Source organism: Equus przewalskii, chromosome 8, assembly GCF_037783145.1.
Source record: "Equus przewalskii isolate Varuska chromosome 8, EquPr2, whole genome shotgun sequence".
NCBI classification, from domain to species: Eukaryota; Metazoa; Chordata; class Mammalia; order Perissodactyla; family Equidae; genus Equus; species Equus przewalskii.
Window position 1 is genome coordinate 6,306,898 of NC_091838.1, and position 144,179 is coordinate 6,451,076.

Consider the following 144,179-nt stretch of genomic DNA (forward strand, 5'->3'; position numbering starts at 1 on the left):
GGAAGTTTTATCAGTTACTGAATAAATTTTCACTTTAAAAGTAGTTTTCCATTATCAAGTACTGTATTGTTAATTTAAAAAAAAAGAAAAAGAAAATTCAGATTTGTCTGGCATTAGGACTTTGAATCTTAAAAATCTTCCCCAAATTATTAAAATTAGGTTTTCTAAACTCTAGGGTGATTGTCCAACTTTCACGTTCATTGTCTCTTGTCATCTACCTTTTAGAATGTCAGCTGTCTGAGGGATGGGACATTCTGTCTTGTCCTGTGCACCCAGAACAATATCTGACTACCTATACCATACCAATAACTCACTCCTAGTTTTATTCTCTGGCTGTTTAAACAATTAAGACCACATGGTTGTTGTTTCCCAAGGACCATGTGACTCCCTCTTTAGCCCACAATTCTCTCTTCTTAGTCAGAATCGAGCCTGAAGTACCCGTTTTCCTCATTACTTTTTAAATATTTTGAGAGTAAAATTTGTCATCCAAGCGATTCATAGAAAGAAAACATGAAAATGTTTGCCCTGACCTCACTCCACCTCAAACTCTGCAGAAGAAATCTAGGCTGCAGGCCAGGACCACTTTATGCAGGACTGTGGCTCGAGACTGGGTCTTCCCCGCAGCCCTGCGGATGTGGCTGGGCTTAGTGCCCGAAGCTGGTAAATCGTCAGGGAAGCACAGTTGGTTGCTTTACCAGCCCCTGAACGGGTAGAAAGTGCCCCCCGGAAAAAATGATGTTCCACCTTATTACTGAGAGATGAGCATAAGATTGGATTTCAGCATCATAATGGGAAGAGGGTGGGCTTTGAGATCAGAAAGGCCTGAGTTCAAATCCTGATTCTGCCATTGACGTACTGTGTACCCTTAGGAAAATTGACCCAAATCTCTGCTTCTTGGTTTCTCTACTTTACGTTTCTTGTGAGGACTGAAATAGCATTGTATATGCACGGTACGTAGGATAGTGCTTTGCACACGATAGGCCTTCAAAAATGGACTCGATTGTTACTGTCATATCTGGTGGGAGAATACAGTCAGTCCTGTCTGGATAATCCGGCACTCCCTTGCCTTATCTTTGCTGTTCTCCGTGAGCTTAGAGAATGGCATTTGGGATACATCAGTGAACAAAACAGACAAGCAAGAAACTCACTGTGCTCCATGGAACTTAAATGGGGCATTGGTCTTTGCAATCCTTCTTAAGTTTTTCACAAGTCACAGTTTTCTTTTTTTTTTTTTTTTTTAAAGATTTTATTTTTTCCTTTTTCTCCCCAGAGCCCCCCGGTACACAGTTGTATATTCTTTGTTGTGGGTCCTTCTAGTTGTGGCATGTGGGACGCCGCCTCAGCGTGGTTTGATGAGCAGTGTCATGTCCGCGCCCAGGATTCGAACCAACAAAACACTGGGCCGCCTGCAGCGGAGCGCGCGAACTTAACCGCTTGGCCACGGGGCCAGCCCCAAGTCACAGTTTTCTTTACCCCACTGCCACTACCCTAGTTTCAAGTATTATTCATTCTTAATTCCTTCAACAACCTTCCAACATGTCACCTGTCATCCAGCCTCCAACCCTCCCCACAGAGTAGGCTGGGTGAATTTATTAAAATCCTAATCTGATCGAGTCACTCCTCAGTTTATGTTTCTTCAACAGCTTCCAATTGCCCTAGGACGCCACCTAATTTCCTTAAAACCACACCTGTAACGACTCTTGCAATTCCCATTCATTCTTCAGGTAGTGCTTAAACATCGTTTTCTCTGGGAAGCCTTTTCTGAATCCCACAGATTGGTTCGGTGGCCCTGTGTTGCACTTCCTAGCATCCCACTTCAGACCACTCCTGGCCCTTCCCACGGATTCCTGCTAATGCTTGTTTGCTTGTCTGTGCTCCACACAGCGTTAAAGAGCTGTGTCACAGGACCCTTGACTGCCTTGTTCTGTGTTGTCTCCTAGGACCTAGCACGTGAGGGGCCCAGAGCAGACCTTCAAATATTTACGAATGAATGAATAAATCCGTACATAGATGAAGGAAAGGAACATTTGGAGGGCAGCCACCGCACGCTAGCTCAGGCCATGAGGAGAACGGCAAGTAGAAAACTTTGTGGACATAGAAATGATTTGGTGAGTTGGAAAATGCTTTTTTCCCCTCTTTTATCCAATATATTTAGAATAATCATAGGGAGAAAAAAATAATTTAGTTGTGTAATGCATTTTTATTTTGCATAATTCCTAGGACTTAAATGATAGATTAATTTCATCTGCTTTTTGAAAGAGAGTTCCCTTAACTTCGACCCCTCCTCTCAGAAATACTTTAACTTAACTTTGTGATTCCTGAATATTGGGTAGCTCCAAAAACAATAGTTAGAGAACACACCGACTGTTATGGATGGAATTGTGTCCCCCCTAACATTTACATTCTTTCTGCCAAAACAAGACCAGAAGCCGATTGTGGAACTGACCGTGAACCGTTAATATCAAATCTCAGAGTAAAGCTGAGGAAGACACTGAAAGAACCATAGTGCCAAAATACAACATAAACAACACTGTCGATGAATTTAGAGTCCACATAAAAATCAGATTTGCATTGTTAAACTTAACTGACCGAGAACCGGGAGAACCATGGACTGAAACCAGAATATTTTTAAGGAAGAATGCAAAAAGGCAATGCCTGAAGTAAAAAGAGAAGAAAAATCGAGGTGGTTGACAGAAGAAATGCTAAAAATAGTTAAGACAGGAGAGAAGCAAAAGTGAAAGGTGACAAAAAGCAGAGTTAGAATCCTGAAAGCAGTTTTTCAGCCACTGTCACGGAGAGATAAAGAGAACAAAAAAGGAAGAACAAGAGGTCTCTTCCAGAAGATTCAAGGAATCGAAGGGAAGTTTAAACCTAGATTAGGAATGCTGAACGACCAACAGGGAAGCACACCATCTGATCAGGAGAAAATAAAGGGAAAGTGGAAACATTACTGAAGATCCACACAGAAGAGACAAAAGGATGTCGGATTCCTTTGAAGAAGATTCCTATGAGGAAGAACCCCTCATTCTAGGAAATGAAGGCAAAGCCGCCCTGAAAGCACTGGGAAGAAATATGTCACCAGGGGTAGATGGGATATTGATAGAATTGTTTCAAGCCACAGAGACTGAATCTGGCAGACTCCTAAGACGAATAAGCCAACAAATATGGAAAACAGAACAATGGCCTATGGACTGGAAACACTCAATATACATCCCAGTCCCCAAGGAAGGAGCGGCCAAGGAGTGTAGTAACAATAGGACATTGCTCCGATTTTCCATACAAGTAAGGTGGTGCTCAGGATGCTGCAACAAAGGCTTTGACCTTATATGAAGCAAGAGATGCCTGCCCTCCAAGCTGGGTTTCGCAAAGGGAGAGGCACATGAGATCTATGTGTGATTATTCGCTGGCTGCTGAGGTGCTCCAAAGAATTTCAGGTTAGTCTATGTTTTATACGTGACAGTAAAGCCTTTGACTGTGTGAATCATGAAAAGCTGTAGGCTGCTCTCAAAGAAACGGGTGTGGCTTAGCACCCGACTGTCCTGATGCGTAACGTGTCTTGTGGACAAGAAGCCCCTGTCAGGACAGAATATGCAGAGACAGATAGTTTCCTATAGGCAAAGATGTCAGACAAGGTGCATTTTTATCTCCCTCTCTGTTTAATCTGTACGCAGAACATATCATGAAAAACTGGGCTGGACTCAGATGAAGGAGGTGTGAAAATTGTCAACAATTTCAACAAGAAATGTCAACAATCTATGATATACAGATGACACCATCTCACTAGCAGAAACCAGCAATGACTTGAAACAACTTCTGATGAGAGTGAAAGAAGAGCAAGCCAAAGCGGGACTGCATTTGAACATTAAGAAGACAAAAATCATGACTACAAAAGAATTACACAACTTTAACGTAGACAATGAAGACATTGAAATTGTTAAAGATGTTGTTTCCTTTGGTTTAGTCATCAATTTAAATGAAGACTGCAGCTGAGAAATCAAGAGAAGACTGAGACTCGGAATGGCAACAATGAAAGAATTAGGAAAGATCATCAAGTGTAAGGAAGTGTCATTAGAGACCAAGGCCAAGGTTATCCACAACCCTGTATTCCCCATTACTATGTACAGGTGCAAAAGCTGGACAGTGAATAAGGCTGACAGGAAAAAAGTGGATTCATTTGAAACATGGTGTTGGAGGAGAACTCTATGGATACCCTGGATTGCCAGAAAGACAAACAAGTGGGTCCCGGAGCAAATTAGGCCTTCTTCCAATGGCATTAGGAACACAAGATGTGTGTGAGCAGAAGTCTTTGAAAATCAAGTTAGAAATGGACATTATAAAACTCCTAGTGTTCTGCATTTGAATCCTTTGAAGTCTAACTTGATTTGTTTTGTTTCTTAAAACTCCTAGCTATTTTTCATGGTTACTACATCAAGAGAGGACAGATTCAACATCTCAGCAAATGACACTGGGTTTGGTATCTGTGTCAAAGATTTGAAATCCATAGCCTCATTTTCGTTACTACCTCACCTCTTCCTCCACCTCACCCCTGTGATATATTGGTGATTTCTTGGCATAGCAACAAAGAAAATTCACAGTTTAGCAAGCTTTTTAATCCTTCTCTGGCAAGTTATGTATTTCTGTATAGCTGCTCCTCTTTCTGTGGTGTTAGTCTAAAGAGAAAAGGAGAAAAGGGATTAACTCACACTCTATGCTAGTGTTTGTTCTGTTGGTGATGCCAAAGGCAAAACGTGTCTTCTGAAGGCTTACCTCATTTATCTGAAAACTGGTATGGTCCTATTATAGGCTTTTAATTAATACTGGCCCTGGGGCTGGCCTGGTGTTGCAGCGGTTAAGTATACACATTCTGCTTTGGCTGGCAGCCCAGGATTCACTGATTCAGATCCTGGGTGCAGACATGGCACCACTTGGCAAGCCATGCTGTGGCAGGCGTCTCACGTATAAAGTAGAGGAAGATGGGCGTGGACATTAGCTCAGGGCCAGTCTTTCTCAGCAAAAAGAGAAGGATTGGCAGCGGATGTTAGCTCAGGGCCAGTCTTCCTCAGCAAAAAGAGGAGGATTGGCAGCAGATGTTAGCTCAGGGCTAATCTTCCTCAAAAAAAAAACAAAAAAAAACAAAAAAAAAACTACTGGCCCTGATATCAGTTCCCCTACATTAAACCCAGCATATATGGGGTTAAAACCAAAAGCACTCTTGCCCTTCCCCTGCATCTTTAGTTATACTCATATGTAGATATCTGTTTCTTCAAACTTTGGCTCCCTGAGCTTTACAACCAAATAGAAGTTACAAACTGTTAAAGTGCATGTGGCCTCACTCTGGGCTCACACTAAAGTTGTGGCTAATCACAGGCCTTTGAAGTTATCACAGAGAAATTGATGTCCAGGGTATATCAAGAAGCTGAAGCTTCCCAGACCCCAACTCGTTGGCTTCCTGGCACCAGAATCCACCATCCTTCACAGAGGCAGACAACCAAGAATATCCACATATGGATTCCCTTATCTCACCACCTCTCCCTCCCTGCAAACAGCCTCACAAGGCCACATGCAGCCTGGTGGAAAAGTGCTGACCAGCAAGGTCACAGGCTTCCCCCTCACTACAGGCAGCCACATTCCTGGCAAAGTTTTAAAACCCCTGCCAGCTTCTTAACAGGGAGCCACCAGGTCTTAATGTGCTAGCCTGCTGCATGGCCCCTTTTCCTGGCAAAGAAAATAAAAACTGGTTTTTTTTTTCCTTTTCACCCAAAACTCTGTTCTCATTATTTGGATTGGCACGAAGTTCAGAGACTGAACTTTCAGTAACAGTCTCAATGAGATAAAGATCAAGCTCTTTAGCTTGCTCATCAAGGCCTTCCTTCAATGCATTCCAGCATCTTTCCAAGTTCTCCTTCTGTATGAGTCAGGGTTCTCTAGAGAAGTGAACCAACAAGATGTGTGTATGTGTGTATGCATGTATGTATGTATTTACCATCCATCGGTCTATTAAGAGATTTAAGGAATTGGCTGACATAACCGTGGAGACTTGGTAAGTCCAACATCTGCAGGGTAGGCAGCAGGCTGAGACCCAGGGAAGAGCAGCAGTCAAGTCTCAAAGGCCGTCTGTTGGTGGAATTTCTTCTCGTGTGGAGAAGGTCAGTCTTTGTTCTACTCAGGCCTTCCACCAATTGGATGAGGCCCACTCACATTATCTGCTTTACTCGAAGTCCACCAATAAATGTTAATCTCATTCCTAAAACACCTTCGCAGAAACATCCAGAATAATGGTTGACCAAATATCTGGGCACTGTGGCTCAGCCATGTTGATGCATACAATGAACCATGGTGCTGTCTATTTCAATTCTGTAGATTTCCTTGACATTGTCACTCCCCTCTGTAAATATCATACTCTTTCTAGACTTTCTTTGCCCCCCAGGATCAACCACTTTTTCACCTGCCAACAATGTCTTCCAAATTCCCACTCTCTAACTGCCTCACACAGTCTCTCCTCTGTGTGTGCACACCCTGTGTGTCTCTTTGTATGTCCAAATTTCCTCTTTTTATAAAGAAACCAGTCAGATTGGATTAGGGTCCACCCTAATGACCTCATTCTAACTCAATTACCTCATTAAAGGCTCCGTCTTTAAATACAGTTGCATTCTGAGGTACTGGGGGTTAGTTTCAACATACGAATTTTGGGGGAGCATAATTCAGCCCATGACACCATCCCAATGCTAAAAGTAATTTTTCTGTTTGTGAATTCTAATATTTTAAATATATACACACAATTTCCTTATGCATTACCTTAAGATTGTTTTCCAAATATACTATATTTGTGTGCATTTCTCTCTAACTTTGCGGCAGTGTAAGTTTTCTGAGGGTGGTAACCTTGTATACAGCACAAGCTAATAATTGAAAAGATTCCCAATCCTGGATGCACTTTAGAATCGCTTGGTAAACTTTAAAAAATCCTTAATCTCGGGCTTAACTTCCAGAGATGCTGACTTGATCACCAGGAGTGGACACTAGCACTGGTATGTTTTGGAAGCTCTCCAGGTGATTCTAGCATATTCTCGACCAGGGTCGAGAACCCCAGTTATAGTAGAAAGAGAAGAGAGGGGAAGACCTTTGTCCATTTGTATCATGGTGTATCTCAGGGCAGTACCAGACACATGGTAAGTGGCCAATAAGTATTTGATGGAATGAATCTTGTTTTCACCATTTTTTAGCTGTTTGAGCTCTGTGAAAGTTCTCTCACTTTTCTAAACCTGTTTCCTACATTTATAAAATGGAGGTAACAATGCTTATATGGATGGGGTGGTTTTAGAGAACAAATGAGATGATAAAAGATATTTGTCAGGTAGGAGATGCTCATCAAACGTTAACTCCCTTCCCTTCAAAATTTGTGTTCTTGCCCTGTTTCTGACACTAGCAGGAACTCTGTGAGCACAGTAACAAAGTGCGCATGAAATGTGTGTTGAGTAAATGAATGAGATATAGAAAATTAAGCAATAGATACAGTATTGAGTGATATGAACTGGGCCTAAAAAGTGATAATGTCTCATTTTAATTGCTGACCTTGCGGATTCCACGACCTCACTCTGGGGCAGAGATAAGACAGTAAGTGTTATCCCAGGATATGTTGCAATTATTTATGCTATAATATTTCTGCCAGTACCTGCTGAATGAAAAGAGAAGCAGTTATAATTTACGCACATTCTCTCTCATTAAAATGTATGTGTGGTAATTATGAAACTGGAATGTGATCAAATGAACTCATCTGGTCCCAAGCTCTACTTGCAATTACACAGTTGATTTTCGTTGAATCCCAGAGACATTAAAAGTCAGTGCATAGTGCTAAGGCTAAATGGGGGAGGGGAGAAATGAGGGAAGGAAGAGAGAAACACGTTTTTGAATTGTCTCCTAAGTTGTCTACGTTGTGTATATGCGTGTGTACATGTGTGTGTACACACACGTGCTTTGGTAACATGCTCTTCCACGTTCATGATGTTAAATTAAGCCTGGTCCATGTGTCAGGACTTGGTGAGCTGGCAAACGACTACTCCTACTTATAAATTGTAGCAAATCGTTCAACTTCTGCTTCTTTTCTCTCTAGATCTGCAGCCTGGGAATTCTGATTTTTTTCCCCCCTTTCTTCACGTTACTCAGAAAATAAACATAAAGGGAACAAGTGAGTTTTTGCAAATAACCCTTGTAAATCTGTTTGAACAAGTAAAAATAGCCTGAGGAAAAATGCTTCTCCTCCAAGGGCCTAGTGTCAAAAGAGAAATCTGTGTGTTCCGTGACTCAAGGAGGGCATGCGAAGACAGGCAGCTGTCTGTGTTGGACTGATCCGATTCAATAATAGCTAAGATGGAAAAACATAAAGCACAGACAACAAAATATGTAAAGCTTACTTGCTGACATTTGCACACAGAAGTCTGCTTGATGGAAAATGGTAAGGAAAATCTGCATGCAGTTCCGCCATATACCCTAGACCTTAAATTTTAGTCTTACTGTGGAATTTGCTTCGATACGTTAACTAAGAGCTCTTTCTGTGTGGAGAATTATTTTTTCTGGATTATTTTGACATTTTATTTAAAATTCCCACGGTGTAGAAGTTACTCTAGTTCACTGGAAGAGGTTTTTTTCCACACCTTTAGTCTATGTACAGGACCTGTTCATTTTGAACACCTCAAATGCGCCTTTCAAACTAGACTCATTACAGGTGTAAAAACTACTTATTCCAAACACTTGGGGCTTGGAATCAGAAACATCTGGTTTCAGACGTGTATCAGTGCTGAGAAAGATAACATGAGGGATACGCCGTGTATTATGGGGGCAACACCCATAACGAAATACAGTATTTCTTCAGCAAAATGCGCTTATTCACTCTAAAGAAGATACATACAGATTACAAATGGCCTCACGTTGATGCAGGTCAGGCTTGCCACCAAGCGAGCTGCACCAAACATGCTTTTTAACTGTTAGCTTTGTAGAGCTGTTTAGATCTGACGTCTGCGGAACGGATGGTGAACTCTATTTCTCCAGTTCCTTTCGCAGCCGTCTCTTCTCTCAGTGTCTCCCTCTTTGTCCATTCTCCCAAGCGGACAAGTCTAGCGATCACCTTTGCTTCTTGCCTCTCCTAGAGCCCCCTTCCTATACCCAGTGCGTTGTTCATTTGCACGGCTCTCCCCTGCTCGCTGCTCCTTCCCCTCTGATTTACTGCAAGAACGTTCCTTCTGACGATTCTCCCCGTTCCTAGTCCCCACCTGTGCCAAACTGTCCTTCTTTCAGATATCTTCCGAAAGCCTGTGCTCACAGTGAATGAGTCTCACCTCATAGAGCCCCAAATGATTCCTTAAATTCTATGGCAACTAGCACCCATTTCTTTTCCCACACAAGGACTGCCTTTAATTTTCCAGATCACAATCAGAGTGTGACACAAAGGTAAAGACCAGATCTTCTACCCACAGTCCCAGCTGCTACTACACAACCTCTTGTTCGCTTTTGCCCTCGAGCTTACTCTCGAGGGTCACCCAATCTTTCACTCTTCCCTAAAGACTCCATAAGCACTTCCTGGACTCGAAGCCAGTGGTCACGAAACTTCTTCCTGAAATTAGCTACCCCCTCCCCTTTTCTTTTGGCCAGAGTTTCCACTTAGCAAACTCTTTGATCCTGTAGAAAATTACTTTTCCCTCTCACTGGGCTTTCATGATACTTTGAACATTTTTCTGTTGTAGCCCTTAAATAGTGCCTTGCAATTATTTTGATTATATGCTCTCCTCCCCACTGGGCTTCATGACAGTGGGGATTGGGTCTTATTCATCTCTATATTTACACTAAAGGAAGAGAGTGCCAAATGCATTTGGAAAAAAGTGTGTTATACAAAATTAAACAGATCTTTTTTCTTTCTTTTAAGCGCAGGACTTCTCATTTCCCAACCCATGCAGAGAGACCCTTTCCATTATAGTTCTCACAATTTTCTGGCCTTCTCCCTATAGCAGGTTGAATGGTAGCCCCCCAAGAGATATGTCCACATCCTAATTCCTGGAGTCTGGCAATGTGGTATTACTTGGAAAAAGGGTTTTGCACATGTAGTTAAGGATCTCCAGATAAGATCATCCTAGATTTCCAAGGTGGGCTCTAGAGCCAATGACAAACTTCCTTATAAGAGATAGAAGAGGAAAAGACACACACACACAGGTGAGAAGGTCATGCAAAGACAGAGGCAGAGACTGGAGTAGGGCAGCCATGGCCAGGGAACACCTAGAGCCACCCAGCGCTTGAAGAACAGGGAAGCGTTCTCTGCTAGAGCCTGTGGAGGGAACCCGTTGCTCCTGACACCTTGACATCAGACTTCTGGCTCCAGAACTGTCAGAGAATAAATTTTTGTTGTTATAAACCACCTAATTTGTGGTGTGTCGTTACAGCAGACCTAGGAAACGAATACCCTCCCCCTTTCTCAGTCACCCTGCTGTTTGTTTTTTATTTGCTAGTTTTCACACAGCTCTATGCCTGTCCCTCTTGCTTTACACTCTAATCTAGAGTGATATCGTTCACTCCAGATCACTAAGTCTTTTTTTCTGATCCAGATCTTCATTTCCTCTCCTCCAGGTCTGCATACTCAACTTCCTATTGCACACTTTGAACTGGCTATGCTACAGACACTGGCCGTCTAAATTGAACTCGTGTCTCCTTGTTCCTACCACGCTGCTGCCTTTCCTGTGGGCACTATTTCTTGCACGGTAGCAGCATCAGGAAGTCACTTTAGACGATTTTCTGACCTTAACTCCCATCTCTTCTCAGTCTCACAAGTCCTTGCTGAGTGTACTTTACATTTTTTTTAGCTTTCTTGTGTTATTATTACCCATGCTGTATTGTATTGTTATTTATACATAACGTTAAATTTACCATCTTGAACATTTTTAAGTGTACAGTTCCATAGCGGTCAGTATATTCGCATTGTTTTGCAATGCATCTCTAGAACCTGTTCCTCTTGCAACATTGAAACTCTACGCCAACCTCCCCCAACCCTGGAACTCCCTCCTCTCTCCTTTCAGCCCTTGGCAACCACCTTTTTACCTTGTTTCTATGATTTCGACTACTTTTGATCCTTCATATGAGTAGAATCATACAGTCTTTGTCGTTTTGTGCTGTATGTTTTAAATAGAATTTATTCTTTTAATTACAGGAAAATTTCAGACAAATTGAAATTATAGAGAAGTAGGAAGAAAGAAAAAATTAACTTTCCCTTGGTCCCATCATCTAACACACTCACCATTAACCTAGCGCATTTAATTCCAGTCATTTTATTATGTAATTTTTTTCACATTTTTGATCAGGGTGTATATAATATATATGCCCATAGAACAATGAATGAGGAAATTTCACTGCTTTTCAAAATTGTTGGTGTTTGTTTTTAGACACCCCTGAAACATAATTCCTTATCTGTTACCAACAATCCCCTAAATTAATTTCAAAATAGTATTTGCTTTTCATCTTCACTTGGACTTGAACCAGAGGCCAGACACTAAACTCATTTCCTCCCTTATGTTCCTTCCCAGCGGAGCCATCATCATTAAAATAGCGTGAGATGATGTATTCCCTTATGGCAGCTACTCCACATTGCCCGAACCTGCCAAAGAATTATCATATGCAATTGTTCCTGGAATGTCATCATTCACTTTAGATTTCACAGTTGATATTAATATGAGGAGGATAAATTACTCACATACTGCCTAGCCTACAGCAAATTAGTTTTATAACATACACTTACGATCACAAAGCCGAGGATCTAAACGCTCTGCCTTCCGTGACAATGTTTTTCATTACCATATATTTCATCGCAATTTTTAAACTCTAAAATGTCAAAATTTTAAACTTGAATATCTTAATTGGAGATGATGTTACATCATTTATTCCATAAGCCTTTTGATAGAATAGTGGACTTTCTTCCTACAGTTGACACTGAAGTCAACCCTGTCCATGTTTGGGTGCGGTTTGCCCTCTCCACTGCAGCCTGGGTGAGTGACATCAGGCGGCCTGGCTTCCTTCCTCCCCACCTCTTCTGTTTCCCCAGTTGTACAAGGAGTCACTGATGTTACAACAGATGATAATATCTTGTCTATCTGATCAAAATGTGGGGACATCTCTTTCAGTTCATCAGCATCAAGATTAGAGTTGTTCAAAAGTGGAGACTAAACGAAATAAGACTCACAAAGGTTAGAAATGGGTGCGTTTATGGAGTATGGAGTGTGTTGGCTCAAAGGCACGTTTCCGGGTCACTGCAACTTGACCACATTAAGTTCTCCCAGAGAGTTGTATTTGGGTCGCCCATGACCTACCTACCACCTGTAGACTTGTGGGACATCCCGTCCCATTCAGCGTTCTTTCATGGCTCAGAGAGGTGTGGAATCCTACAAACTTCTCCCCACACCTCACTTACCAGCTTGGTTCTGACATTCAGATCATTGCAGGGGTGCCTCAGCTGCTCTCAAATCATTTGGGTGTTGGTGCAACTCTTCCCTGAAAAATCTGTGTGCCATGGTCCAATTCAGATCGTGTTTCCTGAGGAGGACACTGGTCAAGATGCCCCAAGGTGAGTGCCCAGTGGTTCCCTACAAAAAGCAAGAAGTCCGGGTCTCCCTTATGGCAGACTGGGCCCGGCATGTTTTCAAGGAGTAATTTCTCCTGAATTTTAATGTTCAGCAATTCGCTTCAATCCTTTTCCCCAAAAGACGGTCAGTGCCAAGAGGTCCAGGGGAAACATCCGTTTTCAATAATCTGGCTGGATTTTCTAATACCCCATCAAGAAACTGTCTTTATAGAATCGGTAGATACTTGTTTCTGAGACTTCGATGACACAAAAGTAAAACATCTGGCCCAGAGAAAATTGTTTACCTTTCTAGTTTTATTCCCAGGCCTCTGGTGGCTCCTAGCCATTACCTCTGATGGTAGATCTTGTTGAAACTGTTTTCTTTTGTAAACACTGGGGCCTCTGGAAGTCCTGCCCTTTTTGTTGAGCCATTTGATGGAGAAGCAAGTTCTGCACCTGTCATCCTATCTCTAGATATTTCCAGGCGTGGTTGAATCTGGCAAATAGAGCACAACAGCTGAGTTTATAGTGACAATACGTGGAAATCCTAGCTCTAATCAGCATGGGAGGTGCACGGAACAGCGTGACAGAAGGCTTTTAGGAGGCAGCATTTAAAATACAAGGCAGGTTGGCTCTCAGCAAAAGTGGAGTCTGTGGCAGGTAGCAGGGTCCCAGGCGCAGAGTTAGGGCTCAAAGGCAAGACTCCCTTCTTCTAAGGAAGAAAATGTCTCACAAACACAAGATTGAGTCTGAGTCTTTTCGGAGGTGTTACCGTGTAAGGTCTGAGCCCTAAGAGTGGCACAGAAAGTTAGCCATCTGGATTAGGTTGAAGACTGAGCCTGAGGTCTTAAGAAGCAGGCAGATGCTATAAAATAAAAACTGGCATATGTTTCAGGCCTAGACAATGAGCTCATGCTATATCCCGGGCTCTTGGTCAAGAGCAGGGTTTTTCAAATTTTATTGTACATTAAATGATTCACCTGAGGATCTTTCGAAAAATGTAGATTCTGATTCAGCAAATCCGGCATGGGTTCTGATCATCGGCATTTCTAAAGGCTTTCAGGTGGCACAGATGCTACCGATCTGTGGACTGCACTTCTTTTTGTCTTATTTTTTGTTTTCTTATTTATATGATTTTTTAAATTTTTTTAAATTTTAGATTTATAGTGAAATTGCAAATATAGGACAGAGAGTTCCCATATACTGTTGGTGCTGCTTTCCCTAATGTTGACATCTTACATGACGGTGTACATTTGTAGACTAAGAAATGAATGCTGGTACAATACAGGTAACTAAGCTATGGACTTTCTTCAGATTTCTCCAGTTTTTCCACTAATGTCCTTTTTCATTCTAGGATCCAATTCAGGATCCCGTGTTGCATTTAGTTGTCTCCTTAGTTTCCTCCAATCTGTGACAGTCTCAGTTTTTCCTTCTTGTTCAAGACCTTGACAGTTTTTTGTGTTTTTTTTGTTTGTTTGTTTGAGGAAGATTAGCCCTGAGCTAACATCTGCTGCCAGTCCTCCTCTTTTTGCTGAGGAAGACTGGCCCTGAGCTAACATCCATGCCCATCTTCCTCTATTTTATACGTGGGACGCCTACCACAGCATGGCTTGCCAAGCGGTGCCATGTCCGCACCCGGGATCTGAACCTGCAAACCCCGGGGCCGCCGAAGTGGAACGTGTGCACTTAACTGCTGCACCAACGGACCGGGCCCCAACCTTGACAGTTTTGAAGAGTATTTTGTATAATGTCCCTCAATTTTATCTTCACATGTCTGATGTTTCTTTATGATTAGATTTGGGTTTGAGTGTTTGGCAAGAAGACCATAGAGGTGAAGTGCCTTCTCACTGAGTCGCATCGGGGGCACACGACATCGGCAGGCTTAACACAGGGCATTTTGAACTTGATCACGTGGTTAAGGTGATGTCCACCGGGTTTCTAAAATTACTATTTTTCACCTTCCACGCTCTATTCTTTCAAAGTGAGTCTAAGTGGGGCAAGGGTTCCTACATTTGAGCACACAAAAGAATCACCTGGAGGGCTTGTTAAAAGAGAGCACAAGGTCCCTTTCCCAGAGCTTCTGCTTCAGCAAGCCTGGGATGGGGCCCAAGAATTTGCATTTCTAACAAGGTCCCAGGTGTTGGCTATGCTGCTGATCCAGGGACCACGCTTTGAGAGCTACTAATCTAGGGCATTTGTCTTTCATTGCTGAGCCCTAGACTTGAGTAGAATCACCTGGGAGAAATTCTAAAAATTTGTATTGCCGGGTCTGGTCCCTGGCAATCCCAAGGGAAAAAGTCTAAGGGTGGCACACACGAGTTGGCATTTTTACAAATGCAAGTCAAGCTTGGGAACCAGTTGGGTGAATGCTACTTTGCAATAATCTGGTGAATGCATAACTGCAGCCTGGGGACAATGCTAAGGCAGCAGGTGGGGTTCAAACAGCTCCAGCTGTGGGAAAAGAAGGGCAGGGGAGCCTGGGAACGCAGCGGGGTCTGAATCATAGGCCTTCAGCCTGCCTGGCCCTGACCTTGCTGTCTTTATTCATCCCTCCAGGAAGTCCCTCTGTTATTTTGATTTGTCTGAATCACAGGCTTGCTTGGAAGCAGACAGCACTTAACCCAAGGCCAGCTCAAAGTGAGCAGTCTGCTGAAATTCTGAAACAGAGCAAAGCACAGTATAGGACTATTTACCAGCATCAAGGAATTTATTTCATTGTCCAAATCTTAAAACCTTTAATATTCACCCAAAAGAAGTTGTATGATTCTGAATATTTCAAAAGAAAACTGATGGGGGGGGTGGAGTGGGGAGAAGATAAAAAAGTAGAGAAATAAGGAAAGTGTTTTTCTTACATGAACTTCAGAAAAAAATTTTAATTTAAATAATTTTATTATATAATTATACTATTGTTTACTATTATTATTCAGCCTTTTATTCTATTATTGTGATTACTTATTATTTATAGAAGTTATCTCTATCTTTGGTAAATATGATGATAACTTTTAACTGATCAAAAAATCCAGTGAAATAAAGACAGTTTCTAATAAGTTTAAATGCTATTTTGCCCAATGAAATAAACTTCTTATTTTATAGTGGCCTAAGATTTTTAAAAATTAGTTTCTCCCTTTATCAGTTTCCTAGGGCGGCCATAACAAATTGTCACTACTTGCCGGCTTAGAGAGAACTTTATTCCCTTACAGTTTGGAAGGCCAGGAGTGTGAAATCGAGGTGTTGGCAGCCTACCAGAGGCTCTGGAGAAGATTCGATTCCATGCCTCTCTCTAGCTTCTGGTGGCTCCCGGCAGTATTTGGTATTCCTTGGCTTATCAGAGCCGATCAATTTCTGCCTTGGTTGGTCTTCACGTGGCCTTTTCCTGTGTCTCTGTGTCTCAAATTTCTTTCTCGTTCTCATATGAGGACATGTGTCATTGGATGTCCAGTGAAATCCAGGACTATCTCATCTTGAAAACCTTAATTACATCTGCAAAGGCCCTATTTCTAATTTATTTATTTATTTTATTGCAGTAACATTGGACTATAACATTATATAGCTTTCGGATGTACGTTGTAGTATATTTCGAATTCTGTGTAGATTACATCATGTTCACCACCCAAAAATTAATTATAGTCCATCCCCTCACATGTGAGCCTAACACCCCTTTGGCCCTTCCCCTTATCCCCTTCTCCTATGGTAACCACCAATCCAATCTCCGTTGCTATGTGTTTGTTTGTCATTGTTTTTATCTTCTACTTATGTGTGAGATCATACTGTATTTGACTTTCTCCCTCTGACTTATTTCACTTAGCACAATACCCTCAAGGTCCATCCATGTTGTCACAAATGGCTGGATGTCATCATTTCTTATGGCTGAGTAGTATTCCATTGTGTATATATACACCACATCTTCTTTATCCATTCATCCCTTGATGGGCACCTAGATTGCTTCCAAGTCTTGGCTATTGTGAATAATACTGCAATGAACATATGGGTGCAAAAGGCCCTATTTCCAAATAAGGTCATATTCACAAATAGTAGGGGTTAGGACTTGGACATATCTTCTTGGGGAACACAATTCAAACCACTACCCTTCCCAATCCTACTGAAAAATATTGACCAAGTGTGTGAAGAATATTGGCGAGGAGCAGTGCCGGGTGATTGCTTGCTTGGGTGTCCATGTGCCTCATTCCAGTTGGTCGGTTCCAGCTTCCCATCTGCTGCTCACTTCCAGCTGCTCATTTCAACTGTAGGGGCAGTGCAGAAACACCCTGAGTCTCTCGAAAGGCCTAGTTGCCAGCCTTTTTCCATTGTCCTTGACCAGGGCCCTCTGAGGGTGACCATGGAGGGCTGTCTTCTTCCCACGTTCACTAACACCCTACAAAACCCAAGCAATATAAGAGGAGAACCATGCAACTCTTTAGATCACTTTTTCTGTTTGCCACAACACCTGAAGTTTGTAATGGGCTTTCCCTATTTTTAATAAATTTTCCTTTAAAAAGTCATTAAAGATATTTTTCATACAGCATGGTTTTAATCTAAGTGGATTAGAACTGCATGAAAAATATAAAGGCTTAGCATCAGTAAGGTGACTAAAAGAGTGAGAGACCCAGGGCTATTTCCGAAGAAAATTTCACAGGACCAGTAGCCACGTGAGGCTAGACTCAGGAAGAAGCAGACAAAAGAACAGCTTTTTTTTTTTTTTTTTACCATTTCTTTCCTAGTTAATTAATCTTTTGTTCTTGTGTCTTTCTGTCTTGCAGTACTCAGAGCCATTTTTTAAACGTTTCATGTATATTTGAGTGAGAACCATCTCTCTTATGTGATTTTTATAAAATGCCAGAGCTTGGCTCCTTATATGAAATTTTCTGTTGGCGTTATCCATGACATAATTATAAAAATATCTTTTCTTGATGAACAAGCTATGGAAAGAAAAACGTTATCCACCGCTCTTCTATCTCAAGCAAAGAAAGTCTACAAACGCAATAGTTAGGATCCTGAGTTTTAAATAATCAGACTTGAGACTCTAAAATGGGATGGGCAAACATTTTTCTGCACAGGGCCAGAGAGTAATTATTTTAGGTTTTGCAGGCCATGTGGTGTGTCTCACAACTATTCAACTCTGCTACTGCAGCATGAAAGCAGCCATAGAAAATAAGTAAAGAAATGTGTGTCTGTGATCCAGTAAAACTTTATTTACAGGTGGTGGCCTGATTTTGTACATAGGTCATAGTTTGCCAATCCCTACTCTAAAATATCAACCAGTTCTCCATGTTTCTATTATAAGGACATGTATCCATATGGAAATATTAGGGAATATAGCATAATTTCAGATTCTCTTTCATAATGTTGGAAATATTTTGGACATCTCTTTCATTAACCATTTTATACCCAGTGCCTTAGCACAGTGTCTTCTGTTTAGTAGGCACTCAAATGTTTATTTAATGAACAGCAAATGAGTAAGGCCTGAGTTGTCCTACCCTGCCAGTCTCTGCAGGTGCCCACTAAGCCTGGTCCAGCTCCAATACACTTCAAATTGCTTAGCTGAAATAATTCGAGTTCAGTATGCCAAAACACTGGAAACTCGTGTATGGTGGAGCTCTCCTCTGTAGGAAAGTTGTGAGATCTGTACTTCTGTTACGAATCAATATAGTCCCAATACTTTTCTTAGAAAGGAAACTGATACCTACGTCTATATCTATGTTATAGCTATATCAGTCAACAGTTGGCTCATTGATGGCCATGGGGATGATGAGATTCTGAACCAATAGGGGCCAGGTGGCAGCCCTTTACTTCCAGAGGCCAGGGGGTTGCAATTACCATAACAAGAGGCAGAGGTGAAGGGTAGGTAAGAGGGTTTCACCTGGAGGGAACTGTGGAGATGACTAATAGAGCATTGCATCCCTGGGGCAAAAAAGATGAATAGCCAATGAGGGTGCTGCTTAATATACACAGTCAAAAGAAGGCAAGAACGGATGAGCAGCAGGCTGAGGGTGGTCACCCCAATAGAAAGTCAGGATACTTTGCCCAGATCCCAGACCTCAGCCAGTTTTCAGATCCGGAAACTATTGACTGAGGGGGTGGCCAAGTCCACAGGAGGATGAATCTTGAAATATATGGCAAAAATATACTGTCTTGATTTCTCCCATTTTCCTCGAAAGAGACGTATGGTAATTTATTTGGGAAAATACATACTGAGGAAAGAGGAATATGGAGATATTTTGAGGGCATTGGGTCTGAATTAACATTGAAGCACAGAGTTCCAAAGCATCATGTTAGAGTGGAGGCATACAGGGGCCAAGAAATAAACAGAGTGCTGGCCAAAGTCTTGCTCTCAGTAGGTCCTGTAGGTCTGAAGACCCATCCAGTGGTCACCTCCCCAGTCCCTGAAGGTATAATTGGGATTGATAATCTTGGCTGTTAGAGTAGCCACCACCTTGAATTCTTCTCGTTCTACCAAATGAGAGCTATCTATCATGGTGAAGAAGATGAAGTGGAAGCTTCTGAAGCTGCACATCCACATTCCTGCCCCCAACCCCCCACCCCCTCGCCAGTCCTGGCTAACGTAGTGAATCAAAAAATATTGCATTTGGTGGTGGTGATGGGGAGGAATGGCGGAAATGAAGGCTACTCTAAAAGATCTTAAGATTGCATGTGGTGATGATCCATATCGTAGCTCCACCAGTCTGACCAGTGCAGAAACCAAATGAATCTTAGAGAATGACTAGAGGCCCCTGGAAACTCAAATAATTGTGATTACTGTGCTAGATGTATTATCTTTCCTAGAGCAGATTACTATGGCCTCAGGTCCATGGTTTGCAGACATGGATTTGGCATTCTTCTCTATCCCAATCAGGAAAGATCCGAAAAAGGATCAGAAACCATTTGTATTTACACGGAAGGCAATACTATACAAGTACAGTTTGGGGGCTATGTTACCTCTGCTCTCTGTCATAATAGAATCAGATGAGATCTGGGCTGTCTGGACACCCTGCACAACATTTTGTTGATCACAAGGATGAGCAAGAAGTGGCTAGCATGCTGAGGCATTGGTAGGACACATGCATTACAGGGTATGGGAGTTAAAGCTGGTAACAATTGAGGGACTTCCACTGTTGTAAAGTGTTTAGAGATCCAGTTGGGTCAAGGGCAAGTGAGGACATCTCTTCAGAAAGACAAATTGCTGCTACCAGAAAGAAGAAAACAAAATTCCTGGTAACATCCTTTGACTTATGGTGGCAGCATATTCCACATCTAGGAATGTGCTCCAGCCCATTCCTAGGGACATGAGAAGCTCCCTGTTTTGAGTGGGGCCTAGAGCAGGAAGTCAGGGCTGCAGTACAAGCAGCCCTGGGCTGGGACCATATGATCTGGCAAACCCAATGCCGTTGGAGGTGTCAGTGATGGGAAACAAGGCAGTGTGGCATATAGATGAAGCCCCAGTGGGAGCATCACCACACAGACCTCTGGAGTTTTGGAGTGAGGCCATTCCATCTGCAATAGAATATTTTTTTGTTGTTAGGAGTCTTTTTTGGTTTTTGGGTTTTTTAAAAAGACTTTACTTTTCCTTTTTCTCCCTAAAGCCCCCTGGTACATAGATGTGTATTTTTAGTTGTGAGTCCTAGTTGTGGCACATGAGACGCCTCTTCAGCGTGGCCTGAAGAGCGGTGCCATGTCCGCACCCAGGATCAGAACCAGCAAAACCCTGGGCTGTGGAAGTGGAGCATGTGAACTTAACCACTTGGCCACAGGGCTGGCCCTGTTTTTTTTTTTTTTTTAAAGATTGGCACCTGAGCTAACATCTGTTGCCAATCTTTCCTTTTTTCTCTTTTCTTCTCCCCAGAGCCAGTACATAGTTATATATGCTAGTTGTAGGCCCTTCTGGTTTTGCTATGTGGGCTGCTGCCTCAGCATGGCTTGCTGAGTGGTGCCATGTCCACGCCCAGAATCTGAACTGGCGAAACCCTAGGCCATGACGCAGAGCATGCCAACTTAACCTCTCGGCCATGAGGTTGGACCCCTGCAATAGAATCTTATATGCTTTTTGAAAAAGAGTTCCTGGTGTGTTACTGGGGCCTACAAGAGACAGAATTCTTGATTATAGGACAATAAGTAACCACGCATCTGGAACTGTCCATTATGATCTAGGTTCTGTCAGACCCACGGAGTCATAAATTCAGGCAGGCCCAGCAGCAGTCCAACATAAGATCAAAGCCGTGTATCTGGGATCAAGACAAGTAGGACCAGCAGATATGAGGTAACTGCATGAGCAGGTGTCCCAGACCCCCTGTCACCCCCCACAGTTGTTCCAGCATCCCTCCCTCAGATCCTTCCTAGGACAATGTGGGGGTCCCATGTGACCAGCTGAAGGAGTAGGAAAGGCCTGAACATATTTTATAAGTAGATCAGCTCCATGTGAGGATGCAAGCTGAAAACGGGCAGTGGTTTAATTATACTCAGAGAGGGAGGGGGCTTGAAAAACATTGGTGAGGAAAAATCGTTTCAATGGACCAAGCTCAGAGTGGTGCACTTTTTCCTCATTTTGTGTGGAGGGAGCAGCGGCCTGAGATGAGAATGTGCTTGTAGGTGGAAGGAATACTTTGATAGGCTGCTCAGGGATCTGGAAAGAAAAAGACTGAAAAATTGGAGACAAGGCAGTTTGGTGTAGAAGACTATGGATGTCCTGAGGAGAGTGGGCACAATGTGTGAAGAGTTTTGGCTCACATATTAAGACACCAGAAAGCATACATCACAAGAAGACAGTGAACAGCCAAGGAGACACAATGACTAGGCCAGTTGACATTAGCCAGTCTTTGAGTTGACACGATGGGTGCATGAATGCAGGGACCTCAGGGGCAGAGACAGAGGCCATGCATGGGCTCTTTTTCACTGATGCCTCTGAAAGTCTAACCTGCCAGCAGCAGAGCACGACACTGAGCTCCCAATATGGCATCTCCTTCAAGGAAATGATTTTCCGCAGGTGATTTTTCTTATGTTGGGCGATCAATGTGCATCCAACATGCGAGGCAACACCATCAACAGTTTCTTGAAAAATCCTAGGAATTTTAGCATCTTCAGGGCCTAACTTCAACACCTTTAGTACCTTCAGTGGTGGGTCATTTCCTGGCTTCAGTTTCATGCCTATTCAATTGAGTATGCATAACTTTAAAAATTGTACACATTAATTAAAAAAATCTATAATGTTAAACTGCCTAACATAGGAAAGGAAAACAAACAGAAACAAATTATGGTATCTTTTCCAACCATAGTTGGGGCATTAAATCAATGGTGTATGCAAAATCACTTAGTGTCCTGTTGGGTCTATGATACTAGTTGCTCCATAAATATTCGTTGAATAATTATCAGTAAGACCACTGGCCTGGGAAAGTGCCTTGGCAGATAATTATGGATACTGGAAATTTAACATTTTAATGGGAATTGCTATAAAATGCTGTATCTCCTTTCCTGTCTTAAAAGCATTTTATAATTTCGCTTTTTCTTAATAAGTCTGTGTCAGCACATGGACATCAAGCGCTGCCTAGAATCAATGATGTTGTCCTCAGGGCTGATGGCACGTGTAAGGCTGTGTTTGTGTTTTACTTTAACCTTTGGAGTCTCCTCTTCTCTATTTGGTATATTTGCTATTGTATTTCTTGTTCTCTATTCTGATTCCTTACAGATATCAGCGGACAGCAGAGTGATACAGTCAAGATTGAAAGGAACGGAAAGTAGCCTAGATTAAGGAGGGTTTGCTAAGAAGACATTGGTGTTCTCACAGCACTGACAACTCTAGCCTCACGTGGAATTGAGCTGGCATCTGGAAAACCGCCAGGAACAAGGCTGTGGGTGTGTGTTTGTGTGTAACACAATCTCTTTCCTTCATATTTTCTCTGTTCCATTGTCTTGCTCAGTATGTACAAGCTCAAAATGGTTGTTCTAGCCCTGACTAAAGTTAACTTTAGTTCAAGCACCAAATACTACCTATGAAGTCTCCATAGTTTTTAGTTCAAGTTTTCAAGAACAAGAATATGATAAGATCTCGAAACAGGCAATAAATTCACTTTTTTGATATCACTCTTGGTCAGCAAAAAAGAAAAAGCTGGAGTACAGGGGTCCTATGGCATAAACATAGCTGCTTTGGTCCACCCCTTGTAATTGGTGTGCGTGTGTCAGTTCTTATGGAAGAAAATAGAGAGAATTTGTAATATCTAGTTTTGATCCTAAATTAGAGATGGAAAAATTATATCTAGTTCTGCTAAAAACTGCCACCTGTTTCCATTTTCATCCTGACTTACATTTGAGAGAGCTTTTCTTCTTTAGATGGTGCTAAGGGAAGATGACAGGATTAGAGTCCCTAAACTTTTCCCCTGACTTCTCTGCACTATCTACCAGGATTGTGTTAAGAACAGGTTCCAATACTCTTTCAGGGAGCACTAATATACTCATCCGTATAATGCTATTTTTCTTTAAGATCAACGTAGACAGAATGGTTGATCAGCTCCAGGGAACGTGGAAATCCATTTCTTGTGAAAATTTTGAAGAATATATGAAAGAACTAGGTGAGCCATGTTTACTTGTACATCATATCCAGTAAAAATGGGAGCTTTGACAGCACAGAACTTACTCTGTATGAAATTAGATTATTCTTAGGCCCCTCCCTTCCATTGTTCACATAGAAACAATAAATATTGATTCAGCACCTAGATATAGCTCTGTGCAAAACTAGGTCGGGATTGAGATAATCCCCGCCCTCGTGTAATTTGCCATGGATTGACATAGGTTAAACGCACGTATGCCATGTACTAAACAGCAAATGATTTTAATAAACAATCATTTTGCAAACGTGTGCTTTTGATCTTTAGAGGATCTTCAGAACACATCTTGTTTTCCAGTTTCTGATGGTTGTGGCATTCCTTGGTGTGTGGCCAATCTCTGCTCCCATTGTCATATTGCCTTCTCCTTTCTGTAGTCTAATATCTATCTTCTTCTAATAGGGAAAATTTCTTCTTATAAGGAAATTTATGATTACATGCAAGGTCCTCCTCAATAATTCAGAATAATGTCCCCATCTCAAAGTCCTTAAATTAACCATATCTGCAAAGTCCCTTTTGGCATATAAGGTGGCATTCACAGGTTCCAGAGATGAGGATCTGAATATCTTTGAAGGCCATCATCCAATCTATCATAGCTTGTCATCATGTTTCACAATATGAATTCCACAAACCATATATAGTGCTTCCCCAATTTATCTTCTCTTAGAAATTTAACTTAGGTATTACTATATGTGTAATGCTATTGCTATAGAAAATACTCCTACATGTACCATATAAAGTTGTGTGTGCAAAGATGTTCACTACAGCATTATTTATAGTAACAAAAAATGGAAGCAAACTAAATGCCTATCAATAAAGAGATGGAGACAAAAAATTTTGGAATATACACACTGTGGAATATTCAGTAGTTATGACAAAAATATATATCTATGTGTATTGATATGGAAAAGCTCCAAGAGATACAGATAAGGGGGAAAAGCAAGTTGGAAAACAATAGTTATACTAACATTTATATACTTTTTAGAAACCTATATCTATAGTGTGATAGTGGCACAAGATTGTGAATGTACTTAATGCTACTGAATTGTGTACATTAAAATGTTAAAAATAATAAACTTTATGTTATAAGTAGTTAACTACAATAAAAAACATAATAGAGAAAACAAACCCTATATGTGTGTTCATATACGAATGCAAGTGAAGAGACAAAGTTCTGGAAGAATCCATGCCTAAGTATGTTGTCTGTGTGTAAATTAGTGTATTTTTTCATGGCTTTAATCAAATTTTCAAAGGGGTCTAGGAACCAACAAGATTAATAACTACTGGACTAGAGAGACGTAACAGTCACTACGCAAAAGCTGGCCACTGATATTTTTTCTGCAAATGTAATCAATTTTAACATACAATGGTGCTACTGGCTTTAGATATTTGAATTCATGTGGCATTAAATCTGTTTAACTCAGAAGTCTCCTAGTTAGCAGAGAATTATATGGCTAATGTGAGTTCTTGGAGCCAACAACAGGTTTAACCATTGCGTCTTTTTTATCTGGTTTCCAGGAATAGGAAGAGTCAGCAGGAAGCTTGGCTGTCTGGCAAAACCCACTGTGACCATAAATACAAAGGAAGATGTCATCACTATAAAAACCAAAAGCATCTTTAAAAATAATGAGATCTCCTTTAAACTGGGAGAAGAGTTTGAAGAAACCACACCAGCTGGCCGTAAGATCAAGGTGAGGCCTTCGACATTGTTTCAGATAAATTTCATGTTAATTTTGAAATCATCCTAAGTAAGTAAGCAATTATAGCAAACATATCAAAAGTCTGTATTAGATACACTTTGGGCTAAAACCTAGGTCTGAGGACCTCAAAATTTAAAATGTATTCAAATCTCCTGGAATGCTTGTGAAAAATGCCTACTTCGAGGTCCCATCCCCAGAGGCTCCGATGTCTGGAGTGGGCACCTGAAAATCGTATTTTTGACAACAATTCTGATGCAGATGATTAGCAGACCATGTTTTGAGAATTATCTCTCTAGATTGTCTCTCACAACCAAAAGTTCTGCTTTCCATTTTGTAGCATTTTCCACACATAAAATTATAATGCATAAAACATATTAGCTGGTATAGGTGAGATTATGCCACGCTAACAAATTAATCACAAGCTCTCAGTGACTTACAGTGGGGATTTATTTCTAACTCATAGTGCATACTCAGTGGTGGGGTGGAGTTAGGGGAAGTTTGTGTACGTGTAGGGTGGGGGCAGGAAATGGAGGCGTAGGGTGTCTTCCCCTCTCAATTTCTCAGGGACCCGGGCCCAAGGAGGTTCAACTACCTTGTACCTCCACCGTTGGGAACTTGTGGACTCAGTCAACAAGACAGTCAACAAGGAAAGAGACACTGGGGTTTGTATTGCCTCAGCCTGGAAGTGACACACACAGTTTCTTTCATCTTGTGGGCTCCAACTGGAATACATAATTTACGTTTTTTTTGTATTTTCTGTTTATTATATGTTCCCCCACACCAGAATGTAAGCTCCTCAAAGACAGAATGTCTTGTCTGTTTTGTTTCACAGAACACAGTACTTGTTACATAATAGTTGCTCAATAAATATTTGTTGTTTGGATGAATGAACTCAATAGAGGATTGTTGCAGTATATGGAAGAGGATGCCCTGATAAAAGGAACTAACGCATCACATTAACAGATAGTTGCTAAATAATATGAGACTTCAGATTCCTGTACAACGTAAAATGAAAGAAGAATTTTGGCTTAAAATGTTTAATAAAGATGTCTGTGGTAAATTTTCAAAAATCTACTAGAATAAAAAGGCTACAAAATATAGGAAAGCAGAAGGAAAATTTAATGATTATCATTGTCTCTGCTACAGAATAGAACAGTAAATAATTTTGGTAGAAGGCCCAACTCACTGGAATTGTAAGCTCTGAGATGTATGCATCCAAATGATTATATAACATGATTTTGCAATAGAGTAGAATTTAATCATTGATATCTCTAAACTTTGTGATATATAATATAATGGAGGAAGATGCAGACTGGATCGGCATGACCTGAGTGTGAATCCCACCTCTGACCCCAATCAGCTGTGTGACTTTGGGCAAGCCACACAACCTTGCTGGCTCAGTCTTTTCCGTTGCAAAAATGGATAATAATAGTACTTATCTCATATGGTTGTTGTGAGGATTACATGAATTAATATATTAAAACCTCTTTGAAGAGTGCCTTACACAATAGTGATACATAAGTGGTAGAGGTTGTTCTTGTGACTATAATTATAATTTTCACTATTTTTATGTTGTTGAGGTAAGAGGAGGAAACAGGACTTTTCTCATTTAAGTAAGGTCTTACAATGGGAGTTTGAATTAGCTTCATATGTATTTTTAAAGTCGAAACTTACTTGTGATTCTTTATGCAAAAAGATAATACTTTGCTTATACAATAAAACATAAAAAAGAATGACTTACTCTTCAAAGTAATATTATGTTTTTTACTCTTATAAAACTACTTTTTACCAGAAGAATCAGCCAACAAATTTACCATTGACAATGTCTTAAAATAAATGAATCGTAAACACCATTCTAAAACAACCTGAGAGTAGCACGGCAGCCAAAAAGAATTTGACATCTGACAAGATTTTAGAGTTCAAATACAACAATCTGAGCTGGATTTGGTTTTGTCTGTTTTTCAGAGTCTGGTAACCTTAGATAATGACTCCTTGGTTCAGGTTAAGGACTGGGAAGGCAAAGAGACCACCATAACAAGAAGGTTGGTGGATGGGAAAATGGTGGTGGTGAGTGAGCTGTTTCTCATTACTTTTTTCCACCTACTATAACATCTATTTATAAAATCACTCAAATAGTTTGTTCCAAAACAATGGAGGTAAATGCAGTTTTTCTTTCCCTCTTGATTTCTAAGAGCGGGGGAAAACATTGGCAGATAAATATATGATCATAAATGTTAATAAAAAGCACATGGATTGAGGAACTAAAACACGAAAGAGAATTTAAGAAATTGTCTTGCCTAATTCTTTGACTTGTGCATAAGCCAAAATAAGTGTGTATTTGTGCAATAAAGATTTCAGCAGAAATTGAGAATTATTGCTAATCTTCTGCTCTACGCCAGGATTAATTTCTCACAGTTTTCCAGATCAACACCAAATAAAAGCATGAAAAGGAAATTTAAACTGAGAGTGCAAAGCTTAAGTGGTGTCTGTTTGGTGTAAGGATGAGTCGATACAAGAAAAAACTAACATTTATGTGGCTACCACCTGCCCATGTTTTCATATGTTATTTAACCAATCCTCACAATAGTGTTGTGAGGCAAGACTTATTCACCCCCTTAACGGGTGATAAAATTGAGATTCAAACACTGATTTACCTAAGGATATTCAGCTAGAAAAATGTGGTTCTGAGATTAAAATCTAGGTTGGCGTAATGCCAAAGTCTACACTTTTTTGAGTCTACCCCACTCCCTCTCAAGATGGCTTCCCAAGTCATCTCTTTGCTTCTTTAGAGTGGAGGGAAATATGTCAATGTTTCTCTTCCTCCCAAACCCTCACCTCCACCAAAATGAATCAAAAGGTAATTTGGGACGTAACGTAAAATAGTTCTAAGGAAATACGCAAGAATTGTGTGGAGGTAAAAAAAAAAAAATCTATCCTCACTTCTTTTTTTCTCCCCACCTTTATCCTTTATTTTATAATTAAGTCTTTGCTGTCCTGTTCTGATAGCTGCAATTTTCTGATTTTGTCTGTCTATCTCCTTGCTCAAAGCTTTGTAAACCTTTGCCTTTTTGTTTTGGGTATGAGGGCTTCCTTCATCATTTCTTGTAAGGCGGGTCTAGTGGGGATGAACTCCCTCAGCTTTTATTTGTCTGGGAAAGTTTTTATTTCTCTGTCAAATCTGAAGGATAATTTCACTCGATAGAATATTCTTGACTGAAAGTTTTTGTCTTTCAGTATTTTGAATATATCGTCCCATTCTCTCCTGGCCTGTAAGGTTTCTGCTGAGAAATCTGCTGACAGCCTGACAGGGGTTCTTTTATAGGTTATTTTCTTCTCTCTTGCTGCCCTTATTATTTTTTTCTTTGTAATTGACTTTTGACAGTTTTAATATTACACGCTTTGGAGAAGGTCTCTTTGCATTCATGTAATTAGGAGTTCTATTGGCTTCATGTACTTGTAAGTTCACTTTCTTCCCCCGTTTTGGGAAGTTCTCAGCCATTATTTCTTTGAACAAACTGTCTGCTCCTCTCTCCTTCTCTTCTCCCTCTGGAATACCTATAATCCTTATGCTGCTTTTCCTAATTGAGTTGGATATTTCTTGAAAAATTCCTTCAGTTTTTAAAAATCTTGGTTCTCTCTCCTCTTCCACCTGGATCATTTCTAGGTTTCTGTATTCAAGCTCACTGATTTTCTCCTCCACAAGGTCTGCTGTATTCTTTGTGCTTTCTACATTACATTTTGTCTCATTAATTGTGTTCTTCATATCCAGAATTTTTGTTTGTTTGGTTTTTTTTTTTCAGAGCTTCAATCTCTTTGGTGAAGTCTTCCTTCTGTTCATTAACTTTACTCCTTAGGTCATTCAACTGTCTTCCTGAGTTTTCCTGTAAGTCACTGAGTTTCTTCATGACGGCTATTTTGAGTTCTCTGTCAGTCAGATTGTAATCTTCTGTGATTTCCAGTTTGGTTTCTGGAGAGCTGTCATTCTCCTTCTGCTCTGCCATGTTCCTGTAGTTCTTCATGGTGCTTGATGAGTTGATCCTCTGCTGGCACATTGGTAGTCACCACTTTCTTATTTGGGTATGGCTTCAGTTACTGATTCTGACCTGCTTCTGGTTGTACTTGAGAGCCTGCACTTTCCGCTCTCCACTGCCTCTGCTAGAAGTGTCATCAGTGCCCTCCTTGTGCTGCTTGTGCCTCTGGGGTTGCTGGTGCCCTGCTGCTTTCGATGTTGCTGCAGTCTCAGGTGTTACCACTGGGGTCACCAGGCTGTGAGCACTTCTGCTGCTTCCAGGGTTGCCTGGGTCTCATGTTCCCCGACTTCTCTCCATGGGCTCTTTACAGGCTTGGGTTCCGCTGTCCCTTAGACCACCCGCACTGCTGCTCTTGTGTTATCTGGGGGTACTGGCAGCACTGCAGCCAGGGGCTGTGGGCTCACAGGTGTCACTGTTGCTGTTGGGGCCTGAGTTCTTGTATGCAGCCCCTGCTGCTGGTAGAGTTGGTGTCAGGGGTGCCACCACTGGGGGCTGGATCTCAGGTTATGCTGTGGTTACTAAAGCCTCAGGGTGCAGGTGCCAGCTGCTGTGGCTGGGGGAGGAGTAGGGGCTGAGTTGCATGTGTTGCTGCTGGCCCTGCCATCTCTAGTCACTGGCGCGCAATGGTGTGCTTTTTGAGACCTCAGATCAGGGCACCCTGCTCCTGCTGGTGAAGTCCGAGTTTTGGTTGCTGTCCCTACTGCTAGAGAAATGAGCAACACTGCCAGGGAGGAAGAGAGGGCTGGGTCCGTGGCACCGCTCTGTGTCCTGAAGCCTCAGGACATGTGCCATCCACCACCACTAAGGGTGGACAGGGACCCCAGCCTCTGGTTGTTGGGGCTGGTGCTCACACTGACAACCTGCTCTGAAACCTCAGATCAGGGGACCCTGCCCCTGCTGGGGAAATTCACGGCTTGGGTGTAGTCCCCACTGCAGGAAAGATGGCGCCACTGCTGGGGAGAGAGGGAGGGGGCCAGGTCACCAACTCCACTGTGTCCTGGAACCTCAAGACATGTGTGCAACATCTGCCACCACTGGGGGCAGGGGGCAGAGGGCAGGGGCCAAGGCACAAGTGCTGTGTTTGCCCTAGCAGCCTGCATTTGCTGGTGTGTGAGCCGATGGGAGGATAAGCATCTTGGATTACCATTGCTGGGCAGAAGGAGAGGGATGCTCCCCAGGTTCGACTCTCCCAGAGGTTGAGTCCACCCACCTTCAGATGTCTAGATGCATGTATCACCCAGGCGTCCTGGTGTGCTGTGCAGGGAGTCCTGTGTTGGTCACTGGCTTTCTGACTGGTTGTAACTCAGAGGGGAGAGACAAAGGGAATGACTCACTCCCCCATGATGCTGATGTCATTCTCTGTCCTCGTTTCTTAACGTAAGGATGTTTCTCCTTTCAACAATGAAGAGTACATTTCCTTATGAAGTAAGAAGTGGAGGACTAAGATTACTTCTTTTATTGCTTCTTATAATGACATTAACCACTAAACAGATAGGTTTTATAGTTCATCAGGAAGAATATTAGATTCAGAATCCACAGACATGGGTTTCCATCTCTGCCGTTCAGTACCTATGTGACTTTGGACAAATCATTTATCCTCTCCAAGATTTAGGTTCCTTGCCTTCAAAATGTAGAAAATATGTTCACAGTGTTTTTGAGAGAATTATGTATGTATGTATATTTCAGTGCTCTGAAAACCATAAAATACTACATCGATGTCAGTTGTTACTAGCATTTGAAAAGTATAGATTACGTAAAATAGCAAAAATGCTTCAATGTAGGCATTTAAAATGTTTTAATAAATGCTTCAAATTCCTACAAATACACTTTGGTTTTTTGTATATATATGTATATACACAAATATATATATAAGCACACCATATATGTGATTTGCCATATGTGTGTGTTTGTGTACATATATACATATATGGCAAAATCAGCCAACAAATCGTTATCTATAGTTGTCTATCTAGATCTCTTTCCAAGATTTTTAAGGAATGTATGTATGGATAGTACTTAGTCTGCATTTTTATAAATGTCAGTTTCACCAACAATACTGAAATATCTCATTCTTTGTTTGTCTTCTAGGAAAGTGCCGTGAACAATGTCACCTGCACTCGGACATATGAAAGAGTACCAACAAACTCAGTCACAAACTCTTAAGCACTCTCATGATCCAAAGTGCTGAGGTTGCTTAAATAAAACTCCGTGGTAAAATACCATGACTGCTAATATGACAACCTTTGCACGAGTGCCAACAATTTGGGTGCCCTGCTGAATGTCTGTATCATACAGGACCTTGGCATTGGTGGCTGTAAGAAATCAGGATGATGTATCCTGTTCGATGTGGGGCTGCTGTAACACATTCAGAGAAGCACTTCATGTTGATTTTCTCCTAATTAGGCATATTATGTCAATCCTTTAAATTTAACATGATCTGCACTATATTGGGAAAATAATATTCATTTTTTTTTTAAGGAAGATTAGCCCTGAGCTAACATCTGCCACCAATCCTCCTCTTTTTGCTGAGGAAGACTGGCCCTGAGCTCACATCTGTGCCCATCTTCCTCTACTTTATACGTGGGACGCCTGCCACAGCATGGCTTGATAAGCAGTGTGTAGGTCCATACCCGGGATCTGAACTGGTGAACCCCGGGCCACTGGAGCAGAGTGCATAAACTTAACTGCTATGCCAGTGACCCAGTCCCAGTATTAATTTTTTAATAAACTAGTTGGGACATAGTGTGCCTTATAGGTAATAGCTCAACTTATGGGAAAGGGTAACAAACAGGTTTGGAACCAGAGCAATAACTGACAATCTAATACAATACCCAACTATTTTTACAGAGAATTCCATAACCACTACCACCATCACTGAAAGGCAACACAAAAGAGAATATTCTACTTTATTAGCCCCAAACCTCACGTACTTTCGGCCAGGGGGCGATTTTAGAAACCACACGGACTGATCACTTTATCTTGTAGGTGGATAAACAGGCCTAAATTGGTTAACTATGCACTTCAATATCACCCCGATGTTTTCAGGAGAAACTGGCACCAGAATCCATGCTTTCTAATTATTCACCTCACAACCATAACAAAGGGAATTTAGGTGGAAACAGGTTCACAGTGTACAATTAGGGATTAAGTGTAACACTACCTCCAACTAATGACTAAACAAGCTTCCCTGTGTCTTAAAATGTGTGGCAGGATGCCACAGCTGCGTCCGGGAGTGGACATAGAGTTTGGCCATTTGAACATGTGGCCTGTCACGGCTCATTTGCCCGAACTGACCTATAGGGGATCTTGGCGCTCTGGTGGAAGTGAGAGAAGTGCTTGTTTACTTTTTTGGTGTACTGAAGTGATGAAGACGACAACAGAAGGCACAGGAAAGCATCCTCCTGAGCTGCTTGGACTGGACAGAGAGAGGATTCCAGGCAAGGTGGAAGGGGCTGTTTTCCTGAGGCCCCACGTATGGTCAAGGACATGAGCAGCTCTGTGGCTGGGCCCAGGTGACAGCTTGCTGCATGGATACGAGAAAGAAGCACTCTCCCCATCGGGATGGAACCCAGCACTGCTCTGACCTCTCCCGGGTCAGGGTCTGTGGGAGCTTCACAAGCAGTGCTCCTGGCTTTGGTGGAGGGTTTGCTGTCTGCTGTGGAAGGGAGGTCCTCTCATAGGCAGCAGGCGTCAGTGTGGGAAGCCTTGTGGTGAAGGGGTAGTTATCAGATGCCAGCAGAACATGGGAGGGGTACCCTGATGACTCCAGGAGCACCTGGGGTGGGCAGCAGGGGTGGGCTTTGCTGGGAACTGGAGTTCTGCCTGAGCAGGTGCAAGTAGGGCGTTTGGATATCCATGTCAATATGATTTTATTTGTCAACAACCTGATGAAGTCTGGAGACTTTCGGGTACTCCAAAAACAAAAAAACAAAAAAACCCGAATATACAACAGCAGCAAAGGTTTTCAGAAGAAGTAAGCAGGATGCCTACCTTCTTCCCACCCCCTTTACCCAGTTGAGAATTATTAAAACAGAAAGTCACTCACTGTGATTGACGGACGTGGAATATTTTCTATCCAGTGAATAAATTTGGGGAAATAATGTTGTATTTGCATAATTCAGTTAACAATAATCTGAGGTGAAAAATAAAATAACAAGAATGATAGCAGACTGTTTTTTGAGTAGTTATTAAGTGCCAGCCACTGTGTTTAGCACTTTCCATGCCTACCTCATCTTCACTTCCGTGATGTATTTACAAAGGTATCAGCTAAGATTCAGAGAGGTTAAATATTTTGCCTAAATTTCCTCAGCTGATCAATACTCGGGCCAAAGTTCGAAACGAGCACTCTGCGATTCCAGGTCCACGTTCTTCAACCATGGTGCTGGAACGCCTCCCCTGAAGTCAAGATACAAATTCTGAGAGAGTCTTTCAGAGTCTTTCTATGTAATAATAAGTATGATAAATAAACGCATGGTTAAAACCATTGACCTGAACTTGTAAAGCTGGAGAAACCTGCCCGACCCGAACTCTGCCAGCCTAAACTGATGAGAAAGATGATCTTTTGAAGCTGAAGATTTAAGAAGCAGAAAACAGCCAAACCGTGAAGAATCCATGCCCCTTATAAGGCAGATTCATCAGGAAGTTCTTGCTCAGGACACTAAACAAAAGGAATAAGATCTAAGAATCTGAGACCAGAGGAAGTGAACTTGGAGAAACTGAAGGTCCAGTAAGTTTCAGCTTAGCATTTATAGATGAGAATCATGTTTAAGAGTAAGTTGCGAGTATGGTTACATGTTGTGAATCTGGAGAATTTTCCTACTGACACAGCGTGGAGATGTCCTGGAAACATGCTTTTAGCATCGATGCGGCTCTGAGGGTCCTAAATGGGGATTTCTCGTTTAAAGAGACCAGAGAACTGAGGTCGGTGACAAGGTCCTGCAGGCGGTCGTCCTGGTTCTGGCTGACCACTGGGGTGTCGTATGGATTTGGGCTTAGCAGTTGCTGTGGACGACATGGAGTCCTGTAGACAAAATCAACGGAAAACTTAAGTCACTATTATAGACCGACTTTGACCGGAATCTCTGATGAGATATGACATTTAATTGAACAAATATACTGAATCTAGACCAGCTCCAGCTGCAAACAGGAGTGTTTTGCTGACGCAAAGACTCATTTAAGGCTTACGGCAAAGAATGTGCCCTCTTCATTTTGTGGTATGAGCACTTCTTTGTATATGCTCCAAAACTTTCTGACTTAATTCTGTTGACCAGCAGTTTTCAAATATTTTTTTTCAATCAATGGACCCTTTTGCCCAATAAGTAGTATGTAGAGCACTAGTGAGTGAAACACATGCATGCAGGACTCCTCTGCCTGCGCGGGAAGTCCCAGAATCCCGTGAAGGATTGCATTTGCTCTCCCATGTTCAGGGAGGGCACCAGACTAGGACAGCTTAATTTCACTCCCCGTCTGCTGAGAGCCACCTTTATGAGAAACCCTGTGGGGCTGGGGCTCAGATCTCTGTGCAGGAGGCTTCGCACGACTGGTGCACACGTCCTGGATGCGGTGCCATGAGGCTGGTTCTGAGAAGGTTGGAAACTGTGAACTCAAATCAGCTGCAGCCCCTGGAAACTCCTGCGGCTGGCAGTCTGAAGAAACATCGCTGGGCTCGTGCCGATAGGAACAAACGATATGCCATTTGAGTAAAATATGAAACAGTTCGGGAATGAGCTAGGCATAGAAGCAGATCAATTAGAAAATTCCAACAATATTTCAGGCACACAATCATGGTCACTTGCAACGGGGAGGGCAGGAAATCGTAGGATTTGGGATAGATTTCTAAGTTAGAGTTAACAGAATTTACCGACGGATTGAATTTGAAAGGAGAGAGTTAAGGGTGATTTAGAACTTTTTGGTCTCAGACCTTAGAAGGATGCATGTCGTTAAGTGACATTACATCTAAACTTTACACTTACGCCTTAGAGAAGTTGAATCACTTCCGCCCAGGTTATGAAGATGCAAATGGTGAATCCAGGATCCAAGACTACCTCATTAGAAAGACTTCGCTCTCCATCAATCACTAAGGAACACTGTAGCTGGATACAGGGCTTTGAAACAGAACCAAGGTTTTCAGCAGTACTGTTGGGATTAGGGCTAAAGCAGGAGTATTTCTGTTTATGTGTTACTCTTTACTTTAAAAGATATTGAAGGCTAGAGAAGGGATGGGAGATGCATTTGATATCAAGAATTCTATAAATATTATTTCAACACCTATAATAAACTATTGAGATTTGCTGTTTGGTTTTTGGTGGTGGTGTTTGTGGTGACCTTTGAATACCAAGCACAAGTTTGTCAAATGTGGAACATAGGAGCTCTTGCATACAAGATGTAACCTCTTGTGTTTGGCAATCTTTATTTTGCTAGTTCCCTTGAGGATAATCTAAAATGTATTTCAAAACAGTAAAGTCCTGGGAGGCCCCCAACTTGCAAACACTTGGCTGAAGTAGAACGGCTCAGGTCAGCATGATTTTGAATCTAGATTTTAGCTCCTTTCTTCCCTTGCAATACTCCCCTTCATTTTTGGTTTGTTTGTTTCCTAGAGGGTTACCATTTCCTATGCAAATATAGAAGTAAAGAGAGTTAGCATGTTGCCATACTGAGTGGAATCAACATTTCTTCCCAATTCTCTGTTCCCAGCACCCACCTCCATTCTCACTATTTAAGGACTAGCAAAGGGGAAAAGCTATACGCTCTCTCACATTAGGATCTCAAATACATTTTCTTAAAGAACAATGTTATAAAAATGGAGAGTACGCATTGTTGAAATGAGCTTGTATTCACACTATACTGCATGTACAGATGAGAAAAAAAGGAATTTTGGAACTTTGCTTCTAGCCATGGTGTAGTGACAAGAATTAGACTTACCCTCACACCATAAATGGCTGGAATATTGGACAAAATGTATGAAGGGTCTATTTTCAGATATTGGAGAACAGGAAATACTGGACCATGATGCCTTAGAGATGAGAAACACTTGAGACAAGCCCCTACCATTGTCCTGGGGACACTTCCCCAGTGGGCATCAGGGACAGGGATCATAAGAAGAGCACAGTGGCCCCACTGAGTTGAGAAGACAGAGATTGGAAGGTAAGGAATTTGAGGCAGCCGGAAGACATGGGGCAGAAGAAGGATCTACAGAAAAAAGGAGCTCTAGAAATCTGTATTAAGGATCTCCTTTAGTCTCGGCAAAATTCTTAGCTGCACATACACAGAATAAAACTTCAGAGGCCAGGGAAAGGACGACCAGAGGGCTCAACACTGAACAACTCACGGAGCTCATATGGGGCAAGGAGTTGTTTGAGCTCTGGCCAGCCTGAGTGGAGATCCTCAGTACTCCACCAGGGCATGCAGAAGAGACCTCAGGGTTAAACTATCCTGAGAGTAAAGGTGAGGGTGTTAAGGTCCACCTTAACAAAGCTTAAAAATAAGCCTTGAGAGGATTAAGCCAATCTGCCAGTAACTTAAACTCTTGTAAGAACAAAGACCAAAACTCTTTAAAGGAAAACAAAATTTAGGCACTCAACAATGTTACATTCACAGTGTCCATGCATCCGATCAAAAATTATTAAACATGACAAGAAAAAGGAGGAGAAAATGGGATCTATAATCAGGAAAATAAATCTTTCAACCGAAACAGACCCAGAAATGACAGAGATGACGGAATTAGCAGACACAGATTTTAAGAACACTTTAAAACATACAAAGAGGCTGAAATGCTCAAGGATTTAATAAAAACCTTGAGCATAATGAGGAGATAAATGGAAGATAAAACTTCTAGAAAATGAAAAGTACAATATCTGAAATGAATATTTACTGGGTAGAATTAAGAATAGCTTAGAAACTGCAGAAGGAAAGCTTGGTGAACTTGAAGACACAGCAATAGAATCTATCCAGGCTGAAGCATGGAGAGAAATGAAGATGGAAACTGCTTTTGGCTAAAGAGAGCGCCCTCGCCAAAGTTTAAATATGTTCCAGGAGGAAGGTGCAGGTACAATTCAAAGAGTGTTTGAGAGAGGGGTACAATCATTCCAGGATGAGGTCACAGCTATACTCCTGGCAGCTCGGGGGGTGGGGGGTGGGGAGGCGGATGTTTGCCTCAGTCCTGGAAAGGGAATACAGCAGAACACTTCTGCATCGACTGTCTTGTTTTTATTTTGTTTTAACAATCTTAGAATTGACTGTGGAGTGATACCAAAAAAACCCTCTGATTTATGCAAATCTGTCTGTGAAAACACATTTAAAAAGGAACATTCACAATGGTCTTTTATGTTCATTTTCAACATAAAAGCTTCCTCTAGATTCTTCTGTTTTTTAAAAAGTTTGTAAAGTAAATTTACAACCACCATAAATTATTTAAAAACAAAGCTGCTTTTCTTGATAAGCAAGCTCTAAACGGGCAAGGATTCTTGTTGTTGTGAGTTTTGGTTGATTGCTGTCTCCCATGCAGAGCAGTGCTGGGTGTACCTAGAAGTGCTAAGTAAATGCTGAATGGAGTAAAGCAATGCATGAATTGGGCCGTGTTACACACAAAATAGTATTTCCTCTTGCACAAAGGGGGAAGAGGTGTACCCACAACATGACTAACAATAATGTACAACTGAAATCTCACAAGGTTGTAATCTATCATAACATTAATAAAAAAAAAATAAACAGCTTGCACACACCAAAAAAAAAAAAAAAAAAGTATTTCCTCTTGTTTTCCTCAAGGTGGTGCTGTGTACAGCATAAAGGGTCACTCAAGCAATCTCATTTTTTTCCCCTAATGTAGCCTTGATATGTGATCAATTTCCTTTTACTGTATGTCTTTTTTTTAACCTGCCCGTCTTTCCAACCTCCCAATCTTTTAGATTTATGTTCTTTTCTGGAAGGGGCTTACAAGATTGCAGGGACGTTGAATTTCTCTCACCGTTTCTCTCTAACTGTACAAGCAAATCATCCTTTGAACACTTCTTAAAAAATGTGCCCTAGACTACTTCTCTTCCACCTCCTGTGACTGTCATTTATTACAGAAGGACCTATCTGACAGACTTTGATACAATAAATGCTAAATTTTCCATTTCTCCATCTCTTGTCTTTTTTGGATGTTTATTGTCCAGTATTTTTCCTGGTTCAAATTTTAAATTGACTAGTATTTTTTTAAATAATAGCTTTATTGAGATATAATTGACATAGAATAACTGCACATATTAAGTCGTACAATTTGATACGTTCTGACTTATGCATACACCTGTGAAACCATCATCCCGTTCCAGATGAGCATATCCGTTACTCCCCAAAGTTCCCTCATTCTGCTTAGAAATCTCTCCTCCGTCCATCCTTTCCTCTCTCCACTCTACCATCTGAAGGTAACCACTGATTTGCTTTCCATCACTCTAAGTTAGCTTTTATTGTCTAGAATTTTATGTAAGTGGAATTGTGCACTATTTACTCTTTTTCTTCTGGTCTCTTTCACTGATTGTAATTATGTGTATCATGTTCATCTTTTTATTACTGTGTCATATTTCATTGTATGAATATACCACAATTTATTCATTCATTCATTTATTGATGTACTGTGGGGTTCTTTTGAGTTTTGGTTATCACAAATAAATCTGCTATAAACACTTGGCCATAGACTTTTCATGGATAGTTTCATTTCTCTTGAGTAAATACCTAGGTGTGGAATGGCTGGATTGTATTGCAAATGTATGCTTAGCTTTAAAAAAACAACTGTCAAACTGTTTTCCAAGATGGATGTACTATTTAACATTCCAAGTAGCTGTGTACGAGTTTCGATTTCTTCACATCTTTGTCAACACTTGGTATGGTCAATCTTTTTAATTTAACTATTCTAATATGGATGTAGTGGTGACTGGCCTCTCTCTGTCATTAATTTCTTATGTTTAGACACATTTTCAGTTTTTCATGAGTTCCATAAAATCTTATATATACTGATCTTAATTAGTAGAGAGAAAAGAGAAAATATATGAATGAACAAAAATATGTTGTTTAAGAAATGAAAATTCTATGGTTTGTTATTCTTAAAACGATTGATTGTGGATATGGTAAGATCCAAGTATTAACTATTACTCTTGAATATAGGAAAGAGTAGCCCAGGCCTAGTGGGAATAACTCGAGAGGTCTCATGAAATCCTTTACTCATTCCCTTTCTACCTCATTGATTTCTCCTGTCATGAGTCCTCAAATGACATCATTTATTCCCTTTGGCTCTTCAAAGTTTTCCGTCTTCAAGAACCCCCTCTTACAACCAAGTATTGCTGGGAAAAAGACCTCATTGCACCCAGTTATCTCTGAACACTGGGTAAGTTCAAGGCTTGCAAGGTCTTGTGGGGATGGAACGCAGAAGAGTCAGACAGGGAGCAGGGTTGTCTGGGGCTGCAGGCTACTGATGTAACTCCCACCATCTACACTCTCCCTCCTCTTTGTCCTGCCCCAAAACTGTCAAGATTTCAGGTTGCTCACCTGCGTAAATACCTGGCTGAGCTCGTGGGGGTTTGAAAGTAGTACACCCTGCCCATTCCATGTCTGAGGATACACAGACTCAGCATAGATACTGTGACTCTTTCACAGTGTTCACACAAGACACATATTTCCAAGCACGGGTTAATGCAAGTATAAAACATTTCAATTAATTATAACAAATGTAAGCCGATGAGCACAATGTACACTACATGAGCACAGAGAATATATCCTAATTTATCTTTTTTATCCCTTTCCTCATGTTCTCCTCTTTCTCAATGCCTGGCATGTGGTGTTGGCGGGAGTGGGGGGTGGGTTCACCAGAAGCCAATCATTTAAAAGGCACTGCATAATATTTTGAAGTTAGCAAGATGGAAATAAAGCGTTTGATAGAGGTAAGCAAAGGAGTGCCATGCCACCTGCCTCACCCTGATGAAGTCATCAAACATTTCAACGCTTAATCTCTTCAAGTGTAAAAATGGGATAATGACTGTGTCCCAATCACAGATTCGTCGTGCAGATTAAGTTATTTATTTTATGTAAAGCTCTTACAACATGGCACGCCCAGTACATAGTAAGTGCTATATAAGTATTAGCTATAATTTTTTTCAGAAGGTGGAATTCCAAAAATATTGCCTCTCAAAACTAAAGAAAACACAAGACAAGGGAATAGATAGTTGGATATTCCAGACTCAAACCATTTAAAGCAATTTAAATCGTTCCTGTCTCAAAATTAATCTTACACTATTAGTGGTTAATTTTGACATAAGAAAGATTTTAATAATTTTTCAGAAATGTTCCTATTTTTTACTGTATTGATCTACAATTATCATTAGCATTTGTGTCTTATTTCCCGAGAGCAGTCTTCTGTCCGTATACTATGACTTTATTGTTGCACTTAATCCACTTCGTTAGTCCTTTGTAATAGTTACCATAGTTAGGCACCTTGCTTTCCTCCTGACTTCTTAATATGATTAATTCTTTCAATGTAGATCTTTATTATTTAGGACTCAGATAAGCTAGAACTCTTGCAAAACGGAAATAGTTATAAATCTTCTATTACCTAGATTAGTATTTCCAAACTCTGGGGTGCCTGTTAAAAATCAGAACTTCTGCAGTGGGTGAGAGCTCGGTTTGGGGCCTAATAATCTGCGTTTTCAAAAGAGTTTGCAATCCAGATAGATATGCAGAATCACAATGTTGAAATAAATATTTTTATTAACTAGAGATTATAAGCTTTTTATTGCTTTCACGGAGTTTTAACATTGGAAGAGGCCTCGGGAATTCTCTAGTCTTTCTCAATTTCTTTAATCCAGAGAAGGCATCTCAATTTCCCAAATTCTCACAGTGTAAAGGGCAGAAGTAAGGCTAAAACTTCTTGATTCCCAGTGCTCTTTACCATACATCATATTCTTCTGCCATTGTAATTTAATTTTGAGGTCAATTTCATTATCATTAAATCAATGTATTTTGGAAAAAAATGTAATATTTTTATTGTTTTTCACTCTTTTGGGGACAGGAATAGCACTGTTAAGTAACTAGTAGAGCCAATTAAGTATATAGACTCTGGGGAAGAAACTGAATTAAAATTCACATATTAGTATTCCTTTCTTGAATAAATAAACATGTATAAGAAAACGTAATTATCATAGTTATCATCATTGCCATTATCATCATTATCATCAATTCTTAGTTTAGTCACTAAATTCAACTAATTAATTTCAATCCTTGAAAATTTTAACAGGTCTCTAAGACTTGTGAGAAATATAATTGCTGGTCATATATCACAAGAACATCATGCAAGCTAATTGAGTCAGAGAACTTGGAAAACAACTTCAGTCTAGTGCCATAAAGGCAATTTTCTGGTCCAGGCAATTACTTAAAATCACCAAATGGATCTGAGACTTTCTACTAGTTAGAAGGATTTACCCTGTAAGAGAAGCAGGTGTGCAGAGAAGGTTTGATCTCAGACTTCTCTTGAGTAAGCTACGCTACTGAGCGTCTACCATGGAGACGGCTACAGCACCAGGTGAAATCCGACAAAGGAAGCTTCAGAATGGAAAAGACCCATTTCATCTCAAACCAACCATCGTCTTTACTTCCCTGACTCGAGGCCAACTAATCTGTTAGGCACAGTAGCACAGAGCACATGGCCTAAAATACTTTGAGAAATCCACTAAGGTCTTTTAATTTTGTTAAAATCATAAGAAAAAAAGGAACTTGTAGGGTCATACAAAATGTTTTAATTTTTTTCTCCATCAGAAAAAAAAAAAAACATTTTTAGGGCCTATAAAAATTGATTAAATTTTGCCTAAAAATAATGAAACATTTAAATATTTAAAGTTATATAAAAATAATTTTTAATATTGATATTATTATGATGGGAGGGACCCATGATGGCAAAAAGTGCAAGGGCCCATGAAGGTCAGCATGCTGCCCTGCATTGACCCATTGCCTTGAATATATTTGCTATTGCTTGGTGGATTCACCCATCACTAACCTTTTGGTTCCAACACTTTTTTAGGATGGTGAATTCTAGTAAACTCTCTAGAAGAACAATGCTGCCAAATGTAAACTTTTGATTGTTTTCTATTTATTTGCTAAATAATGGCCAATGGCATATTTCTCATGTCGCTTGCTTTCTTAGCTCCCTATTTTTTCCCTAGTCCCCACCCTTTCCTGCAGAGGACACTCTAGAATACTGAAAGAATATCAGGCAGAGGGTCAAGAGAACTTATTATGGGATCAAAGAATTATTTGCAGTTGCAAATTTCATTAATATTCAGACATTGAAGCGATCATAGAAAAGGGTAAAGTTAACGGTGGATCACTGAAAAGCAATGATCTTTTCGGGAGATTTATGAGATTCCTTTCCGCCTACCACACTTGTTTACCTTGAATGTGGAGTAGAGAACTGCTGGAGAGACACCAGGGATCATTCTGAAAATGCTGGTCCTCAAATCTGGGCTTCCTCTTGACATCACTAATCTCCAGTGAATTGCTCTATACAATTGCCTGTTCAGGAGATTAATTTTCTCTTTCCAATCTCAAACCAAAATGCCACAAAGTTCCAAAGTTTGAGTTTAAAATAAAAGAATAAAATAGATAATTGAAAGAAAAAAAAAAGCACCAGCTGCCTGAAAGCTGACAATTAGATAATGTTTAAGCATTGCCTTGTACCAACTTTAAAAGTAGGGACTAATTGTTTTTTGCAATCCTATATTAAAAGGACTCTTGACTAGGGGCTTCAGATATAATTTAGTAGATAGCGTTGATTTAAATAGAGTTATGATTCTAGGGGGAAGTTCAACATCAAAAATACAACTAACTGCTTTTCCGTCCATTTTTGGGAAGGGCTGACTGATGGTCACGTCTCTTTTTTCATGCTCCTCATTATCTTTCAAGAGTGTTTATTTCCCTCGAAAGCCACAAACTGGTTATTCAACTTAGCATTTTTTTGTAATTTAATTAAAATCTCCTTGTTTTTAGGAAATACTTTATATTCTTTCTGATTTGAAGAGTTAGCGATCTAGACACTGGAGAGTTAACTGCCTTTAGCTGAGGAAGCGAAATGAGTTCAAATCTATTAGAGACTAAGTTCGAAGGCTGTGCATAGCAGGCTTTTTGGAGGATTTATTTCAAGATGATAGAACATGTATAAAAAAGTGATTGTAAATCTGTTTTGAGATGATAGTGGACATGGTATTGATCAACATCAATGTCATCAACAGGACAGTCGCTGTCCTCAAGAGGGAGTTACAAAAGAGACTTAAGAGAGGTCGTCACCACAAAGCGGTGGCTGCGTTGGGCCAAATCAGTGCTGGGACCTTAAATGTTTTGAGTTCAGAGAGGAGATGGGGGTAAGTTCTGGGTGTGTCTGGGTGTGTGCCATAGGGAGCAGTTTCACAGAGGAGTTGAATTGTAAATGAGAGAAGGGATTGGGGAAGGGAATTTGGGGGAAGGTGGTGGTGTTAGGAGAGGGAAGTAGGCTCTAATCATCAATGATGATTGAAGAGAAAAATAAATAATTGAATATCAAGTTTTTCAACCATGGCGGACTGGAAGAGATAATTAGATCTAACCTCCTAGCTCTGGGAAGATAAGGTCTTATTATCCCATTTTGCAGATAGAACAATTGAGGACAAAATATCTGGAGAGATTAAATGAGGTGACCAAATCCTTAGTCCAGTGATTTTTTTCAAACTTGACTGCATAAGAATCACCTAAAGAGATTTTTAAACATGTCAAATCCTAGGGAGTTTGACTCAGTAGGTGGGAGTGGGGCTTGAGATTTCCATCTTTATAAGACCCTCGGAATGTGGGAACCTCATTTGGGAGATGGTGCTTTGATATAATAGGTAATCAGAGAACATCCTATGCCATATTCTTATCTTAAGACTAATCCCGACAAATTTTCATCAGTTCTGGGTAGTTGGACAAATATTTAGTTTATCTCATCACTAGTATTCTTTACCCATTTTCCTAGTTTTCGAAAATTCCTTCATAGCCAGGAAATGGAGGTCTACCATCACTGCCCAGGAATTTGAAAATAGCTGCACATATCTGAGTCCAGGCTCCTCAGATACAACTCTCACGACAAGGGTCCCGTGAAAGATCAAGGAATGCTTGAGAGAGCAGAATACCGAGTCAAAAACCCTGAGTCTGAGTCCTGGTTTTCCACCTGCTGCTTATTGATGCTAACTTAAGTATTTTCACCCACATTTTAGATTATTATATAATTATATTACATAGTGGGGACTTCCACTGATTATATTTCAACATTACGGAAAGAACAGAGGGAGACTGTGTGGAAATTCTCTAAAACCATAAAGACTTAGAGACAATACAAATTTTTTAAAAAGTATAATGATTCAATTCAATACGCTCTATTTAATTACTATTACGTACCTATTATAAGGAAGCCAACTTCTACTGTAAGTAGAAGTTACAGGGAAGTAAGATCCTCAGCCCTGCTCTTGAGAAAACAAAAGTCCCGTAGATGAGTTATATCCACCCCACTTTCCCCATCCCTCTCATCTTGTGCTCCCTGACATTGGTTAGAGAGTGGGGCTACAAAAAGCAACATCCTGACCGTCCCCTCCTCCAACGCTAAAACGTGGAACAATTAATGAGAGGGTTGAAAGGAATTATAAAGGTTTTGTTCCTTTTCCTCCTTATTTTTTCTCTTGCTCAGTAGGCTGAAGAGGTGTGGGGACTTGTGTGTCTTCTACTTGGGAAGCATAACACTTTGGGACAGTTTAGAAAAGCCCAAAGTAGGGGCCTGAGGAAGGAAATATAGAGCTTCTGGTAAATCTTGTTTGGGATCAGGTTCTTTTGGGGAAGTAAACGTTCTTTTTGATGTTTCTTGCGTTTCGCAGTTTATGTCATCAGGGCTGAAGTCGTGGTGGTGGTGGTGGATGGGGAGAGTATAGTATGTTTGGTTCCACTGAATGTGCTTTTTTTTGGATCCTAAGCAGAGTGATAGCTACCTTTTCAGCTAGATTCAAAGCAGGGAAGGAATCCTATCAAACAAGTTTACAAATAATGCAAGTCAGGAGGTGCTGACTGAAATGGTATTTCAGAGAAAGGAGACTGCTGTCGCCCATGTGGGAGCAGGAGAGAAGAGGATACATATTTTCAAAGAAAGCAAATGATAGCAAATGACGATCAGCAGTAAAGAGAATGGAGTAGGAAAAACCATAGGACTACCGTTCCAGAAAACCTCTCCATCGGTCCTAGTCAAATTGCTTTAACTTCTAGCATCCCCTTTATCCCCATCCTAATTCACCCTCTCTTCATTCTTCTTTCATTAGCATTAATTGCATTAGCCTTCTAATCGGTCTCCTAGTCACAATTGCCGGTCACTCCTTAAACTCAGCCACTCTGCGGCTAGCATTTCCTTGTTAAAACTTGAATCTGATTTCACAACAAACACCCCTACTGGAAACACTTGATGACTGGCCTGTTGCTGACAAACGCCTTCACGTGACCTACAGCTTCAGACTCACCCCTTCAGATTGCCCGACCGGACAGCTTAGGCACTCATCTTCACTCTCCCACACACTTTTGGCACTAAATCATGTGCTTTTTTTGGTCTTAATCACCGCATGTGTCTGCCTGGTCACACTCCTAAAATGTCCTTATCTCCTCCACTATCTGGCAAACTTGTAATATCCTGTAATACTCAGTTCAAGTGACACTTTCTCAGCAAGTCTTTCTTGTCTCGGAGGATGCATTGGTCCTTCCCTAATAATTATCGACTAAATACTTATAGATTGCAGTGAGATTTTTTCTTTTGAATATTTTTCTGGAATTTCCAGGCCAAATGGTTGAGCAGCACTAGTACTGGCAGGTCTGTGCTTAAAAATAAATTCCCTTCCTGGTCTCCCAGGATGTAGAAAGGATCATTCACGTGTTCTTGGGCCATTCTCTTTATGAATGTTTAAATAATCGGAATTATGAGAAGGCTCGCGTTTTTACCTCAAGCAAAAGCTCGCCCTCTTCTGTACTCGCAAGTTCTTGAAAGGTCTCTTGCAGGAAGCCTGCCTACTTGCTCAACCATAGTAAATTATAGCAAAAAGTTTGAGCTACTACCGTTACTCCCTTGAAAAGTTTTCCAAGAGCACCTTTTCATCATTTAGAAACCAGTCAAGTTTCCCTCCAATGTATTCAACAGAGTTTCTCATGGAGCAAAGAGCTATCATAGGCAAACCCGAGGAGAATGATAAACAAACGAGGGAAAAATAAACAGTGGAACCAGATCCACTTTAAGAGATAACCAATGGCGTAACATTCTCTTTCTGTAGAACTTTCTTTCCCCTTCGACTCCTTAATCTCATTTAAGTTACTAGCTCTACTGCGGTCACTAGACTTGGATTCTGATGTGGTGGACAAGACCCAGGAAGCCGTTTTCCCGTTGTTGTTGTTTTTGATTTATAACGATGAATTGTTATTAAATTTCTCCAAAGTTCTTACTCTCTCCCCCTCTTCTCCCTCCCCAAACAGGTCCATTATCGGATTAGATCCTTTTTAGGTCCCATAAACTTCACCCACGCTGCCAGACAAGCAAGTGGAAAAATGATGATCCTTGCTTTTGGAACTGGAAGCACAGGCGTTACATGGTTAAAGGGAGTTCCCCTGGATTCTGGGGCAAATGAGAGAGGAGCTGGAAAAGGCCTCTGACGCAAGTGATTAGATGAAAGAAAATTCTTTGTCAAGCATCGGTGGTTTTCTGCATAATGGACACCTTGTAACGCATCAGTCAAGAAGTGCTGTGCTCATCTGTAGCTATCGCTTCTCAAGGCCAGCTTTTAATAGCCACAAGTTGGGAGAAAGACCTTCCTCTTTCATCTTAGCCTCTTCATTTTTCAAAATCTTTCTGCGGTAATTCATTTCAATAAAATAGCAACTCAGCCATCCCTTTGTAATTACACCAGGAAAGGTTTGCGACTAATTATTTCGTTTCTTCAAGCAGCAGAAGGGCAATTTACCAGGAAGGAGATATTAGGCAATGGTTTCTAAATCTGACTGGTGTCCAACCCCAAGGGGAGCTCTTGCTGGGTCAGGACTCCCCACTGGATGCTTGGCCTTCAGACCTCTGCAGGGATGGGGCCTCAAAGGCTGTTTTTCAAAAGTTCCCCAAGCTAGTTAGATGATTAGTTAAGTTTAAGAACCGCTTGCCAGGGCCGGCCCAGTGGCGCAGCGGTTAAGTTTGCATGTTCTGCTTCGGCGGCCCAGGGTTCATCAGTTCAGATCCCAGGTGCAGACATGGCACCGCTTGGCAAGCCATGCTGTGGTAGGCGTCCCACATATAAAGTAGAGGAAGATGGGCACGGATGTTAGCTCAGGGCCAGTCTTCCTCAGCGAAAAGAGAAGGATTGGCAGCAGTTACCTCAGGGCTAATCTTCCTCAAAAAAAAGAAAAAAAAAAAAGAACCACTTGCCTAGTGGTCTCTTGCAGGGGTTCTCAAAGTCAGTCTGCCCTGGGGAGATTGTAAAAAGTGCAGATTTGATGTCCAATGCTGAGGGATTTTTAGGAACGGGCATTTTTAACAAGCCCCTGAAACAGGTGGCCAGTGTAAGTCACTCTAAGAAACACTTCTCTGTTCAGGGTTTAGCAAAAAGGGAGCAGAAGGGCAAAGACTGCGACACCTTTGAGAGGCTCAGCAGTTGCCTGACCAGGTTCAGTTCCAAAGGTCTTCCAAAAGCCGCATCAACCTGCATCTGGATGACACCAGTGCCAGAGAGAGCGCAAGAAGGTGGACAGGATGACTGTCCGGGACACGGCTGGGATTCCTGGTGTATTTTGCTCAGGATTAGGCTGGGCGAGTCCCAGGTAAAAAACACAGAGCCAGACAGATGCCCACCCCCTTGCTCCTCATCTGTTTTCACAGCTCCTCACTGGCCTTCTGGCCTTCAGGGTCTCCCTGGCTGCCTACCTCCCTTTCTCCAGTCACTTAATCCCAGCTCCAGCTGCTGCTAGAATGATTTTTATAAAAGGTGAAAAGTGTTTCCCCACGGCTTAAACAGCTTCAAATCTTCAGAGTTTGAAAATCTTCTCAATAATTGACCCATATCGAATCCTGCCTCCTCTGCAAAGGATCTGATGCTATTTGTCACGTAGCCCCTTTGTACGTTTCCAGTCTTGCCTTCCATCCTGGATCACACGGCACGAAGAAACGCCTCTGCTTGCAACATCCTTTCCGTGACTGTTTGGTGGACTCTCCAACTTTCAACCTTAAGCTAAAACATGATTCATCCTGTCAAGGCTTCTGTGATTATTTTCTCTGAACTTTACACATCCCCATGGTGCTCGTACCATTAGACCTATTACTCTATATTACATTGATTTATTTCAAAGTCTAGTTTCCCCTATGGACTGCCACCTAGTTTTAATGTTATCGTGAATAATAATAATAGTAATAGTAGTAGCTATTATATATTAGCTAACTACTATTGCAAGGTTCTGTGCTTTATGCTTTATATGAATTATCTCACGTAATCCTTTTGACACTATAAGGAATAGGCACTATCAATAGAAAACAGCAAGCTGATGTAGAACACAGATCTGACTGACTTGGAAGTAGACTCTGTGCATTCAGTAAGTACTTAGTAAATATTTGTTGAATGAATAAATCATTGATTTTTTTTTTTTTTTTTTTTTGGTGAGGAAGATTGTCCCTGAGCTGACATCTGTGCCAAGCTTCCTCCATTTTGTATGTGGGAGGCTGCCACAGCATGGCTTGATGAGTGGTGTGTAGATCTGCACCTGGGATCTGAACCTGCAAACCCAGGGCCACCAGAGAGCAGTGTGCAAACTTAACCACTATGCCACTGGCTGGCCCCATCATTGATGTTTAATAATGAGTGAATAAATGGGCTAACTTTTCAAAAAAGTTGCTAATTACAAAGTTACGGCTGTCGCTAATTACAAAGCAATCTGCAAGTGTTCTGTACAGATTTTCTATTCGTGGAGAGAGCAAAAAGGAGGTGCTGGAAGTGTCTTTTATTCTCTGAAAATTGCTTCTTCAACTGTGAGCCTCAAAAGGAAAGCTGGAATGTGGACATTAAAATAAAGAACGTATGTGAACAAACATGTGAAGAAATACACAGAAAAACCGACTTTAAAAGCCCAGTAGGGGGAGGGAGGGTAGGAACGGTGTGTATCTATGATGACCTGTTTAGGCTCTCGTCAGTCATCATGCCCTTTCCTGTGGTTGAGGCCACTTCGTCCTTTCCTGGAGTCTCAGCTTTGCTGTCCCCAGGAACACAGGGGTCCTCACTTGGAGACAGCATCGTCACGCCCTCCCAGCTTGCAGCCCAGGCTCCAGAGCATGAGCGTCTTGCTTCTGGTAATTGGGCTTCCTTCTCGTTTCTGGGCCCCAGGGCCTACCTTGTAGCCTAGTTCCAGTGGTGAAATCACTGTCTTACCCCTGTGGTTGGTCCTTGTTATTGTTGGTCAGCCTCCTGGTTGAGTCTCAAGTGGTGCCCTGTCATTGAGATCCTGTCCCCTGCCTGGGAGCGCCACCTGACAGCGCCCGCTCACCCAGATCTCAGAATGTGCTCGTCTGCTGCGGTAAGAATACCACACCCGGCATGTCACCTGTGTTTAGAGATGTCATCTGGTTCAGCTGGTGGTCATCCATCATCTCCTGCCACGATCCACCTAGTTTTTGCAGAGGCTACACAGGCCGGTAAACTGAACAGGAATATGATGGGGACCCCCATCCCTGCATTCTTAAAGTCTTTGATGCTGACACTAATAGCCACAATCCTTCTAGGAATGCAATATTACTTATGATTTACTGCCTTAGTTGCTGTGGAAGCTGGGGCAGAGGATCCAAGAGAGAACACCATCAAAAAAATCTAAGAAGATGCCTACATGTGTCCAATAGAGATGGTGAATATTACAACTTCTAACATAGTATACGTTGGCTGTAATTTAGGGAAAATAGAATAGCATTGGGAAAATAATATTTCAACATAGAAGAGAGTGTACATATAAAACAAAGTGAACTCTATTTTGACACTGGTTGAGTCGGTATCTGTGTGACTTTGGAAAGCCATGTAACCTATTGGGGACCTATTTCTTCATCCCTAAAATAAAGGGAATTCATTAGAGGTCAGTAACAGCAGCATAATTCTATGATTTTTCTAATTATTTTCTTGGTATTATTGTAAAATTGTAGTAATTGAAGGAAATGAGAGTAACAATTAAGAACAGTAAATTGGTGCAGCCACTATGGAAAACAGTATGGAGTTTCCTCAAAAAATTAAAAATACTGTAAGATCCAGCAATTCCACTTCTGGGTAAATATCTGAAGAACATGAAAACATTAATTCAAAAAGATATATGCAAACCTCTGTTCACTGCAGCATTATTTACAATACCAAGATATGGAAACAACCTGTGTCCATCGATGGATGAATGGATAAAGAAGGTGTGATACACACACACACACACATACACATACACACACACAATAGGAGACTACTCAACCATAAAAAAGAATGAAATCTTGCCATTTGCAACAACATGGATGGGCCTGGGGGTATTATGCTAAGTGAAATAAGAACAGTAAATTTTTTGAGAATAGTATATCTTATATCCCATGAAGAATGAAAGGACATTTTTGGAAAAATTAACCTAAAAACATCAAAAAGTAGACACTGTAAAATTACCATATGTCTTCTTCTACATGCTTAGATTTTTTTCATTTGCGTTTCCAAATCATGTTATTAGGTAAGTATCCAACAATTAAAAGGAATAATGTACTTTTAAGAAGATCTGTTCACTAAGGTTTTCTGTTCCAGATATTCTTGCACCTATGACATAGTTGAGTTTCACTCTGGACTACTATTCTACGAGTTTGAATAGAGTGCTGTTTTTGAATAAAGACAATACATGTATCAGAATTTTTTTTAAAAAGCATGGATATGGGAACTGAGAATGTGTCATTGACTTGATTTAAAATAGTGCATGTTCTGTAGTGCTAAAGGAACTCAGAATTATGTCAAAGGATAAGGGGAAAAAGGCCATCTAGAAAGAAGTGAGGACAATGTCCCTGGGTGTGATTTGGGAGGAAGCAAGAACAACATTTGCAGAATTTGGCAAGATAACCAGGGGAAAGAGCAAGAGTGGAATAGCTGCTTCCAAGTTCTAGGGCAATTGGGAAGCAAAACCCTGGAGAAACTTGGATGAAGGGAAATTCCACTTTGGCATCCCTGAGAACGCTTAAGCGCATAGTCTTACCTGCTAGAATTTTTGAAAGGATGCTGATTCCCTCATTTGAGAAAAAGAAATGCATTTTATAAAACTCAGACATATTACGGCAAAGCAAGGAAAAAAAGGTATTTCACATTAGATGTTTTGCCTAAGTCAGAACTCTTTTCTTTGAGGCTTTAAGAAATAAATAATTAGGAAGATTCTAAGGAACATACGTATATTCCAGGGACTATTTCGGAGCAGCAATATGTGTAAAAAATATATAAACTTCAACGATTGTTTGAGAAAGCACAGAGCTTCAATGCAGAAATGAATTCCCACCCTCTACAAAATTTTTACCCCAAAACTAAATGATTTCTTCAGGGAAAAAAGGAGATAAAGTAAATCCTTGAAAAAATATCAGCTCATGTCAAAGTAATTCATGGTTCTTCACACATGCACATAACGGCTAATCTGCTCAGAAATAATCAAGGGGTTGACTTTATTTGTGTTGGATGAAACTGCTGCTTCCTGGAGATTTTCATTTACCAACATCCGACACTGGTAGCAATTTTTAAAAGAGATGTTCAAAGGAGCTTTTCAGCATTTGTGTTCATCAATATGCCTTTGAAGAATGACTGAGTATGTAGGGAAAACAATTATTCTTGGTAGAATCCTTGCTCTGTATAATCCTAAGTCTCGGGAGGCAGCTTCGTGGTGTATGCAACTATGGGAGGGTTATGAAAAGGGCAAATGGTCCCAGTGGTGTAGCCTTAGGCACGGAAATCATAATGTTAGGAAACACAATCCACGGCTTCCTGGATTTTAAATCAGATTTTAATGCTAGATTTTTCTCTATGTCTTTTTCCACGTTAAAGGAACTTCTGCAGTATTTAAATGCACCTTTGATTATTATCATATATTTATTGTAGATTTGCACTTAATTTGATAAGGCTACCTAGTTCCCTGACTGATAAAGACATTCATGCGCTACAGTCTTTAATGCACGTAAGGCACATATTGGAATGTTTATATACTTAAGAGAATTAGCGGTCTAAGAGAGTTAGAATCACAGTAAGTATTTTTATCTCAGAAAAACGATATTTCAAACCTGTTTCCTATACTCGCTAATGAAGAAAACCACCTCCATTGGGAACTATAAGTGCAAATTCTCAACCACCCAGAAGGCACAAAGGGGAAAACCATACTTTGTAAGGTCTTGATTGGTCTTGAGAGAGTAGTTATGATAAAAGCGTAGTCACTGTAATTTTCCTTGCCTCATTATTTGGAAAGCAGATGAAAACACACGATCGAAGGATGGACACTCCCCCCTCTCTGACTGGAATTTGGAAAGGTCCAACTATCTCCTCTAAACCTTCTCAAGTGAAGTTGCTCCAAGCTCTCCACTCACCGCCCCCCCCTCCTTTCTTTTTAGCAGAAGACCATGAACACTAGTATTTGTACATAATGTTACCTATTTCTTCATTCGATTCATTTGCCTCTCCTACGCCAGGCCCTTGATGATCTTAGTTAGACAGCCAGATACTCAGTCTGTCACCAAAAATGTATGGAGTGACTATTGACTGCCGTGAACCAGGCCCTGTGAAGGGTTCTGGCTCTGGGTTCTGGTACTCAAGCTCGTGTTCTATTCTCTACTTCCCTGGTGCCCATGGCGACTATTTCAAATGACAAGCCTCATTGAAAGAAAGCCCCATTTTAAGTGAGTTCCGCTGAGAGGAAATAGGTAAATCGCGCTCACCGTTGGTGGGGGTTTAAAAAGCATCACCTCTTTGAAGAGCATTCAGCAATGTGATCAGCACTTAAAAGGGGTGTCCTCAGTGGCTTTCAACTCTACCTCTAGGCATTTATTCTACAAAAACATTAACACAAATAAACAGATACCTATGTACAAGAATGTCTACCAAAATTTTTGTTTTAACAATGAAACGAGGAGGTATTGGTTAAAATATGGCACATATATAAATGGAATACTCGGCAGCAACTTAAAAATATTAGATGTATTTATATTCATTGACATGAAGAGATGACCATGGTATATTACTGAGTGAATCTGAAAGTTATGGAAGAGTATGTATGTACCAAGTCTTGACATATTATCCAACGTCTTCAATAAAAATTCGTATTCATATTCTATGAGATGCATATGCATAGATAAAAGACTGAAGGGATATTCACTGAATCATTAAAAGTGATGATCTACACAGTGGAACCATTATTTTCTCCTCTGTATTTATATTGCTTGAAGTTTTGTATCAAGCATATATTGATATTTTTAAAGCATTAAAAATATTCCCATTTGGGAACGCAAATTTTCCAGAGCAAAAGGAAGAGAGTATTAACATGATATCATTTCCTGAGAAAAAAATTTCTTGTTCTGAACTGTGGAGATCAAGAAAACTCATTTTAAATTTTATGAATTTCTATGGTCTCAAGACTAAACTTTCACTCCAGAATCATTGCTGGAAGAAGCTCAACTTGTTGAGAGTTCTAAAACCAAAGATGACTGTGAGTGAGGCGTTAGATAAAATTTTCCAATTCTTCCCAGCCCGGGACTCCATCTCTGTGTGCAGTTTGTCTTCTGGGACTATATTATTACCATTATTATCATTATCATCATTATTATTATTGTTACTAATACTGTTACCCATTGCCACATGTTGAGTGAGGTACTGTATGCTAGTCAACATGCGAAGTACTTGACGTCCCAGATTGCCAAATGTCACAAGCTAGTGAATAGTGGAGACAGAATTTCAACATGTCTTAACTCTAGAGCTCATGGATCTTGTTATTCCATAAAACCATTCATAAGGCAACCGTGAAATATCACAAATACGTTGGTATTCAATGAATAAAAATGTTAAAATAATGACAAAATTATAAGGAATGATAGTATCTTTATAGCATAAAATCCTTATCAAGAATCTTGTAGCAAGGGTAATAATATGTAGATATGGAGAATTTTGGCAAGCCACTGGATAAGCAGGAATGCACGTTTCACCCAGTGAGAGAGGATTTTCGTCAAGAGGGAAGTGAACACCCAGAAGGCAAGTACAGTTCACAGATGCCTGACATTTGTGCTTTCTCACTCGAGCAGAGTTCACTGGGGGGAAGTCCCACAGCAAAAGTGCCTCCCAGAAGAATACTCAGTGTTTCCTTGTAATTAAAATTGTTCTTGCTCGAGCGGCCCCTGTGCTGTCTCTTTATCAGCGTCAGGTCACAGTTAGTGCCTATTGTGGCATCTGCTGCTATCTGGTGTTTTCATTGTAGCAAATGGTTCTCATTTGGTCTACAACCTCAGGGTGCCCATGTCTTCATCCTAAGCATGCTCTCTCTCTACCCCTTCTTCCCTCCTCTCTCTTTCCTTCCTTCTTTTTCTATTCCTCCTTCCTCCGACCTCTTCTTCCTTCTCTCTCTTAAACACTATTTCTTAAGTGCCTACCATGAACCAGAAACTGCCTACAGTCAGCACGCACAGCCTCCCCTCCAGGAAGCTCCCGGTCCTCCTGCACCTTCCCCTGCTTGTTTTATTCATTTTTATGCCAGAGCATCAAGCACAATGACTGCCACTTCTTAGACGTTTAGTGAATACATGGCTGAATACCTCATCGCATTTAGCTCTACTTATGTAATTTAAATCACACAATATGTGTGCAATTTTAAAAAGCATATAGAATATAAGTGGGCTAAGATTGGGAAAAGCAAGGTTATGAACAGAAGTTTGGAAGACAGACAGAGTGGGTGAGAACCGTCCGTAGAAGCACAGCTGGCTGTTTACACACTCTCACAACTTCAGGGGCCAGCCTGGTGCCTCTGCTCCGTGGTACGTACCCCACACCTGAAACTGTTCCCTTGACTCTGTCACAAACAACTTTGGGAATAAATCAGGATCTTCTTTAAAAATGTAAATACTTCTACTACTATTATCTGTCATTTATACTTTAACATGATCTAAATCAATCTGATTGGTTTTTTCCTAATTCAACACTGAACTATAGGGACCTACCATGTCATACAGAATGCTGAGCCTCGGGAATCCAAGGATGAAGGATCCAACCCTTACCTCCAAAGAGCTCGTAGCCACGTAGTAGAAGGCGAAAAACTTAATGTTAAGTGAATACAAAAAAAGAGAACAAATGTGTGTGTGTGTGTGTGTATCTGTCCTCTTGGACGTTTTCTTGGTAATATCTTCTGATATCACAGCTGGTTTATTTGTACTTTCCTTCCTGGTTGTCCTAGTTAATTTTTCCTCTTTGCTACAGTCGGTTCTTGCTTTATTAAATAAAGACAAAGTAGGGCACACTGTACGCCCCGAAAGTGCTCTGCCAGCTCTTTTCTTGGTCCCTCCTTGTACCCACTGCACTATGAACGAAGATCCTTTTATGAGTAAGAGGGCAAGTGAAGAAGTTATGCAACACACTTGAAGCCACAAGTCTGTAATTAGCCAGTAACTTTTTAACTGATGTGTAGCCTACTGGCTTACTCACTCTTTCCAAAACCATCCCCATTTTGAAGTCAGAGTCAGTGACCAGTCACTGTAACACATGTTTGATGAATGGCACACACTCCAATACAGGTAACTTTTGCCTCCGAAGACCTGGATAAGAAATGGGAAACAATTCTCGTGTTAAATGTTCCCAATAATCTGTGCAGAGAGAGAACCGAATCAAGTATGCCTAAATTTCCTGCCAGAATTTCATCTCAAAACTCTAATAAACCCTAAAACCTTGGTAATAATAATGCATTAATATAGGAACTTTGCTTCAACAAAAGGAGAGCCGTGGCGTGACCTCTGACTTAACCCGCCGCACACGTGCCGTGAAGACACTCCCGCTTGTCATGGCTTTGTCTCACCTCCTTATTATCCAGAGACTGGTAGGTTTCCTCCTCAGCTTAAAAATTGTCAGAAAAATACACTCATTTCCTCTAATAGAAATAAACACAGGCAAAGGTCAGAGGGATGCATTCCATGGCAGCTGCCCATAGTAGAGCAAAGTGCGAGGCAGGCGGTCTGCACCAGAGAGCCAGTTTGCAGTCAGCACTGCGGGTCTGGGGTCGTACCCCTAGTCTCCACATTTCCAAAGCAAAGTGGGACACTAGGCCCTGAGGAGCCCTTCCCTATAGCCCTGGGGAGAGAGTCTGGCTTGCTACATACATTTTAATGCTGTCTTTGAATATTTGTGCATAAAAGCATTTTTGCCATTGTGGGAATTCTTTTCATAATCAAAGGAGAATTTTCTCCTATGTCCCTTGTTTATGGGGACCAGGCTTCTCCTGATCCTGAGCTTCCTGTACCCCTCTTATCCCATTTCTTAATTTCTTCCACTGCCTTCCATCACCTCATTGCCATGACGTCTTCTCAGCCCCTCACCATCTTTTAACTTTTGCCGTGTAAGGGAATTTCGTCTGCTCACTCTACCCTTCCTTTTTTCCCCAAAGTTATGCTATTGTTTTGGTGAGGAAGATTGGTCCTGAGCTAACATCTGTTGCCAGTATTCCTCTGTTGTTTTTCCTCCCTGAAGCCCCAGTACATAGTTGTATATCCTAGTTGTAAGTCCTTCTAGTTCTTCAATGTGGGATGCTGCCACAGCATGGCTTGATAAGCGGTGTGTAGGTCCGTGCTCAGGATCTGAACCTGCAAACCCTGGGCTGCTGAAGCAGAGAGCATAAACTTAACCACTTGGCCACCTGCCAGCCCCTCACTCTACCCTTTATAATCCACCCTTCCTAGTATCACCATATCTTTGTAAAACACAGATTTGAGCCCATGGCTTTGTTGGTTTAAAACTTATACATGAGTATTAAGCATGATTATGTACCCTAATCCAATACCTCATTCTTTTTGTTAATTAATGCATTAATCCACCAAATATTTGATGAATGAGTAAGGTGCTAGGGACTTTAAGTGATGGATGGGAGAATGTTCAGGATGGAGAACGGAGTCAGGAATGAGGGGATATTGGGGATGGGATGAAGGAGTTGCTTATCTTATACACACAATATGCTAATAAAAGATACTAAAAGTGTAAAAAAAATTAGTAGAAGCACATGCTTCTTGTACACACACACAAAAATAGCCAAATTAAGATGATTGTCAAAATAAAACATCTAAAGGTCTGGCCCCGTGGCCGAGTGGTTAAGTTCATGCACTCCGTTTCGGCAGCCCAGGGTTTCATTGGTTTGAATCCTGGGTGTGGTCATGGCACTGCTCATTAGGCCATGCTGAGGCAGTGTCCCACATGCCACAACTAGAAGGACCCACAACTAAAAATGCACAGCTATGTACTGGGGTGCTTTGGGGAGAAAAAGGAAAAAAAATCTTTAAAATAAAACATCTAAAATGGCTTCATATTTTACTTTGGCCCCAAGCTGGTAACTAGAATGCAAACTTGGATGGTCAAGGAGAGGCAGAAATCACATCTTATTTATTATTATGTTCCCTCAGTACCCCTAGCACAGTGACTTGGACATTGATGGTTTGCAAAAAAGATTTTGTGAAAAATTTCTGCCAGTGTGAGCTTTATACAATAAAACTAGGTTTGAAAATGTGAATAGTATAATTTTTACTAGTTTTCAAGAAAGGATGACCACAAAGTTTTTGGTTAAATCTGAATTCTCTTCATTAATACATAGGGAGGATAGTCTTCAAAAAAGTGTTGAACCCAAGGTTGGATAATAGTGAATTAATTTTAGTGTGATTCTCCTTATTATGTACCACCTTATTCATATAGCGGTCCATCAACATTGTGGTGAAAGATGATGGTTATTTGATGAGGGAATATTCCATCTTATCCATGCAGCAAGATTAAATCTTAGGAACCGAGATGAAGGTAATTTCTGGAGGAACTAGGAATTTGCTTGTGTTCCAAGTCATACTGTAGAGTCAATGCATAAAATATGAGGTTTTGGCCTCTGCATTAAATTTCTGGATAGCTTATTGTCTAGAAAGAAATCTCTAACTTACACGATACATAACCTAGTGGATTTGTGCATAGGAAGAATATTAGCATCCCACAGGATGGCCCATTTATTTAAACATAAATTGAGCTACTTTTAAAGACAACGTCCCTTCAGGTAACTCTGGCAAGCCTATTTTGTTCCTCTAGACAACTGATGACATGAAATTTCTTCATCCAGACTCAACTACCTTCTCTCGTATTAATTCTTTCATTGCTATTCAAGTTACCAAGGTCCTTTACTATAGGGTGCTACTATTATCGTTTATATGAAACCATTAAAGAAGCCAGTGGTTTTTTCCAGAAAATCTAAACTATACCATTTCTCCAACAATTAGGCACCCAATATGTTGACATAGGAACGTGAGGCTACTGGCCCATAGAAATATTCTTGAAGTATTTTTACAGGAGTATTCTGGCCTCCCACTAACCTACCTAATTGGATTTCCTTCATGTATTTTATTGAATACTTAATTACTTGATATCCATCAGTGAACATTCTAGATGAAAGTTCCTGCCTGAATGGAGCTTGGACTCTTCTCACCAGGAACATATATCTATACATTTGTCATGGTTTAGTGTTGGTGGTCATGTTTGGATGAAATTGTCATGAATGGGAATGGAACCAGCAATTCCTGCTGTTCCCTGTGTCTGGAACATTCTTTTCTCTGATCTTTTCGTGGCTGTTTTCTTCTCATCCTTCAGGTACCAGCTCAGTTATCCCACTCTTGTAACTGACCTTCCTGGATGGCAGACCATTTGGTGTTGCCAACTCTCCCAGCAGTCATTACGCCAGATTACCTTGTTCTGTTTTCTCTGAAACACATCACTACCTGATGTTGGTTCCTTTATCTATCTCCTTGTATATAATCTTCTCCAACACTAGAATGTCAGCTCCATGACAGCAAGCAAGTGCCTGGCGTGGCTTGCTCATTGTTGAATCCCCAGTGGCTAGTGAAGTGCTTGACACACGTGTTGAATAAACAAATGACCCTTGGTGTCACCACGTCACTCTACAACAGCGCTACCCAACAGAAACATAATGTAAGCCACATGTGTAATCTAAAATTTTCTAGGAGCCTATTAAGAAGGCAAAAAAGAAACAGGTTAAATTAATTTTAGTAATATATTTTATTTAACCCAATATATCTAAGATGCCATTTCAACATATAATCAATGTAAAAAATTTTAGTGAGATACTGTATTTTTTCTTATTGTCCTCAAAATTCAGTGTACATGTTATGCTAACAGTACCCTCAATTCAGACTCTAAATTTTCTTTTTTTTTATTGCAGTAACATTGGTTTGTAACATTATATAAATTTCAGGTGTACATAGTTATACATTTTGATTTCTGTGTAGATAACATCATGTTCACCATCCAAAGATTAATTACTATCCATCCCCACACACGTGTCTAATCACCCCTTTCACCCTCCTCCCTCCCCCTTCCCCTCTGGTAACCACCAAGCCAATCTCTGTTTCTGTGTATTTGTTTGTTGTTGTTTTTATCTTCTACTTCTGAGGGAGACCTTACAGTATTTGACTTTCTCCCTCTGACTTTAAATTTTCTTTTGAAATTCTTGATCAGCATTTCGATTTCATAAAATTTATGGTTAAAGAAGTAGGTTCACATAGTCAAGTTCTTCCACACATATTTAAAAATTTTCCAATAACTGCATCAGGATCATTTCTTAAATTTTCATTAAAATTAAGTAAAATTAAAAATTCAGTTTTTCAGTCCTACTAGCCACACTTCAAGCATTCAAGAGCCACATGTGACTAGACACTACATTATTAGTCCGTCTCGAAAACAAATGTCTAAATTGCAGTGCTACAATGCACATGATTTATATTCAAGTGTGATAATCATTTGAAATTCTGTGTGAAGCAATTTGTTGCTAAAAGTAAAGCATCAACATATACTTTGAAAAGCAAACCATTATTCACAGACTGGAAGAAAATACTTGCAAAAGACACATCTGATAAAGGACTGTTATCCAAAATGTACAAAGAACACTTAAGACAACAATAAAAAGACAAACAACCCAATTAAAAAATAAGCCAAAGACCTTAACAGACACCTCACCAGAGAAGATGTACAGATGGCAAATAAGCACATGAAAAGATGCTCTACATTATGGAAATGCATCATCAGGGAAATGCAGACTAAAACAACGAGATGCCACTATGCGCTTACTAGAATGGCCCAAATCCAGGACACTGACGACACCAGATGCTAGTGAGGATGTGGAGCAACAGAGTTCTCATTTATTGCCGGTGGGAATGCAAAACGGTACAGCTGCTTTGGAAGACAGTGTGGTGGTTTCTTACAAAACTTGACATACTCTTACCATGTCATGCTTCTTGGTATGTACCTAAAGGAGTTGAAAACTTATGTCTGGACAAAAACCTGCACGTCGATGTTTAGAGCAGCTTTGTTCATAATTACTAACCCTTCGAAGCAACCAAGATGTCCTGCAGTAGGTGAACGGATAAATAAGCTGTAGTACGTTCAGACAATGAAATTTTTTCAGTGCTATAAAGAAATGAGCTATTAAGTCATGAAAAGACAAGGAAGAACCTTAAATGCATATCACTAAGTAAAAGAAACCAATCTGAAAAGGCTACAAACTGTATGATTCTAACTATATGACATTCTGGAAAAGGCAAAACTATTCAGACAGTAAATATAACAGCAGTTGTGGGGAAGGAGGTGTGGGGCGTAGAGCCGTGGGAGGGAGATGAAAAAGCAGAGCACAGAGGATTTTTAGGGCAGTGAAAATACTCTGTGTGATATTATCATGATGGACACATGTCATTATATTTCTGTCCAAACACACAGAACATACAACATAAGAGTGAAACGTAAGGTAAACTGCGGACTTTGGGTGATTGCGATGCATCAGTGTAGGTTCATCCTTCGCACAAAATGGACCATTCTGCTGAGTAATGTCGATAATGGGGGAGGCTATGCATGTGTGAGGCAGAGAGCACGTGAGAAATCTCTGTACCTTCCTCTCAATTTTGTTGTATCCTAAAACTTCTCTAAAAAAACCAAAGTTTTAAAAACATAACAGAAAAGTAGACTATTATTTAGAACATTGTTTAAGTTATCTCTGTGTTAAGATTGATCATTTTTATTTACTCGTTCAATGGGAAACGTGAATTTATAATAGCAAGATTATGTGGAATGAAACATCACCCACAGTCTTTGTATCTATGCAACAGTCCAGGGTGGATGGGCATTATTACCCGTTAACAAATGCAGCAATTAAAAATTACCATTGTAACATGACTTTAGCAGGCTTTTAGGGCAACTTGCTTGCCTAAAGAAAATCCTGTCCTTTACAGAATCCTTTACCTCAAACATTTCCGGGAAGCCTTCAGGATACTTACATGAGTCTGCAAATCAACTGTGTGCTGAACAGATACTGTTCAATGGGAAACACAGTATAGTGACTCGTCACTCCGCAACATTTTAATTTCTTTTTTCTTTCCTAAAATCTGGGTATGTTCATGAGAGCTTGTGGCACACACAAACGTCTCCCACCATTCCGGGAAGGGATGGAGGGAGTTGATAACTGTAACTACTTCAGAAAAGTAATCTCACAAATTATTCACTATGTAAAAGAAGGATACGAGATTTTGACAGCTTGTGACCACACCACTTCTGACCGTTTTCAAGTAAAGTAACACTGTTTAGATCTGAATGAATTTGCTCAGGGGAGTATATTTTGGAGTGGGGCCTATTTTTAAAGGGGTCTGTGGAAATCAACAATATGTTCTCATTTAGGAAATGGAAAGAGTGAGGTTAAATTATTATTATTAATGAAATCCACAACCCAGATTCCTGGTGGATAATTGAATTTACCTTTTCGTTCATGTAAAACATTTGAAATGAGAAACCTGAGGCATTTTAAAATGCCATTACTTATTTTGTTTTAATTGCCAGGTAATTCCTGAGACAGTGCTGTCCCAAAGAGCCTTTGCAATTACTTAAGAATCTCCAAGGCAATTTTTATGTTTTTCAATTCAAAAGAACCACATAATTGTAATTTTAATGGAAACTCCAGAAAAACGGGTCAAAGTTCATCCCAAGATAATTACCCTACTCTACACTGAGATATAAATAATGTAGGAAAATAATAGGGGGAAATTCAATGCCCTGAGCATTAAATTGTCAAAACAGGAATGTTTAAAATATTTCAATGGTTAAAAACAATTTGTACTCTAAGTCCAATGACCATTTGCCAGGGAGTACCAAAGTTGAGACATTTCTATTAAAAACATGACTCAGAGGAAAAAATACAGAGGCTGGTAATGAAGGAAACGACGTGCAATCCCTCCCAATTGGTTATTTCTAAGATCACATGTTCTGGGCATCTTTAAAAGGCAGTTATGTGGACACCAGAGGGTCAGAGCACCTTCCTGAAAGCTTCAGCTTCTTTCTCACCTGGAAGAAAAATCCCAGAAACCTCACAAAATGTGTGATGCATTTGTAGGCACCTGGAAACTTGTCGCCAGTGAAAACTTTGATGAGTACATGAAAGAAGTGGGTAAGGATATGCGTTGTGGGATGACTGGATCTATAACTTTTTCTCCAGGGAAAAGGGCTTTATGGTTGTTTTTCACTCTAGGAACATTGTCCAGGTATGACATGCTGCCTTCTATATAGAGGCTATAAAAGCAGCAAGTGACAATCATTTGTTTGCAGAAAGATTCTAGAGCAATGTTACAGTTAATGCTTCCTAAAGGTGAACCGATATGAAAAAGGGGCTAAATGGAATTTTTATGGTCTACAGAAATGGCAAGATTTTATTTGATTGCAAAACTTGAGTATCTGTGGTTTACTTGGCTCTTTGCCTGTTTTTCTTTCATTCCCTCTTGCAAATAAAACAAGCAATAACTTGGAAATAAAACCATATATATTTCCGAGCGTGCAATCGTTTCCGCTTGAAACTGAAAACACTATATTTCTCATCCTAATGTAACTGTTTACAAGTAAACGTATGTTAACCAATTATTTTATTGTCTTGACGTCAATCCACTAAAACTGTTTGTTTTATGGGAGACAAAAATCTTAATTTCAGAAAATATGTTCTTAAGGAGCTTAAATATTTCTTTGACTACATGGAATGTCATAGAATTATCGAGTCATTAAAAAGGAGAAAGTTACATACGTAACACACCTCCTCTTTGATAATAGATTTCTGGTTTTTAGATTCTGCTGATACTGTCAGTGTGTTGTACGAATGTTCTCCGGATAATTACAGAGGAGAGGCAAGGGACTAGAGAAGCAGCTTCTCACTCAGGCAGCTTCCTCCTGGGAAGCCCCGTTTCCTATGCCCCTTTGCACGATCAAGTTGTATCCAGGGGCAGTGAATGGGGAAAGAATTTTTCACAATATTTTTATGGGTGGGTTAGGATTTAATCTCTAAATCTCAAGACTTAACCTTCCTCTAAATTACACAGTATACTTTTTGCTTATCTGTAACTACTATTTGCCTTGTTTATAGACAAGAGGGAAATCAGGGACTTTAGCATGAGTGAGGCCTCACTTTCTAGAACCTCAGCTAGTTGTGATGCATAAACTAATTAATATGTGCTGATGTAGAAATGTCAGGATTTGAGGCTATTTAGCTATTGATTTCTAGAAACATTTTACACTTTTAATATTTTTATTTAAATTCTTTTACTACTGTGTTTTAAAATTATAAAGTGATGATAGTGAAAGACAGGAAGATACTTCCTGAAATTAGCTGTTCTAATTGATGCTCAGTAAGCAGGCATTGCCTCCATCAGACAAATAGAAACAGAATCAAGCAAGCGGAGAATATGATTTTTCCCAAGGTTGGCAATTCTGGAATCACACTTGATATTGCATCCATTCACTATTCTGACTCACTCCATGTATTTGAAGTCATATTTTGTAACAGAGGCAGAACTTGAAGCAACATATTATCTTCCCACCTGTGACCACTTTTCAGATAGGGAGCTATATCAGAGCCTCGGCATCACTTGTTTTGTATAATATTTCCCTCCCTGATCCCCCTATTTCTAACCTTTGGTATCTATAAGCAGCCTTTAATCAAAGAAATAGATTAGATTTATGTACATGTTGTAAAAAATGCAATACATCTATGACCATCGTAAAGTCTGTATAACATATGCGATGACAGCAAGTTACCACCATTTACGTTAGATTGTAAGTTGTTCATCCTACACCTTTCATGAGAAAAAATGTATTCCTCTTTTTTTTTTTTAAAAAAAAGGAATCTGCAACGTAAAGTGATTGGAATTCAGTGTTGATTTCCAAACTTACTAAAATAGTGATTTCTTAAATTTTGAAGTTTTCACAATTGACGTCTAGACCTTCTTTAACATTTCCTATAATTTATTGAGAACAACATCACCATTCTAAAATGGTATGAAGGTAGGAAACATTTTGCCTTTTGGAGAAATTAATCAAAATCTTCATGTCATGGCGGAGTAATTTGGAAAAGCCAAGAAAACTAGACTTGGCAGCAAATGCCATGAAGTGTGATTTTTGGACACCCAAACAGATTATTTTTTAACTGAGTAACTCTATGTTGGCCCCCAGAGAGTTCTGTCTTTGACTGTGTATTAGATCATTTTTGTCACGTAGGAAGGGAGGGTCGAGGTGCCCAAGCGTTTCACGAATTGAGTAAAACAATAGTGGCTGCCCTAATGGCTGAGGTGATCAGTCAATTTGAGAATGCAGTGACGTTTTAAAAATATATACCTTCCAGAAGACTTAATCTTTGTACATATTCTTATTGAAAATTAGCAGTGGGTCTCCTAAGGGTTTGTATCGGGGACCCAGAAGGGGAAATTTAAAGAACAGACCTGCCTCTAATTGTGCCCCATGTGTTTCTTTAAGTATTAGCTGACTTCACTCTGCAGGAGCTGTTTAAATGAGGCCTTCAAGAAACTCACCAGCGTCTTTTTCCTTTTATGCACACGTGCACTCACTTACACACACACACACACACACGCACACACACACGTACCTATATACACACTACCGCTCTGACTTATAAAGATGTGAGAGAAAATTGTAAACTTACATTTTTTCTTTTCCCAACTGTAGGAGTGGGCTTTGCCACCAGGAAAGTGGCTGGCATGGCCAAACCCAATATGATCATCAGTGTGAATGGGGACGTAATCACCATTAAAACAGAAAGTACCTTTAAAAATACTGAGATTTCCTTCAAATTGGGCCAGGAATTTGATGAAGTTACTGCAGATGACAGGAAAGTTAAGGTGAGGAATAAGGAATTGGAGCAGAGTAACCCCTGTTTTCTAAAGGACCACTGCCTATGAGAAGCCACTTTGTAGAAGGATGGAAACTGTTCCATCATGAGTCGATGATACCTTACCTCCTGTACCTAAACCACGTTGCCTTCGATCATTAGCTGGTGAATTTTTTCCCATGAAGTTGTCATTATTTTAAAAAGCCATTAACATAACTTATTTGTCAAGCCATATAGAGTATTTGAAATGAATTAAAGTAACATAATATTAGAGAATGTTTATAAAAGGATGGCAGAAGCAAAGGAAAAAAGTCATCTCTAATACTACCATCTCAATGTAAATTTGTTATTTCTATTCCTTCATGGTACTTTTTCAAATGCATGCTTGTATGATATTCTGATCATCAGCTATAGATAATTTTGTATGCTGTTGTTTTTGACACTCATTTTTTTCTTGTTGCAATATATTCTCATAATTTAGCATTACTAATGACCTTAAAATAGTCCCTCAAACAAAGGTGCTGTATTTTTTATTTTATTTTCCTCCACCATCTACCAATTGTAGTCATTTTTTGTTATGCTCACAGAGCACCATAAGCTTAGAAGGGGGTGTCCTCGTACACGTGCAGAAGTGGGATGGAAAATCAACCACCATAAACAGAAAACGAGTGGATGATAAACTGGTGCTGGTGAGTATCTTTTGGCTACTTAATTGTGGAGTCTACTGCTGGGTCATCTTCTATTCATTATTCAACCTGAAGAAACGGATCATCGCTCTTGCTTATGTAGAAAAAGAAGGTGATTCTACCGGGATTATAGTTTCTCCTTGGCAATTGCCCTTCACGCTTTTAAGCTTGGCCCAGGCATTATGGCCCCCAGGAAGTACTCCCTGACCCCTCTCATCATGTGCCATATTGTATTATGCATTTCTGCTTATATTTCTTACTCTCCATATAGATTATAAGGTTCCTTGAGGGGACAACTTGTGTCTTCTTGGTCTTTATATCTCCCTAATTTATTACAATACCAGATACCTACAGAAGCAAATACCTTTCAAATGAGTATTGTTTCCTTCCCAACATTGAAGGAAACGGTAAATAAACCCACAGTTTCATCTCATGATTGACCAAGAATTTTTTTGTGTGTCTAGGAATGTATCATAAAAGACGTTACTGCTATCAGAACTTATGAGAGAGCATAAGCCAAGGGACATTGAGCTGGACTGAAGTTTGCATCGAATTCTACGAAATTCTGTTGGATATATTGTCCAAACGTAAATTGTAATTTTCCACTAATTAGTAAGCAACTGATTTCCCCCAAACTGATTTTATTCAGCCTGGTTGTGTTGTTAAATAAAACTTCTTAGTTTTAGAAGGTGATGTAATGATTTATTCATTCTGCTGGATAATTTCTTACTCATAACTCAGTGAAGGAAATAGAAAATTGTATTATCACTTTGCTTCTGGTATAAGTGATATGATTTTTCATAATACTCTAAGGTAAAAAATTAATATTCATGAAATGTCCATTGTCTTAGGCAGGAGACAATAAGTATGCGCTATTTCTGAATATGACGTCCTTCTTTAGCATATCTGTAGTCAAGAAACTCTCTCAGAGACCTAACATAGTCTCGGATGTAGGGAAATTGTCCATAGGCAGCTGGCCCGAGTGCTGCCATTTCACACCTGCCTGTCTTAGGGCAATGACCTACAGAAGCAGAGTAGCAATGTAGGTTGTAGACAAAGATTTCCAGGCTACAATTTGTAATCTGAAAAAACATTGGCAAACCAAGTTACCTCTGGAATCTCTCAAAAATTAAATGCAAATAATCCCATAATATTTATTCCAGAAAAGAGGTGACAGCTTTGTAATGAGTAATGATGCAAATGTTCTTTTAGTGGTGTACAAGTTTTCCTTTTTCTCACCAGTGCAACTTTTTATTCAAATAAAATCTCCATGGAATCCCAATATATAAAACAGACACAGGTGGTCATGAGAGTTCCCAGGCAGGTGTGCGTGTGTTTGTGTGTGTGTGAGAGAGAAACTTGCTTCTTCTGCCGTTTGTGGAATCTTTGAAGCACCTCTACAGGTCATCAGAGTTCATAGGTTGAAATTTCCCAACCACATACTTACATTTTATAGTCAGCCAAAATCTGCTAAAGTGTGTGCTGCAGTTGCTATAATTCTGTTTGTGATGCTTCTTTTAAAAATAATTCTATTATTTCCTGAATACCTACCCTACGTATGATACCAAGATATGGAAAGGCTGGAAGAGGTGGACTAAGCTTCTGATCATAAAAATTTATTTTCCTTGAAAAATAGAAAATCAGACTCTCACCTTGGGCTCTCTGGAGGATTGGACAACTCAAAAGGAGAAGGCTTGTAAGAATTGATTAGGGGTTGGCCCAGTGGTGTAGCAGTTGAGTTCGTGCGTTCCGCTTTGGCAGCCTGGGGTTCACTGGTTCGGATCCTGGGTGTGGACCTACACACTGCTTGTCAAGCCATGCTGTGGCAGTCAAGCCACGTATAAAGTAGAGGGAGATGGGCACGGATGTTAGCGCAGGACCAATCTTCCTTGGCAAAAAGAGGAGGATTGGAGGCAGATGTTAGCTCAGGGGCTAATCTCTACACCCCCCCCCCCCCGGACAAAAAAGGGAAAAGAATAAAAATCAATCAAAAAAAAAAAAAAGAATTGATTAGGACAATTCTTGGTAAACCAATATTTATTAAGCACTCACTATAGAGCCAGGCACTTTGCAGGTCTTACTTCATTTATCATGAAAATAATCTTGTGAGGAGGGTTTAGTATTCCTGTATACAGATGAGAAAACTGAGGATCAGAGTTTAAGTCTGTAAAACTAAGTAAGGAATAGACACAGGAATCTGAAATTCAAGAGAGCAGTCCTGGCTGGGATATAGATCCAGGAACCATCAGAATCCAAGTGGTAACTTAATTAATAAATGGTGATGAGATTATCCCAGGAGAAGGGAGTTAGAAAGAAGAAAAGAGTTGAAAATGTCCAAGTGGTTGTCTTAGGCACCTCAACGCAACACGTTCTACACTAGACTTCTCATTACTGCCCCTTCCACCCACTCCCTGAATCTTGTTCCGCATCCTATTTTCCACATCTCAGTGAATGGCAGGATGTTTGGTCCATTTGCCCATTCCACAAATCTTAAAATCATCCTTGAATATGCCCTCTTCGTCACTCCACAACATCTATTTTATATCAAAAAAACAGGGGCTAGCTCTGTGGCCAAGTGGTTAAGTTTGTGAGTTCCGCTTCGGTGGCCCAGGATATCACCAGTTCCAATCCTGGGTGTGGACACGGCACCCATTGTCGGGCCACGCTGAGGCAGCATCCTGCATGCCACAGCTGGAGGGACCCACAATTAAAAATGCACAACTATGTACTGGGGGGCTTTGGGAGAAAAAGGAAAAGATAAAATCTTTAAAAAAATTTAAAAACCCGTATCGATTAACCTAACTACTAACGGAAAACTTCTTTAATATTTAGTTTTCTCATTACCATTACCAATATCACCATAATTTTTTCTTTAATTACTTCAGGGTTGTCCTAATAAACATCCCTCTTTCAGTTTCTATCCTTTCCTCTCTTTTTCAAGCCCTGTTGACTTCACGAGTGATACTTACACAAAGACAATCTGACCCGGACACTCACTGCTTAAAACCTTTAAGTGGCTCGCATTGCATCCAGAGAAACTCCAGTCTCCTAAGCATGGCATGTACATCCGTCTTATGCTTGCTTTTTCTTACTCAACTCTTTGGTTTTATTATTGCTCTTGTTTTCTTCCCACTTCTTGCTTCAATCATACCAAACAATTTTCATACTCTTTCTTGCTTCTGGTTTTTGTTTTTAGGTGGGTTTTTGGGGTCATATTCTGCTCCTCTCTGTCTAGAACTCTCCCCTCCCTTCTTTCTGACTTTACGCTTACCTTAATGGTGCCTCTGTACTAATGCTTTACAAGTTGCTTTAGGTACCATTCCTATGTAGGTATATTTGTGAATTTAGTTATTTTTGAAAATGTACTATTCAAGTTTAATTCTTATTTTTCATCTGGTGTGGAAGCGTAGAGTAAGAAGAAGATCCGGTCCAATGCAAATTTGCTAAATAAATCAATTTCTTGTTTCTATATTTTCACCATAAAACTAAGGCTGTAGATATAAGAGTACCTTCAAGTATCAGTTCTCCAATTTATCCTGCCTGGGACCACTTTGAAGCTCACATAATTTGCCCTTGTTTGACATTGCTTCTACCAACACAACATACAGAAGTATAAAGATTCTACTCTTAAAGGAAGAGAGGCAGGATCAAGTGGCTACATCTCAGAAAGGCAGAGGTGTGGGCATAGAGTCTATCTAGATCTTGAAGCAGATATGAATAGTTCAGAGAGCCACTCACTCCCTCTTTGGAAACTGAGATAAAATAATGAGCCAGCATATCTCTTCTTTTCTCCAATTCCCACTACTACTATCATTGATCTTCAATTTCTGGTTTGGAAATTCTTCTTTCAAAGTCCAAACCTTTACTTTCTTCATTTTTTACTTGAAAATAATGCATCAATTTTGTGTAGATGTCTTAGTTTAGAATAGCGATTTTCACCCAAGTCATTGTTGTGACTTGAAGCCTTGTGTGGTACGTCACAATAAGTTACTACTAATAATAAAGTACCCAAAATTTGTGAGTTATTTTAGTTTTAAAAATAAACTATTAAAATTCAATATTATCCTGTAAAGTATTCTTTTTCTTATTTCTTTCTTGAGTGGGAGAGAAAGAGGTTGAATTATCGCTCGTACCCAAAGATTATTCAAGGGTTTGTGAAGCACTGTTGAAACCCTTGCTGCAGAGGAGAAAAACAGACTGTGAATTCTTGACTTGGAACGTGTAAGCCTTCCAGATGGCCTTCAGGTGGTGATGTTTTCCATCTTTATGGTCTAGCTTCTGAGCAACGTGTTTCTAGCACTCCTGACCAGAATCTATGGGTGCAGGAAATGGCACGGGGAGGGAGTGAGGGACAACACTTGGATAGCTTATCAGTGAGCATCCCTCTGGTCAGTAGTATGTGTGGAAAAAACCGTTTTGACCTCACATCCAATTACGGATCTATCCATCCATTTGTACACCGGCCCCATCTCAACCCAGAACTCATTAAAATGGGTTGTATATAGTTAAACAAACAGAAAAGGTTAGGCAACAACAAAAATATCAGTTATCGAGAGCATCTCAAAGGCAAGGATTATGTGGTATATTCCATGGACTGAAGGAAGCCAGAGGCGAGTAGGACCACTGGGTGCTGGAGTAGTCAGGCAGGTTTTCAGTCTAGAGGATGCATTTGAGCTGGGCCATGAAGGATAACTATAAAATTAATCAATTGCTGATTAACTTATTAATTGCTTATTAATTAATTTTACAGTAGAATAACTTGGCAAATATCATCTTAACCAAGTGATAAAAGTTAACATCACTAGTAATTGGGCAAATGAACATCATGTGCCTTCTGATATGACACAATGAGAAGAACACAGAATCATCACTATAATATTCTTGCCAAAAATGCATAACCTGAAATGAATCATGAAGAAACATCACCCTACTCCAACTGAGCTGTGTTCTATAAAGTAACCAGACTGTATGCTTCAAATCTGTCAAAAGAAAGACAGACATCGTCTGTCTCCTCCATGTTGTCCTCCGTGAAAGACAAGGAAAGGCTAAAGATATGTTTCTGATTGAAGGAGATTAAAGAGCTGAATGCAATGAATGGTCATGGACAATTTCCTGGACCAGAAGGAGAAGGGGGAAAAAGAAGGGGTTTTTTTTTTTGCCTTGTGGCAAGAGGAAAAACTGTTGGGACAATTGCTAAGGTTTGAGAAGAGTCTGTGGATTGGATGATGATACTGTTATCAATGTTGATTTCCTGATTTTGATGAATGGTCTGTGCTAACATAGAAAAAGTTATTATTTGGGGAGTAGTGGGGCAACATTTCTGCAACTTACTCTCAAATCATTCAGAAAATGAAAGTATGTATATATGTATATATATATATATAAAATATATATGTAAATATATACATACATGTAAATGGAGGGCAAATGTGTTAGAATGTTGATAATTAGACAATCGGGGCAAAACCTTTATTTTTTCTGTTGTTCTTGCAAATTTTCTGTACCTTTGAAGAGAGATAAAAATTAAGAGCAACCAGAGAAACACATAAAATGACAAAAATTATGAATGTTAACTATTGCATCTATATAAAATTTGACAATTGAAATTTACTGAGAAACATAGTAAGGAATGTGATACTGAAGGGGCACCAATGTATGAGCAAGTAAAAATCTTAATATACTTTATAAAAACTGTGTGGAGAGAGGATTCTAGGAAGATGGAAGAGTATGAAGCACCAGAAATCTGTCTCCCCATCTAGAAAACAATTGCAGCAGCACAATCTGCCTCATATTTTGGAATGCTGGAGTCTATCAAAGGCTTACACTTTCCAGAGAAAAAGATTGGAGTATAAATGTGGTTAAATCCAGTCATTCAGCTCTTAGCAGAGTAACAGCCAGTCATACTCCACCCTTCAGCCCCTTGGCAGGCAACTGTGCATCTATTCCTGGAGGAGCTTGCACACATCTTGCATGAACCAGGGTGGGCCGTGGGGACCTTTTCCTCCAAGTATCAGGGATCTGTGCTCTAATCACTGCTGCTCCTGGTCACAGAGGTGCAGACAAAGAATTTGCGGCCATTGTTCTTGCACCTCCTCCCAGGTTGCAAGCTCTTTCCCCTCTGGCTGAAGTGACTTTCAGGGGATTTAAAGCCTTGGCATCTTTCTCCTCCTTTCAATTTTGCTTTTTCCTCCTTTGGGAGCCAGCCAATAAAGACTAGGACATTCAAATGCAACTGCATATACAGAGGAAATTAGAAAGTCACTGTGCATGCCCAGGGAAAGACATAAGCTCAGAAAAGACTTGAGAAGATGATAAGTTTATACTCTAGGCTGAACCTTGGCATAGAGACAGCCTACAGCAATCAAGAAACAAAACAAAAACAGCAAAAGCTGGGGAAGGGGAATAATCTGATTTCCAGAGTTACTGCATCATTAGATTCAAATTTCCAGTTTTCAACAACAAAAATTACAAGGCTTACAAAGAAACAAGAAAGTATGGCTCATTTAAAGGAAAAATTAAACCAACAGAATCTGTCCCTGAGAAGGACCTGATGGTGGGTCTACTCAACACACAGTAAAACAAGTGTCTGAAAGATGCTCAAAGAACTAAAGAAAGATATGGTAAAAGTCAAGAAAACAATGTACGAACAAAATGGAAAATCAATAGATAGAAAACCTGAAAAGAAACCAAAAGGAAATTCTGGAGTTGAAAAGAACAATAGCTAAAATAAAATATATACTATAAGGATCCAAAGGCAGATTTAAGCAGAAAGAAGAAAGAACAAGGGAGCTTGAAGATAGGACAATGGAAATTATCAAATGTGAGACATAGAAAGAAAAATGATTGAAGAAAGTCATCAGAGCTAAAGAACATGTGAGGCACCATCAAGAGGACCAAGACATGCATTGTGGGAGTCCCAAAGGAGAAGAGAGAGACCAAGGGGCAGAGAGAATATTTGAAGAAATAATGGCTGAAAACTTCCAAAATTTGATGAAAGATATGAATATAAACATCCAGGAAGCTCAACAATTCCAGTCAGGCAGAACTCAAAAAGGCCTGCACTAAAACAATTAAAATCAATCTGTCAAACCCAAAGACAAACAGAAAATCTTGAAAGCAGCAAGTGAGAAGTGATTCATCAGTCAATAAGACTGTCAGCAGATCTCTCATCAGAATCTTTGGAGGCCAGGAGGGAATGGGTATTCAAAGTGCTGAAAGAAAATATGGTCAACCAAGAATCTTATATCCAGGAAAACTGTCCTTCAAAAGTGAGGGAGAAATTGAGACATTCCCAGATGAACAAAAGCTGAGAGAATTTGTTACCACTAGACCTACCCTGTAAGAAATGGTAAAGGAATCCTGCAAGTTGAAATTAAAGGACAAAAACAGTAATTCAAAGATGCACGAAGAAAATAAGATCTTAGTAAAGGTAAATACATGAGCAATTATAAAAGCTTGTATTAGGGGCTGGCCTGGTGGCGCAGCAGCTAAGTTTGCATATTCTGCTTCTTGGTGGCCTGGTGTTCGCCAGTTTGGATCCCAGGTGCAGACATGGCACCATTTGGCAAAAGTCATGCTGTGATAGTTGTCCCATGTATAAAGTGGAGGAAGATGGGCATGGATGTTAGCTCAGGGCCAGTCTTCCTCAGCAAAAAGAGGAGGATTGGCAGTGGTTAGCTCAAGGCTAATCTTCTTCTTCAAAAAAAAGCTTGTATTATTGTACAATGGTGTGTAACTTCTCTTTTTGTTTCCCACATGATTCATTGATGTTAGGATGTTCAGGATGTTAAATGTAATCTCCTTGGTAGCTATAAGGAAAATAATTGTAGAATATATACAAAAGGAAATGAGAAAGGAATTGCAGTGTTTCACTACAAAAAGTCAACTGAACACAAAAGAAAATAGAAATGCAGGAAATGAGGGACAAATAAAGCTGTAAGATATATTGAAAACAATAAATGACAGAAGTAAATTCCTCCTATCAGTAATTACTTCAAATGTAAATGGATTAAATGCTCCAATCAAAAGACAGAGGTTGGCATAAAAGATTAAAAAATAACGACCCAACTATATGATCTCTGCAAGAGACTCACTTTAGGTCCAAAGACACCAATAGGTTGGTATGGAAAGCAAAAGGATAGAAAAGATTTTATGCAAATAGTAACCAAAGAGAGTAGAGGTGGCTATACTAATAACAGACAGTATAGACCTATATTAATAAATGCTTCAATACAGCAAGAAGAGTTAATAATTATAAACATTTATATACCTCATAACAGATCATCAAAATACATGAAGCAAAAACTGACAGAATTGAAGGGAGAAACAGCTTTACAATAATAGTTGGGGACTTCAAAGCCCCTGTCTCAAAAATGGATAGAACAGTCAGATAGAAGATAAGTAAGGAAATAGAGGACTTGAAACACAGTAAATCAACTAGATCTAACAGATATATATGGAACACTCTGCCCAACAACAATGGAATACACATTCTTCTTAGGTGCACATGGAACATTCTTCAGGACAGAACACAAATTAAGTCTCACCAAACTTAAAAAGATCGATATCATACACAAGTACCTTCTCCAATCATGATGGGATAAAGTAAGAAATCAATAACAGAAGGAAAGTTGGAAAACCCACAAATTTGTGGGAATTAAACAACACACTCTTAAAAAACCCATGAATCAAAGAAGAAATCACAAAGGAAATTAGAAAATATTTAGAGATAAATAAAAACTAAAACACAATATACCAAAACTTATGGATGCATCGAAAGCAGAGCCAAGGGACAAACCTACAGCTATAAACATTTATATTATCAAAGAAGAAAGTTCTCAAATTAATAAGCTAAGTATACAGCTTAAGGAAAGACCCCTTCCCTCCCAAAAAATGTTAGAACCAATAAATGAATTCAGCAAAGTAGCAGGATACAAAGTCAACACACAAAAATCAGTTGCATTTCTATACACTAACAATGAACAATCTGAAAAGTAAATTAAGAAAACAATTCCATTTACAATAGCATCAGGAAGAATAAAATACTTAGGAAGTAAGCAAGGAAATCAAAGATTTGTACAACGAAAACTATAAAACATTTCTAAAAGAAACTTTAAAAAGACATAAATTTAAAAACAGACACCCCATATTCATAGATTCGAAGACTTAATATTGTTAATATGTCAATACTACTCAAAGCAACCTATGAACTTAATGGAATCTCTATCAAAATCCTAATGACATTTTTCAAAGAAATAGAAAAACCCATCCTAAAATTCATGTGGAATCTCAAGTGACCCTGAAGAGCCTTAACAATCCTGAAAAAGAAGAACAAAGTTGGAATACTCAAACTTCTTGATTTCAAACCTTACTACAAAGCTACTGTAATCAAAACAGTGTGGTACTGGCATAAAGACAGACATATAGACCTATGGAACAGAATAGAGACTCCAGAAATAAACCCTTGCATATATGGTCAAATGATGTTCAACAAGTGTGTCAAGACCATTCGATGAGTAAAATACACTCTTTTCAACAAATAGGGTTGGGAAAATTGCATATCCATATGCAAAAGAACCAAGTTGGAGCCTTACCTAACACTATATGCAAAAATTAACTCAAATGGACCCATCACCTAAATGTAAGAGGTAAAACTATAAAACTCTTAGAAGAAAACATAGGGCAAAAGTTTCAAGCCATTGGATTTGGCAATAATTTCTTGAATATGACACCAAAGGCAACAGGAAACAAAAGAAAAATAGACAAATTGGACATCTTGAAAATTAAAAATTTGTGCAACAGAAGACACAGTCAACAGAGTAAAAGGCAACTCACAGAATGGGGGAAAATATTTACAAATCATATATCTGATAAGGGATTAATACTCAGAATATAGAGAGAACCTGTAAAACTCAACAACAACAAAAAACCAAACGACCTGATTCAAAAATGGGCAAAGGACTTGAACAGATGTTTCTCCTCCAAAGAAGATGTATAAATGGCCAACAAGCACATGAAAAAATGTTCACTATCACTAATCATCAGTGATTATGCAAATCAAAATTACAATGAGATATCACCTCACACCCATTAAGATGGCTACTATAAAAAAAAGCAAACAGAAAATAACATGTTGATGAGGATGTGGAGAAATTGGAACGCTTTTGTACTGTTGCTGGGAACATAAAATGGTACAGCTGCTCTGGAAAACAGTATGGAGTTTCCTCAAAAAGTTAAAAATAGAATTGTCATGTGATCCAGTAATTCTACTTCTGAGCATATGCCCAAAAGAATTGAAGGCAGAGTCCACGCACCCACGTTCATAGTAGCTTTAGTCACAAGAGCTAAAATATAGAAGAAATCCAAGTATCCACTGACAGATGAGTGGAGAAGCAAAATGTGGTATTTACCCACAAAGGTATATTATTAAGTGTTAAAAAAGAAGGAAATTCTGAGATATGCTACAACATGGATGAACCTTGAGGACACTGTGCTAAGTAAAATAAGCCAGGCTCAAAAAGACAAATACTGTATGATTCAACTCATATGAGGTTCTTAGTGTAGTCGAAATCATGGAGACAGAAAGTAGAATGGTGATTGCCTGGGGCTAAGGGGAGGGCAGAATGGGGAGTTAGTGTTTAATGGGTAGAGAGTTTTAGTTTTGCAAGATGAAGAGTTCTAGAGATAGACGGCAGTGATGGTTGCATAATAATATGAACGTATATAACACGACCGAACTCTACAATTAAAAATGGTTACGATAGTTAATTTTATGTTATATGTATTTTACCTCAAAAAAATAGAAAAAGTCTAGTGTGGCACCAGCTGAAACATTATATGTATAGCAGTAAGTTACCTGACATATTTCTGAATACTTTTGTAGCTTCCAGTATATACTTATCCTTACCAGTATCCCTCACCAATGGATAATGTAGCAACTCAAACTCAAAATTTATTAAAAACTACTTAATAGCTAAAACGTTACAGGAAAGTTAGCATAGAAAATAAGATATTAGAGAAGGATGTAAAATGAAATGACGGAGAAATAAACACTGCAGCTGTCATGAAAAGATGTGTAACGGTTCTATAACAAATTACTGTATTCTAGTTTCTTTACAAGGATTAATAATTCAGAACATTCAAAACTTTAAATTTTTTACTTGAGGAAATGGTGCTTTTTTTTTCTTTTAATAGTCAAACAAAGGTGGCAGGAGCTGGTAATGGGAGCAGCGGGAATAGCAGAGAACTTCCTTAATTGAGAAGGGAGCCTTGCAGGGTCATGATGAGATGCTTAGCAAAGAAGGGAATCTGAGCACCCTTCTTCTATCTGAGGACCACGATGGAAGGCCTGTCCTAGGAGCAGGGCAGGAGAGAAGAACGTGTTAAAACTTTGTGTTTAGTCACTGTTAGAGAGATTACGATCAGTAATGAGGGAAACTGTCAGTTAAAAAGAAGTAATCAGAGGCTGGCCTGCTGATGAAGTGGCATAGATGTTCATTCAGGGACAATCTTCCTCGCCAAAAAGAAAGAAAGAAAGAAAGAAACCCTGTTTCTTCCTTTTGTCATTCATTCATAAAACATTTTTTGAGCACCCACAATATACCAGGCACTGCCTGAGGGATATAGAGATGAGTAAGAAATATTTTCTTTGCTTGGCCCACTCATAAAATAGCTCAGGGGACAGCTGGAGGATAACTGGTTGCCACACTGTGAGAAAAATTCTCTAATATACTGCTCTTAAAGTGTAACTGTATCACACAGTGGGGCTCCACCAGCTCTGAACCAGTTTCACGGAGGAGGAGGTGTGAGTTGGATCTGAAAAGACGCAAGATGCTGTGCACAAGGCCAACGTCATAGGATACATAAAACTGGTTGTTTTAAGAGTCCAAATTAATCATATAGGGGAAGCTATTTACATAAACATATCAGTTACGAAGGCTTAAGCTGCAAGTAACAAAAACCGAGACACAAAATTGTTTAAATAATAATGGAACTTATTAAGTCACATAAAAATTCCAGAAAAAAAGTGGTCTTCAGTTGCTCCCCACTTTCCACTCTGCCATCTTCGGTTTGGCTTCCTCTTTGAGTTGATAACACAGTGGCTGCAGCAGTCCTAAACATCATTTATTAGTGTCCTCCAGTCCATTTAAGTCGATTCTGATTCTTTGCGCCCCTGTGTACAGCAAAGCAGAACCCTGTCCGGTCTTTCTGCGCCATCCTCTCACCTTCCAGTGCCGTATCAGACAATGCTCCATTGCTGGTCATAGGGTTTTCATGGTCAATTTTTTTGGAAGTGGTGGCCAAGTCGTTCTTCCTAATCTGTCTTAGTCTGGAAGTTACACTGAAACCTGTCCACCATGGGTGACTCTGCTGGGATTTCAAACACTGGTGGTGCAGCTTTCAGCAACACGCAACCACCACAGTATGATAGTCGACAGATGAGCGGTGTGGTTCCCTGACCAGGAAACAAACCTGGCCTTGGTGGTGAAGAGCAGTGAATCTTAACCACTAGGCCTCCAGGGCTGGCTTCTAAATATTATAGAAGAAAGCAAAACGTGCAGAGGAGAAGAGAGACCATCCCTCTGGCTCTCTCTGAGGGGTGAGGAAATTTTATAGAAGCCAGAAATTTGACTTTCCCTTTTGTCTCATGGGCCAACTGAGTTCTAAAATGGGGCCACCGGATTGATTTCTGAATCAATCAATGGCAAGAGAATTGGGACAAAGATGGTTACACAAATGGGAGACGTTTGTCACACTACCCCACTGGCGGTCATGCATAGCCATGTACGCTTGCTCTTTTAAACAGAGAGTGCATACACATCTAGAACCAGTAAAGCAAGATCCAGTCACTTGCTCTTTATTTGAACGTCACCTCTGAGTACACTGTCAATTGCTAAGGCACTTATTTTGAGCACGTCTCAGTTTTCTATTTCCCCTAGTTTTGCTCATTTTTTGTTCTCCACAGTTTCTTCCAGTTTTGCCTCCCCTGTTTTCCCCTCTAGATATTTTAATAAAAATAGAATGCTATAAAGATATTCCATTACAAATTTCTTCTTTATGTGTTTTCATCAAAAGAAACTCTTTATCTCACTCAAGTTATAACTTTGTGGTGCCAAGACATAAAACTTTTTTTTAAATTTGTTTTTTTCTATGAGAGGTAGTTTGAATAAGTATCTCTTTGAATTGAAGGAATATTTGCCACAGGCGGATAATAGTATAACTATTCTTCTCCTGGTGCCTGGCGCTCTCATCTTCCAGCCTTCTTCAAAACAACAGGAGCTCAAAGCTGTGATATAAATCTACGGCCTCTGAATCTAACCCTTTTTAGTAAATGCAGTACCCGCAAAGCCCACTGCCATTACTTGGGTTGCAGAAGACGATTTCAGAAGTCATTGCACAGAGGTTTGAAAGACCTGCTGCTTTTTGGTTTCTTTTAGAATGCAGATATCAAAACATCGTATTTCTCCCTAAAACTTCTCCTCACAATTTCCGGTGCTATCTTTTAATATCAAGATTACTTTGTAAGCCTAAAAGAGGAATTTTCCAAGCATTAGTTCCACCTCCGTTTTAGGGCTTAAATCCCAAAACACTATTCAATGATAATTGTTACTTTTCTTCCCAGTCCGCAATTACTCTTGATTAATAACAATGATAACGTTAATAATACCCTACACCTCAGTTCCAACAACTGCAGACGTTTCAGTTACATTAACTACTATCAGTTCATCAACCCTGCAAGGAAGGGAGGGGACGATATTATTTTAATGAAGAGGGGATTCTGGCACTGTGACCTGTCCAAACAAAAAACAGCTGAGGTGGACCACGCAAGGATGTTCTTGTATTAGGTGGGAGAACACCTCAGTCAAGTGTTCATTAGACACTTGTCCAGATATTCCTTTGGAGTTGACTCAGCAGTCATAGTTCAAAAGGCTGTTCTCTTTGAAAAATGTCTCCATTCCACAAGCAATATTTATCAGGTGACTCTTGGGGTGTAAACATCTTTGCTAGAAGCTATAATCATTGACTTAAATTCAACTTCACATGTTAATTTTCTGTTTCTTAATTTGGAGGTAAATAAAATGAGTCAATACTGGTGCCTGGAATCTTTGGTCCTGCTGCTGCCCATTGGCCATTTCAGAGGAGTCACGTGACAAACATGGCTATTAAATTAAGATACTGGGAGCACTGTATTTCCCAGGTTTCTTTGGGTTTTGCTTGTGAGTGCCTCTTCTCAGCAAGCTTTCCATCATGATTGAGCCCTTCTTGGGAACCTGGAAGCTGGTCTCCAGTGAAAATTTTGAAGAATACATGAAACAACTGGGTGAGAAATATCATAACAAGGTTTGGAAACTGGCAATGCATATTGTGATGTGGCTGGGTTTGCATTTTCAATGAATTTTCCTAGAATTCTTTTTTTCTTTTGTGATTCTAGGGCATGTTCATATGAGATTAACAAAGTTTATGTATCTACTTTTGCTTTTTTTAACTATGAGTAATAATTATCTCTTTTTGGAATAATAGGCTCACAGATACTTCCTTCTAGTCATTATCCATATATTTAAGCCCATTTACCCTTTTCAAAAATACTTCATCCTAACACCTCGATAGAGTTTCTTTTTAGCTTGGCCGTTACATCAAATAGCTTTTCCAAGCTTCAAATTTATAGACAGTAAGAACCATCTATAATTAAATTTACCAACTAAATTTGTTTCAAGGTTTTCTTTAAGTTATAACTTCAAAAGAGCAATAGCAACAAACGGAATTTCTAGTTGGTTAATTTTTAGGTTCTGCTATATGTGGGAGATACTGTCAAAGCATTATTTTGAAGAATTTCACACTTTTGATAGGAGAGATGGAACATTTTTCCTTGTGGAATGTCTCAACAGTGGATATTTCTCAGAAGTATAAACCCTATCCATCTTTAGCTCTTAATTGAGTTGATTAAACATCAGTTATAATGGCTCGGTTCTGACAACTAAATTATTCCAGAATGCTAGAAGAATGGTAATTATTTAATATTTAATTAAGCAATTTATAATATTTAATTAAGAGAAAACTTCCTTGCAATAAAAACTGTATAGAAAGTCAAGAATTTTTTTAACCTTACTTTTTTCTTTAACTTGGCAGAAACGACCACTGCATAATAAGAAGTCAATGTGCTTGTAGTGTAATATTTTTTCCTTTTTCATAGTCTGCATTAACTGTCTCAGGGAGTAATAGGGAACATATTTCCCTACCTCTTCATAGATTCACAGACGCACTGTTTAGGGTTTAAATTTGGGAGCATCTAAGAAACTTGGGGCTTATGGTGAGAGTAGCACTTGTTTGCATTGGGAGCTGGGCTTTGGCAGAGGGCAAGAGGGAATGAGCCGAGAACCTGCCATGTACCACTACAACGCTAAGTCCTTTTGTTTAAACTCCCAACACACCTACGAGGTGAGTACTGTAGTCATCCCCGTTTTACTATTGAGAAAGCTGAAGGTTAGAGAAGGGAAATAAGATCCCACGCTAGCATGGACGCCCTGGGTGCAGCCTAGGTTTTAACCACCTCACCGTTCACTCTTCTGTGATCCCCCTAACACTGCTGTTCTGCAGTCGGACGGTCCTGGCAGTTCCACAATCTGGATGTGAAATCAAGTTTGATATGGAAACAGAGAGGGTCAGCTCCTCCGCCCACCTGCTGCAGGAGTCAGGTTTGACAAGGGACCATCCCCAAACTGAACAACGGGGGTCATGCTCTAATAAGCCAGACTGTCCAGTTTGCCTACCTCCTCTTGACTCAGCCACATCTGAATTTAATCTGCAGATAAGAGAGGAGCTTGGACTTCAGAAGTCATATTCTTTTTATTTTGAAAGTTGGATTTCTTGTTTTTTTTTTAAGAAAAAAATATGCCGAAGTTCTTGGAAATTAGAAAACTTGTGTTTAAGTCTCAACTCTGCTACCTACCAGACACATCACCTAGGATTGCCCTCTCTGGGACCCTGTGTGCTCATCTCTAAAATGAGGACAATAACACCCTGCATGTTGTTGTAACGCTTCACGAGGTACAGCTCAAGTATCTGATCGCCTGAGAGACACTATACAAATATACGTTTCAGATGAAGCACAAGCGCCTCAAAGATTTTAGATAAAGCACAATAGTCTCAAAAAGTGAATTTAGCTTTCAAAATGTCAAGTATAATTACTAGACATGCCTTCAGGTTGGGAGGGTCTGGCTTAATCCAACTAATACCAAGAGGATTGAAGAAATTACGACCCATTATCCAAAACTTCAAGGGGGGGAGGTACGTGCCCTTTTTAAATTGCTTTCCAGAATGATCTTAGCACTTCTTCCTAAATGACTTAAGAAGGTGTGGTGCTTTTTCTGCCTTACAGGAGTGAGTGACGCACTCCGGAACCTGGCGGGGTTAGCAAAGCCGAGAATCATTATTAGCGCCGATGGGGCCGTGGTGAACATCAAAACAGAAAGTTCTCTGAAGAACACGGAGATCTCCTTCAAGCTGGGAGAACAATTTGATGAAACCACGGCAGACAACCGGAAAGTAAAAGTAAGAACTAAATCATCCTGATGTTCCACAGTCAGGAGAAGAACTAGACAGCGGTTATGCATGGTTTATTCGTATCTAATTTGATTAATTACCAAGTCACTCTGGGCTTGTTTAGTTCATTAACATTGCACATCTCTAAAGGCAATCCTTTCGCAAATTATTCTGATGGTAAACAGGGCCAAAAAACTCAACATGTTTTCACTTTTTTTCTGATCTCTCTTTGTCATTGTCATATAAAAGAGCATGTAGAAAAGAATAATTATTCACAAATAATTTAGGTATTGTTTGCCCGGGGGAGGGGAGCATAAATTGAATAATCTCTTGAGACTTCTCAGTTTGATGGTATTAAAATATTATTTTGACAAAATTGGTGGTGAGGATTTTGGAGAAAAGAGTTTTAAAATAGAAATTAGAAAGTAGATGCCTGGTCTTATGTAGGTTAGAACGCAGTGAATTGCTATTTCTAACTGATTCCTTTATGCATTTATAGAGCATCATAACATTACATGGTGGCTCAATGATTCATGTCCAAAAATGGCTTGGCAAAAAGACAACAATCAAGAGACAAATTGTAGATGGAAAAATGGTAGTGGTGAGTTTTCTCCAAATTGCATTTTTTAGATGCTCCTATTCGATGCATGCCTTTCAGATTACTCAGTTGCTTTGCATCTTGAATTGAGGGTCTGGGGAAAGAGGGCAGAGCAAGTTTACCTGTCATCTACCTACTCTAATAGATCCCTCTTTGCTTTTAGGAATATACCATAAATAATACCGTCAGCACTCGGATTTATGAAAAAGTGTGAAGAAAGTGTCTACATCAGTGAAAGCCTGGTCACTAGCAGGAAACTGGAACTTGAAGAAGATATGCCTCAGGGTCAGTGATTACGAAAAAATGGCTTAGCATAAATTTGCTCAATAAAACCATCAAATTAAGTGCAGTTTTGGAGCTATGCAATACTGAGGGTTAGTGACAATCTGATAAGTTGGTGAGGCAAGAAGCTACTTGGCTACAGTATTACTGTACGAGCATCGGAGTCCCCTTAGCCTCTGCCCACCTGACTTGCACAGTCCTTGAGTTCCTTTCAGTGGACCCACTCCATTTAGGTCAAGGCATTCTGTCCAAGGGCGCTCTGTTGAAATTCATGTGACCTCAAGGCGGGAGGCGTTAAAATCATTGGAACCTACTTTGGGCAGCACAGATTCCGAAAACCAACACTGCTGACTTTTTATTTTTGCAGAAGGCTGGCCCTGCTTAAAGTAGTTAGCATAAATAGATAGACAGATCGGGGTAGGTAGATAAACAGGGTACAAAAAAGAGCCTGGACATTATACCTTGTGGTTGAATTATTGTAGAAGAACATTGAAAACAATCACTGTTTTATTTATCCACAAACCCATTTAAAATAATCAGGCCAGTGCAACTGTCACCACTGTTTACAACTTAGTCTTTGCAGAATGACGTTATTAAATGCCAGACCTGAATTTCTAGATGCCTAAATAGAATATAATAGTCAGAGCTACACAGAGTCCATTATAGTTTCACTAAGTACTGCTGCTAGGAAGTACTCTCAGGGCTTAGAGCAAAACAGAGTAATATGGGTAAAATTAGAGAGTGAAGCCTAAGACACTGATGGTATTTGTAGCAGTTGGAGAAAGAAAAGGAGAAAGAGGAAGAATTAGGCAAATATCATGCTGCACCTTAAATTTAAAAATAGATGGTAATGGGCCAAAAATAAGTCTGGAGAATTGTGTTTAATATGTGCTAAAGTAGACTGGCCACGCAATTTGTCCTCTAAACCAGGTGAGAAGTTGAAAGGGATGCTATCGATAACTGCACCTGGACAACAGGCACACCATGGGACTGTCCATCGCAAACGGAGGCATATGGTCACCTCAGGAAGGATGAAATTGAAGGGTGATTTAGAAAAAGACTGAGCACAGGGTTGAGGCAAGAGCTGAATCCCTGGCCAAGGAAAGGAACCAGGGCACTCTTATTAAACTCGGAGACCTCTGAGCATACAGCTGTGCACCTGAGGAGATGGGCTTGGTGGTGGCCACACAGCTGCTGGATGTGGGCAATGACAGTTGTCCCCACATGACTTGTTCCTGTCCTTCCTAAAGGACTCACGTATGTACAAAATAAGGCCATGCGTGCTCTCCAGAAGTCAGAGGACTTCAACCCCCAAGGTAGTGTCTGTTCACAAGGGGAGCACAGGCCACTGCCTCCTTAATCAGAGGACAGTCTCCGTCCACAAGAGGCTGCAGGTGACAGTCCTTTAGCAACACCGTGGATCAGGGGTTGAAGTGCTTTCCTCAACCATTAGGAAGAAGTCTGTACTCTAAAATGCACCAGGCACTTACTCATTTAAATCTTTGGCTCTACAGACGCATAATTAAGAAAAGAATAACACAGTTCTGAATTCTTAAGACTTACTCGACTTCTCATAAATGTCACAGCTCAAAGTACAAAGAGGCTAAATGAGAAAAAAAAATCCTGATGTTGAGTCTTTGGTAGATGGATTCAAACATACTACTCCTGAGGAAAGCATTCATTCAACAAGTTCTTACTTAGTGACCACTGTTTGTTCAATACCGTATTGGGGGCTAAGAAATAGCTATGGCTCAGACGTGGAGTTCCCAACTGCCTTGTGATGTTACAAGTAGCAGAGGGCTCTTGAAACTCTATTGCTTTTATTTTTATTCTCAGTAAAATCATGTCAAAATTTCTAAGAAAGAAATTCACTAAAGTTTACACTTATAATCATTAATCTTTCCTAAAGACTTTCACATGATCAGTCTCTCGTCATACGTGACTTGCCTTCAAAAGTCATCATCTGTCTGTATATAAATGACAACAAGGCATATTTGTCAAGTAGTATTGGAAATAATGGAACTTTTCATTGTAGTTGAGCAACAAAAATCCATTATTTATTCACTTTCCCAAAAGTTTTGAAATAAAGGGAATGAGAGTCGTTTTTATAAGCCACACAGAAAATAGATTTTATTTTTGAAAATTTTAGACTGAATAACTTAGTAGTAAACCATTATATTTCAAATCCACACTAAAGTTTGTAGGAAAGTATTAATTATCCAAAGATTAATCATACTAAAACCATGATTAGTTCTATTATCAAAGAATAATTCACTAGATTTCTTTTTTTGCTATCCAATACTATTTAGTACATCACTGACAAAAAATAAGTTATTTTGAATAGTCTTAGTGTATCTAATATTTCATACTTTTTGCACAAAAATGCAATAAACATAAAAGGACATGCTTTTCTTTGCTGGCCATAAAAAGACAACTGACTATCCAAAGACAGTAACCAAAAATAGATGGAAAATTAGGATGAAGTATTAGGACATAATCTAATCCCCAAGTTACAGGTTCTTAAGATTTCTTCTTTGAACATTTAGAGGAAAATATAGTCTGTCCTTTTGGAAGTTTGGTATCTAGATCCCGAGTAAATTTTGGAGAGGGGCAAGATGGGGAGCGACTAGCCATCCACCAGCCCCATGGTAGAATGGGACTTTGTTGCCCCGGAGACACACTGCAGGAGAGTGGACTGAATGGGGTTTGAGAACCAGTCCTAGCAGGACTTGAATCCCACTTCTGCCATTGACAGCTATGTGAGCATGCATGAGCAGCTTAACCACTTCAGTTTTCTCCTTTGCAAAATAAAGATTGTCTACATCACAGCGTTGTGGTGAGGGTAAATGAGACCTTATGCAATGGACCAGCACAAGGAATTTGTCATGTCTTCTCGTGTTTCCCACATCTCCCTCCCAGATTACAGGCACACCTCAGAGATACTGTGGATTCAGTTCCAGATCACCACAATAAAGCTAATGTCACAACAAAGCTAGTCACATTAATTTTTTGGTTTCCCAGTACATTTAAAAGTTATGTTTACACTATACTGTAGTCTATTAAGTGTGTAATAGTATTACGTCTAAAAAAAATGTACACACCTTAATTAAAAGACACTTTATTGCTAAAAAATGCTAACTATTCTGTGAGCCTTCAATGAGTCATAACTTATTTTCTGAGAGATGTTGATGGCTGCTGACTGATCAGGGTGGTGGTAGCTAATGAAGTTTGCTGCACCGTTTGACTCTTCCTTTCATGAACAAGTTCTCTGTAGCATGCAGTGCTGTTTCATGACATTTTACCCACGGTAGAATTTCTTTCAAAATTGGAGTCAGTCCTCTCAAACCCTGCTGCTCCTTTCTCAACTAAGTTTATGTCATATTCTAAATCCTCTGTTGTCATTTCAGCAATCTTCACAGCATCTTCACCAGGAGTAAATTGTATCTCAAGAGACCGCTTTCTTTGCTCATCCATAAGAAGCAACTCCTCATTCATTAAAGCTTGATCATGAGATGGCAGCCATTCAGCCACATCTTCAGGCTCCACTTCTAATTCTAGTTCTCTTGCTATTTCCACCACATCTGCAGTTACTTCCTCCACTGAAGTCTTGAATTCCTCATTCATGAAGGTTGGAATCAATTTCTTCCAAACTCCCATTAATGTTGATATTTTGACCTCTTCCCGTGAATCACTAATGTTCTTAATGGCATCTACAATGGTGAATCCTTTCCAGAAGGTTTTCAATTTACTTTGCCCAGATCCATTGGAGGAATCACTGTCAATGGAAGCTACAGGCTTACAAAATGTATCTCTTAAATAATGTCTTAAAATTCAAAATTACTCCTTGATCCATGGGCTGAAGAATGGATGCTGTGTTAGCAGACATGAAAACAACATTAATCTCATTGTACATCTCCATCAGAGCTCTTGGTTGACCATGCGCATTGTCAATGAGCAGTAATATTTTGAAAGGAACCTTTTTTTTCTGAGCAATAGGTTTCAACAGTGGGCCTACAATATTCAGTAAACCATGTTGTAAACAGATGTGCTGTCATCCGGGCTCTGTTTTCCCATTTATAGAGCACAGGCAGAATCTATCTAGCATAATTCTCAAGGGCCCTAGGATTTTCAGAATGGTAAATGAGCATTGGCTTCCCCCTACAGTCACCAGCTGCATTAGCCCCTAACAAGAGAGTCAGCCTGTGCTTTGAAGCTTTGAAGCCAGGCATTGAGTTCTCCTCTCTAGCTGTGAAAGTCCAAGATGGCATCTTCTTCCAACAGAAGGCTGTTTCATCTACATTGAGAATCTGTTGTTTAGTGTAGCACCCTTCTTTATTGATCTCAGCTAGGTCTTCTGCTTGCCGCTTCACTTTGAGCTTTTATGTTATGGAGATGGCTTCTTTCCTTAAACCTCATGAACCACTACTGGCTTCACACTTAGCTTCTGCAGCTTCCTCTTCTCTCTCAGCCTTCGCAGAACTGAAGAGAGTTAGGGCCTTGCACTGGCTTAGGCTTTGGCTTAAGGGAATGTTGTAGCTGGTTTGAGCCTCTATCCAGACCACTAAAACTCTCTCCAAGTGAGTAACAAGGCTGTTTCACTTTCTTATCATTCGAGTGTTCACTAGAGTAATACTTCTAATTTCCATCAAGAACTTCTCCTTTGCATTCGCAACTTGGCTAACTGGCACAAGAGGCATGGCTTTCAGCTTATCTCAGCCTTCAACGTGCCTTCCTCACTAGGCTTAATCATTTCTAGCTTTTGACTTAAATTGAGAGATGTGTGACTCTTCCATTCCCTTGAATACTTAGAGGCCACTGTAGGGTTGTTAATTGGCCTAATTTCAGTACCGTGGTGTCTCAAGGAATAAGGAGGCCCAAGGCGAGGAGAGAGATGGGAAACAGCCAGTCAGAGCAACAGTCAGAACTCACACAACATTTATTGATTCAGTTCACTGTCTTATATGGGTGCCCCCAAACAGTTATAACAGTAAAATCAAAGATCGCTGATCACAGATCATCATAACAAATATAATACTAATGAAAAAGCTTGAAATATTGTGAGAAATACCAAAATGTGTCACAGAGACACTAAGTGAGCAAATGCTTTCGGAAAAATGGCGCTGATGACTTGCTTGATGCAGGGTTGCCACAAACCTTCCGTTTGTAAGAAATGCAATATCTGCGAAGTGCAATAAAGCGAAGCACAATAAAACTAGGCACCCTGTATAGGGCAACTGGAATGCAAAGAATAGGAACAACGTAACTGGAGGGCCGGTGCACGAAACCAGAGGGCAGAACAAGGTGGAGCAAAGGGCGTCTCCGCAGAGATAAGCTTTGAACAGGGTCTTGAAGCAACTAATTAGTTAAAAATGGGCTTTGAGGAAAATGAGCAGGAAAAATGGATTCTGGTTTACTTTGTAAAATAGGGTTCAGATTTCAGTAGATGCTCATTAAAAGTAATGCCTTTCAATATATAAGTTACAAAGCAATTTCACAAAGTGAAATATGTAAATTATACTTTCTCTCAAAGCCTTGATACCATCTCAATTATTGAAAAAAATTTGTAAGACATAATCAAGGAAATGAAGCAAGAAAGACAGGAGGCTCCCTGGATAGCACATGATTAGAAAATCACCTGAATTTTTATGAGTTTATATCTGTTCCTTATGAAATAAAGCTAAACACATGCACACTTTTCACTATGCTTTGCAAGTGAATTATTTTTAAGGGTTTCCTCTCTTCCATCAGCTGTAAAGGAGCAGGTGGCTGAGTCCTAAAAAGCATTTCCTACAGCTCTGTGTGCTAATGCCTGAAAAGTAGAGCCTACTTTAAAGCTGTTAATGGCACTTTCTCTCTAAGAGGAAATGCAAATGGAATAGAAAAACTGTGGCCAGCTCAGTATACGCTATAATGACTGGAGAAAGAAACTGAAATGCAGAAATTCAGTCCTCCATTTCCTCCCCAGTGAATGAGTAACTTCCATTCTCAGGTGTTCTATTAGGAATAATGATTTGAAATCTTAGACTAGACATTGGAAAAGACACCATGTACATTAGAGCCTAGTAAAAACAAAGCTAATTGCATTGTTTGCAGAAATCGCAACTACTTCTTCCCTCTCTTTATTACCATTCAACAAAAGAAAAGCTATTAACTACCTTTGGGCAGCGTAAATGCAACTGTCACCATAGTAACCAAAAGATCAAATATTCACTGGTGGCTAAGAAAGTTACAAGAAACGGTTTTCATTAAGAAGGAAACTTTTTGTATTCTCAGCATTGTTAAACTTAGAGAAAAACATTTATTTGAAACATGAAAGCAGAGGATGTCAAGCCTGAAATGCCATTGTCATCCTCTGTCAAATAGCAGTCTATGCTTTCTCCTAGTGCCTGAGTCCTGAAGGTAAATCAGATCATCAGTCTCATGGCATCTGGTATCTAAGAAACCCCATAACATATCTTCCTATAGTAGTGGTTAATTGGCTTTTTAATGGCATTCTATCTCCATCTGCAAATGATAAAAAATAATAATTGGATATTCTAGATGTTCTACCATGTCTCTGAATGTTTTTTTAATGTCCACCTTCCTAACCAGAGTATAAGGTCCATGAGGGCAGAAATCGTTTCTGTTTCATGCTCCATGTTATTCCAGTGTTACCACAGTTAAATAAATTCATGCTAATTGTCTGCAGTAATGCAGGTGAGAATATATACAATGAATCGTGGAATTATCTTATTGCCCTTTCCTGGTGTTACAATAAGATCATGTCATCTCAAACAGGGAAAGAACCACCTGCTTTTACCAGCAGCTAAAGAAATGACCAGATAAAGGAATGAGTCTTATAACTAAGTTTCATACTTAGGTATGACTCACAGTCTTTGCTCTTTCCGTGCCTCCAGAGAAGAAAAGAAGGAAGGAAGAGAAGGGAGAAGAGAGGAGGAAGTTTAGGAGAATAATAATATTATTGATCATAAGTAGTAATTTTAGATGCTTTACTAATATTTATTATCTGATTTAATGCAAACAATAAACCTCATAAGTAGAAATTTTTATTTTGTCTTCATTCGTTCAGTCAGTCAACAAATGATTACCTACTGTGTACATGCTTGGTGTTAAGTACTTGGGACAAACACTACATGGGTAAAATGCCATGTTGTCCCCACTCACTCAAGACTTTAGTGTTTGATATACATATTGATCAAATAACATGCAAAATTAATAAAAATGGCCATTGCAGTAACTATTAAGTGATGATATACTAGAAAAGGTTAAGAAAGATGATCGAGTTGAAACCTAAAGGATGTCAACACAAAGGTAAGAAAGAATGATTGAGCTGAGATTTAAGGATTAAGCATATGGGAGTGGTTGGTAATGCTAGTTGGAAATTGCTACCTTCTTTCCTACTCTCTGGAAGATTTTCTGTAAGATCGGTGTTACCTTTTTCCTTAAATATTTGTAAGAATTCATTGGTGAGGCCTACAGTTCTAAAGTATCTTTGTGGGAGAAATTTTAATTACAGATTCAACGTTGACAGATTTGAGAATATTCACACTTTTTACATCTTTTATTATTTTTGGTAAGCTGTGTTTTCTAGTGAACTTATAAATTTCTTTTAAATTTTCAAATTTATTGGCATGAAGTAGTACTTAATATTTTCTTACGATTTAAAAATAACTATAGGATATATCAATACAATCTTTTTTATTCTTGCAATCCATAACTTTCACCTTTTCTATTTTTATATCCATCTTGCTAAGATTTTGTCAATTTTATTAGTCTTTAAAAAACTTGTTTTGATGATGTTTTTTGTAATATGCTTGTTTTTATTTTATTAATATCTGCTCTGTTGATCATCTGTTTCTGTTGTCTATTGTTCCTTTTGCTTTTTTTTTTTTTTTTTGAGGAAGATTAGCACTCAGCTAACTACTGCCAGTCCTCCTCTTTTTGCTGAGGAAGACTGGCCCTGAGCTAACATCCATGCCCATCTTCCTCTGCTTTATATGTGGGATGCCTACCACAGCATGGCGTGCCAAGCGGTGCCATGTCCGCACCTGGGATCCGAACCAGTGAACCCCGGGCCGCTGAGAAGTGGAACATGCTAACTTAACCGCTGCGCCACCGGGCCGGCCCCTGTTCCTTTTGCTTTTTGAGCATATTTTCCTGTCTCTTCTTGTTCTATTTATTTTTGATTGGCAATGTGTATGGAAAATTGTAGACATAAATTTAGACCTCGGGTGGCATTATCTTCTTTTGGAGAGAGTTTATGCTGATTCTGACTGGTAGCTGGGTTCACCAGCTGTCCAAGATCACACTAAACTAATTTTAAGAATTGAATTGATATTAGCACGGGGCTACTCCCAGTTCATCTTTTCTCCTATGTTGTAGCCTTTCAAAATCTCAAACAAAAGTGTAGTGGTCGATCAGAACTCTCCATCATTGTCCCCTAACCCTTAACTCTGTCATAAATCTTCCTCAGACTTTTGCCCTTCACTGGCCTCTTTCTGAATTCGTAGATCCCTAGAGGGGCAGCAGCCTCAAATATTGGGCCTGTTTCTCTGGGCTTTCTTTTTTCACCCAAATCCTAGACCCTTAATTTTCTCTGCCTTTTTCTCTCTCTGATGCCTTGAAGAATTTTTTTCAAACTTCATCCATCTTTTCTAGTTGTCGCAGTTGGGAAGCTAGCTTAATTTCCTCATCTATAAATATTCTAAGAATAAAAATTTTAAGCTTCACTTTTATTTTCTCAATTATTTTTTTTAAATAGCCATTTTTATTGGTTAATCCTCCTAGTATTACATGGTAAGCTTGTCCAGCCACCAGTTATTATCAAATGTGTCTATTTTACAAATAAATTCAGACTCACTAGGATTAAAATTTCTTGCTTCAAATTTTTATCAGATCATGAGTAGAATGTAAGTTCCATGAGAACATGAAATTTTGTTCAATGATGTTTCCCCAGAACCTTGAAGAGTTCCGAGCACTTCGTGGGTTCTCAATACTTTTGCAATTAAATGGATGAAAGGCATGGACTCAGATTTTGGCATTTAAGTGGAGAACCATGAATTCTTTGTTTATGTGCTACAGGATGGTTGATTATAGCTTTTCCAAATACACAGTTGGATGTAGCTTGAAGATAATTTGTAAAGGATATTTACATGATGTCTTATATAGAGCGAGCTTTCCTTATCTATTTTGGTTGGACCTCTGGATGTTCTTTTCACTGTGTGGTTCAAGTAGCTTCTTTTATCTTGAGAATTTACATAGGCAATAAATCAGTGAAAGGTGAACCCATACTGTTGAGAGACTATGTCCATTTTATGAACATATAGTTCAAGTCTAAATATATGTGCCCAGTTATAATGTTTATTATCCATCCTTCCTCACTAGGATATTGATGACTTTCTTAGCAAGGAGTGACTTAGCATCTCAAGCCTGGTTCAGTCTGGATCTTGTCTCGTTGCTTTGATCTGTGCCTTCGATTCACATATGGGCCTCAGAATTTCATCTTGGTCCAAATACATCTGGTCAGTTCCAGGAGTCAGGTACATTGCTGGTAAGTCTCAAATAAAAAATTCCTTTCTTTGTCTAAAATTGCTTCAAAGTTATAAGATTTGCCAATGTATATCTCAACGTTTACATATTTTTCTCTAAAAGTAGATTTAGTATGCTTTTTGTTTGTTTTGTTTTGTTTGCTGGGAAAGATTCACCCCAAGCTAACATCTGTTGCCAATCTTCCCCTTGCCGTTTTTCCTCCCCAAAACCCCAGTACATAGCTGTATATACTCTAGTTGTGAGTCCTTCTAGTTCTTCTACGTGAGCCACGGCCACAGCCTGGCTACTGACAGATGAGTGGTGTGTTTCTACACTCGGGAACCAAATCCAGGCCGCTGAAGCAGAGTGTGCCAAACTTTAATGACTAGGCCATCAGGGCTGGCTCTCAACGTTTATGTTTTAAACTCCATGGCTGTTCCTATTTGCAATACAGGGATTACTGAAAATTCATACAGCTCTCCTGTACCAGTCCCTCTGAATACAAGGGCTCAGCTCTAGTGAAAGGTTTGAGAGTCCTTCATAGATTTAGGCAGAACATGTAAATTTTCGTAGGCACAAGTGATAGCATCATTCATTTTAACTAAGTGTTTGGATAAGAAAGTAACACATCCTCTAATGAAAAGCCCTTTCTTTCATAGCTGTTTGTTCTATCCCAGTACAATGTACTCCCTCCAGTTACATTCTCTTGGGTCTAGGATTGGGTTAGCTGGTTAGCTGAGGAGTTTTTCTAGTCATGATTTCATTCCCACTTTGAGTTACCAAGCATGAGTGATGTAAGATGAGACTTGGACCCACTGTACCTGATTCCACATTTTTGACCCAACTTGGACTCAAACCACATAATTGCAATGGTTATGGCATAGCTCTGGCATTGGTAACCCAAGCCCTTGAGGCCAGCAATTATACCCATTGTGAGCCAATTGATCACGGGGTATTTTCATTTTTGTGAAGAGTACCAACCTGTGTACTAAATATATAAAACCTGGTAATATCAGTTGTCTCGTGGCCAGGATTAATGCCAATGTGGAAAACCTCCTGGGAAAATGTATGGCAGCAACTAGCTATTCCCAAGAGCAACACTTATATTTGAAGCGGCTTTACATTTTTTCCCCCTGGTCAAAGGCTGAGCCCTGATGTACTGGAGTAGCTCTGGATGTCTCATCTCTGGATTTTCACCTCTCTTGACTTTGAAGCAGAGAATGACTGTCTCTATCCAGTCATGGGGATGTTAGTATTGCCTGACCTTCAGCCAGGGCCTCTGTGCACGTGTGGCATAGCAGGAGCAGTGTAAGATAACCAACCAGAGTTAGCTACGGGGGAACAATGCCAGGTTCAAATCCTACCTCTCCTTATTCGAGTTTTGGAAGCAAGTTACCTAATCTCCCCCAAGCTCCAGCCTTCTCTTTGGCAAATGGGTATAATAATAGCACCGAACTCTTGGAATTGTTGGAAGGATTAAATGGAATAATCCACATTAAGCACTTAGCACTGTGACTGGTTCATCGTGAGATCTCAATATACATTAGTGTTATTATCATAGAACATTCTTTCTCTTTACAAAACTGTAGATTTGCTTTAAAGGACTTAAACTCAAAGTTATATTAACTAAGAACCTGCTTAATTTGGACGTAAGGTTTTTTTAGCTAGAAATCTTTGCTGCGGTCAAAGAGCGTGCTATAGTTCTATTTCTTGTCCATCCCATGAATACAATTTCTGTGCTCTGTTGTAATAGACTGACTGTATTGTCTGCCTACTCTGCCTGCCTGGGATATGTGAACTATGCCAAGCCTCCCTTACCTATGAATACTTCCTCACACTGCTCCCCTGCATTTCTCTCCCACAACATATTTGAGGCGGTGATCACAATACTCATGGACATTTTCCTCTCTTTTTTCTTTCAGTAAGAATTCTTAATTGTGCAGACTCAGGACTGAGGGTGACCAAGATGCCTAAACACACACACACACACTCACACACATACACACACACACACGCATATTCCTTCATTCGTGCTTATATAATTTAGTTCAGTATAGGACTTAATTTAAGGAATCTTCCAAAGCAGTAAGGACCTAAGTACTTCTTAAAAATGTAAGATTGACCAGAAGGTTTTTAAAGGTTCAAATAGTGCTCTCATTGATTTCTATAAAAATTTTTGGAGACTAAAGGAAACATTATGTGAAGTTTTCTTTTGTCCTAATGGATGATTGAAGAGCCATTCATTGCCCAGTCCTGACACTGCTTTTCTCCATTGGGTCTCTGTGAGAGTCACATGCTTCGGACATCTTTGAAAAGAATCTTCTGAGGCTTCAGCATCTCATTTGTCTTCTGTATCTCACCTAGAACTCTGTTGAATTCTCACCCATCACAATGAGCAACAGATTCCTGGGCACCTGGAAACTTGTCTCCAGTGAGAACTTTGATGACTACATGAAAGCTCTGGGTAAGAGATGTTCTTTGATGTTTGGGTTGAGAAGATCCTTTTTGAGAAAGCTGCATGCCTATTTCCTTCTAACTCTTTTTCCAGGAGTCTGGGAAAATTTGCACAGGCTAAAGTACAATCCTATTCTAGAATTAATCTTCGGTTGTGTCATTCAGAGAGTTTATTTGCATTTTATTCATGGCAATTTTAATATATTTTAACCTAAAGGAGAGTTGCTTAAATGCATGGAACTCCCACCAATTTTAAAAGCAGTTTCATATCAATAGGGCTTTGGTTTCAGACCTGGAGGAAAGAAATCTTAGAAGTTCAGTCTATCCATTCTCTGACTTTCCTGAGAGCTAGTTTTGTAACAACCAAGGTGCTCATGAAATAAAGAGTTGAATTTACTAAAGTTAATAGAAAACCTCAATTTAAAATTTTGATAGTTAGCTAAACCAGAAGTTTTCTCTCTAGACCTCTAGGCTTTCTGTTATTACATAATTATGTAGACAGTTTTTAAAAAGTAAATGCTTCATAAATGAGGATGTTCACAGTCTAGGGAAGTTACACAGAGAAAAAGAACTGGTTTGTGTCAGTGAATTCAAGTCAGTGACACTAACATCAGGCGTTTCTGGAGTTGGAGCAGTGGATGAAGATGGAAAGCCCAGTCATTAATTACATCAACTTTATTTTATACTATTTTAGAGAATGTTCTGTAGATATGAGCAAAACAGGTGTGAAGAGTCTGGAAATTTCCAGATTTGTATAAATATAATAGAGAGTGATGCCAATGACCTCAGGTTGCCATGCTAGTCAGAGTGCCTGTAGCTTTACTCACTTGTTCAGAAAGCTTGTGAGAAAAGTTCTATTTTTAGATAAAATGAATAAAATCACGTCATGTTGCCTAGAAAACTATGAGAATTTATGGGGATAAATCCATACTATGAGATTGGTTAGATTTATGGACTTTACAGCTGAGGAAGAAGCAAAATATAGCAAAATCTCAATGAAAGACTCCCTGGGTCTGTCATTTTCAAATTTTAAAGTGCGTAAAAAGACCTGGGGGTTAGCAAATTCTCAGGCTCTCTGCAGAGATTATAATTTAGTTTGAAATACATTATCCTAAATCATATACAATAACACAAGATTAATCAGAATCAGGAGGAAGAATAGAGTTCACAATTCTTTATTAGCACTGACTCTTCACTTTTTATTTAATATACATATATACACACACACACACACACACACAAAACTGATACATTTTCTTAGTCTTGGTAGTAGTAGTAGTAATAAAACTTGAGTCTAATTTTGTTTTTCAAATGCATAAATTTTTTTAAAAGTCATTTTATTTATCTATGATCATCTGTAATTGGAGAGATCTTGAAGGGCAATGGATGGTTTTTTTCCTACCAGCTATACTTAGGAGCCACAACAAAATTTCAGAAATGAGATTCTATCAAGGATATGGGGGGAGTTATTTTCTATACCCATAATATATTACTGAGAAAAAAATACAAAACAGTGAGTATCTGTCATGGACTCATTTAAATAATCTATAATATCTATATATACAAACTAAAATGTCTAGAAAAATCCATACAAAACTTTAGTGATTTTCAATGGAGTGTGGGATTGGATGTGGTAAAAGTGGGTGATGTGCACTCTTTAGTCTGAACAGTTTTATCTATAAAATCCACAGACATTACTTTCATAATAGCAAAACCTAAAATATTTGAATCCATGGACATGTATTTCCATTAGGTGGTGAAACCTAATTTCCATTAGGTCGTTAGTGGTAAGTGACGCTACCTGCCATCTGCACACCTGAGGCGCAATTGAGCAGGGACTGTGGCCACCCAGAGCCTCTCTAGGTAAGGTTTTTTGGGCAACATAATTCTACCACCATCTTGATTTTCAGGTGTGGGGTTAGCCACCAGAAAACTGGGAAATTTGGCCAAACCCACTGTGATCATCAGCAAGAAAGGAGATGTTATAACTATAAGAACTGAAAGTGCCTTCAAAAATACAGAGATCTCCTTCAAGCTAGGCCGAGAATTTGAAGAAACCACAGCTGACAATAGGAAAGCCAAGGTAAACTTCACTGTTTCTCTTCAAAGTTGGCTCAGTCTACCGCTTGAGAGAGAGGCTTAGTCCTGCTAGTGTTCAAAACGGTGAACTACTCCATTCTGTTGAAAATGAATGTGCCTCATAAGACATGCATTATGAAAACAACTCAATATTGAATGAACTGCTTCTTTAGTCAACCAAAGTCCAAGCAAGTCAATTCTGTGAACTTTTCTTTCCAGAGCACTGTAACCTTGGCAAGAGGTTCACTGAATCAAGTGCAGAAATGGGATGGCAACGAGACAACAATAAAGAGAAAGTTGGTGGATGGGAAAATGGTAGTGGTAAGAGTATTTTCACTTCAACTACAGTAATAGTGCTACTCAAATAGAGAAATTGGTTATATTATTTTCAAAATATTCCTTTTTCTTTGGAATACAAATGGGTCAGAATGGCTAAAAATAAAGTCAAAGTTAATGCCTGGATGATATTTAAACCATAAGGACTCATCTTCAAGTATAGGTCCAAGATTTTGGAAATAACAAAGCCTATTTGTTATTTTGGGAAATCACCACTCCTAAAAATGATAATAAAGAAAGTATGAATAAATCTCACTAGTTTGGATTCACAAAAAGAAAAGCAAATCTAAGTTTTAAAAGCAATTCAATACCCAAAACAAAGGATAATTAAAAAAATAAGAAGGCCAGCCCCAGTGGCCTAGTGGTTAAGCTCAGTGCACTCTGCTTTGGCAGCCCACATTTGGTTCCCCAGCACAGACTTACACCACCTGTCTGTCTGTGGCTGTGCTGTGGCAGCAACCCTCATACAAAAAGAGGGAGATTGGCAGCAGATGCTAGTTCAGGGTGAATCTTCCTCAGTAAAAAAAATGATAATAAATAAGGTATGGTATATTCATATTTGAATATTGTATAGCAATTAAAATCAAGTTTCCAAACAATATTTAAGGACGTGAATGAGCCTTAATACGTCAAAAAAACTGAATGTAATAAAAATCCCATTTGATTCAGAAAAATAAAATAAAAGCAAAACAAACCCTAAAAGGCTCAAGTGTAGAGTATTTGTAGATTTATAAGCATTTTGCTTTCAAGAATCTATACTAACTTAGACTAAACAATGTCAATAATTCAGGTTTGGCAAATTGGAGACCTCTTTTAGCCAGCAGATACGAGTGATGACCAAAGCTACATGAGATGACCTATAATGATTTTTTTAAAGTATTAAGTTCCGTGCTTACTAATTAAACACGTACATGGAATAGAAATAGATTCATATAACATTTTAAATGTTCCTTCCCTTTAGTTCAGAGGTTCCTATCCTTAGCTGCACAATAAATTTACAGGAAGATTAAGTCCCCCTGTGGGGGCCCCAACACAGATCAACTGAATGCACATCTCTTGGGGGAGGAGGGGCCATCACTATTTTTAAATGTTCCCCAGGTAATGCAAAGGCACAGATAGTTTTGAAAACCACTGTTTTAGTAGATTTAAATGCATGCAAATTAAAACTGGCCACTTGAAAAAATTCTTCTGCTGTAACATAGATCAACTTTAAAACCGTTTCTCCTATTTTAACGGTCGTGAATTCTGTACTACTGGAAACTGACACACTGATATTTTATTCCTTTCTAAATTTAATCTTATGAGTTCGCTCTTAATTTCCGTTAATATTACAAATTCGCTGTCCCCTAATTAGAGTTTTAGATGTTCAATTAATCTCTCTCTCTCTTTTTAAGGAATGTAAGATGAAGGACGTGGTTTGTACCAGGGTTTATGAGAAGGTTTGAGAAGATCCTCACTGAAGTGGTATTTGACCATTTGATGTTGGAAGTCAATTGCTTCCGTGCCAAGGCCTCACTACATACTGCAGTTTGCTTGTCTGTTTTTGCTTTTGTCTTAATAGATCCGATAGGCAAAGGCCTAAACTGAGCATTAAGCTAAAATTCAGTGTTATTTAAACATTTTCAATTTGCATGCACATCTTTACTATATTAAAGTATGTATATTGGCCAGTCCTCAATAGTTGATAATGTCGTTTAATTATCTGCGAAATTCTAACCTATGTCGTACTTTGTATATTTGAAATGACAGTAAAAGGAAGTCAGAAGACAGTAGAAGGAAGTAAATATATTGACCTCAAATGCTTTCAGGGGCCAGGAGAATAGGAGGGAGGGGGATCTGAATGAGGCAATCTAGAAGAAGGAGCTGGTTTAAAATGACGAGTTCTAGTTTCAACTAAAAGGTGCAGCCTGTACTATACTCCAGCCAATTCTTTTTAAATTGAGAGCTAATTTACAGACGGTGAAATACACCGATATCAAAGGTAGAGTTCCTTTAATCCATTGCGACAAACGCCTTCACCCATAGAATTCACATCCTGATCGAGATACAGTACATTTCCTTAATCCCAGAATGCTTTCTCTGCTCCTTCCCAGCCAATGTCCTGCCGTGTCCTACCTCCAACCAAAGCAAATGGTGATTTGGTTTCTATCACCACAGGTTAGTTTTGCCTGTTCTCAAACTTCATAGAAATGGAATCATACATTCTGTGTTCTTTTCAGTCTGGCTTTTAAACCTCAGCATGATGTTTTTGAGATTCACCCGTGTTGTTGCATGCAGCAGTAATTTGTTCCTTTTTATTGCTGAGCAGTATTCCATTGCATGAATATATCACAGTTTATTTACCCGTTCTCTTAAGACAACTGGGCTGTTTCCAATTTTTGGCTACTATGAATAAAGCTGCTATAAAATTCTTGTACAAGGCTATTGTGGATATACGAGTTTCTTTCTTTTGGATAAATAACGAGGCATGGAATTATTGGGTCCAGTTGATTTTTGACAGGCAGGAATAGGGGACCACTGTGCCTAAGCAATAGTGAAACTATTTCAGATGTGTTGATGTTGTTAGGAGCCAGGATTTTCACCGTGGAAATATGGAATGAGGGAAGGCAAGAAAGAACCATGTGAGAATGGATTGGAATAGATATAAACCCATGGTTTCTAAGGCATGTGTATGTGTGTGTATATAATTGCACATGCATACCTGCATGTATTTATGTGTGTGTATATATATGTATTTGTGTGTATGTATATGTGTGTATACATGCATATATTTCCTAGCTCTATCTACCCAAAGAGCTTAGCTGCAAAGATACCTCAATAGGAATGAGTACATCTACCACCCAGATCTGGGTGTCTAATATCATTCCCCATTGAAAGGAATGAGGGTTCTTTGGAGAAATGGCTGATTCCAATGTGAAGGCAGGGTAAGTACGAGATGAGACTGAAACATCTCATCATACCAGAAAGTAAGATAGTGTTCAAAAAAAAAAAAGAGGCACATCACCGAAATATGAGAGCCAACTTGAAGGTGCTCCCATTGGCCAAATCTGGAACAATTTGAGAAGAAAAATAATTAAGAAAAATAGCAAATTATAAACTATTAGGGGGGAAAGTAAGAATGCATAAATCCATAATGATAATGACCGAGAAAGAGAGAAGGGAGAAGGATGTATCTTCTTCACAATAGAACGCCATGGACTGACTGGTAAGTGTGGAAGGAGTGCTGAAATTGGAAAATCATCACTTTTTAACCATCACAGTAAATATTGGCTCAGTCAAGAATGATCAATGGATGCTAAAGCTAGGAGCAGGTTATTAGTTCGTCTTAAATATCTCCTCCCAGATTGCTTATTATTGTTGAGGAGAAAGACTTTTCCTCTACTGTTCAAAGGTTCTTTCGTCTGGTCTAATAATCAAATAGACATGAGTCAGAGTAATAGGAGAAAAACAGAGTTAATTTCATACATAAGGGGACCCCACACACATGAGAGGTTTGAAGATAGACAAGTAAAATGAAGTATACATGCCATCTCCAGCCAAGCAATGGGATAGGGACCAGGGGCTTCAGAGGACAGGAGGGTAACTCTCAGGACAAGGCAATAAGAAGAGCAGATGTGCAATAATTAGAGGCCTGCCCTGCCATACAGATAGGTCATTCAAATTTATTTCTGGTAATAACTCTCATTATGGGCAGGGTCCCAATTTAAATGATTTAGCGGAGAGGTAAAAGATCCTCGTGAGCCCACAGGGTCTCGATTGCCTTTAGCTCAAAATAATCCACATGCCAAAGTGGCACATCCTGGGGAGGCCTGTCCTGAACCCTTTCATTACTTACAAGTGAAAAAATAGTAACTATGCAGTGGAAAAATTGAACAATCTCTTGACTGAGTAATCAAAATTAACCTGACCCATGAAGGGTGGATGAGCAACACGCGCCTTCAAATGTGATACTCTGAAAAGGAAGCGACATCACTTGAGTAGTCATCTGGCCTGGAATCCATATCTGGATCTAATCATGAGGAAACACCAGACAAATTCCAAATGAAGAATGTTCTATTAAAAAACGGGAGGGGGTGTTGCTTGAATTCTTCAAAAATGTCAATGTCATAGAAGACAAAGGAAGGCTCTGTGGAAACGTTCCAGATTAAATTATACTAAAAATACATGACAACTAAATACAGTAAGTGATCCTAGATGAGATCTTGTTATAGAGGTAAAATAAATGCTCCAGAGGACGATATTAGGTTAATTGGCAAATTGAAATAGACATGGTAAATTAGATTAGAAATATACTGTAATTATGTAAGAGAATCTCCCTATTCTTTGGAAATATCCACTGAGGTATTTTGGGGTAATGGGCCATAACGAATGCATTGTACTCTCAAAAAATTCAGAAAAAAGTATTCTGTGTGTCTGTGTGTGTGTGTGTGTGTGTGTGTATGTTACACACATTACGTACATACATAAAGACAGCAATGGAAAAAGCAAATGGGGTAAAATTTAATAATAGATGAATCCTGGGAAAAGCTACATGTGTCTTATTTGAATTAATCTGATTGTTGCAACTTTTCTGCAAGGTTGAAGTTATTCCAAATAAAAGTTTTTTAAAAAGCTGCCCTGGTCAAGTCCTTCTCTCACTGTGGGCATTCAGTCAACACATGTCTGGGGGGGCGTCATAACTGAGGTGTGGTTTTCTATTTATTTTTTGGCTCCCCAGGTAAACCCACAAAAAGGAGAGTTTAAAAACTGTGGTGCTATTTTTAAAAGTTTGTGGTCACATGACTTGCTATAAAATGTATTCCTCAATCAATATAATTGCTTTACAAAAATTGTGGGTCCTTTTTGTTTTCACAACAGGAAAAGTGGAACCACACTGATAATGAGGAACCAAACAATCATTTAGACAGGGGACACACGTTGCTAGATTTGAAAAAGATTTTCAAGCAAGCAGAAGAGGGTAGGGGTAAGGGGGGAACTGGAGTTCCACAGTATTCAAAAACAGTCTCAGAAAATAACTTTGATTCTGCAGATCTTTTCGATGTAACGTGGTCGTTAAGAGCAGTCAGACTGCCCAGTTCAAATTCCAATTCGCTACTTACTAGCTGTGTGTCATTGGGCAAGTGGGTTACTTCTCCTCTTTGCCCCTCAGTTCCTTTATCCGTAAAAATGGAGATAATGGAATATACCTTAAAGAGTTGTAAAGAATAACTAAGTTTGTATATGTGAAGGACTTAGAACAGTGCCTGGCACAGAAAAAGCATTATACAAGTGTCTTTTGTTATTATTCTTTATTTAATAATATACACGATGTTCAAATAGATCATTTTTATGCCTCAAAACAGACCTTTATAAGATCTCAGAGCTGTTGATGTTGATTTGCACACCAAGTGACTAAATTTATTAAGAATGTTATTTACACAAAAATAAAAACAATTGAGAAATCTACAAAGAGGAATCCGTAGGAAAGCCAACAACCATTGCTACATAACTCTGCTAATCTAAGCAACTTCTAAAAATGGCAATTGGTGAAACTTCTAAAAATGGCAATTGGTGATTATCTACTCTAACACAAATAAGGTCTTAAGAAATACGTCTACTCCCCAAAGGATGAGCAACTTACCTGATCTCAGTTAGACAGCGATTGGGGCTGGAATTGCCTCAAATGGTCTCCTAAGTGCTGAGAGATTTTCAGGAATTTAGCAAGCCGGTTGTTAAACAATTGGTAGCTTAAAATCAGCCATGATAGAAGAATTTACACCACCAGAGGTCAAAACACAACCAATTAGGGCTTTGGTTCTTGAGGAGCTGGTTGTAAACACTTGTTGGCACACCACTGACTAGAGGTAGCATCATTCTTGGATTTTATCAATGAAAATCTTAGCTTCATGTTGACCATAATATTTCTAATTTTGGACTAAAGACTTCCTTTGCAAGTTCTTAAAAAGTCACTCCTGTTTAGCTTTTAGGACGATTTCTTCTAAACCAGGTTGTACCTCTCCAAATACAGCTGTACATTAAAATCATCTGCAAGTTTTTAAACATCCCAATAGCAAGATTGTACCACAGACCCATTGAGTCTACGCTATGGGTGATGGATGAGACTGGGTTCTCAGTATTTTTCTTAAAACAACCCCATGTGATTCCAGTGTGTGGCCAGTTTGAGAACCCATTGTGCCAAAGTCTTCCAAAGTTAGAAATTTAATGTGGGCTATTTTCATTTGATGTCAATGAAAATGGAGTGGAAGGTCATCAAAGTCAGGGGTACCAAATGTCTCCAACGTCACACTAAGTAACAGTGGGCAGTCAAAATACTACCATAAAATCAACACAGATGTAATCAAGTCCTGTGTTAGGGAAGTAAGTGTTTACCTCTTATCTTTGTTATTTCCCCAGGAGGTGACACAAGTGGCCATTATCCATGACATATGGAAAAGCGAAGGTTTAAAAACAGCAAAATGTGGATCAACAGGAAAAACAAAGCCACAAAATAATGCTAAACCTCTGCAAAATATAAATCATCTTTCAGGAGAATTTAGAAAGTAAGTTCAAATTACTCAAAAAATGTAGCATGGGACTAAGTTTTGAAATAGTATTTCCTACATTTTCTATCTATTAAAAAAAAATCAGTGTTGGAATGCAAAATTTTTAGGTCCCAGTTATATGCATCGGGATTTTGGCACTATCTTTGAAACATAAGAGCGCCTGTTTAGCTAACTGACTGTTGTGCAACGATTTTAATTGGTCTGGTGGTATAAAGTGAATATCCCAGTAGCTCCAAGGATTGATGCTTCTACAGCTAAAGGGTTTTGAAAACTAGATCTGTGGCAAGTCTAAGTTTCACATTCCATTAAGAAGACCAAATAATATCATTCCCTCGTTGGAATCTCAGATGAACGTGAATTTTTGCACAATCTTGCATTTGGCATTATAGTACTATTATTCTTGATCTTCTATAATTGCCTTTTTTTCAGATTATTAATGCATCATTAATGCATGTAAGTTGCATTAAATAAGTTAAATAATGTAGAGTGAGTTGACAAGAGAGTTCAGTTTTAGGATTTCCAAAATAAATCATCAGTGGGCTTGTGTTTCCTCAATGTAATTTGGCAGCTGGGGAATACTTACTGTGCCGACAGCCAGCACGAATTTAGATTTGTATTAAAACCTGTCTTGTAATATGGCGCATTGTATTCATTGCAGCACCATCTCCCTCAGCTAGATTGCGTGCTGTTGAAGGTGAGGACACATCCTAAGCCACTTCGTGTCCATGAAATTTTCCAAGAAAAGTGCTAGTTTGCAGCAACTACTGATTGAATTCCTGACTGACGTGGGAAGGTGCAGAGCATCTATTGCCTATTTCATGCATTAGGGAGTATGCATAGGATGGGATGGGGAATATAAATTTAATATAAATATAATAGCAAGAAACCCACAAGGGTAGTGGGGAAATATGGATTTGAACCCCGGCTTTTTTTTTAAAATTGAGATTCATAATAGTTTACATCATTGTGAAATTTCAGTTGGACATTATTTCTTGTCCATCACCACATAAGTGCTCCCCTTCACCTCCTGTGCCCGCCCCCTGCCCCCCTTCTCCTGAACTCTTTTCTTTGTCCATGTGTTTGTTCATACTCCACATACGAGTGAAATCATATGGTATTTGTCCTTCTCAGTTTGGCTTATTTCCCTTAGCACAATACCCTAGAGGCCCAACCATGCTGCAAATGGGATGAATTTGTCTTTTGTTATGGCTGAGTGGTATTCCATTGAATATATATATACCACATCTTCTTTATCCAATCATTGGTCGATGGGCACTTGGATTGTTACCATGTCTTGGCTATTGTGAATAGTGCTGCAATGAACATAGGGGTGCATGTTACTTTGGATTCTTGATTTCAAGTTGTTTGGATAGATACCCAGTAGTGGGATAGCTGGGTCATATGCTATTTCTATTTTTAGTTTTTTGAGGAATCTCCATACTGTTTTCCATGGTGGCTGCACCAGTTTGCATTCCACCAGCAGTGTATGAGGGTTCCCTTTTCTCCACATCCTCTCTAACATTTGTTGTTTTTTGTCTTCGTAATTACAGCCACTTATTACCTGTGTGACATTGTGTCACAAACTCTAACTTGCAATTTCCTAATTTGTACAACGGAGGCAGTAATGGCTACCCCAGACGGTTCATGATATGATGCATGTGAAAGCACTTTGTAAAGCGTAAAGCATTTTTCATACATAAAATATAATAATGATTATGTCTATGAACACATAAATATGAATCTTTCTTTTCATCATATAGGTTTTTTGTTTGGGGTTTGTTTTGTTTGTTTGTTTTTGTGTGATGCTCCAACCCCATACAAACTTTTCTGTTTACCAGGCTCCTGAATGATTAATTATAAAAAAAAATAGAGTGAATAGAGTCAAACATATTACAGTCTTGATTCATCCCACCAATAGAGGGAAATAGATAAGATGCTGTTAACTAGAGTGTTATTCAGCCTCTGAAGTCATGCACTTGGATCCTAGTTCTCTTGCCCCACAGCTGGGAGACCTTGTGTAACTCATTTACCATCACATAACTCCACTTTCTCCACCTTTAAAAGAGGGAGCCCAACTGGATGATCTCTAAGATCTCAATTATTTCTAAATTCTATATCATATCTAATAGAATTGGCTATTGAATATTGAAATAACCTTATTATGTTCACAAGCTTTTGTATTTTAATAACTGCCTGCTCCCCAACTTCCAGAAGTTCCATGCACACAAATAATCATTTTATATTTATTTTATATTATAATATAAATTTATATATATTATATTTATATAGTTATATTCTCCATCCAATCCTATCTCCCATCCAATAGATTCCTTGTCATCCTTCAAGAGACATCAATCCCATACTGACTTCTCTAACCTGCCTCTGAGGAGGAGAATTTGGTAACTCCCTCCACTGCGTTACCACTGCAATATAACAATGTATTGGCATCTCTAACTCGAGACTGAGAGCTCAGTTGAAGAAATTTTAAATTAAAAATTTTTTAATTAAAAAAATTTCCAGCCCACTGTGATTGATTCCCAGAAAAGTCTTTGTAAATGTTCGCTAAGTAAATGAATGTGGGAATGTATACCACTTCACCTGTTGACCGCAGTATCCTACACACCAAGGCCCCATCCAATGCGGAGTTTGGAAACAAATGGATGGATTTCACCCAGGTGAGTTGAGGTAAATTCTTTTTCTCAGAATTTCACAGACAATGAACAATGTGATTATTGTTGGCCACTATAATATGCCATCACATACAACTTTCCCTTCTTTCCTCTTGACATGTTGAGGTCTGGAATGTTAAACTATAAACAGGAAGTCTGTCTGCTTCTGCTTTTCTGGTAAGTGACATGCATAACCCAGGGATGGTCAAATACCTGACGTAGCCGGATTCCTGTTACATTCCTGAGTCTATAGGAAAGCCAAGGAATTTTCTTATCTAGAAAAAGTCAGGGAAGTCCATGAATTAGTAATATGATTAAGATTTATCTGCTTGCAACATGGAGTATAGATTAGATCTACCACTCCCAGCTGCACACTCTGTATTTATCTTGCATAGAATTCAAGTTAATTTTAGGTTTTTGAATGGCTGATATGAGGGCAGACACATTTGGGTGGAGAGGATGCAGGAAATATTCAGAAAAGCATAGAAGGGAACCTCTCTCAGTTCCTTGCGTATCTATGACCTAGGTTTGTGGCTCACTGAATCTAGAACTCCTGCAGGATTCGTCAGAGATCCACAGTCTTTTGCTGATTTATATTTGTTTTGCTGATTCAGCTGGTAGATGTATGAGATTAGTTTTAGGAAGACCATTCCATAGTGGGCAAATGTTTAAACTGAAGCGTCTTTGCCTTCTTTGGGTGAAAACTCTCTGCTCATTCGTAAGCAGTGGGTGAGAAACGGAGAGAAGATATTTGAAATAATTCCCAGGTAAACAATGACATAACTCCCCGGTAAACAGAAAGGACCAGAAATATATCCTGATGAAAAAGTCTCTCCTTCCTGGGGCAAGTAGAACAAAGGTATTATCATCAAATATTCAATTAGGTCTATCACTATTTGCAGCATTTACTCCAGAAAGTAAAAGGATGCTTCACAAGCCACAGGAACACCAAACAATTTCCCCACCCAGCTTTCTTGATCCCAGTGAATACAGCAAAACAACACATTATTTCTAGACGGTAATTCTTAACAACAGCAATATGTTAGACACCACCTTAAGCAAGTACCCTGCTCAGAAAATCACAATCTAAATTCAAAGGACAGAGTCATTCATTCAACAAACACGACTGCTGAAGAAAGATGAATGAGAAAAGGCCCAGCCTTCAGGGAACTCAGAAGCTCCTCAGCGAGCGGGAGGCCAGAAGAGAGTGGAGGACAGGAACATATGGAGGGAGGCTAATGGAGAGCAAAAAGTAGAATGTGAATGAGTTTTATGTTGTTCTTTGAGGATAGGTTTAAGAAAGGTAGCTGATATGGTCTCTTAAGCATAAACGTTGAGCGGCCCTGTGTTATGTCATCCACTCTCCTTCGTTAAGAATTAAACCTGAAGGGCAAAGAAGACTCCTTCGAGGGTGGATCATTGGCATTTCTAGAGCATGGACATTCATAACACAATCTAAACCAACGTTTCTCTTATGACTGCTGTGTGGTCCAGCAGGGCCTGATATGAGGGCAAATTACCTGCCCTGCCCTTGTGCTCATAGACAGGATGCTGGAGAGTCTTTGTTACTGAAACCAAAGTGGATTCGCCTCCTGTCAAGTTAAGTCAGACCCTCCAGCAGAAGAAGTTGTCTCACAAAGTAAAGTATATTTGCGGCAAACAGGAGACCACCAGGAATCATTTCCAGAGTCATGGCGTCCTCGAAAAAAGGGAAGCAGGGACACTTATTTGCGATGGGGAATGAATATTCAAAAGGGAGAGGTGGTATTAGCTCCAGCGGGCTCAGTTGGAAAACATCCTTCCACACACACTGCAGGTTATGATAATAAGGCCTAAGCTCCTTCCTGGAGAGATCTTACCACTAAAAATAAGGCAAAGGTCACAGGCGTAGCTCTCATAGTGAGGCTTAGTCTGGTTCAGAGTGGTTGGTGATGGCATTCCTTAACATAACAAAAGGAAAAACCATTTGGCAAAACAGTTAAATGCTTCCAAACCCACCCTTGAATTCCTCAGGACAACTAGTCCGTGACATCTTCATGCTGACAATCGTCTCTCACCTGGTTGTCAGCGGTCTCATTGACAATCATTACCAGACAGATCTGACAAGGTCAGGGCTCTCTGAGGACGTGGGAAATCTTCCTGTGATAGAAGAGGGCATCTGGCCGTTCCTGTTTTTTGGCAAAGTAGAAACCCTTATGAGGTCAGTATGGGTCTTTTTTGTTTTTACCAAATGACCTTGGTCTGGGAAGCCACTTAAGTACAAAGGTCAAATTCTAATTTTTCTTTTTGAAATAATTTACATGATTAGTAAAAGACATTAACAGAGAAGGTCTGAAAAAGCAGGCTGAACCAATATCAAGATAGATTTTAAATTTTTAAAAAAGAATTTAATTAAAACTTACACCTGCAGCCTTACCTTAAGCACATTCCTTGGTGACACTATACTTTATTAATAGGGTAGGTTCTGGAAAGGAAATAAATCCTTTTTATAGAATAATACAGAATAAGTTGTTTTAGCTGGTACTTTTCAGTGTTTTAAAAGTAATATTTTCTTTTATTTCTACTCTCAAGCATCAGATGGAGCAAAGGAAAGATTTCTTTGTTAGTGCCTTAGAGTTTAAAGCCATTAGATTGCAAACAACTTGACAGAACCCACAACGCTCTGGGAAGGGGCAGTCCCCCAGCTGTTTGGCTCAGATGCTTTGGTCCCCGGCCGCCCGGCCGCCCGACAAATCAAAGCACTTCCTCCAGTGATTCCATATCAACGTTGTGAAGAGAGAAACCGCGGCGTATTAAAAATTTTAAGTTTATTTGAGCAAAAATAGATTCCAACTGGACAGTGCCAAACCGGAATTAGGAGTTCTCCAACAAGAGCTAAGGGAAAGACTTTTATAGAGAAAAAGCAGAAGCAAAGTAAGGAAATTACTCATTGGCTATAGCTTAAGCGTTTGCCTTATTTGGGAAAGTGAGTTGGCTGTTTGTGGTTGGCTGTCCTTAGGTCTCGATTTCTTAAGCTTGAGGCATTTACAGGCTTAGCTTTGAGCTTGCTACTTAGGCTGCTAAGGCATTAAAACCACCTCAGTCTAATAGCCTCCTTGTTTAACTAATGTAACAACACATATGGAATAAAGGAGGGGGAAAAATAACTTAAAATGGATTGTAATTTTTTATTATTATTATTATTATTTTTGTGAGAAAGATTGGCCCTGAGCTACATCTGTGCCAGTCTTCCTCTATCTTGTATGTGGCACACTGCCACAGCATGGCTTGATGAGCAGTGCATAGGTCCACACCCAGGCTATGAACCCCCAAACTCCAGGCTGCTGAAATTATACCACTTCTCCTAAGTTACAGAAAGGTCAGTTTCAGTAGACAATTACTCACTTTTCTATTTCACTTTGCCTGTGTAAAAAAAAAGTGTTAAATAATAATATTGAACTATAAGCTAGGCAAGATTCTTAGTGCATTGTATGCATAATCCTATTTTATTCTCCTAATAATGTATAAAGTAAGTCCTTTTAAAAAATTCCTATTTTATAGATAGAGCAACTGAGGCCCAGAGTGGTTAAGATCTTGTTCAAGGTCATACAACTAGTTAGCAGTGGATCTGGAGTTTGAATCAGGGAAGCTTCCTCAAAACCAGTGCTCATGACCACCACACATACAGTCAAATGCCAGCTTTCTCTCATCTGCATTCAAATATGATTATTAAACTGCATTTTTAGTCAACTTAAGCTAAGCTGAGCTATTTAAATAGCTTAAATTGAGCTCCTAAAAATACTTACTTTCAAAAATGTTGCATTGTTTGAACTTCTATCCTAATTCTAGGAACTCAGTCTAAGGAAATTTGCAAATACGTGCCAGTCAGGAAGATCAAGGAAAAGCCAGATTTTTATAACATTTGAGTGCATTTGTATAATAGAATATTATGCAGCAATTTAAAATAATGGCACAGATCTGTATTTACTGACATGGAAAGATGACCTGAACATATTACTGGGTGAAGACAGGTTACAAGGTAACGTGCATAGTTTTATCCCATTTTTGGAAATAATATACATACTAGTTGTAAATAGGGATATAGACTGATTATATTAATAAACATTTATTAACTGTTTATTGTCATGCATGGTTATATGTTTTATATATATACTAATTCATGTAAATCTCAAAAAAAACCCCAGATGATAGGTACTATTTTGCTCCCATTTTACAGATGAGGGAAAAGTGAAAGGTTGAATAACTTGCCCAAGAATATGAAGAAAGCAATATCTTTAGCGTGCTCACAAAATGTTAATGATGATTATTTCTGGATGATGGAATTTAGGGGGAACTCAAGCATAATTTTTTGCATTTTAAATTTTTCCCAAGTGACTATTAGTTATTGATATTTCATGAAAATATTTTTACTTTGAGAAAAAAGCTTTTTGTTGTTTAATTTGTTTATTCTACAGACATCACAGAAAACTTTTACTAACACCAGATAATCTCTGGCAAAAAGAAAACTAGTCAAAATAAACCATTTCCTCTACTGGGTCTCCCACTAGAGCCTATTCCACTGTGGCCGTGAAACGAAAGCGACACTTCATAGGTAGGGCAAGTGAGAGGTTTAATGGGTTTATCCAGAGACTTTGTGTCTTACAGCAGAAGAAATGAGGGCTTCAACTCGTAATCAGTTTGGAAATTGTTCTTTCTGTCACATTCCATCCCTGGCTCCTGGCATCAGGTGAAGCATTGCAGGGGAGAGGCCATGCCAGCTGGTAAACAATTGTTGGCAGTCATCCCTCGACGCCTTTTGGAGGCATAGGGTCCCTTTTCAGTTCTGTGCCGTCAAGAACAGAGATGGCTAAAGCCAGAGAAACACACTTAGCGAAGGCTCATTGGCAGACCTGTGAGCAATCACAGACTGAGAGACTGAGAATTTGTCACAATCATTAAAAATCCCCGTACATGAACGCTGATCATTCCAGGACAGCAAAGCTTGACATTGAACTTGAAACAGATATGGGTGCCAGTAACAACTATCGGGATAAATAGAGACTGCACCATCGCACAGACTTGCCCTTCAGCCACACTCAGCTGAGAGCCTCAAGGATTCTTTTGAAAGGAAATAGGAAGTTAATGATAGAACTAAACTGTTGAGTATTTCTGGCTTTTTATGTTCACCATATTAATGATTTTTCAAACTTTTATTGTAAAGTTTAGAAACAGAAGTATAGAATCAGGATAGAGTTCTCATTATATAGTCGAGATTCACTTAACAAACTGAGTTCTTTTCTGATTTTCTTCTTTTTTTAATACAAAACAGCAATCTAAAGGATCCCATTGGTTATGGGCGCAAATATATATTTCACCATATGTTCCCCTATAGGCAATTTTAACCATGATTCTGGTTATCCAACTGGAGTGAGTAGATAAGCAGCAGATTGCAGAGAATGGTGCCTCAACAAAGTTTATGCCTGTTTAGCTTTACTACAAATCACAACAGCACATTTCCATGAGTGGTTATTTTGCTAGCCAAGAAAGAGCCAAGACATCACTGTATCTCAAAAAAAAAGAAAAAAAAAAGTTTAACAGGTGCACATTTGAATTGGTCCAGCAAGAGCTACATGTCATAGTGATACTTTTATAGAATTATTACACTATCTTACGAATTTCACCATCAGCATTTTGTTCAGAGTGGTTTATCATAAAATTATTTTCTTCTTGCCTTCTCCCTCCCTTTTGAGAGCCAGCTTTCACAAATAGCTGTAAATCATGTGAATCAACCTCAGTGACATGGAAAATTATTCTGAACAATACATAATATCATGGCAGTCTACCAAATCGCTGTGAAAATGCCAGAAGGAAGTCATTTGGTTCTAAATGTGAATGATAAGGATGTTAGTTTACAATGTCCAATCAAGGCATGTTATCCCAGGGTCTCAAGAGAATACTCTTTAAATATGGCTAAGGTCACAGGAGCTAATGATCTTATCATCACTGGATCGGGTCCCAGTTGGCCGACAGCAGACTGCTTCTTTTACAAGCTGAATTTCCTTGGTTTGCTCCCATGTAGGTAGAAGATCATGAGCAGGGCTGGCTTGTTCCTAGCTAGGCACAATTTCTTCTCTGTATCTCTTGCACTAGATTTTCTCCCCATGAAATACGTTCAATTAAGGACAGCAAGCCAGGTTCAGATACTTACCAGTATTAGCAGAAAGATTTCTTAACAAGTTCCTGTTACGCTCATTTCACAAGTACGGTACCCAGATGAAGGGGGAACAGACAGGAAGGCTCTGTCTTCATCACTGCCTTCACCTGTGTTACTCCCTCCCTTTACTCCATCCTCTTGGATCCATTGGTACTCAACATGTAGTCTAGGGACCAGCAGTATGAGCATCCCCTCGGGGCTTTTAGAAACACAGAAGCTCAGTCCCCACCCAGATCTACTGAGTCAGAATCTGCATTTAACAAGATCCTCCAGGGGATTTCTGTGCACATGAAAGCGTATAGGACATCCTCGTAAAGATACGCTCTGTGCTGCTGACAGGGAAACTTAGGGCGATGGTTAGCTGGAGTCAGGCAGTCACCTGTAGCCCCACCGTAAGTCCTCCCGCAGATTTTTGGCCCCTTTTCCACCTAGTCCACGTTTCACATCAGTCAATCTGATATGACGTGACCACCATGTTTTCTGAAGATATCTCTTTCTAGGCAAAAGCCATATTTCCTTTATATATATTTCTACATTTGTCTGATTTTTCCAAAGCTTATATATCACCCTTCCAAAATAGGAAAGTTTCAGCTTCACTCTCTGGGATTTCCTTACTAGGAAAAGATAGGCAAATTTTTCTGAAAAGAGTTTCTCTACCAAAACCTTTGCCAGGCTTGGTCACTGGTCTTCATGTGCTGGGAGGCAGGTCCACCATGACTGGAGCTGCACGCGCAGCTCACGTCAAAGGTCAGATGCTTACCAGGGGCCGCAGCCTCTGTGCCCAGGTCTTCTGTTCCAAGCAGTATGTAAGTCTTCAGTAGATCATCCACTAAAGGACAAAAGAATGAAAACGTCTCTGAAAACACAAGATTCATCATCAACTCTCTCTAGGTTTTCCTTCCAAGCGTTTCAGGGTGAAAGGTGATTTGGCAATTTAGGAAGTTGCAGAGTGAGTTTAGGACGCAAACCTCCTTGATACAATTTTCAAAATGTTTTCCTCAATATTAGAAGAAAGGGTCAGAACACAAAAGGGGTGGTCAAGTTCTCAAACCGTATCTCGAGGATCTGTTCTGTAAGTGAGGGGACACATTGAAAGCACGGAAGAGGCGACGCCATGGCGATGTGCTCAGCGCGATGGGTTTCCCGATATAACCATGCACCGCTCTCTGGGGATTCGAGCTGGAAGAGAGCCCTGTACTCGAGATGGAGAAAACAATCTTATTTCAATCCAGCAGAACTAGGAATGGATAATTCTTCCAATTATGAAGTAAACACATTCCCAGCTAAATATGGGAGAAACGGCATGTCCATAAAATTAAAGTGAGGTCTGTTTTAGAAGCGCTCAAAGACTGGCAACAGCCGGGTCTACCTAAAGAAGCTTAAAATCAATCATGTTATAGATCTGTTTTTGCTCTTTACAGTTCAGTAATTTGTTCTATACATTTCTGAAGTACATTATTCTAGCAGCTTCTAGGTGTATTCTCTCTTGGCCATCAAACTCTAATACTTGGGATTGGTTCATTTTAATTTCCATTATTTAGCTAATAAAAAATAATGGAAGCTACAGTGAACAGGAGGTGATGTGGGTCGCAATTCTAAACCATGGAGACTTTTCAGAGAATCATGCTGCAAACAAATATATTGGTTCCTCTTGTTAACGTTACTATTTGTACTGAATAAGCCAACAGATTTTCTGCCCGAGACCTCTGTTCTCTCTGTCTGGAATTCTCTTCTCCCTCCTCTCTCCAAGTCTGGTGTCTTCTCCTCTTGGTCTCTGCTTGAATGTTACCCTTTTAGAGAGGCCTTTCTTGACCACCTTATCTAAACTAGATGCCCCCTGTTATTCTTTATGAGAATATACCATTTACTTATTTAATAGCATTTATCATGATCTGCTATTACACGTTTTATTTCCATGTTTATTGCCCATCTCCTCCCACATCGTGGAAAGTCTTGAGGGCAGGAATCTTGTCTGCCTTTATTCTCCTTGTATATCCAGCCTCTAGTTTAGAACAAAGTAGGTGCGCAATACATATACGTTGAATGAATGAATGAATGAATGAATGTTTGACTTTTCCTTATTTGTTTAGCCCTAATATCAAGGCTTTAAAATTTTTCTCACTTCATTTTCTTTAGCATTCTTTAAACCAAATCCAAATTTTTCATCAAAATTTCTTTCTCCTACACATACATGTTATCATTCAACATGGCCATTTTAGCCTGAGAGACAGCTCCTGAATTTGAAAAATATATAGTCCTCTTGATTCTGAAATCTGACTTAAAAATGGAAACGGCCACCTTTCTCCAAAGGATAAAGTTGCAGATGAAGAAGGAAACATTCACTTTTAACCCCTGGCTACAATCAGTGACAAAAAACCAACTGTTTAAAAAAATAATGCTAACTTTAGGATTTAGTTGATTTTAAAGAATATTTCAGTGATTTTAAAACTCCAATCTAAGAGTCCTCAAGTCAACAAATATTCCTTAAGCCTTATTGTAGTTAATGTGACTGCTCCCACTTTGCAACTGTGGAGGTTCAGACACAGACAGATTAGGCAAGTCCTCAGATTAAAATTACACCGAACATCAGGAATAGATTTCCTCTGTCTAATTCACAATACACGTCCATTGACGAGCCTGGCGTAGTTTATGAAATGCTGCCAGTATCAGTGTTGCATAGAGCTGTCACCCAGCACTCTGTCTCCTACTGAACCGGGAGCTATCCATCCTCCTCTAACATCTGTTCTTTCCTTTCCTCTACTAGTAATGAAATTGATTTTTAGTTGGGCACATGACCACCAAGAATAAAGATGACATTTGCCAGCTCCTGTGGTCACATGACTGAGTTCTGACCAGTGGGATGGGAGTGAGTATGGCCCACCTTATCTAAAGCAGGGGCACCATTAAAGAAAGGCGTGCCATCCCTCCCTTTTCTCAACTCTTCCCTGCTGTCTGGAATGCGGACGTGGTAGTAAGCCATTTTGTACCAGAGAGATGAGGGCAAGAACCCAGAAATAAAGAAGCCAGGAAATGAAGGGACCCGGAGTCCCTGCTGTCTTCATGGAGGAAAACTGCTATATGGCTTGGATTTTAGCAAGAGAGAGAAATAAATGTGCATCTTGTTTAAGCCACTGTTGTTATAGCTGCCAAATCTATGTCCCAATTTGCCTACCTAGAATATGTCCACAGGGAATTCTGATACGTATCTTTTCCAAAATTCCAAATAAAAGAATGTGTTTGATTTTTAAGTTCAAATTGCTTTTTTTTCCCCCCGGCTTCTATTCTCCTTGGAATCTGTGGGCATTTCCAAGGACACAGAATAACTGAATACACCTCGGAATGAATGAGAGCTAGCTCCAATGCAGTCACGGAGTGACTATACGTGCTGGAAAGTGGTTTAAGATAACAGTCTAAGTTAGCTTGGGCTTTATCACGAGGAGTTGTTTTAATGTTGGGGGCAACTCTTCAGTAGGAGAAAATTCTTTTCTCTGAAAAAAGGTTGAGAAGAATGAACTGACAAGTATTGAAAGGTGACTTCCGTTATTTCAGAACACACCAGGAGACCTAAATTCTGAACTCGAGTCTTTGTGAACAAACCTTCTGAGTTTCAGAACACAGAAGTATTTTGAGACTTTTGAAGTCAAACCTTTGCAGAAAGTGCTGGAGGAGCAGGGAAAAATGCTTCCATATTATCTGTTCCAAGAACATCTTTAACTGAATCAACCGTTTGAGAATCCTTCCTTACTCACAATATAGAAGTAATATTGCTCTGGATATCATATTCCTCAGAAACTGATGATTTCTCAACCCAAAACCTAATGTGGTTTAGGGACTTCCTATGGACTGAGTGCTTTGCATGAGGTAACATGTTTATGTATGAAGAAACTGAGGCACAGGGAGATTAAATAATTGCCCACGGTCCCACCACTGAAAGGCTGCAGAGCCAGGCTGTCAGAACGACTCTAGAACTTTTAGCCTAGAAGATTAAACTTCTGCAAGATATAATCATAAGTCAGGAACTTGTTAGATTTCAAGAACCTGAAGACTCTGAAAAAAGAGTCACAGTTAGTGCCACATGCACGTCAAGCACTATTCTGTCACAGCTCGGTCACTCCTTTCCCCAAACTCTGAGGTTGCACGTTGTCCTATTGAAAGCAATTATCTCCATTATTCTGCCTGTGGGCTTGTGGGTTTTACGTTAGGGGGAAAAAAAAATCTTCATTTTTTTACCTGAAGTCTAATAACTATAACTATAACCATTTGCACGTTTAACCACAGGGTGTGACATTTATTTTCTCTCATTCCCTGCTCATGTCCGTTCCCTTGCTGTGCAGCACAAAGGAATGACAGAACTGGAGTGTGTTCCCGGCTACCCATTGTGCCAGCCATCTTTTGCTTCAGTATATGGGCTTAGAAACTTTTGCACAATGAAGCTACAGTGTTTTCCAGTTTGAACATCAATCAACATGCTTAAAATACCTTATACCATCACCAAACAAAGATGCCTCTGTTCTTGACTGCTGGTTCAGAAATCCCCTCAGAACTGCTGGGAACGGAGGTAAGTGGAAAATTGGCTGCTGACAAATTCGCTGCTGTCAGCGCTGGCCAACACACTGGACAAGAACCAACTGAGAGTGCCATGTCCTTTTCCAACCCTGACTTGAGGCTTTGCTGGAATTGACTACTTTGTCCCAGAGAAACCCGGGCACCGAAGGAGTAGCTGGGGAGCCGTGAGCTGGGTGTAGACAGAGCTAGTACGCTTTCTGCTAGAGTCATGATTAGATACCTTCAGTCACCGGTGCTGAAAGTTGAGCAAACTTTATGGATCGTGGAATATTTCTTTAAATGTGAAATTTTTTTATGCATGTATGATTATCTTTCTGTGGCCTAGGGTTGTCACCCAAAGAGTTCCTTGGACCATGGTAACAATAACATCATCGTGTAATTTTATGAGTGGAAGGGACCAGCTTGTGCTGGTCATCAGTGCTTTTCGTCAGATATTTGCAAGTTCCCCCTTTCTGGTCACACAGTAAGTCTGTTTGGTGGGGATATGTGACTTTTTCTTGCCCCTGAGTTCTGAGTAGAAGAAACACATGAAGTCTCAAGCTGTGTGTTTAATTGCTGGTGTGAGACCCCCTGGAATTCCCTTTACTCTTTGGTGCAGCAATCAACAATCAACAATGTGTGACGTGGTGGCTCCATTTTGTTGAACTTGGATCCTCGAGGAGCTGTAATGAGTAATTGCCCAAGCAATGCTTAAGAGAATGTGTCTTGAGTGAGAAATAATCCTTTATTGTTTTAAGTCATTAACTTTTTTGGGGGGAGGTTATTTGCTATCACAGCATAATCCATACTAACCTGATGTTTCTAGAAATTATCATATATAATTAGGATGGTGCCCCAAACTGAAATATATAGCATTGGTTTAGGAACAAAGCAGTGGCTGGTGAGGAAACTGTTCATGGCAGGCCTAAAAGATGGCATTCTGCCTTTCAGTGGCAAAACATTTAGTAACTCCTCACCTGAAATAAATTAGAAGCAAATGCTGGACTTAATAAACTCAAGGTCTCGGGAAGAGGTTTAAAAACTGAATACCAGGAGCACGTGTTGGCTGCTTTGAGAAGCATTTGATGAGGTGTGGAGTCGGAATCCCTAAGCAAATACCCAGACCCAAGATCTCCTGCCGATCCATGTGGAACGTGTAAAAACCTTTGCCCTTTTATACAACTGAAATTTGGGGCATGCTTGTTATCATTGCAAAATCAGACCTATCCTGACCAAAGAGTAGTTTAATTAACCTCATTTTACAAATGAAAAAGATCTTTGAAGAGATTTGGTGAATATTCCAATTTTCAAAGAGATTAAAGGCAGAGCTGACACAAACAAGGGTGTTTCATCGCTGTACACCAGGCTGTGTTCTTTTTGGCACCAAACAGGACATTCTCCAAACAGAGAGAGCTTTCTCCTTGAACCTCTGTCAGAGCTTGTGCACAAAGGCTGTCTCACCCATGAAGACTCTGAAGAGGAGATACAGGACATGCTCAAGAAGACCAGAAGAGGAGGTCACAGCCTAACATTACAGTTCAAGGAGAAGGAAGATGAAACGGAAACCCCCAGGACACACACAGGGAATACACCCTTCTTAATTCTTCAGAAATGAACCCCTGAAAATGGCAAGGAGAAATCTGAACTGTTTACATGACTTCCAAAATCAACCCTGAAGGGCGGAGAGTTTACATACAGGAAACAAACCACCTTCAAAAATTAAATATCCACCTTGTACTTGGCAAGCAGCATCTCAGACTCTGCTAACTGTTTCAAAAGAACTTGTGTCTCTCCATGTTTTCATGTCTTAGCTCTTCTTGAGTAAAACCACAACAAAAGTTTGGGGTCAAATGAGCAGGAATGCTTGATACAGCTTAGCCTGTCTTGATTTGTGAACTGGAATAATGGAAGTCTTTTCAGGAGGTCAAAGGACCGTTTTGAGGGGATGTCTGCTGGTTTCTCACGCAAAATGTATGTTTCCCAGGAGAATGTTTAACAAAGTCTTCAATGCAACGTGCTCCTACCGTTCCATGTGTAGAGAGATTCTTCATGTACTAGCAGCAGAACGACAAGTAATCATTCAGTCAGCAGCAAGTTATTTCATTCAAACACATGGGTCCTCACAGGAATCAGGAAAATCACCAAAAAGCGAGCTCTCAGAGGAGATTTTTCAGATTCTAATTTTCCTCTCCAAAATGAGAGGAACTTATGCTCCTTGAGAGTTCCAGCGAATGAATAGGACTGAAAATATCTGAAATTGACACACAAAAAAATAGGGGTCCCGTAATGAAATGATTATGACTTTAACTTTCTCACTGTCTCCTCAGTCCCCCTCCAACCACAATGAACTGTGAATGAATGAATATAAACATTCTTATCCTAAATTTCCATTTTTTCATGCAGTTTCTCACAAAACATGATAGGTTATCTTATAGCCATGGTCTGATGGTACTTCGGCATTTTAATAAGCCCTTCTAACAATACTAATGCAATGCACAGCCAAGGAGAAGCCCAGCTCCTCTCTTTCTGCATCAGTGAAGCCTCACCTTCTTGTCCCTCTAACTTTGGAAATATCTCCCTTCTTCCACCACTCCTTCTCCCTTCCCCCGGGAGCATTTCTGTATCTTTTTCCTCAAATTTGTTTCTCATTTCCCTATAGAAACTGGGCATGATGTCTATGTTCTCCCCAAAACATATGTCAGTCTTTGAGATTTGTTCTTGTCATTGACTGTAAATATGCCAGGATAGACACATCAGTCTTCAAACAAAAAATATTTTGTTTTAAAAAAAATAGCATGTTTTGTGTTTTCAGGCAGGAAAACTTTCCTTTTGTTAGTATTTTCTTTCCTGAAGGCCTAGGTAAGTTCAACACTGACATAATCCTGAACCAAGTTCAAATCACCAAACTGTAGAAATGTACAGAAGGGTTCTTTGGAAATTCTTTCTTTTCTTTGCCATCCCCCTGCCACTCTTTCTCACTCAGTTATCCCAAATGAAATAATATTATACCACTGACAGCTTTTCCCTACTTAAACCTGTTCCCATTTAGGTAGCATTAAAGAGAAACCAACTGAGAAAATTCAAATAAATGTTCTTTCACTTGATACACACATTCACCAACAGAAGAACGAATGGACTGATTTTATTGAAATACTAGAAAAGACAGTCAAGCTCTTCTCATTATTGTTACCATCATTATTTAAACCAGAAATTGGCCAACTAAGACCTGTGAACCAAATCTAGTCTGCTGGCTGTTTTTGTTGGGCTCACAAGCTAAGAATAGCTTCTACACTTTCAAATGGTTTTAGAAAACTAAAAGAAGAATAATATTTTGTGACACCAGAAAATTTTATGAAATTGATATATTAGTGTTCCTCAATAAAGTTTTATTGGAACACAGGCACACTCATTCATTCCGTGTCGTCTGTGATTGTTTTCCTCCTGCCATGACGGAGCTGAGGAGGTGCACCAGAGACCATATGGCCCGCAAAGCCGAAAATATTTACTGTCTTGTCCTTTACAGAGAAGTCTGCCAACATCTGATTTAAGCTATCTAACTTCGCTGTTTAAAAATAATAAGAGATTGTGTGTTCTGAATAAGTCATCAGATTTTGTTTTGAAATCGGAGTAAAAGAGAAAATATATACAGTAAAGACTTGACTATTTCTCTATAGAAAAGTTGGAAGCTAAAATTATAAAAGGGACAAAGGATTTGGAACCAGAAGACCAAGATTGAACCCAAGTGCCTCTTCGCACTGGTGGTTTTGACCGAGTCACTTTACCTTTCTTTCATTCGTTCATTCATTCAAAAATTTCCCGAGTGCTTCCTGCAAGCCAGGCAGGGTAAAGACATGGAGAATACCTCTGTGAACAAAATAGAGAACTTGTCCTCAAAAGGCCTCAGGTTTGTTGTGAGAGCTAAATACAAAATGTGCTTGGAAGCATTGTAAAATTTAAAGCACTATTTAAAGATTAGTAATCGTTCATATATTTTGAAGAGGTTAAGTAGGTAGGATTTTTGTCTTAGGTCTGACCTAGAGCTTGCAAAGCTGAGGAGAACTCTAGAATCCTTCTGCTGCCTTTTCCTAGGCAAGAGTGTCCTCTTCCACTCTCTAAGCTTTAATATCTTCATCTTAATGTCATCTCAGCTATGCAATCCCCATTCTTTAATAACTTGTTATTTGTTTAGCATTTGATTCAAACACATTACTCTACTCATCCTGCACACAGCATGCAATTCAAGAGCCAAATGCAGTAAGAACATTGCTTATCTTTTGATAGTCTAATGTGTGGATATTCTTTAAAAAAAATTATTGGGAGAACACATTTATCTTGGAAAAATAAACAGCTAAGGTATGCTGCTGTTTAAGGACGGTGCAATATCATCGTAATGCAATAGCGCTGAGCAAACACTTTTATCTAAGGAGTATTTAGGTTTTATATTAAACTTTTTGATAAGAGTGGTGGAGTAAAAGCCAAGCTTATATTTTCTGATAAAGAAATACTTACTAAATACTAATTGCTTAAAATATGCACTCTGCATTAATGATGCTTTTAATTATTGAATAAGAAATAGTATTATGCTGAAAAGCACTATAAAATATTCTTATTTTTAATTCCTTTGGCTTCCTTGTCAAATTAGTCAACAAAACCCAATATGTCAAGTTGATTTTCTGGATAACATTGGTTTTCCTTTCAAACTTTTACGTATTTTGAAGTGAATTTCTAATATTCATGCTACCCACAGGATCTGTGTTTTATTTCCCATGTAAAGAATAATTTCATTGGAAATTATTACCTATAATAAAATTTGCAGTATGAATTAATTTTTTACGCCAAACATTTTGATTTTTCTCCTTTTAAATGAAAAGCAATAAGCCACTGGGGCCGGCTCCGTGGCCGAGTAGTTAAGTTCGCGAGCTCCACTGCCGTGGCCCAGGGTTCAGATCCTAGGCGCGGACACGGCACCGCTCGTCAGGCCACGTTGAGGTGGCGTCCCACATCCCACAACTGGAAGGACCTGCAACTAGGATATACAACTGTGTAGGGGAGGGGGGGCGGGGGGGGGGTTGGGGAGATAAAGCAGAAAAATAAATTGGCAACAGTTGTTAGCCCAGATGTCAATCTTTGGGAAAAAAAAAAAGGAAGATTGGCAACAGTTGTTAGCCCAGGTGCCAATCTTAAAAAAATAATAAGCCACTGATGTTTTCTGGTAAGTGGTTTTACAAACATAGTAATTTCATAGCTCTCTTCATATTATTTTCCCATAACCTCTGTTAAAGGGAATAATAATCATGAAATGCTGTTAAGTTAGAATATTACATGCTACACGACTAGGGGAAAGATGGGAGGATGATAAGGAATTCTACTCAGGACTTGGCCAATATCCTCACCTCCCCCTCTACGAAAACCATACCAGCTCTTTTTTTTTTTTTGAGGAAGATTAGCCCTGAGCTAACATCTGCTGCCAATCCTGCTCTTTTTGCTGAGGAAGACTGGCCCTGAGCTAACATCCATACCCATCTTCCTCCATTCTACATGTGGGACACCTGCCACAGCATGGCTTGCCAAGCGGTGCCCTGTCGGCAGCCGGGATCCGAGCGGGCAAACCCGGGGCTGCTGAAGTGGAACGTGCGCAGTTAACCGCTGCACCACCGGGCCGGCCCCCATACCAGCTCTCTTTTAACCATCAAAACCAACACAAATAAATAGCCCCGGGAGGAGTTAAGTGACTAAGCGGAAATTTTTATTTCACCAAGAGCCCTTCCCTTAAATCACACCGCTCGGACCCCACCAGCTTTAAGAACATCCCTGACTCCTGTTAGAGAAGTAACTTTCAGGAAGGCGTCAGATCAGCTTCCATTCTCTCAAATGCCCAAAACTGTGCAAATTACATCAACGTGGAGTTCTGTGTACCATTCAGGAGCTAAGTGGCTGTGCATATTAGTAAGAATCAAACCAGTTATGATTGTACATTCTTGTGTCTGTATTATGCACTGTTGCACAAGAGGATGTTATTAAACTGTGTTCATTATAAATTCTTCCTTTACAGACTTTTCCACCTCAAAGCAGAGTCACTGGCCCAAAGCTTTACCTCTTCTGTGATAGCACTTAACCTTTCCGGGGTCATAGTTTCATTTGAGAAGCTGATGAAAAATATGAACTCTTTCCCACAGGAAGGGCACATATATATGCTTATACTCATAAAATTCTCAGTACCACATCAGTGCATTCACGGACCTCACCTGTGCAGCCAGCTCCACTTAGTGACTTCCACCTGAGGGGATTTCATGCCTCCACTCCATTTTAGGTACATAATTAAGGCATATTGAGGAAGCAAGTAAATGCTTCTGCTCATAGTTTCCTCTGTGTGCTTTTTCAGCAAAACATTTGAACAGAACAGCAGGGTGGAGCCCATACCTGATAACGTGCAGGAAGAAAGCTGTCATTTTTGGAGCTTTTCCATGACCTGGGGGAACTAGTGTAGCACCAATGGATTGGTTCTTTGCCAATTTTTATCCGAATGGAACCTCAATCTTGGGAACGCTTTTTCAAGAAATAAAAATAATGCTGGATAACTTCTTTACTCTTCCACCCTGATAATCCCCAGATTTGATTTCCTAGGAGCAAAATTGATGAGACTTTTCTCCTTCTAAGACTGGAGTAGTATAGAATACTAAAATTTATACTCACTAAAGAGTAGCAGAGGAGATGGAACTATGCAAAAATTCTTGCAGCATTCGAGTGTCCCATCTACTCCCTTCCCAGGCACGTATTGTGATCACCTTTGACCCAGGACTTACCCTCTAGAACAGGGCTTGAAAATGTTTTGTTTTCTCCTAGAAAATATTCTTTGGTACAAGCTGATAAGAAAGGGTCAAATGGCCATACAGAGATGATGTACCTATCTAATGTGTTATTAGCACTAATATTGAAGTTTTATATTTGTGGGAGAGGTATGTTGGGGAAGATGAGATTTCTGGCATTTTCAAATCTGGTTAGCAGCCCCATATGTGAGGTGAGCTCTTGTCCCTCCAACTAGATCAAGAGAATCTTGATACCAAAGGAGAGAGGGTTATACTGTTGATTGCATGATTTCCATGCCAGTGCCAAGAATAAATCTAGAAGGCACGGAAGAAGTTTGGGGTACTTCTTTTCCTACCATTTTGAGAAAATACGTCAATGTTGCTTCTCCAAATGGAAAAGAAGCCCTGAGCTCCTACACCTTATTAAGCATCCTTAAGATTCCCTTCATCTGCCTCATTTTATAGTAACACTGGAAAATATTTCCATTTCATGGAAACACACCATGTCAGTTTCTCCCCTTTCCTCTGATGACTACCCCATCTCTGCTCTGTATCTTCCAATCAAACAGCTCATAGCTCTTTCAATGTACCATCGTTCTTTTAGCTTTCGTCACTCTCTACCCACTACAGGCCATTTTTCAAAAGGCGAGGTAACAAAACCTTGACTCGCTTCCCTTTGGTTCAGAAAAACATGTCCTGTGTCACGCAAACCCCAGAGATCTCACTAGAGCTGCCTGCCAGAAGTCATCATCATCATTGCAATTGAACTCTCAGGATCCGTCATCACATCAAGTGGACGAGAACAATACCCCTGCAGCTGCAGAATCAAAACACGCCCCCAGAGTTTTTTGTTATTGTTTAAAAATAGTAAAATGAAAAAAAAAAAGACTGTGCACAGTATGGTTTATCAAGAGAGAAGGGAAGTTTGGAAGGGAACCGGCAATATAATTGCACAGGAAGCCTCATAGAGTTCTTAAATTACTCAACTTTTGTGTTTGAATAAGAAAATGATAATCAGCTCATAAAATTTGCATCTCCAGACTCACACTTAAGGTCGTGTCCTTTCCTTTCAAACCACACCATTGCTTTATTTTCCCTCTCACTGCTCCCTATTGCTTAACCTCAATGTCTAATCTAGCAATGAAACCCAGGAGATCTTCTTTGAATTATTTCACTTGACCAGGAAAACACAAGTGCCACTCAGTAAATGTTCCCTATGTGCCCCCTCTATTATATTTCCCCTAAATACAAACTTTCAAGAAAACCAAATGAAAGGAGAATTAAAAACACTTTGAAACAAGAATCTTTGTTTAAGCTATTCCATATACCAGCATACGGTAATAAGTGTGACATTGGGTTTCTTAATTTAAGATAAATTAATAAATAATTTTGTTGTTTATTAGTAGAGTACAAATTAATAAAATCAGTTTCTAATTATTTCAACAGCTTCAAAAATTAGCTTTAGGAAAGTAAAACGCTGACTTTCAGATTCCAAGATTTGTTCCTGCAAGTTTGACAGGTTCTTATAAACTGCATCAACTTCATGATTTTTCATGACACTTGTTGCCTGGTTTTATTTAGGCTTCTCTGGATTTATTATAGGACCTACTAATGGCATGAATTTAGTTTTCATGTCTGGTTTAAATTTTTCCCGTCACATCAATTCATAATAATTTTTGATAGAATTCCTAGTAACACAGTATCAGAGATGTATGGTTTTTTTTGAGTGAATTTCTACCAGCAGCATTATGTAGTTTCTGCTAAAAATTCCTTAATTGTTCCTTAAATGCTATGGACATAGACATTTACGTGAATAGCCCCAGAGACTAAAATCACCTATTCATGTTTTCAGCATCAAACGAAGGAACTCATGATGCTAAGCCATCCTTTTACAGAGTAGATTTTATCACTTGACCAATTCAAACTTCCCTTACAGATTTTCCTTGGAAAGCAAGGATGCCCATGTTACAAGGACTATTTACATGTGCTAAGTATGGATGCTGAGATTCAGTAAATAAATCAGTCAATCTATCTTGAAGAAATGGCCTGAATCCTCAACTGAAAAAGAAGCATCTACGTGGACCCAATGTGCTAAAGAAATCTCCATTTCTGCCAATATCTGAAGTAATTTTCTTCAACATTGTAGAGAGATAGTTGAACAATTTGCCTCTTTCTTTCTCCTCCCAACCCCACCTCCAAGCTGGAATTCTTGCCGCGGTACAGGGGGTTTCTCAGAATCAGAATGTGGGCTTGGTTCCCTTCCTTGTTGTTTACTCTGCCTGTCGTATCCCAAAAGAGTTCCCAGAAAACTAAGTGGCTAAGACTAAGTGAATTAAGAAAAAAGGAGCTCTAAGGAGCTGGCAAGGAGTATGCATGGCCTCTGAATCCAGCTTCTGAATGAAATGGAGGGAAAACAACCTCCTGGGGCTGAACCACCAGGACAGTTCCAGGATCCCTGGAACGTTTAAAGTCCATAAAGTTAATCCAACGTAACTGGGCTATTCCTACAGCAAGTGAGTGGAAGACAAGTGTAGTAAGATTTACAGCCTGCCAAATGATTTGGAGAAGAGTGACGGAACAGTAGGGCAGGGAGAGAGAGAACTGCGTCATATGCTCCTCAGGGCACGGGACTGCAGAACTGGAAACAGCAGCACTAAGCCCATTTCTTCGTTTATAGCATTGAGGCACACAGATTATTTGATAAAAACCAACCAGTACCAAATTTAACCTGTCTTTGAGAGAGAGAAACTATTGAGTTTTTTAAATTATTTTTTTTCTTTGAGAAGGAAATATTTCAATCAAACATTCTTCTGATACAGATTAAGCTAAATTTACTGCAGTCTCAAGGAAATAGGTAACAGCTGAATTTACTTACTGCCAGGAATAACCTAACTGAGAACCGCAAACAGATGCCTAAATTTAGGGAGGTTGAGCAAGTAACTTTGTGTTTCTGAAAAAATCAAACATGATTCTTCGCAGCTCGGTTGGTGGAAATATAAGCTATAACTAATTTTATGATAGAATTTGGAGAAATTTTGTGGAAAAGTTTAAGGCAGCTTTCTCTAAAGTAGTCAACCGAAAATGTAACCAATGAGAATGATTCTATGAACATGGGACTTATGACTTGTTTTTAAATTATGTTGAAATGAAAACAGAGTGATGTTTGAATCATCAGTGCACTCAGAAGGATAAGTGGCCCTCCTCATGAAGACACACACACAAGAATTAGGTAATTAAATTGCCAGTGCATCATTCGTACTTCCTAGGGGCCATCTGTCCTCTGACTGTCCAGTCTGTCGTCCTGAGAGTAGGGAGCGTCACCAGGCTCTCTCAGTGTCCCGCCCTGACCACAAAGCCATCAGCTCCCTTAGCCTTGCTTCCTGGATTAACATGTCCCCTGCAAACCCTCACTTGCTTTCTTAGCAGCAGTTTATTTAATTATTCTAATCTGCTTCTGTGACACTTTTAAACAACAATTCTTAGGTAGCATTTCTCATATTGTATTATAGTCACTTTCTTCTTAAAGTATTGTTATTGTAAATCATATCACATATATGAAAAATCATACAGATTTATATGTATAGTTAGAAAATAAACTTTTTTAAAAGTACCCACCATATAGGTTAGAGACCCCTTGGTCACATCCCCCCTCATGCCAACTCACCCCAGAGATAACCATCATCTTGCGTTTTAAGTTAATCATTCCCTTGCCTTTCTTTGTAGTTTTATCGCTTCTCTGTGTATCCCTAAATTGTCTATTCTACACACTTCATACTTTACATATTCTTTGGTGACTGCTTCTTCCTTTCACGGTGTCTTTCTGAGATTTCTCCGTGTTGATGCGGGTACTGAAGTTAGTTCCGTCCCACTGCCGTGTATCTCCCATCATATGAATATCACATAAGTGACTTACCCAGGCTATCAGGGACAGGCACTCAGTTTGTTTCTAGGTTTTCAGTTAACAAATAATGCTGCTGTGAACATTCTTGTGTATGCCTTCTGGTGTACGTGTGCAAGAGTTCTTAGGCGGTCTATTTCTAGGAATTGAATTTACTGGGTCAGAGAGTTCACACTTACTAGGCAATGCCAAACCTTTCTAAACTAGTTTTATCACTCTACACTCTCACCAGCTGTGGTAAACCTAGCTATTGTTTCACACCTGTGTAAACAACTGATATTATCTGGCTTTCTAATTTTGCCAACTTGGTGGATGTGAAATGGCTTTATCATGCATTACTACGACTGATGAGGTAGTGCATCTTTTCACATTTATATAGGCCAGAATAGAGAGCCCCAGAAACAGACTCACTCCTGTATGGAAACCTGATTTATGACAGCATGGGCATTGCAAATCAGTGCGGCAAAGAAGGCCTGTAACAATCGATTCTCCTTGTGGAAAAAATAAATAAGTTAAAATGGATGGCCACCTCACATCGTGCACAAAATCTCAGTTTGAAGTGAGTTGAAGATACAAATTAAAAGGAAACACTATAAAACTTCTGGAAGATAATTTAAGAGAATACTTTTATATCACAGAGTCTTAAAGGATTTCTTTAACAAGACATAAGAGGCACAAATGTTATCAGAAAAAAATGGATAAATTCAAGTACATTAAAATGAAGTATATCCTTGACTCACCGATCTGCATTAGCCACTCCATCATAAATCCATTTTCCATACACGTGTGAGTTTGTTTCCGGACCCTCAGTTTTATTTGTTAACTTGGCTATCTCTTCACCAGTATCATACCATCTTAATTAAAATAGCTCTATAGTGATTTCTGATAAGGAAAGTCCCTCGGCCTTGTTCTTTTTCTCTTGAAGTGGTTATTCTCAGCCTTTTTGTCTTCCATTTAAATTTTAAAATCAATTTGTCATATTTCCTCAAAGAGAACCCTGCTGGAACTTTTCTTGGAATTACTTTGGAATCTGAAGGTCAGTTCGGGATGAGGTGAAGTCTTTATCCTGTTGAGTTTCTGTCAAAGGACACAGTATATCGACTCATTTATTTCAGTCTTATTTTATGCCTTTAACAATAGTTTACAGTTTTTACCATAAAATGTCCTAAGTCCTTTAAATTTGTTGTTACTTTTATAAGAAATTATTTTTTCCAAATTATATTTTCTACCTGATTTGTGTTGCAGAGAAATGCAAGTAACTTTCTATATTGATTTTGTGTTAAGCAACTTTTCTAAACTCTTACTCATTCTAATAATAGAATCTTTTGGATTTTCTGCATTGATTTTATTCAATTATTTAATAAATATTTATTAAATGCCGCCTCTGTTACAGGCACCGTTCAAGACCCGGGGGATTCAATAGTGAATAAAAAAGAAAAAAATCCTTGCTGAAATGAAGTTTTATGTTCTGGTAGGAAGAGACAGACAACAAACAAACAAAATAAACACCTGTTAGATGGCAAGCAATGCTTTAGAGAAAATAGACTAAGAAACAGGGAAGGAGAATGAAGAAGGAAGAGGAAGGGAGACATGTCTGATTTTTAAATAGGATGGTCAGAGAAGGCCACCCTGAGAAAGAGACGTTTCTGTAGGGATCCGAAGGAGTGAGTTATACAGGGAACCCTGGAGGAGTGCTGTAGGCAGAGAGACAGCAAGAGCAAAGGCTCCCAGGTAGGAGCTTGACTAGTTTCTTTGAGAGACAGCAAGACGGCAGTGAGGCTGGGCACAACACAAAGAAATCAGGTCAGAGGTGTAACCCAGGACCAGACAGTGCAGGGCCTCCTAGACTGGCATATTGTTGTCACTTCATCTTTTCTCATCTGAGTATCTGTTAATATCTTTTTCTTATCATTCTGCATTGCCCAGGACACCCGGTAGAATGTTGAAGAACAGTGATAGAGGCCATCCTTGCTTTATTCTCAATCTTAAAAGCAATGTTTTCAATACATCCCGTTAATTATGGTGTTGGCTGCACGTTTTTCTGGAGACCCTTTATCTGCTTAAGAAGATTTTCTTCCAATTCCTAGTTTACTAAGAGTTATTTTAAAATCATAATTGGGTATTAAACTTTATCAATGTTTTTTGCACATGAGGTTATGATCATCTATTAAAGTGTGAATTAAATCAATTAATTTTCTAATACTAAACCAACTTTGCATTCCTCAGATGAACCCAACTTGTCATGATGTCTTAAACACACACACACACACACACACACACACACCTTGCTAGATTTAAATGGTTTCGGGTTATGCATTTGAATTCATGAGTAAGGTTGATCTGGAATACGTGTTTCCTGTTCTGTTTGGGGGTTTTGTGTAAATGGTGTGCTAATCTCACAAATTGGGAAATGTTCACTATTTCTCATCCTCTGCAAGTGTTTTTTGTTAGATAAGTGACATGTGCTTCTTGAACGGTTGGTAGAACTTGTCAGTGGAACTACTTGACACTAAAATTTTTCTTTATGAAAAAATTTATGGATGATTTGCAAATACTGTTTGCATATAGTAATTATTAAGTTATTCAGATTTTCCTTTGTTATGTTATAAAAAATTTTGGATTTTCTGTCTTTTTCTATATTCTAAAACGGTTTCCATGTTATGGGGGACATCTGTTTCCTAAATATCTGGACCTAGTAACAATTTGTACATGAGAGGGCTGTGAAGCAGGGTACAATTTCTTGACAACTTTCTCTATTTTGTATAACTGTTCTTTTAAATTTTAATTTTTTTAATGAGGTCTATTTCTACTGGTTTCTGTTTTCTTTGTTTACCCATTTAGTTTTTAAAATATATTTTCATAAAATTACACATAATATCTCTAATGACTGATTTCTTTTATATTTATGGTTATATTGCCATTTTTATATCTTACTTTTGCATATTTAATTTTGAATATGTTAACTGATAGTTTGTCTTATTTTTGTAAATAATCAGAACTTTGACATTAATTTTCCAATTTTTCAAGTATTTTGTTAAATTCTCATTTATTATTAATAAATAATTTTGTTTTTCTATTTATCTTAAGTTTATTTCATTATTATTCTTTTTTTGGTGAAGAAGATTGGCTCTGAGCAAATATCTGTTGCCAACCTTACTCTTTTTTCTTTTTTTCTCCCTAAAGCCCCAGGACGTGGTTGTGCCTGCTAGTTGTAAGTCATTCTGGTTCTTCTATGTGGGATGCTGCCATATCATGGCTTGATTAGTGGTATACAGGTCTGCACTCAGGATCCGAACTGGCAAACCCTGGGCCACCAAAGCAGAGCGCGTGAACCCAACCACTCAGCCTTGGGGCCGGCCCTATTTTATTATTTTAATTTATTGAATTGACTACTTCATTTATTTTCATTTATTCTTGTTTATCAACATCATTTTTTAAGACCATGAATTTTTCCATAAACACTTTAGAATTATCACACAGCTTCAGATGTGTATGGTTTTATTAATACTGTTTTATAGAGACTCTTCAATGTGGGTTTTGAATTCCTCTTTTATCTGAGTTTCATATTAATTTTCAGACTATGGGTATTATTGCCTCAGTTTTTTTGTTTTATGGTTAATTTTTTGTTTTATTACAGTCTGATAAGAGAATGTTCTTGTGCTCTTTCTACCTTTGGGAATTAATCATGATAGTGTTTGCAGCAAAATTAATGGTCAAGCTCTATCATTGTTTTGTGAACTCTTAGGTTTTTCATACCGTTATTTTTTGATGAGTTGATCGGTCACGAGCTGCAAGAGCCTCCTGCTACTATGTTTCCAGCTCTTTCTCCTTGTAGTTCTGGTGGTTCTTAACTTATGCTTTATGTGATGCTGTGTTGATTGGTGCATACATATTCTTCATTGTGCATCGTAATGTTTATCACTATAAAATTCCCTCCATTGCCTCATTTAATTCATTTTGCTCTGAATTCAGATGTGACTGATATAATTGTGACAAACCTTAATTTCCTCTTGGTTGCATTTGCTTAGGTGGCATTTTCTCTTCCTTTTACTGTCAGCCTTTCTGAAAGACTTTGTCAATCTCTTCTTCAAGCAATGGATTTGCCTAATGTATGTAACAGATATTTGATTAGAAATAAACCACAAATATGTTTTAGCTATTAAAAGGACAGCCAGAGTTCTTGAGAAAATTTCCTAGTTCAGACTTCTTCCTTGTAAGGAATAAAGTAAAATGGCTCAGAGCCATCAAAGCATATTTCCTATGCCCCAAAGGGACAGAGAAGCTAAAGGTTACACGATTTTCCCACAAAGAAATATGGAGGAAACTCTCTTCATGAATGTATATTTGGTTTTTTTGAGCAAAATTGATCATTCCATTTCCTTTTAATTACTGCAAAGTAGAAAATGACTTGTCAGACCAATTTTGACTAATGGGAATATACCAGCATGCTGGGTTAAGTTTGGTTTCTTATGGTCTCTCCTGGCTAAAATATCTATTTTTGAAGATAACAAACCAAATTCTTGGGATCTGTTGACATAGTATTTAATCACTATCCTCTACCTGTTTCTGTCCTTCTGTCAATATTTTTCTCCTAAAGAAATTATCATTGCCATCATCATAGTCACGTTCTATGAGGGCCCATTCATTTATTCATTTAAAAATATTTTTGGAGCTGTGCACTACCAGATGCTGAATATAAATTCATCATCTCATTTAATCCTCACAAATTTGTGACCGGTGTTACCAAACCATTCTTACAAGGGAGGCTCCCTAGACTCAGAGATCTGAAGAATGTTACAGATCCTCTCAGTTCATGCAGTTCATAAACGACAGGGCCATGATTTGCACCCAGATCTGTCCACCCCCAGACTTTTTCCTTTTTCAATACCTTGCATCTTCCCTAACACACAGAGAGAAATGATTTAGAAATGTCGGTAGAAACTATCAATACTCCAGGTTATAATCTGAGATTTTATAATCTTCTGTGATGGTATTTTAGCTATTCCATGCTTAAGACAAAAAAGGTCTATATGAATAAAATGGTACTAAATGGTACTTAGAGAGACCACGAGTATCCATTTTTCTGACTACTCTAATTTCTCTCTTGGGATCTAAATAGACCAAATTGCCTTTTCCCCTAACAGGAGAGCTTTGCTGGAGTGGTGTTTTCACGGGACACTCTTTGCCTCTCTCAAAGTGTCACAACAATGGCCAAATAGCTCATATTTCTGCATCTATGGAAAGACACCAAGCAACCAAATACATTAAAGTGGATGTGTAAGGGCTGTGGAAGAGAGGGATGAGGGCTCAGGAAAAATGCGGGAAGATAGTAAAAAATAAAATAAACCAAAATAGAACTTGCACAGCCTGATGAAAAACAAACAAAGCTAAAAACAATGAGGACATTGCCCAACTGCCCAGCAGGGCACTCAGCACCCAAAGCTGACTCTGGGCTGAGGAAACACACAAGCGCCCACACACTCACAGACACCCACACATACAATCTCCTTTGAGGATCATTCTGATAATAACTGCTCTATGTAATTTTTAGCATCTTCCCCGTTTGCCCTGACAACCAAGAAGAGCAAAGTCCATCATGGCAACTATATTAACTCTCCCAATAAACATATTTTATGTTTACTTGTTGTCTTGAAATAGATTTTCTATTTGTGTTTTTAATAGTTATCTCTGTGTCTTTAGGTACAAGGCATGACAATTCCTTTATGAAAATGTTACAGACACATAAGATGATTTCATATGTCTGCTACAATAAAGTTATCAGGTGGTATTAATTTCCCCATTTCACAGATAAATGGCTGATCAAAATTTCTGATGCTAGGAAATTTTTTTTTCCTAACTTTTTTTTTCTTCCCCTTTTTCTCCCCAAAGCCCCCCGGCACATAGTTGTATAATTTTTAGTTGTGGGTCCTTCTAGTTGTGGCATGTGGGACGCTGCCTCGGTATGGCTTGAAGAGTGGTGCCATGTCCACACCCGAGATCTGAACCAGTGAAACCCTGAGTGGCCGCAGTGGAGGCTGTGAACTTAATCACTCTGCCATGGGGCTGGCCCCTGATGCCAGGAAATTTTATATACTTTCTCTCTTCGTCCATTTAGGCTGCTGTAACAAAACACGACAAATTGAGTGGCTTTTAAACAACAATCATTTATTTCCCACAGTTCTGGAGGCTGGGAAGTCTGAGATCAGGGTGCAGGCAGATGTGGTGTCTGGTGAGACCCCCTTCCACACAGACCGATGTCTTCTCACTGTGTCCTCACGTGGCAGAAGGGGCAAGAGGCTTTCTCAGGTCTTGTTATGAGGACTCTAACCCCATCTATGAGGGCTCCACCCTCATGACTTAATCACTTCCCAAGGGCTCCACCTCCTAACACCATCCCCTTGGGGGTTCGGATTTCAACATATGGATTTTGTGGCGGGACACAGACATTCAGACCATGGCACTTTCCTTTCAGCAAAGATCTTGCTCGGTCCAATCCAGAATGGCAGGCACCAAAGGGTTGTTGAAGGAGGCGGCCCTCAGTTTCCTCGCTGGCATACATAGGCCAGAGAGAGGTAAGAAATGTGTCAAAGTATCTTGTGGATTCCACAATCTCTGTCACATGAGTACTATACCTAAAAGTCCTCTAAACATTGCATCAACCCTGACCCATTGGATCTTACAAAGTAGGTTAAATTAGTTTACATATTACTAAATAATCAAAGTATGTGATAGCCTATTAGATTATTTTACTGCCTAGAAAAGCATGTGTCACTATACTCCACTCAATAATATAAAATGTGTATTCATGGCTCTCTTCCAACAGGGCTAGAGGATGCCGTCGGCTACCTTTGGTGGAGTTTTGTGTGTGTCACTTCAGCTGATGGTGTTTACATATTTCAGAATAATATTGTTCATAGTTCACAGCTGGAGAACATTGAGTGCTGTATCGTGTCATCAGCTTGGGCTGGCATAAAATACCATAGACTGGGTGGCTTAAAACAAGAGAAATTTATTTCCTCACACTTGGGGAGGCTGAAAGTCTGAGGTCAGGGTGGCCGACATGGTTGGGTTCTGATAAGGGCTCTCTCCATGCCTTGTAGATGGCGCCCTTCTCACTATGTCCTCACACGGCAGAGAGAGAGCCAGAGACAGAGAAAGACAGAGAGCAAGTGAGCAAGGGACCTCCAGTGTCTCTTCTTATAAGGATGCCAGTCCCATCATGAGGGCCCCAACTCCTAGCCTCATCTGAACCTAATTGCCTCCCAAAGGCCGCATCTCCAAGTACCATCACATTGGGGGTTGAGTTTCAAACATGAACTGGGGGTGGGGGAGGACACAATTCAGTCTATAGCAATTGATTACCAAGAATTAGAATTTTCTCCCTTCCTCTGCCTGGTGCCATTCCCAAACCCTGGGTAATGATCCTCCTTATTAAGATCCCCTGTTTGACATCCATATTGCTTTGTACTTTGTTCTTAAACATAAATATCTTGCTCCCCTATACTTCTTATCTTTGCATCATCCATTTATCTTTTTTCTGTAAACAGCAACCTGACTTTCCCTTGGAAAATCCACCTCTCTATTCACAGGCAACGTGGTGTGGACTAGCCTGACTCTACTCTGACTCCAGAGTTAGATGCTTGACTCTGGTATAATTCGGTCAGTGTATTCCATCTCTCTCCTCATACTAATTAAAACAGAGTTAGGCATGGACTAAATTCAGGTCAATGAATTTATGCCAATTTCCATCAGAAAAACTAGGGAAGAATAGCTCTTTTTGGGTTGGCATTTGCTAAGAGAATATAGTCTACAACTGGGTTGCTGGGAACCATCTTGTCCCCTTAATGGAAGCCAGTGGGTGAGAACGAAGCTAAGATAAAGGACTGAAGAGATAAACAAGAGAAATATACTCTCAGTAACATCATTTAAACCCCTGGATCCAGCAGTACCTGAAGTTTACCATTGGATTTCTCTCTTAGAAAAGCCAATTACTTTAGTGTTCCTTCACCTTGAAATAGTCCTTGAGGCAAGGACTACAGTGCAAGTAGTTTATTTAGGGAGTGATCCCAGAAAATACCAGTAGGGAGCAAAGAAGTGAGATGGGGGAGAGAGAAGAGATAATAAGGGGTCCATTATCAAGCGAGCTGTCATTTTGGGCAACTGAAACTCAGTCCCACGAGGGAACTCTGGGACCTGGTATAAAACACAGGCCTCAGTTGTCCTGTCTGAGAGGCAAGGGCACTGGGGTGTTTATCCACCAACTCCTGTCACTGGTTGATGAATGCTCCTAATTGTTAATTCTTGAGCACTTCCAGCCTGCTCCACATGAGACCAAAACAGCCGGCAGGCAGAGCCACAGGTGCTGGAAATCAGCAGCCAGCCCAGTGAGAACGGAAGCAGAGGGGTTGCTGCGCAGGGAGCTAAACAATCAGCTCCCTATTTTCCTTAAGTCTGCTTGAATTGGGTTTCTGTTACTGAAACTGAAGAGCTCTGGTTAACACCATACACCAGCTAGATATAAGTTCCCAAGGTCAAGGCTCCTGTCTCTGGTGCTCTCCTTAATTCGATTTTTTATGTATCAACGACACAGTAAAACTTCCACAGCTGATTTTTGCGAGTACATTTTAACCATTAATTCCAGCAATATTTTTTTTTAAGAAGCAAGAAAATCTCACATAAGCAGAGTTATAGTTAACCAGAAATATAAACTATTTTCCCTCTGGGCCCTCAAAATTTATGGGAAAGAGACAAAATGTTCACCCAAAAAGCTGATAACGAGAATTTGTTCTTAAAAGCATCTGCACAAATTTGTCTTGGGGTTGGTATACAATGTGTTCAACCTGCTAGTACATCTAAAACTGAAAACACATTGATTTCAATACAACAGTTTACCTGCAGAAGGGCTAATTATATCCATTGTTTAAAAGTTAAGAAAAAAATCAGAGAATTTTTTTCAATTTTTTTATTGTGATAAAATACACACAACATAAAATTTACCATCTTAACCATTTTTAAGTGGACACTTCAGTGGCCGTAAAACACATCTATACTGTTGTACAACCATCACCAGCATCTGTCTCTGAATTGTTATCATCCTGTAAAGCTGAAACTCTATACCTGTTAAATAGTAACTCCCCAATCCCCCCTCCCGCCAGCCCCTGGCAACCACACTCTTCTTTCTGTCTCTCATTTTGACTACTCGAAGTGCCTCCTACAAGCAGAGTTATACAGTGTTTGTATTTTTCTGATTATTTCACACAGTGTAATGTCCTCAAGCATCATCCGTGCTGTAGCATACGTCAAAATTTCCTTCCTTTTCAGGGATGAATAATGTCTCATTCTATGTGTCTCTTTTTTGGTTACTATTTGCATGGAATATCTTTTACATTATTTCACTTTTAACCTATTTGTGTCTTTGGATCTAAAGTGAGTCTCTTGTAAAGATAGCACATAGTTGGATCATGGTTTTTTTTGTAATCTACTCTGCCAATCTCTATCTTTTAATTGGAGAGTTTAATTCATTTATATTTAAAGTAATTACTGATAAGAGGGGACTTACTTCTGCCATTCCACTATTTGTTTCTGTGTACCTTATAGCTTTTTCCTCTCACCTTCTGCATCGTCTTCTTTTGTTTTTAGTTGATTTTTTCATAGAGAAACATTTTAATTCTATTCTCATTTCCTTTTGTGTATATTCTATAGCTATTTTCTTTGTGGTTTCCATGGGGTTATAGTTAACATCCTAAAGTTATAACACTCTACCTTGAACTTATACTAGCTTAACTTCAATAATATACAAAAACTCCGCTCCTTTCTAGCTCCATCCCCAACCTTTCAGTTGTTGATGTCACAGAATTACATCTTCATATACTGTGTGTCAGAAACACAAATAATTGTTTTTTAATGCATTAGTTCATTAAATTATGTAAAAAACAAAATGTGGAGTTACAAACCAAAGTTTCAAGACTAGCTTTTATAATTGCCCATGTATTTACCTCTGCTGAAATCTTTATTTCTTTATGCAGCTTCAAGCTAAAGTCTGGTGTCCTTTCATTTCATCTTGCAGGATTCCCTTGAGTATTTCTTTCAGGTCGAATCGAGCTGTAACAAACTCCCTCAGCTTTTCTTTATCTGGAAATGTCTCAATTTCTCCTTCACTTTTGAAAGACAGTTTTGCCAGATACATCATTATTCGTGGACAGTTTTGTTTTTCGTTTTAGCACTTTAAATATATCAGCCCATTGTCTTCTAGGCTTTAAAGTTTTCTGATGAGAAATCTGCTTATTATTATGTTGAGAATCTTTTGCATGTGAAGAGTCACTTCCCTCTTATTGCTTTTAAGATTCTCACTCTGCCTTTCGCTTTTGACAGTTTGATTATAATGTGTTTCAGTGTGGGTCTCTTTGAGTTCATCTTATTTGGAATTCATTGAAATTCTTAGATGTTTGTATGCGTGTATTTCATCAAATTTAGGAAATTCTCAGCCATTATCTCTTCAAATATCCTCTCTGCCCCTTCCTCTCTCTCTCTCCTCCTTCTGGGACTTCTAAGATGCGTATGTTGGTCCACTTGCTGGTGTCCCACAGACCCCTTAGGCTCTGTTCTTTTTTCTTCAATCATTTTTCCTTCTGTTCCCCGGACTTGATAATTTCCATTGTCCTATCTCAAGTTTGCTGGTTCTTTCTTCAGCTGGCTCAAATCTGACTTTGAATTCTTCTAGTGAATTTTTCATTTCAGTTATTGTACTTTTAGCTCTAGAATTTATTTTTGGACTCTTCTTAGGTTTTCTATCTCTTTGCTGATCTTTCCATTTTGTTTGTACATCATTTTTCTTTACTTTCTCTATGTCTTCCTCTAGTTGTTTGAGCATCTTTCAGACACTTGTTTTAGTCTTTATCTACTAAATCTGCCATCTCAGGGACAGTTTCTGTGGGTTAAATTTTTTCCTTTGAATGGAATATACTTTCATGTTTCTTTGTATGCCCTGTGATTTTTTGTTTAAACCTGAACATTTGAATCTAATAATGTGGTAACTCTGGAAATCAGATTCTCCCCCTTCCCCAGGGTTTGCTGTTTGTTGTTGTTGTTTTATTTTGATTGCTGTACAGTGTCTCTGTGCCCAGGATCAGCCTGAGGTGTAAACTTAAGGCCTTTTCGTGTCTTTTCTGAGCCCATGCCTTTCTCTGGGCATGGATGGGGACTGTCTAATTTTCCCCATACACGCACTGAATGTCTTCAATGTCTGGCTCCCAAAAGAGAAAAATGAGAGGGGTAGGGAAGGTGCTGGCCCTTTAAATCTCCTGGAAGTCCCTTGAGCCTGAGGGGGATGGGCTTACAACAATGGGGGGAGGTGTAACAACAATGGTTGCCTGCCGGTCTGTGACTGGAACTAACATCTGAAGAAACAATCAGAGATCAGAACACAGATCCCTGGCATTTGGCCGCTAGGCTCTTCTTTCCCATTCTGGCTCCTGGAGCTGTATGCAAGCTGCTCCAGGAACACAGGACCTGCTCTCCGCCACAGGCTGGGGGGCAGGGGTTGGATAACTGCAGCCAAGCTAAGCCTTCAATAGACTCGAGAGTTCCAAACTAGTCACATCAGACATATTCCGCCAGTGCCATTGCCTGGGTGGGGAGATGATTCCTGATGCTTCCTCCTCCACCATCTTCCCAGAATCCTCCCCCCAGAGGGTATCTTTTAATGCAAGATAATAGATGGGTATAATCAGAATAGCAGTGCACACAGTATGTAAAATTTCAACATAAGATTATATTATTTCAAGCATTTGTGCCCAAGCACACACAGCCTCCCCGTCAGCAGTGTTCTCCAATGACTCAGAAGTGGTGAGGGGTCTATCCAAATTAGGCACATTTGACTAGCTTTGTTTAGTAGGGTTTTTTGTTTTTTTTTTTTACATTTAGGGGTCAGCAGTTAGTTGAGATACATAACTCTACTTTTAATCATTGGAGGAATACAATAGGAGCTATAGCAATGGAGGTTTTAGTAAACAAGCATTCAGTGTAGGTGTTGCCTCAGTACTCCGGGGCTTATCAAGCGAACCTGGCCTGTGTACTAGCCCCGTATTCTGCAGGGCAATCGAGCCTTGGGGAAGGCATGCACTGCTCAACATTGTTGGGACTGCTTTCTCCAGAAAAACAGTTGAAGACCCACAGTTAGAACTCCATTCTCTGTGAGAAATGAGATTAAGGCCAGAAGGGTTAACAGATAAATCTGTGTAGTCAGAGACTGGTTCGGTGCTCCTCTTGGCCGCCTGTCCCACAGCTGACGGCAAAGACATTATCAACACTGCCTTCTTTTCTGAATGCTCCTAGAATGTGTTTTCACATCTGATCACTCAGCTTTTTCTACAATTGGCCTGCATGAAAAAGACAGCCTCCAGCAGGCCATTATTTGTTTTGTGGTTTCTAATAATTAGAAATCAAGAACACTTCAGTTTGACGGACAAATTGAAGGAGTTCCTAATTTATTGCCCATCTGGATCCCCAGTAATTAAAAAAAAGTCAGTTGTTTAAATTGCTTTTCCTATAGGTGTAATGAGATACATGCAGGTTAGATTACAGACAGCCCTAAAAGCCTTATTAACCAATATGTTAATTTCTGACTGTAGAACTCGACCCAGTCACCTCACACTATTTCCTTGAGAAAATATGACAAAAAGACCAAACTTCAGATGCTACAGGCCCAACTCCCAGGGGACAGGGAGCTCTGAGATCCATTTTCTATGAGTTGGTGCATGCACCTGAGGAGGTTGGGAGCTCAGGAGAAAATGAGAACTCGGGTCAAATTCTTGAGTGGGACAGAAGAGTTTAAATAGGGGCTGGTGGGGCCGGCTCCGTGGCCGAGTGGTTAAGTTCGCGCGCTCCTCTTCGGCGGCCCAGGGTTCAGATCCTTGGTGCGGACATGGTACCGCTCATCAGGCCACGTTGAGGTGGCGTCCCACATCCCACAACTAGAAGGACGTGCAACTAAGATATGCAACTGTGTACAAGGGGTGCTTGGGGAGATAAAGCAGAAAAAAAAAAAGATTGGCAACAGTTGTTAGCCCAGGTGCCAATCTTTGGGAAAAAATAAATAAATAAATAAATAGGGGCTGGTGCTTGAATAGAGAATAAGAGCTTTATAAAGAGACTTGGGGGCCCAGTTTTGTATGACAACCTAAGATAATTTTTTAATGCTTAGGCCTATTCTTTAATCTCCCCCTTTCTTTTAGTCTTCTTGGGACTTGGCAGAAAGCCTTGTTGTTACCGAAAACATAGACACTTTAAGACAAGACGGAAGAAAGGAAGCACTTTAGGCAAGAGCTAAGTGGAGATTTTTGTGCCACTCATGTTAAAAAAAAAAAAAAAAAGCAGACAAAAATTGGTACAACTGCACTTTGGAGAACTGGCAGTATCTACCAAAGTTGAACATACACTTTCCCACGACCTGGTAATTCCATTTATCAGTATATACCCAACAGAAATGCATACATATTTTCACCAGAGAATGTACTAGAATGCTCATGAAAGCTCTATTAGTAATTAAGGATTTGAAATTTTTCAAATGTCTATAAAAAGTAGAATGGATATGAAAATTGTGATATATTTATATGATGGAATACTCCAGAGCAACAAGAATAAACGACATGCAGCAATATGGCTGAACCTCACAAAGATAATGTTGAGTGAAAGAAGCTAAGCACAAAAGATTGTAGATTGTACTATACCATTTACATGAAATGCCAAAGCAGGTAAACTGATGGATACTAAGCCAGCATACCAGTTTCCATTGGGAACTTTAATGACTGGGAGGGGGCCCTGGGTGTACCCTGATTATGTTGTGTCTTGGTTACATGAGTGGCTCAGTTTGGATATATTCCTTACACTGTATGCTTATGAAATGTGTAATTCCCTGTTTGTGTATTATACTTCAATAAAAGTTTGTGGGTGTGTGTCTTGTTTTGTTTTTACAGCATACAAGCAAAAGCATTGCCTTATGCAGCTGGTTGGTATGACTCACCTCCAGGGAAATGAACCTCCTCTCACCCCTGAGTGACCGGTACTGTGTCTCTTGATCACTAAGTCTCACTGACTTTCAATCTGATCATTCACGTAAATACTCAGAGTGAGTTGCCTTGACACTTGCCTCCTGAATAATTCCACAGCTTCTTTTTCTCCCCAGTTGGCTCCATCTTCACCACCACCTCCCCCGCCATATTGGTTTAGTGATCATTTAGACTTAGTGATCAAGAGACAAAGTACTAGTCACTCAGGGGCGAGAGGAGATCCATTTCCCTGGAGGTGAGTCATACCAAGCAGCTGCATGAGGCAATGCTTTTGTTTGTATGCTGTAAAAACAAAACAAGACACACACCCACAAACTTGCCCCAGGAGTGACAGAGACATCTGTCAGCTCAGGTAGAGATTAACCCAGCAGGGCACCTGTGTTCTCTATCCTCCGCCTTCTGCTCTGAATCTACACATTCAGTGCTAATACCTGCCTGCACAGTCTCTCAGCAACGGCTTAAATCCAGTCCCGTGTGGGTATTGTGTGCACCCCAGGGATGGGCCCACCTCTGCCTTTCCTGGTGCTATCTCAGGCCCCTGCAGATGAGCTCAAAGCCTCGTTCCCCCTCCCTGTCCTTGCAGCAAACACAGTAAAGCAAAATAATTACAAATTCTGTATCCGATCACATGTTGCCCGAGGCTCAGCATTCAGCATTGACAAATGTGCTGATCTATCACCAGACACTAATCTGGTTCTTTCTGTATAAAGAGAAATATCACAATAAGTTCAATGAGCTCTCATGAGAACTGCCCAAATCAAAAAGCGTTTTGTTTCTGTTGGGACTGCACAATACCCCGTTTGACAAACTAGCTGTGCTAAGCAGTGGCCAAACAACTGAATTTAGCCTCATGGAAGCCTGGGTCTGGCTTATGATGAATATGGAACAGGACACAACTTAATTCCTAGAGAGTTCTGAGTTCCCCCCAACTCAAGAGCTACTGTTTTCCAGGGGAAAAAAAGGAAAAAGCAACTTGAATCGTTTATACCCCTCCCTTGCTGCTTACCATGTATGTGAAGAACCAGAATGCGCCCTCCCTGGAAAAGAGGGTGCTCACGATTTTAAAATAATTAAAAATGAACAAACCAAGTAGCTTTCTGCAAATAGAAGTTGCTCTATAAATGTCTCCATTGGGTGTTCAGTTCTGTAAGTCCCCTTGTTCTTTCTCCAGTAATTATGTATGGGTCGGATCATGCCTGCCTACTGGTTTAGTACATGGATAATAGAGAGGGATGGACAACCCAGACTTAGAATGTTGGAGATCACTTATATTTCTTAAATTTAGACTTCATTTTGTTTTTGTTGTCTTTATTTAAAGGTGAAATTACACTAGGAATTTTTCTTCAGCAAACACAGTTAGCTATAAATATGCATACAATAAATGACATATACCCACATACGCAGAGAGAGCGACTCTGTCAGCTACTGCTCACACAGGGAGTTGCTGATAGTGAACCAGCTAAAATGAACCAGATCCTTGTCCAAACCTGTCAACTCTGATGTTTCTCATTCCATCATTATGTTTATTTAAATACTGAGGATGTTTTAGTCTGCCCTAATTACAATTTAAGTAACCCTTCCTTA

The 144,179-nt window shown here is 39.5% G+C and overlaps 4 protein-coding genes and 2 long non-coding RNA genes across 10 annotated transcripts; 5 read left to right on the top strand and 1 right to left on the bottom strand.

Moving 5' to 3' along the window:
* Positions 1-1,901: 1,901 nt before the first annotated feature.
* FABP12 (fatty acid binding protein 12) lies at positions 1,902-31,125 on the top strand. 2 transcript variants are annotated; one of them, XM_008535209.2, is made up of 6 exons: positions 1,902-2,108; positions 22,263-22,429; positions 23,055-23,142; positions 24,694-24,866; positions 26,841-26,942; positions 30,995-31,125. In XM_008535209.2, exons 3-6 carry the CDS (start codon positions 23,070-23,072, stop codon positions 31,067-31,069), a joined length of 423 nt encoding a protein of 140 aa, XP_008533431.1. In that variant the 5' UTR covers positions 1,902-2,108; positions 22,263-22,429; positions 23,055-23,069; the 3' UTR covers positions 31,070-31,125. The 2 variants fall into 2 exon arrangements, with proteins under 2 accessions (XP_008533431.1, XP_008533430.1); XM_008535208.2 differs by lacking the exon at positions 1,902-2,108 and adding an exon at positions 20,716-20,840.
* Positions 31,126-33,633: 2,508 nt separating this feature from the next.
* Positions 33,634-52,753, bottom strand: LOC103560871 (uncharacterized). Its single transcript, XR_011542945.1, has 2 exons — positions 52,599-52,753; positions 33,634-33,926 (listed from the first exon to the last, which is right to left on the bottom strand). It is a non-coding gene; the product is annotated as an uncharacterized lncRNA (long non-coding RNA).
* Positions 52,754-62,341: 9,588 nt separating this feature from the next.
* On the top strand, positions 62,342-66,748 carry FABP4 (fatty acid binding protein 4). The gene is made up of 4 exons (XM_008535213.2): positions 62,342-62,656; positions 65,212-65,384; positions 65,962-66,063; positions 66,525-66,748. Exons 1-4 carry the CDS (start codon positions 62,584-62,586, stop codon positions 66,573-66,575), a joined length of 399 nt encoding a protein of 132 aa, XP_008533435.1. The 5' UTR covers positions 62,342-62,583; the 3' UTR covers positions 66,576-66,748.
* A 13,490-nt stretch (positions 66,749-80,238) lies between these two features.
* FABP9 (fatty acid binding protein 9) lies at positions 80,239-93,003 on the top strand. Of its 4 annotated transcripts, none has more exons than XR_011542950.1 (5): positions 80,239-80,380; positions 82,436-82,608; positions 83,099-83,200; positions 83,361-83,482; positions 92,864-93,003. XR_011542950.1 is itself a non-coding variant. In XM_008535214.2 (4 exons), the coding sequence occupies exons 1-4, from the start codon at positions 80,308-80,310 to the stop codon at positions 83,409-83,411; spliced, it is 399 nt and encodes a 132-aa protein (XP_008533436.2). In that variant the 5' UTR covers positions 80,239-80,307; the 3' UTR covers positions 83,412-83,541. The 4 variants fall into 4 exon arrangements, 1 of the variants encoding a protein (XP_008533436.2); XR_011542949.1 differs by lacking the exon at positions 92,864-93,003 and adding an exon at positions 86,887-87,521; XR_011542951.1 differs by lacking the exon at positions 92,864-93,003 and adding an exon at positions 84,410-86,611.
* A 7-nt stretch (positions 93,004-93,010) lies between these two features.
* Positions 93,011-100,295, top strand: LOC103560874 (myelin P2 protein). The gene is made up of 5 exons (XM_070630372.1): positions 93,011-93,029; positions 95,372-95,471; positions 97,372-97,544; positions 97,760-97,861; positions 99,271-100,295. Exons 2-5 carry the CDS (start codon positions 95,399-95,401, stop codon positions 99,319-99,321), a joined length of 399 nt encoding a protein of 132 aa, XP_070486473.1. The 5' UTR covers positions 93,011-93,029; positions 95,372-95,398; the 3' UTR covers positions 99,322-100,295.
* A 3,974-nt stretch (positions 100,296-104,269) lies between these two features.
* Positions 104,270-106,931, top strand: LOC139085002 (uncharacterized). Its single transcript, XR_011542952.1, has 2 exons — positions 104,270-104,415; positions 106,745-106,931. It is a non-coding gene; the product is annotated as an uncharacterized lncRNA (long non-coding RNA).
* The last annotated feature ends 37,248 nt before the right edge of the window (positions 106,932-144,179 follow it).

What these genes read in the sequence shown, in the direction of transcription:
- FABP12 (XM_008535209.2), top strand. Translation starts at nt 23,070, where the DNA reads ATGGTTGATCAGCTCCAGGGAACGTGGAAATCCATTTCTTGTGAAAAT. An exon ending in CAGCTGGCCGTAAGATCAAG is followed by an intron (nt 24,867 to 26,840) that starts GTGAGGCCTTCG and finishes TCTGTTTTTCAG; the next exon opens with AGTCTGGTAACCTTAGATAA. An exon ending in TGGATGGGAAAATGGTGGTG is followed by an intron (nt 26,943 to 30,994) that starts GTGAGTGAGCTG and finishes TTTGTCTTCTAG; the next exon opens with GAAAGTGCCGTGAACAATGT.
- LOC103560874 (XM_070630372.1), top strand. Translation starts at nt 95,399, where the DNA reads ATGAGCAACAGATTCCTGGGCACCTGGAAACTTGTCTCCAGTGAGAAC. An exon ending in CTGACAATAGGAAAGCCAAG is followed by an intron (nt 97,545 to 97,759) that starts GTAAACTTCACT and finishes TTTTCTTTCCAG; the next exon opens with AGCACTGTAACCTTGGCAAG. An exon ending in TGGATGGGAAAATGGTAGTG is followed by an intron (nt 97,862 to 99,270) that starts GTAAGAGTATTT and finishes TCTCTTTTTAAG; the next exon opens with GAATGTAAGATGAAGGACGT.
- FABP9 (XM_008535214.2), top strand. Translation starts at nt 80,308, where the DNA reads ATGATTGAGCCCTTCTTGGGAACCTGGAAGCTGGTCTCCAGTGAAAAT. An exon ending in CAGACAACCGGAAAGTAAAA is followed by an intron (nt 82,609 to 83,098) that starts GTAAGAACTAAA and finishes ATGCATTTATAG; the next exon opens with AGCATCATAACATTACATGG. An exon ending in TAGATGGAAAAATGGTAGTG is followed by an intron (nt 83,201 to 83,360) that starts GTGAGTTTTCTC and finishes CTTTGCTTTTAG; the next exon opens with GAATATACCATAAATAATAC.
- FABP4 (XM_008535213.2), top strand. Translation starts at nt 62,584, where the DNA reads ATGTGTGATGCATTTGTAGGCACCTGGAAACTTGTCGCCAGTGAAAAC. An exon ending in TGAGTACATGAAAGAAGTGG is followed by an intron (nt 62,657 to 65,211) that starts GTAAGGATATGC and finishes TCCCAACTGTAG; the next exon opens with GAGTGGGCTTTGCCACCAGG. An exon ending in CAGATGACAGGAAAGTTAAG is followed by an intron (nt 65,385 to 65,961) that starts GTGAGGAATAAG and finishes TTATGCTCACAG; the next exon opens with AGCACCATAAGCTTAGAAGG.